Source organism: Halichoeres trimaculatus, unplaced genomic scaffold, assembly GCF_033239565.1.
Source record: "Halichoeres trimaculatus isolate MK-OKI-2021-1 unplaced genomic scaffold, fHalTri1.1 fHalTri1_scaffold_17, whole genome shotgun sequence".
NCBI classification, from domain to species: Eukaryota; Metazoa; Chordata; class Actinopteri; order Labriformes; family Labridae; genus Halichoeres; species Halichoeres trimaculatus.
This window is the reverse complement of record NW_027437195.1, coordinates 2,173,199-2,280,907: the sequence shown is the minus strand read 5'-3', so window position 1 is coordinate 2,280,907 and position 107,709 is coordinate 2,173,199. Positions and strand designations below refer to the sequence as shown.

The 107,709-nt window shown below is 42.3% G+C and overlaps 1 protein-coding gene across 1 annotated transcript; it reads right to left on the bottom strand.

Moving 5' to 3' along the window:
* Positions 1–3,725: 3,725 nt before the first annotated feature.
* Positions 3,726–77,219, bottom strand: LOC141806807 (gamma-aminobutyric acid receptor subunit rho-2-like). The gene is given in 10 exon segments (XM_074692487.1): positions 3,726–9,266; positions 12,636–12,844; positions 16,265–16,417; positions 21,137–21,277; positions 25,115–25,197; positions 29,400–29,623; positions 30,147–30,214; positions 70,752–70,858; positions 77,006–77,129; positions 77,132–77,219. Coding segments are annotated over 10 exon segments (1,521 nt in total). The 5' UTR covers positions 77,211–77,219; the 3' UTR covers positions 3,726–8,933.
* Between the last annotated feature and the right edge of the window lie 30,490 nt (positions 77,220–107,709).

Genomic DNA, 107,709 nt, shown 5'->3' with positions numbered 1-107,709 from the left:
TGAAAGTGGTGACTCCAGCACACGCAGGACGTTTGTGCAGCTCCTCTCTTCCAGGAGAGACACACCATGCTCTCCTTCTCTCTCTGTATGAGAGGAAGGACTGTCTGCTCTATGGTGGCCTTTGAGGACAAGAAGCTTATAAACAGTATCATCCCAAAGTCCTGTGATGAGGGGTTTGATTATTGTCTCTCCTCTTTCAGCTGAAGGCTTTGTTTTCATCATGACAATAAAAAGCTGCTTGTAATGTTTTAGTTCACTCATATGAATCTGGAATGCACTGAGTTTTTATTTTACTTCAATAACTGAATGAAAGTATTAAATTGAAGCAAATGAGGGATATAATTATTTGAATTTAACAGGCACTAAATGTTAAATACTAAAATAAAAAGGGAGGGAGGAGGACTTAAAAGAAGCCTATGAACACTGATGGTGGGATCAGACTTTCCCAACATGCTAAACACAAAGTCTGCCACCTGAGACAGCTGTTAGCTGCTGATCCACTCCCTAAATAGTCTAGTTAATGAGCAGATGAAACTCTATAACATTCATACAATCATTAATATCAGAGGAAGTGATGTCAGCAGCCAGAGCCAACACTACCGTATGAGAACAGTTTCTCTTGTAGCAGCTCACACTCATGGTTTGTACACTCAAGAAGAGGGAATGATTTGTTTGGCAATGAGCTCCTAAGTCTGCCTCTTCTCTTGTGCTGAGACTCCAGGACCCAGGACCCTCTCAATACTCTTTGATTCTCCTCGAGCTGAGCCAACAGCAGGCTCTGTATATTTCTTTTTTTATCCATTTTGTTCATTGTTTTGGTTGCTCTGCCTAATTAAACCATTTTTAATAGGACGCCAGTGGTTACATTGGCCCTCATTTATCAAATGTGTGTACGACCGAAAAAAAAATGGCAGTACGCTCCTTTCCACACACAGAACAGCATTTATCAATCTGAACGTTGGCATTGGGTACGTTCAAATCCCACGACTGGTCTGAGTTTGTGTACTCAAGTTTCATGTCAGTGGGCAGCGTTGTAGTGAGGGAAATCTGTCTGTGGATGAGAATTATTAGATCATATGAGGGCAAAACGTTTTCAGACAGACACACTGATGATCTGAGATTAATATTTAAATGGTTGCATTAGGTATGACAACTAGAATGTTTCTATTATTTCACTGTTCTTCTGCTAACTGATAAAAAAAATCCCTATGAAAGTGCAGTGCGAGCTGTGAACTTGTATAAAATATTTATAAAATTCATTTAAAAAGAAAAAAAAAAGAGATGCTGTTATCAGTTTTTAAAACACTCTCATGTACATGATAGAGTCTCTGCAGAGAACATTCAGAGGACGCTGGATCAAACTTTTAGTCTTGATTTTAAAGGAAGCTGTTTGTTACAGGATTCACTGTGAAGATGATTATTTCACTCCTCTCCTCATATTATTATCACATAAACCTGAACTGTGTGTGAAAAAGTGACTATTTCGTAACAAAAGATGTTCATTAACATGAGATCTGAAACAACCTGCTCTCCTCCTGGTACATATAATCATAAAACTCTGGTCTACCCGTAATTGCACACGATCAACACACATCTTGTTCAGGCACCAAACCGACCACAAATGAAGTTAATAAGATCAGTTTTTAGGTGAACTAGTTTGGAGTATTGGAAATGTTTTATTATCTGTATCTGACACAGAGCAGGTTGGTCTGTCACTCCATCACTTCTGCCTGAAACTGACGCAGACCCGGTGAGAGCTCAACTCCCTCCTCAGTCTGTGACAGGTTCAGGTCCAGGTCCAGGTTCAGGTCCAGGTCCAGGTTCAGGTCCAGGTCCAGGTTCAGGTTCAGGCTGAAGTCTGCAGCTTCTTTCAGAGCTCAAACACATTTTTAAAGAAAACTTCCACGTTTCTGGACCTAAACGGAAACAACTAATAATATTGTGGCTTCTAATGGTCAAATATCACAGATTAATTAATCAAGGTATAAACGAAGCATGAGTTAATCAAATGTTTAAACATCATGGCGTCATTTTTCTACCTCTGTTGCTAAGGTGGTGCCAATCTCCAGCACAGAGAGGTCTCCTTTTTGCTTCTCTCCATGTCTTAAATTCTGTGAGTTCAGCCAGCTGAACCTTGAATATTAAGGGGCGTGTTATTTGAATTATGATTGTTTTCAGCGACCACAATTGTCAACAGCTGATCAGGTGAATGCCGTGATTGGCCCTGGTGCGCAGGTTTCATAAATCACAGGTGAATGTTGCCATAACCTCATTTTTAATATCTACGCCAGTTCCTACACAAGATTGATGAATGAGGGCCATGAAGTGTGGACAGCTGAGTCTGTGTCCATCATTGATATCAAACACATTAAATAGATCTATTTGATATGGACCACAGCGCCACCTTTTGGCCCAGAGTCTCACACACACTGTGGTGAAGACGTGACTCTAAACAAGGCAGGTGTTTGTTTTGGAAATGAATGGAGATAAGATCTTCTATTTAACTTTGCTTTCTTTGTTCAAGACAACTTTTTACCAGATCCAACTCCACGAGGTAAGGTATTTATCAACAGTTAGGCAGAACTACGCTTTGAAACGTGACAACAAGCAAACTTTGTCAGTTTGTATCGTAGTTTAGACGATGAGCAGGATAGAGAGAGGAAGTCCTTCCTGTTTGATTGAACTAGAGATTTAAGTGTGACAGATGTCCTCTGTCTGCTTTGTGAATCAGACAGAGAATTAAATTTAATAAATCCTGAAGTGCCAAAATCTGTTGTTTCTCCAGTAAATAAATTACTTTTAGTGAGGTGTGTGTTTGTTTTGGAATTAAATGGAGATTAGATTGAAACAAGTTTTCTTTGTTCAAGTCAACTTTTTACTAGATACAACAAGCCGAGGTAAGGTATTTATCAGTACAGTTACGTCATTCCACCATTTAAAATGTGACATCAAGCAAACGTAGTAGCCGGCTATATGTTAGCAACATTGGCAGCCTGGTGCTCCCATAAATCTGTAGTCTAATGTGACAACAATTAAACACTCTCAGTTTGTTTGTAGTTTAGTAGCTGTTTATATTTAGCTCAGCTGACAGCCCGGTGCTCTGAGATGTGTCTACATTGTGTAACGTTAGTGAATCCTGGTTCTGTCCTGCCAGTCATCTACCAAGCAGAGCTAATGTAACCTCACTCTTCATTTTATTGATAGACTCTCAAGTTTGAACAGACCACTGCAGAATAACTGCTGACTGTGGGTTGGAATGAACATTAGCACAAACAGTTTAGCTCCTGTGTTAGCCTCTAGCTCGTGCTCTATCTCTCTCCTGTCTATCTTTCTTCTGCTCCAGTGTCCACCATCACTACAAAATTAATCACAAAATTTATTTTCGGCAGAGAAAAAAAAAAAACAGATCTCTTTTCTCTCCACTTAACTTCTTCAGCTGACGTGGTGTTGTCGTAGAAACTTAGATGTGCCGTAAATCAATCTGGTCCTGCTCTACCCGATCAGGAAGCTAAGTTAACCTGTAACCAGCAATATTGATGTTGATCATTGCTTTTCAAGTGTGTGTATCAGGCATATATCGAGAAGGGAGACTTTTTCAAGATCACTTTCAAACTCCTCACAGGGACTTTGAAGTAAAGTTCAGAGAGGAGCAGGTCTTCAAGGAGAATTCATTTTATTTATACTCCATCCGGAGTCTGACCTGAACTTAAACACATGAAACCACCGACTCATCCAGCAGTCTTTATTTTCTTTCTTTGTTTACAGTGAAACCAACAGGACACCTCCACAACACGCTCCATGTCTGACAGAACAGCCTCCAGAAAAAGAACAACTTCTATAAATTTGCATACTTAGTAAACGTTCTGGTGAATCTTTAGTGTGGACATCGAAAACTGTTCATCAAATCATGAGAAGTGATGATTTTTTTAGTGGAGCAAGGCTCAGGTGACGACCTCTGACCTCTGGTATAAATGACTGTTTGGTTGATTTTATAAACGGCAGCAGACACACATACAAAATAAACAGAGTTTTAAAAAGCTTATAAATACTTTACATGGTTACATTCTTAAGCTCAACTGTAATGTTTGCTGCAAACGTCTCTGAATCAATGGAGTACAGCTGATCACGTTTTCAGGTCAAAAAGAGTCGAGGACAGGATTTGGCTTTGATATTTTTAGCTTAATACACATGTGACCCTGGATAATATATGATACTTTACAATTTACAGTAATAATGTCAAAATTTCTCCCCCCTAATGAAAAGATCCAGATGAGTCCAGTTGAGTTTTTTTTACATTTCACCGGAGTGCAGCGGCCCTGAGGTGCAAAAACTAAGACATCAGCAGGACGATGTGGCCCCACTCTCATCTTTAAGTGGTCATAAAACATGATAGGCATGAATGATTCAGACTTTTCCTGACGCTCCTTCAGATGAAACAACAAAAAGAAAACAAGGTTCATAATACATGGCTCTTAATGAGTCGGAGGATGACGTCAGCTGGCATCCTTTTCATCCTTAAAGCTGATTTAAGTTGTTTTTACATTTTTTTGTGCTCCAAACATCAATGGCAGTGCTTTGCTAAAGGGAATACATGAATGAACCGTACAGCAGTGAATCAAACTTCAAATAAACACCACGTCCTGGCTGCACTTTGAACAGAGACCGCTCTCTCCTTCTCTCTCGAGGACTCGTGCGCTTCCCAACACCAAAGGAAACTGAAGTGATGCAGGCTTTCATCAGGAGGCTCCATCAGCATTGTGCCCAGTTGTTGTGCAAAAGAAAGAGACTTGGACATGAAATTAACTGAAACTCTGGGCCCAACTGTAAAACTCCATCAGCAGAAACACCCTGAAAGATCATGTGACCACCTGCTGCAGCGAGGACTGATGAAAACATTCTTGGCAGTGTCGCTTCAGTCTGGCTGAACGTGGATTCCTCTTTAAAACGAATAAATAAGTGCTTCTTTCCTTGAGTCCTCTCCTTTTTGATCATCTCAGAGTGTACATAGAAATGTTTTTGATGCTGTTTAATTTTTTTTAACCAGGCTCTGAGCCTCAAAAACACTTTCTGACACTTCACTCTCTGAGCTGCTTTTTACAAATGAACTTTAAATTCATGAATTATGCTGTCCTACTGGGATCAGAACAGAAAAAAAGCTCCACCTGGCAGAAATGGACTGCACCTGAACATTTCCACCCACAGATTTATCAGTTTAGCTCTTTTCTGGGTTGCATTTTTTTTTAGCATGGGAAGAAAGCAGGATATGTGAAAAATGAAAGAAAATGGAAAAAACGTCAAGACTGAAATAAGATTGGAGAAAGTGAAATGGAATCAGACTTGGTGAGGGAAACATTATTTGCGCTGGATGTGACTGATCTGAGAGGAAATATAAAGAATTACCCACACCAACATCTGTGGAGCTTAATATTTACACTCTTTTACACTCACTGTCCACTTTATCAGGCTCACCTGTTCACCTGCTCGTTAACATAGATGTCTAATCAGCCAATCACAGGGCAGCAGCTCTGCAGCATTTGGTCGTGTAGACACAGTGCAGACAAGATGCTTAAGTTCAAACTGAGCATCAGGATGGAGGAGAAGGTGGTTTTTGGTCTGAGTATTTGACAAACTGCTAATCTACAGAGATTTTAACACACAACACGTCCAACCTTGAGGCAGATGGTCTACAGCAGCAGAAGACCACACCAGGTGACCCTCCTGTCAGCTAAGAACAGGAAACTGAGGCTACAACCTATACGGACTCACCAAAACTGGACCATGAGTCTGGATTTCTGCTCCACATCCATATGGTCCGTTCTGGATTTAAAGGAAACAACACGATCCATCCTGCTGCTCCTGGTTTAATGGTGTAAAGGAGATCTTCTTGGCTCACTTTGGGCCCCTTAGTACCAACTGAGCATGGTTTAAAGTCCACAGCCTACCTGAGTATTGTTGCTGACCATGTCCATCCCTTTATGAGCACAGTGTACCCATCTTCTGATGGCTACTTCCAGCAGGATAACGCTCCATGTCATAAAGCTGGAATCATCTCAGACTGCTTTCCTCAACATGACAATGAGTTCCCTGTACTCAAATGGCCTCCACAGTCCCCAGATCTCAATCCAATACAGCACCTTTGGGATGTGGTGGAACGGGAGATTCTCATCATGGATGTTCAGCCGACAAATCTGCAGCAACTGTGTGATGCTATCATGTCAATATGGACCAAACTCTCTGAGGAATGTTTCCAGTACCTTGTTGAATCTATGCCATGAGGAATTAAGGCAGTTCTGAAGGCAAAGGGGGTCCAACCCAGTACCAGCAAGGTGGACCTTATAAAGTGGCCGGTGAGTGTATTTTTCTGAAAGGACTCATGCTAACACTTTAGTTCTGATTCTCCTTTTAGATCTCCTCACTTCTGCTTTAAGGTGGGACTGTCTGTTTACCTGAAAATCAAGCATGGAGTAAGATTTCTCCACAGCTGTTGGTTGTATTTCTATAAGCCGTAGCGTAGGACTAGATGTGGTTACTTTGGTGATGCCAAGTTCTTACCAAGAGCCTTCATTGGAGTAACTTCTCAGCGGACCAGTTTGTGACTGAACACTTATAAAATTAGTGACATTAGTGAGTCTTAACTGTGCTGGTTGAGCTAAAAGAGGGGGATGATTAAGGGCCTGTATCTATTCACTCTCTTTGTTGTTGTTGCTGCTGGTAAAACCTATTTTCTGAATGAAATATCTGCATTTCATTGTTCAGCGCCTGTCAGTGTCTGCTGGTTTTGTTGCAGCCCTCTCAGTTGAAAAACACAGAAAAATCCCAACAGTGCTTATTGAAGTCACTTCTAAAGTCTGATTTCTACCAGGTCAATGTCCAGTACGTCTCCACCCTGTCACAATTCAGATAATAGGTTTCAGTTTAAATAATGTGTGAATTTAAACCTGCTGTTACAGCTGTGGCTGTATTTGTTCAAGTATGTTGTGCCCTTCTGTTGGTGTTTGAGTGAGTGCTCTGTGCTTGTGTGGATCTTTGTCCTGTATCCGTTCTGTGTGTTTGTGAGTGAGTGTGCAGTTTGTCATGTGAGTGGATCTATGTCAGACCATGGACTGTAAAATTTATGGCCGAACTCTCTCTGACGTCATCTATCTGTTTCTGAAGCAAATTTTCTGGCAAGGCCATATTGGAAGTGAGGCTGGCTTTGAGTCTCCACATTAACAGCTATAGGGTATCTGTCAGTCACGTGAGCCAAGCTGTGCCTCTGATTGGCCAAACTTGTGATATTAACATCCTCTAAACTGCTGAGCTGGAAAAAAGTCACCTCCTGAAAAGTTTGTGCTGATAGTGAAATTAGAGATTCAGACAGGAGACTTTTTTTGAACCAGGCTGTAAATAGGTTCATTACTGCTGTGAAAACTGCTCTTTTTAGCTTGGTGTATTTATGACTTCCTGTACTTCCAGAGCCAGCCTCAAGTGGGCTCTGGAGGAACAGCAGATTTTAGCACTTCAGCATTGAGTCATATCATTCATCTGGAGGTTGTCGCTTGGTGTCAACAGGTGGGGATACATGACTGGCTGGCATGGATTCAGCGCTTATTGTTGGCGATACTTTAAAATATGGCGGCCTGTGGTGGAGTCTGCAGACCTCCTGACAGCAGCGCCCCTTTTGTTTCTGCCCTGCCTCAAGTTACAGAGTCATTTGAGGACTGTGTTCTGTTGTTAACCCTTGTTTTTCCTTGTTTCCTTTGAACCTTAGTCTTTTTTAGTCATGGTGTTTGGGAGTAAATTTATTTCTGAGCTTCCTCCTTTGTCTGAATCCAGCTTTTTCATTTGAGTCTGTTGATGTTAAACAGTCGAATCCCCCCCCCAAAAAAGGAAATTAACCTTGTTGACTTTAGGAACTTTTGACCCTGTATATTTTTTGGGGGATGGGAAGAAAAACACATTTTTTTTTAGAAAAATATTATTGTATGCACCTCCCCCCTAGACAGGTGCATGAGATTGGCTCTGGAGAGCTGGAGCCCTCTTCATCCGAGCATGTCAGGATGTGAGGCGCCAGGACAACATCAAAACCATCTGAAATCCTCTGATTCAGTTCAGGTCTTGTGACTCAAGCCGTCAGTCAGAGGAGACGGACCGGACACAGATCTAGTGGATGTCAGGTGTAAGGGGAGGGGAAGTGCTGCGGTAATGGGCACTGTCATTTCAAAAAGAAGCAGTTAATGGACACAGACCCTAACATGATGGAGGACTGATGACCTGTACTGCAGCCAGACACCAGGGGGAGCTCTAATGTTATTATGACAGGGACATTTGTGCATTGTTTAAGGGTTAACCCAGTGAAGAGTGACAAATGTTCCCATCATCAGACTGATGTGGTTCATCGGAAGAAGAAACAAGCTTTACTTTCTGAACCCAGCTTGTATCTTGTGGATTACTCAGTTTGTTATCTTGACCCTGAACAGATCAACTGACCATCAGTGATTTAAACTGACCTAAACCAGATGCTGATGGACCCACCCCCCCACTTCACTCCCATGTCATCCCTGTCAGACGGTGGTTTAACTCCAGTCACACAAAGTTTATTCCCCATCAAACTGTCAAGTTAATGAGCTTTCCACCTGCTGTCAGTGGCGCTGAAGGAGATCAGCCTCAGTGGCTCAGAGACACCAATCAGATGATTTTAGCTAGGTATGCTAAGGAACATTCAAAGTGCTGCATGAGGAAAGAAACAGAACAAAAACAAGAGCTCCTCTTTGAATTTCTCTGGTCCCAAAGCTGAATGTCCAGTCTGCGTTGCCATCCAAGGCCCGCAACCCCATGATATATGGTCCCCAGACATCCGGCACTCTTTAGAAGTCCAGAGTACCGCGGTGATGCAGCATAAGAACAGTCTGAGGAAAAACCTGTCTGGTCCCAGTGCTGACTCTGATTGTCTCTCAGCAGTAGACGGACCAGTAGATCAGGTTGAAGAAGATGTACGACCCCGGGAAAATCATCCGGGAGTATTTGTCAATAGCGTGTGTGTTCTGGATGATGTTCAGAGCTCGCAGGCTCTTCTTCTTCTTGGTGTTGGTGGACTCGCTGCTCACCGACAGGTGGACCACCATGTGTTCAGGTTTCTCAGGAACCTCGTGGAGCTCCTCCTGCTCCTCCTCAGGCATCGGCTCCTCGGTGTAGCCGGCTAGGCTGTTGGTGTCGGCCTCGCTGTACGTACCGTCCAACATGGTCATGGTCCTGGTTTGGGAGATGCCACAGGTGCAGGGCAGGGACTGCAAAGAGAGAAGGATCAGTTTATTCAGAGTTCTGCGTTCTGTCTCTTTGAATCAAACTCCCCCTGGAAAACCTCCCAGTTTGCTGTTTCCTGTTTTACTGACATTAACATCTCGATTGATTGTCTCTCTTTGGTTCAGAACTCATACGTGAGCAGCTAAAGAAGTTCAGCTTACACACACAAAGACTTTAATGGTCTCACATTGTTTTCCTTTTGAGAAACATTTGCCTTCTTAGGAGCGAGAAGAGTTTCAGAGTCGGTCATTCATCACAGTTAAATCTAAAGTAACAGTGTCTGTCCATAGGTCCATGGATAAGAAAGCTTAATCAGGACATAATTCAAATGGAAATGCAAATGTGAAAATAAAAATTCAACAAAGGAAACACACAAAAGTATAGGTGCATTGTTTGAAAATTGGATGTCAAATATTGAAATATCATTTTCATCTTTTACACCTGCACATTATGTGACATAATTCAGATTAAACAGAAAAGGGTGTTTGCATTTCAACTTTGAAGTAATGATCTGCTTAAAGTTGGACATTATTCAAATGAAAAAGGCAAACATGACAATGAAATTGCAATTAAGAAATAACATTTTCATGATCAACTTCAAGAAGCACAATTTGTGACATAATCCAAACGAAAAGGGAAAAATCATCTGCATTTTCATTTTCAAACCCGCCCTCAGACCAACAAATGGAAATACGGACCCGTTGGTTGTACCTCATCTTCAACAACAGGTGGTGGTGTGTGTGTGTGTGCCACACAGACACTCAGCTAAACAAATACAACAGTAAGAAAACGAAGCACCACTCCAAGGGTGGGTCTCGATGCATTAATTTCATGCGTCCTCCGTCCTATCTCCTCCGCGGCACCAGAAGTACTTTCCCAGTCGCCATTTTGAAAACTGTCCCAAAGCAAAAATTGTGCTCGGAGGAGAGAGGAGAGAGGATGGAGGAGACTGATCAGAGGAGCTATGATCGAGGAAGCACGAGAGCTGGCTTTAAAGAAGTCTTTTCACTGACAGACACGCCCTCATATGGAATATCACTCTTTGATTGGACGCTGCAGCAGCTCAGACTTCTCTACATGAAACTTCACAAACACAACAGAGTTTAATGAGAGAAAAGACGAGCTGAAAACAGGCACTGAGGATTGTTTAGAAACAGGTCATAAATCTTGTAAAGTGTTTGTTGTGAGTCTAAAGAACGAAATACTGAACACAACCATCATCAAATCAATAAAACAGAGAGTTAATACTGAAAACTGAAATCTAATAAATAATAACTTCCTGAAACACAATAAACTAGGTTATAGTAAAAACTTTCAGAGTTCACGATCAGATGGGCTCTAGATAAAGGCTAAATAGTTCATAAATAATCTCACAATTACGCTTTTTACCAGTAAAGTGATCTGTGAGCTTCTAAACAGCACACAGAATAAACAGAGAGCAGGTTTTGATCAGCTGATGCTGTCAACAATAAAAAAGTCGCTTCATGTGACGCTCCAGAGGAGAGGATGTCCCATTGCTCTACAAACCAATCTCCTCCATCCTCTCTCCTCTCTTCAGTTCCTCGTGTCTCTCCATCATCTCTGGTGGGAGGGACTAAGATGCAAGTGAACGACCCAAGTGGAGGAAGGAAGGATGGAACTTTATTGCTTTGAGACGCACCCCAAGTCCAGTGTACTGAATCATATGAATCATATCAGCATAGTGATTTGCTTAAATGATTTGTTTACCAAATCATTTACCAACTCATTCAGTACTTCTCAACAGCTGTACCTGTGAATCAGAATTTAATAAGCACAACAAGCAATAAACAAGTAAAAACCAAGTGACATTAGGTGATATATTTTAAATTTAGCGAGGTCTGACAAGAAATGAGACATTTAAACAGGAATCAGACATTTTCTCGATTAGAATTTGAGTCTTTGCAGTGTTCGGCCTAAATGATTATCCCTGCTGTATTAGAGCGCATGAGGATCCAGTTCTATTTGGTATTTGACAAGCTCCATAAATTTGACATCTTCTTCTCTCTACAGTGCTGTTTTTACAGAATAAATAAGTTGCTAAATAACATCATCACCTAATTTGGTTATTTACATGTAATTGTCATGGACACTGAAGGAGAAAGATATAACACCATAGGAGAAATATAAAGCATGTAATAACACACTGCATGTGTTTAGAGATACAAATCTTCTTTAATTGACTCTCCTCTTTTTTTTAATGTCAAATATTAACCCTCCTCCTTTATCCTGGGTTGGGACCAGCAAAAGTGACCCCAAAAAGGGTCAAGTACTGTATTTTCTGGACTATAAGTCTGACTTTTTTTCATAGTTTGGCTGGTCCTGGGACTTTGAGTTTCTTTGAGTATGACATATATGAAATGATTGAGGTGCAGTGTTACTCTATAGAGAAAGGTCTCTAAATTCATACATGAGGAATACTGATTAGGATACTCACGGAGTTAAGCGCCTGATAATGTGATTTAAAGGAATAAAAGTTCACTCTTGGCTTCTTTGCTCTCTGTTGTACGCAGTTTTACGAGATTTGAGTCAAACTAGAGTCAAAACTCCCATGACATTTTCAAAGTGAGGAGGAGGAAGGAGATGAGCAAAGTGAGTGAGAAGAGCGTACGTAGAGAAGAGAAACCGAAACTTATCTATAGTCACAATAAATACAAGATATTTACAATTCCTCAAGGTGAAAGAAATTCCTTGATAATTTTTTGTAATAGAACTACAAAATTACAATTGAATACTCAAATTAGTTGAGGAATCATTTCAGCCCAAATGTTGACAAATGGGAAACCCAGTCCTACATGCAAAAAACTATTAATGCACAAGCTGATAGTGAATAGAAATCAGATACCAAAATGCATCTTCTAAGTCTCTTGTGATGCATTTTTGTGTGTTATCCTTACTGCAGGACACTTATCATAAAGTTCCTCACCTGGGACTTCACAGTGTAAGCGTGTACGTCTGTATTCAGGGACTTAAATAAAACATGTTCTGGGTTCCTTCATCTGTCCCAAAGCAGAGCCAGATCTTCTTTCTCAGCAGCCTGATTCAAACCAAACGCCTTTCAGGGCTTTAACGTCGTGTTTGGCCAATTTTAAACTTTTGAATCACACTCTTTTCGCTCTTGGTGGTTTCTCTTTGCACTGCTGCTCATTTTGTGCTTGTCCCCTGAAAGATGCTCTTATAAGAGAAAATTGCACTAAAGCCTGGCTGGCTGGCACCTCTGGAGCCTTGATTTTCTGATACACAGACATCTGGCTCATGAGTGGAGCAATAAAACAAATATTTTATGACAGGCGGGAAGTTTTCTGACAGATGGAAGGCAAAGAAGGAAGACAAACCTGAGACCGTGCACGCTCTCTCATCTTGCGCTCCCGCCGGTCCTGCACAGTGGACAGGTAGTTGACGGCGGCGTACTCCAACACAGACAGGAAGACAAAGACGAAGCTGACCCAGAGGTAAATGTCCACAGCTTTGATGTAGGACACCCGAGGCATGGACGCGTTGACTCCGGTGATGATGGTGGACATGGTCAGCACGGTGGTGATGCCTGCGCACAAAACACACAGCAGGTCAAGAGTCTGTTTGATTCTGAGTTTATTACCAGAGTCATGACGCAACATGGCCTGACTGAGCTGAAATAAAGCTACCTGTGCAGCTCACTAACAGGAGAGGTACCACAACCTGCAGGTGAGACGGTGCTAAATATGGAAGAGGGCTGTTCACACCTTCACTCTGTGGATCAGTGAGTCAGATCTGTTTCACAGGTTAGTTTGGCTCAAAGAAGCTATGAGGAGTGGCTGATTTTGGCGCCCTCTGTGGACAAAGAAGTGTATCTGGTCTCTTTCTGATTCTCTGTGATTATGTGAAGGAGTTGGGATGCGTATTGATAAGATTTTAGTGATTCCAATGCCCTTATTGATTCTGGTTATCAATCAGATTCTTTATTGATATCCTTATCAGTTCATCCTGTAGATTTCTGAGTAACAAAAGCAGCTTTACAGGTTTTCTGTGTCAACATTTTATTGAGTTTATAAGTTAATAAATATGATTGGACTCTGTCTCTGATTGGACAATCAAACGATCCTAATAACTTCTAAACCGCTGAGTAGGAAAAAGATTCATAGAGTGTGCTGATAGTGAAATCAGCTTTTTAGACCCAAGCTGTTTTTGAAGCAGGCTGTAAATATGTTTTTAATGCTGTAAAAGTCTGTTTTTATGGCTGGGTTGTACGTGACTTCGTTTCTTTCTACAGTCAGCCTCAAGCGGATTCTCCATGAACCACAACTTTTAGCACTTCTGCATAGGCTTCATTTTTACTGACTGGATGTTGCTCCTTAAATTTGACAATTGGAGTTGTCAGTATTGATTACTAAGACTAACTGTGATATGTTTTTGTGGTGAAAGATGATATTCTGCTTTAAAACCGAAGTTTTATCGATGTATGCTAACCGCTAGCATATCAATGCAATTTACCATATACATTAGCAACAAGCCAGTGCTATTTTTTCTCTGTTATTTTAGGTGCATTAGGAGATACAGACATGATCAAAATCTTAAGACCAGTTGAAAAATTGCTAGAATTGACCTTTTTGCACATTTGGCTCTTAATAAGGTTTTAAGTAGAGCTACAATATGCAAAATTAAGAAGGGGAAGTGTAACAAAAAGCAATTTGAAAAAGTAATTTATTGAAAACAACAAGTAAACTGAAATAGGCTGTTTATCAGCAGATCAAAAGTTTAAGACCATTGTTCAAAAAGTTACAAATAACTCTCCAAACCAGAAAAAAAGTTTTTCTCAGTAGGACTCAGTAATAAGTAGCTCCACCGTTCTTGTTAATCACTTCAAAAATTGGTTTGGGCTTGATGTGACTGTTTCCAGGAAGCTTTTGGGAACATTGCTCCAAGTGGTGAAGATGGCTTCATGAAGGGCATCAACTGTCTGGACCTGATGGTCATTTTTATAAACTCCTCCTCCATCCATCCCCAAATGTTCTCTATTGGATTTAAATCACGGGAACATGCGGGATGGTCCAAAGAGTGATGTTATTCTCCCTGAAGAAGTCCTTCATCAAACCAGCATTATGAAACTGCAGTGTTGTCCTGTTAAAAACCAGCTGTTACCACACAGACCAGGGTCCTCAGTCATGAAGGATGCCCACTGCAACATCTGAACGTAACCAGCCGCCGTTTGACCTCCCTGCTCCACCTGAAGCTCCAGTGTTCACTGAATGAAACAGCCCAGATCATGATGGACCCCCTCCACTGTGCCGGGTAGAAAACATCTCAGGTGGGATCTCCTTGTCACACCAGTAATGTTGAAGCCATCTGGACCATCAAAGTGATTTTTTTTCTCCTCAGAGAATCAAACTTTTTTCCACCTTTCAATGTCCCATGATGCTCCCTGGCAAAGTCTAAACAGGCAGTTTTGTGGTGTGAAGGAGACGAGGTCTTTGAATTTGTTTCTTGTTTTTGAAACCCTTTTCCTGCAAACGCTGTCTTATGGTTATTGTGCTGCAGTCAGCTCCAGTAAGAGCCTTAATTTGGGTGGTGGACCGCCCTGTGTCTTGACACACAGCCAATCAGATCCTCCGGCTCAGCACAGGTGTAATGTTTTTGGGTCTACCACTTGAATTTTTTGTTCCATAATGCTCAGGATCTTTCAGAAATGTAGAATGACTGTCTTACTGCAGCCAACCTCAGCAGCAATGGCACGCTGCGAGAGGCCTTGTTTATGCAGCTCGACGCTCTGACCACATTCAAGAAGAGACAGCTTCTCAGCTTTAGCCATCAGGAGGACATGACCGTGTGAATGCTGACAGGAAATGAACATTTTATCTTTATCTGTGGTCTTTGACATTTGATCAGCTGATAAAAAACCATTTCAGGATTTTTTTAAGTACAAGTTCTAAATGTTTCTGGCACACTCCCCCTTCTTGCATTTGCATTCTGTAGCTCTACTTTGCCAAATGTGCAAAATGCATATTCTGTCAATTTTTACAACTGGTCTTAAGATTTTGATCAAGTCTGTATATAACATGGTGAATGTCTCAGTGCATCTCTTGTAAAACTTAATGCAGAAACCCTGAATCTGACACTTCTTAGGAAACTGTATCTGCTAAGCTAAGCTAAGCTAGCTGGGGTCGCGAGGTCCGGCTGCTCCCAATTCGTTCAAGTAAAGTAAGCAGCTGCAGCAGCAGGCTCACGTGTTGTAAAGATGTTTTGCCATTGGTTGAAGGAGAAGGCAGCGGTGGTGTTGCGTTTAGGGAGTGTTTCTTTACAAAGCAGCCTGTGAAACAAAATGCTTAGGAACCGTTGTGTTCAGAAATGAGATTATGTAAACCTGTAAATAGGGATCACAATCTATTAATCGTGCAGCCCTAGTACACTCTGACATGTGAGGTGTATAAGAAGACAGTGACGCTAAATGAGGATTTTTATGCAGGGAAATACTTCTAACTCAAGTGTCAGGAGAAATCTTGTGATAAAGCTGGAGTAGAAGTATCAAACAAAGCTTTCAAAAAGAGCAATGTTTGAGCCATCTGGCTGCAACAAATATGTTTTATGTGGAATTATTTACCTGCATAAATGATAAAATGCACAAAGAGGAGGAGAAAACAGATCTGATGTGTGAATTGTCAGAGTGAGTTTGAGAGCATCTCATCAGAAGAGCTGAATCTAATCAGAGCGCCGCGACGAGCCCTGAGAGGATCACAGCAAGGAGACAGTCTGACAAGTACAGCAACCGCCTCGATACAGAAGATAACTCAAAAGAAGAGAGTGTGTGTGTGTGTGTGTGTGTGTGTGTGTGTGTGTGTGTGTGTGTGTGTGTGTGTGTGTGTGTGTGTGTGTGTGTTTCCTGGTGGAGGAGCTGTGTCACTGCCAGCTTTCATCATTTCACACACTTGCAGATTCTCCTCAGGCTCACACAATCTCTTCAAAGTGTGATTGACCAGATTTTTGTTTTTACCCAGGGAGACTCTGGCTGGCACCGCCCGCCGGTCGATCCAGAAGGACACCCAAGAAAGCATCACCATGAGCGTGGCGGGGAAGTAGGTCTGCAGCAGGAAGAAGAAGATGTGGCGTCGCAGCGTGAAGTTGATGTAGAGTCGATTGTACCAGCCTGCAGATTAACACAGAGAGACATGTGATGAGAGGGAGGGAGCATCAGTGATCGCTGACCTTTAAGTGTTCTCCAAGATTTATCATTCTGAATAATCTCATCCCACGTTAACCCTTACAGCTCTGGAGCTAAAACAACAAACAGCACTGACAGACCATCCACAGGCTGCTTTGAAACAGAAAGATACCCCTGTCACACCATGCACCAGAAACAAGCCTGCAGCAGCAACACACCAACACAAACCACTTTCATCAAACTCTGAGCCAAAACAGCAGGAAGCAGCTTCACTTTTCAAGATGAGACATTTTCTAGGAATATAAGAGCTGGACGAGGAAGCTCTTCTAGCTTTGACATCTCACCTCAGAGAGTTCAGTCAGCTGATACTTCAGGTTGTATCCTAATCCTCTGCAGGAGGATGCAGCTAAAGACACAGCTGCCCCTGATCCTTATCAGTGTTCCAGTGTTTTCTGCCTTGATTACTAATATCAGATTCTGTCAATCAGCTAAAGTTTTTCCTTTCAAAGTCAGGATTTTAATCTGCTCCATAAAATTACAGCAGTGTTCACTGCATTCACACTCATTTCACTCCTCTCAGATTTACCAACCAAGATTTTTTTCTTTCAGTATTCCTTCAAACTGAACCTTAGTTTGTTAAAAGTTTAATTTAACTAACCCCTTCGGGACCGAGCTGGTGCTAGTTCCAGTCCAGTAGGGATGGGTACCTTTTACATTTGAAGCTATACGATACCGATGCCCGGTGCCTGGCAGTCAGTACCGGTACTCAACGGTACCGATTTTCTGTACTTTTTTGTGTTTATGTAGTAAAAATATTAATTTCTTTAAAAATTAAACATATATCTTTTTTCAATTTGACACATTTATTCTTCAATATATAACCTTGCAATGCTGTGATTATGAGGAGGTCTCCAGACTTCTCCGAAACTCCAAACCTACAACGTGTCCTCTTGATCCTTTACCTACCAGCATCCTGCAGACCATTTTACCCATAACCAAACCTGCAGTCACACATATTGTCAATTCCTTCTTGGAATCTGGGCTCTTCCCCACAGCTTTTGAAAAAGCTCGGGTCACCCTACTGTTTAAGAAACCAAATCTCAACCCAGCCCAGGTTGAAAATTAAAGGCCTGACTCACTACTGCCTTTCCTGTCAAAAATACTCCAGCAAACAGTCTATAACCAAGTCTCTGAACATCTGCTGAAAAACAACCTGATCCTATCAATCTAGCTTCTGGTGCGACCACTCCACTGAGACTGCACTCCTGTCAGTCACAGAATCACTGCAACTGGCTCGAGCTACTGGCCAGTCCTCTGTCCTACTACTGCTTGACTTGTCTGCTGCCTTTGACACAGTAAACCATCAAATACTCCTCTCCACACTCTCTGAGCTTGGTATCTCAGGTTCTGCGCTATCCTGGTTCAAGTCCTACCTCACAGACAGATCCTTCAGAGTGTCATGGCGAGGAGAAGTGTCTAACTCACATGGCTTATCAACAGGGGTACCCTAGGGTTCAGTGCTTGGTCCCCTACTCTTTTCCTTATACACCACCTCACTTGGCGCGGCGATCCGCTCTCATGGCTTCTCCTACCACTGTTATCAATCAATCAATCAATCAAATTTTATTTATAACGCACTTTTCATACATTAAAAATGTAGTACAAAGTGCTTTGCATGGTTAAAAGCCCTTGCCCATTCCCATCCCCCAACCCACAAAATGCTGATGACACTCAGCTCTTCCTGTCTTTTCCTCCTAATGACACAACTGTCTCAGTTCGGATATCAGTGTGTCTGGCTGATATCTCCACATGGATGTAGGAACGCCACCTTCAACTAAATCTGTCCAAAACTGAGCTTATAGTCCTTCCTGCTTGTTCCTCCGTCCAACTACAGATCAATGTCCTGCTTGATTTCAATCAACTTGTGCCACAAACTCTGCTAGAAATCTGGGTGTCCTGGTTGATGACCAGCTGACCTTTAAGCTACATGTGGCCTCAATTTCACGGTCTTGTGGATATGCCCTCGATAACATCAGGAGGATCAGACCCTACCTGACACAACAGGCCACACAGCTTCTGGTACAGGCCCTTGTGATATCACGCATCCACTACTGCAGTTCCCTCCTAGCAGGCCTTCCTGCGTGTACATTTAAACCTCTGCAGATGATCCAGAATGCAGCACCACGTCTAGTCTTTAACCAGCCTAAAACAGCACATCACCCAGCTGTTAATCTCTCTTCACTGGCTTCCAGTAGCAGCTCCAATCAAATTCAAAGCTCTTCTCCTGACTTACAAAACATTAACAAGAACAGCTCCTGCCAACCTGGGGTCCCTCATCCAGGTCTACACTCCCTCACGTCCACTACGCTCTGATTGTGGAAGACGCCTGGTGCTCCCAGCCCAGGGCGACTCCAAATCACTAGACAGACTCCTCTCCTCTGTTGTTCCCAAATGGTGAATGAATTACCTAACTCTATACGATCCGCAGAGTCCCTTTCTACTTTTAAGAAAAGTCTGAAAACTTATCTGTTCAGGGAACACTTGTGCACTTAAGCTGACCCTTCTCCTGTTTGCCCTCAGGGGGAGAATGAGTCAGAGAGTCTATAACTCAGCTCCTGTGATTTTTTTAGCACTATTACTGAATTTTGATGAAGATTGAGGTGGACTGTTGCAGCATTGCATGCAGTTGGCTTGTTGACATTCAGGAAAAATAATGTCACAACCACCACAAGGAATGAAGATTAAAAATTGTGTCTTTTTGTAAACGCTCCTAGCACCATCTTGTTGCCATCCCCCATGCGGAGAATCCACAGCTAAGCCTGGCGACATATGCAGTGACGTACTGACGTTTTGCGGGGACGCAGTGACATAGTTCAACTTGGCTCCTTACTGATGGAAAAACAAACTGGCTCTTAGGAGGAACGTGACTAGAACCAACTAAGCATCAAACAATTGCTAGTGGAAAGGGGATAACAAGGATCAGTGTTTATAGTAGGTTCATCAGAATAAGCTCCTCCTTTGACGCCACATATGGCCGTAAAAGCAGTCCACATTGACTCACCTTCCAGATCTTGTTCTGTGCAGGCAGAGATAGTATTACCCTACAAGAAATCTCATCCATCCATTGCTCTGAAATGATCACTGGATCAGTTAACAACCTGACATTGCGACGCTGCTTGGTTTGGCATTTGCTCATTTTTAGATCCTGTTTCATCATTGGGTGGATAGTTTAATGTCTCCATTCCAAGTGGAAACTGTCTGTCTTAAAAACATGAACCCAGAGGAAGTGTTAAAGTGGCCTTGCAATCCATATCGTACACCCCATGAGGTAAGCCCTCAGGCGGGTGGCCTGGGTGTGAATCCAGCCTGTGGCACCTTTTTCATGTCACTCCCCACTCTTCCCCTGTTTCCTGCTCTATCCACTGCCCTGTCCTCTTTAATCAAAGGTAAAAAAGACCAAAACTAACTGGGATAAAAAAAAGCAGTTCCTCAAGTGTCCACTGGAGGCTGTCTGAAGAAACAGCAGAAACTACAAGTGTGACTTCATTTTGAAGATACTAAACTTATGACTTTTGCATCATAAAGGGCACAGACCTGACTGCACGCTGTAGGAGTTAGAGAGAAAGCTAAAGGCGTTCATCTATGATAATACATAGATTTAAAAGCAAGCAGGTTAAAAAGTGGTAGCAAAGAATTAAACGACCAGAAAAAAGACATGTTAGAGCTCAAAAACTCACCAGATCAGAAAATTCTCCACAATTAAAGAACTTTTCATAAGGACGTATAACTAGACACAGAACTAACAAACGTTAGATCATTTGGCAGAGAGCTTTAAAGTTAAGGGCCTGAACAGTGACAGCACGATCACCTCTGGTTTAAAGCTGAGAATCAGGAACATAGAGAAACAACCTTCAACAGTCGTCAGGAGGTCACAAATTTTAGGTTGTGCCTGTCTACATATGGCTTTAAAAAACAAACATCTTGAAATATCAACTCTGAAACTGAAAATTGGCCGGTAAAGGTCAACAAGAACAGGAGTCACGTGCTCACGATGAGTTAAAGCTGAGCAGCAGCATCCAGTCAGAGCTGAAGCCACTGAATGTTTCCCCCACTCATGTCTGAACAGAGTTCATCTAAAGGTCATAAAGCACGGGTGACCTTTTCTGAGCAGAGAACCGAGGAAAGAATCTAATATTTGTGATTAATTACAGCTGCTGGAAACGAGATGGTACAACATTCCAGACATGAGGGACATCGAGGTTTCTAACCTCAACTCTGACACAAGGGGTGAAGTCCAGGTCTGATGTTACTGATCTAATGACCTGAGACTGAGGAAGACATCCAGCTTTGGGTGTCATGGAAACAGGGAGGAGAAGTCAGCTTAACAGGGTTTTATGGGGACGTAGAGTGGTGTGTCGTCGGCGTAAGCAGTGGATGTAAGTATTATACTTCTTATCATCTGACCCAATGGGAGCAAGGAAAGGATTCAGCACAGTGACCATCAACCATCGACCATCCAAACAGATGGATGATGTCACAGTCACTAAGTCTATGTGTTTTACAGTCAGTGGTTTTTTAGATATACTCAAATTGCCATCTGCTGGTGTGAGCCTGTAGTAATTCTCATGAATAAAGTCAAATCTGCTCCAGAAGTCACATTTGTGAAAAGCCACCACCTGCTGTCAAGTGTGTCTGTGTGTGTACCTGTGCTGCTGTAGAAGGCCAGTCGGGACGTCGTGTGGAACTTCTGGATGAGAAACTGTGACAGAGAGATGCGGTCGTCAGTGCTGAGCGACTCGTCTCCGCTCTTCCAGTAGAGCATCAGGTCCTCATCCGTGTAGGCGTCTAAGAAAGAAGAGACGTCAGAGTGGAATGAGAGGCTCTGTTATCTCCAACAGAGCTTCACAACAACAGAAGTGATGTCAGGGGGAGACAAGCTGCAAAATCATGCTAATGCACATGTGCTAACAGATGCAGAACCTCTAGTGTCATCAGGTGTCTGTCTCCTACAGAAGCAGCATTCAGCTCCTTTCATTCAGGTGAGTTATGGGTCTTTAAACTCTGGATTCAAACTGTAAACAGCATAAATAACGTCTGGTTGTTCTGTGATTGAGTCAACTTCAATTGAGTTCACGACCGTTACAAAGCAACAGGTGTTCTGGAGCAAAGAGTGTCCATGCTAACTGGAGACCTTCAGCAGAACATGTCAGTGATTGTGGGCCGACTGTCTCCAGTTAACAGGGTCACACTTTACGTTGGAACACCAGAGGCTTCTGTGTCAGTGAGTGTGTTTGTGTATTAGCCTCAGTTAAAAAGGTCTGGCCAACCACTTGTGGCTAAGAGGAATATACCAGTCCCTACTGGAATATTCCTGATTTTAAACTGGCATAGCAGTTTGATCAGTTGTTTACCACTTGTCTAGGACTGACATATATTTAGTGTTTTGAGTCTTGTATTTTGATTTTATTGATGGTATAGTTTTAGCAGTAATGAAAATGAATGTGTAATGTAGGTTTTGGATATTGTTTACATGTACGTGTTAGAGAAAACAGTTTACATTCTAATGGCCAAACTGTACCTTTGCTGTCTTTTTTTGTACAGTGTAACTGAGTGTTCTGAAAGTTGCAGCCTCTGATCAATATAACAGTCAGCAGTTGATTGCAGTTCATCAGCTTACTTGGTTAGCATTAGCCTATCCTAGCCCAGCCTCGCTTAGCCAACGTATCCAGTCTGACTGAATAGAATGCAGAGCATTGCTTCTTCCTCTGCAAACAACTAAGATGGTTATTACATCCTCTGTACACAAGGATACCACTAAATCAGATCAATAACTGTGTTATTTTCATAAAGTTTAAACTGCAGAAAATTATAGGTTTTTAGAGCAGCACCTGGGATTAGAAAACAGAATTAACCAGCCTTAGGTGAGTGGCATATCCCAGATGGAAGTGGCATACCAGTTTTCAAAGTGGAATAAGCCACTAAGGAAGTGGCATACCAGTTTTCAAAGTGGAATAAGCCACTAAGGAAGTGGCATACCAGTTTTCAAAGTGGAATAAGCCACTAAGAAAGTGGCATACCAGTTTTCAAAGTGGAATAAGCCACTAAAAAAGTGGCATACCAGTTTTCAAAGTGGAATAAGTCACTAAAAAAGTGGCATACCAGTTTTCAAACTGGAATAAGCCACTAAGGAAGTGGTGTACCAGTTTCCAAACTGGCACATGCCACCAGGGAACTGGCATATGCCACTCAGCTGCAAGTGGCATGCCATATACCACTTTTTGTCCTGGGTGCTGCTGGGTGGACAGAGGGAGTGATTTGGTCAGTAGTATTAATCTGTGGATGTAGTTGGAACAGACACTGAAAGAAGAAATAAGAGAGCTGTGACCACCCAGAAGAAACCCAGTGCTTCTCTTTTAAGGCCAGTGCTGGTACAAAGGATGAAATGAACACGCCTGTGGTTGAAATCCTCAAAAACAGTCTGATAACCTTGTGACTCTTCCTCCAGCCTTTCTCTTCTTCTCTGCTCATAAAGTAATCATAAAAATCAGAAGTCTGGCCGTCTCCTGTGAGCCCTTCTTTACCTTCGCATTCAGTCTTTGCGCACAGCTTTTTATCTCCCTGCTCTTTAGTCTTTGAGTTTTGCCTGATAGCGCCCTCAAATACCCAAATGTCTTCCCAGAAAATCGCTGGTGTTTTTGAAGCTGTACTTAGTTCACAGTCGAGTTTAAAACATCAGAGGCAGTGCGTTTAATCTTAAATGTGTGTGGAAGCTGTGTGCTGTGGCCTCTGGTGTGTGCTGCTGTTTCCTGAGTTTATCTTTGATGTCTCCGAAACAAAAAAAGCTTTAAAGACAGAACGCTGTGTCTCTCTGTTCCTCAGGATCTTTCAGGTACTTGACCCACCCTTTGACCCCCCTTGGTACTAATATCCCACGATGCCACAGTTTTGAAAAGGTAAAGTAAAATCTGTGGGAGATAGTTCTGTTTTATCTGTGTGAGTCATCCCCAGGGGACCTGGGTTTGCTCGACCTTGTTGTTGAAAATCAGAGGTGGAACTGACACGACTGCTGCAGACATCTCTTCAGCATCATTTTGGTCATTTTGACACTCCGACTGAAGCACGACTGTCTGTGTGAGTGCACTATCCAGCCCAGATAGCAAAAGTGATTGCATCAACATTGTGTTATCGTCAGGCTGAGGATTGGGATCAACACTGATGTCAGACATTGAAAAAACATTGTAGGTTTTTGCTGTGATCAACATGGAAAAAACTTGAATTTCCAATCAGTTCTGACAATGAATCAACCTTGATTCACCCTCAATATGAACAAAATTTAAGGAATGTAGTTTTGAATCAACATCCATCTATATAAATACATTGCATTATACATTAAAACAATTCATTATCAGTTTGGTTAACTAGCATGGTAGCATATTTTATTATTTGAAATGCTAATACAAGCAACAGACTCTGGGATGAAGTTCCAGACAGCTAGTCCACACCATGTGGAGCATAGACAGCCAGTCTGTGCCATGTGGAGCACAGACAGCCAGTCCATACCATGTGGAGCATAGACAGCTAGTCAATGCCATGTGGAGCACGGACTAAGGGTGAGTATTGGCAAGAACCTCATGGTGTGATATGCATCACTATACTCAGGTCATGATACGATAGTATCACAATGTCACAATATTGTTATGTTTGTATTGTTATATTGACTAAGAAAAAACATAAATGTTTTTGCAAATCCTACAATGTTAATCAAAATTGAAAGGAAAAATGTAGTCAAAAACAATTTCACTGAAACCTTTTCTATGTTATTAATTCTGAAATACTGAAAATCAAAGGCACAGTAACGTACACACTTAACTTTAAAACATAAAGTGCATCAAGTTTGTCGCTTAAACTACTGTGACATTAAACTAATGTTGAAAAAAAAGGATGGTTGAAAGACGTGGTCAGTTGGTGAAACTGATGAACGTCAATTGGTGTAATTAATGTCCTCATAATATTACTAATATTGCATTAAAAAGCTACTATGATTACGATGCTCTCAGTCAACTGCACTGTAAAAACTAAATTTAGATGATTTCGAACTGACTAAGCCAAAAATGGAGAGAAACCAGTGATGTCATCAAGGCCATAATCATCAAGTTTAGGAATAAAATATTTAACCATTCTTTGCGATTATATTCATTTTACAGTCTATGGGCAACATACAGCACAGTAGGTCTTCAGCGCCATCTACTGCAGTGGAGGTGCATATTTTACTTCCTATTTGGCTAAAATATGAATCTTTATTTAAATAAAACATTGATATAAGATATGACACGCTGAAGTAAAGTGAGGAATCTGATGATGGAGTTTGTGCAAATGACTTTGATGAGGGGGTCGGTCAGGGGTTGGTAAACTATGCCGGTTTCTCTACAGGACCCCTTTGCTACATGCAGACTTTAAAAATGAGCCTGTTAAAACTGAAATATGTTATTCTGAGAGGACATTGTAAGTTAACAGATATCATGACTTTACTGTGAGTAAATTATGAAGCGACTACTGTTCCTGTTGAGTATTCAGAGGTTTAATAAATCTTGGAGTGCTTTCTCTGATCGCTGTGTGCTCAGATCATTCCACCAACTCTCTAAATGCTTCATTTTTAGAAACATGAATAAAAGATGAACTCACAGCTCTCCAGCTCCAGCGAACACGTCTGAGAGTCCAGAGGGAAGCGGCTGAAGTCCATGTTACAGGCGGCTGTCACTGTCACTCTGCACACACACACACACACACACACACACAAACACACACACATAGTGAGAACAGTGCTGATGCTGTAAACACTCACTGAACACACAGTGACGAGCAAAATAATCAGCAGGGGGAAAGAGCAGCTTACTGTAGCCTGTAAAGATTCACCTCGTGCTGTTTCCCTTATTCAGGCTCAAAATGATGAGTTCATCTAGACTGTCAGAATTTACATCAACATAAACACATAATCCCCCAGAACACACACATCATAATCATCAGCATGAATGAAAGCTCACAGCTATGAATTGAAACGTGACTATGCTGAATTATTGACGAGTTTAGAAACAGATCCTGCCACTGTAAATAAACAGACTCCACAAATCATGTTTTCAGAGATTAAACAGTGAATGCAGGGAAGAGCGGTGCAGTCTGAGGGTTGGAGAAACAACCACTGAGCAGAAGACAAACTCAAACCTTACAGAGGGGCTACTCTGCTTTCCTTTTTCTTTAAACATGGATCTAAATGCTGGATGTTCGGACTGAGCCATGGCTGCATTGTTTACATGTGAACCCAGCTGTTAGCAGCCTGTAGCATGTCAATGCTAACTGGTGTAGGGCCTGATGTCTTCCCACAAGATGAGGAGAAGGAGGTGAGGACGTTGTGCTGGTTCTCAGGTGTGAGCTAAGAAGTGACGACATGGACCTGTCCTTCCATCCATCGTAATTGGGAATGTAAGATCTATGTCCAATAAGATGGACGAGCTAGCTGTGCTAACCCAGCAACAGAGAGAATGCTAGAGGGCAAAGTAGCATCATGCTATTCACAGACATGGCTAACAGAGCTAACATTAGACACCAACACCACATTGGAAGAGCTTCATCTTCGAAGGATCTTCAAAGGATCCAGGAGACAGAGACTGAACAGACTGCTGAAGAAGCTCAGTCCTGGACCCTGTGGAGGTGGAGACTGGCTGACTGGACAATAATGGACAAGCTGTCATCATCTTTTTTCTTATTGAGCTATTTGCACTTTCTATACACTTTCTGACTTTTGTTTTCTTGATTGCTGCTGTGACTTCAATTTCATTGTACTTGTTACAATGACAATATAGTTCTATTCTTTTTTTAAATTTTCTATTCCTCCTCATGAACTCACTTTTGAAACTTTTCATATTTATAGTTAACACTCCTTCCTTTGAGAGTGAGCTGTCTAAACTAAACTGAAGCTAACCCTCTTCTACTGGATAAGAACATCACTTAACGTGTAAAGCACAGATCCTCAGGTGAGTCTGCAGGTGGGTTTGTGTAGAGATCCTCATTAAAGTGATCTGTTAGGCTGAAATATGACACAGGAAATGCAAACACAACCTAAAAATACTTTTGAGTTTCCACATTGCGCTGAACTACAAACACGACTTCAAACACTGATGAAGACTCCTCTGTTCTTCATCACGTCCCCGGCTGCTGCATCACGCAACAGCACAGACTTTGAGGAGCGGAGGAAGGAGAAAATAGTTAAAGTGTGTCTGAGCAGAGAAAGTTCAGCAGTGAGAAGGTGGAGGGTTCACTTTTAACGTTAACTGGTGTAATCTGAGTCTGCAGGGCCGTAGGAACAGGCGTCATAGCTTTTATTTAATGCTTTCACATCCAGAACAGTTGAGTAAATATCCACAAACAGACTGTAAGATGTTTGAAATCAGGCCTGGATTAAGAAGCTGGGAGCCAAAAGGCAAAAATAAACTGCATTAATCCCTCTTCATCCACTCTGCGAGCAGCTCTTTTCCATGCCCGAGTATTTTTAGCCTCAGGTTTGCAGCGGGGCATTTCATTCAGACACAAATCACTTTAAAACAAAAATATAAAAATGAATTATCTGAGCTCTCAAACAGAACAGGACACAGCAAACCTTATTTCAAACCCTGCTGACCCACAATACGAGGGTGAGGAAAACAACATGATATCTGTGAGGAAAAATGTATAATCTAAATCTTAAATGATGCTAAATAAAAACACAGGAGTCATGGTTGAACAGCCTGTCTTCAAATCTTCAAATCATATTTTTTTCCAGCCTTATGAAGTTCACCTTACACCTTCAGTGAGCAACAGAGAAATATTCCTGTGGCCATGTTTGGTTCCTTACTCTATCTCTGTACTGGGAGGTGTGGGCATGGTTTCAGTGTGAATGACAGGGTCAGACAGACATGCTAACCATCACGAGGCTGCACCTGGGCACATAAGGGCCTCTGGTGTCAGGCTGGAGAAGAGACGTGCTCCACCACGGCAGAAAAGGATGAGAGAAAGAGGAAGCATGATTTATCACACATCCATACAACAAACTGTAAGTGAGAGGACTGCCTGGCTGGATGAGTTACTCCTCAAAAACACCAGATACATCTGCAGTCCTGCTCCTGGAGTCACAGACCGAGGAGTTCCTGCTCTTCCCACTCCATTGATAAGTCTCTCTTCATTTATGTTGGGCTGTAAAACCTCAAACCTGTTGACTCCTGGTCTGGCTCCACTCATTATGTCCATTGTTGAAGTCAAGATAAGTACGTTCTGACATGCTTTGTTTTATTTTGACAGCTATGTTGTTTTTAGACAGTTTATGTGCACCACCTCCTGTCCCAGTGATCTTCTCTAGCCCATTCTGTAAAAATAGAATGTGGATTACCTACGCCCAGCTGGACCTCAAAGGATGTGTTTGATATCACTCCCTTTTCACTAAATAGTGGATACCTCACTTTGTACTACTGTCCAAATTCTGACTGAGCATGGTCATACCCTACATGGCCTAGGAGTGGAAGAAAAAAACGGTTGTATTGTAGAATCAGGAATTTTTTGTTTAACAAAATTAAATTGGGATTTTTTGTTAAAATCTATTTTTTCTACAAATGTAAGTCCTCTAAGTCTGAAAATATGTCTCCTGACACAGTCTATAGACATCATCATCATCATCATCATTTAATTTTTTCACTCAGTCTGTTGTTAAAACAAAAATCACAAAAAATGTATCTATTGAAGGATCCCAATTTAAAATGAATCGATGCCTCAAAAATCAAAGGAATCCTGAGAAAAGCATATTGTCCCAGCCCTAATATAGTCCATTCAATGTATCCCACAATGCATTTTGAAAAGTAGTGTATGAGTGGTGCTCAGAATGTGAGTAATATACACCATTATGCGTTGCAGTTTAAACAAGAGAAATGGCTGATTAATGATTACTGATTTATAATTACTGATTAATAATTACTTATTACTGATTACTGGCAACATTAAACAACATCACACACTGTCAGAGAATAACACTGAGCTCTCTGTTTAACTCTCCATCTCACAACTCTAAGTAGAGAAAGTCACAACACACACGTTAACCTCTGAACAGCCAATCACAGGTGATGCATTCACTAGACCATGTAGCCTAATTCTCAAACAGCACAAGCTGTGACACGAATAGATGGTTGGTATTTATTTGTTTACTTAAAAAAATAACATGTTTTAATTTATTTATTATGTTTGGTTATTGTGGAAAGATATGTTGTTATCCCTGAAATCCATGCTGATATCCAGCGTTTGAGAAAAATGATAACTGTTCATCCCCAGACATACATAGGCGACGACTTCATTGTGTGAGAGTGACCACGTCACTGACGGAGACAGACTGGAGACACACATGGAATACCCTGCTGATGCGGCCCAGTAGCCTGGTGACGTAACAGGCATGAATTTAAAAACGTAAGATCTCAAGTCCAACCATCTCAACACATTAGACATAAATCACACTCTACACTGAGTCCAGAAGGAACATCGTATCTTAAACAGGTTATGAGCAAGAGATGGACTCCTGAAATCCACTAAGCAAAATGATCCTGTTCAGTTTTGAGATTCACATCAGAAACATTAAACTGAGCTGAAATCTGTGCACAGGACAAAACTACACCCATCAGCAGAGCTCTGAGCCGTCCTGTAGACTGCGAGCCACTTAACCTTTCATGATTTTTAAATACTGATGCCAGAAGTGCCTCATTTACAAACTCAAGGACATTTGAATCGTGTTTGCTAAACCTGAATGGAGAAGAAAAGAATCAAAGTCCACTCTTCAAACAGAGAGTCTATTAAACCCCCTGACACTGAAACAAGCTTTGAGGTTAAATGCTGAAAACCTCCTCAGAGAGGCTGATCCAGATCAGGGCTATGTGAGGGTCTGAGGTGAGCGTCAACAAACCTCAGGCTGTAGAGGACGTGTCCGTCAGGAAAGACTCTCAGCATGATGTTGTCTGTGGTGGTGTCGTGGATGAAAGACCTCTTTGAGTGGACAAAGAAAACATCAGGGACCCAGATCTTCTTCACCAGGCGTCCGTCAAACGTCATGCTCTTGTTGGTGCTGCTGGTGAAGGAGAGGCGCTCGTCCTTCCAGTAGTGCCGCAGGTACAGGGTCATGGTGAAGTCCTGAGGGGATCACAGAGTGCTGATTGAAACATGTCTGAAGAGAATTTAACAGTTTTATATCATCCATTTTTTCATAACTCCATATTTTAGAAGATATTAAGATTAAAGTTTGTCATAATTAGAGGGAGGCTGACATGACTGACAGGCAGCTGTTAGCGAGGCAGCTGTTAGCGAGGCAGCTATAGGTCACCTCAACCCCACCTCTGTGACTGAGTCATTTTCCAGCTTCTACTTTCAGAGTGTTTGATTGATGAATGGAAAGGGATCCATCATTTCTGATGCATTCAGGGAAGTTTGGAAATCTAAATACTGATTTTCTTTAGTGACTCAGCATTAACAGTTAGCTCTCTCACAGTAAATATTGATCCTCCTCTTTTTGCTCCCCATGCTGACTGATTTCCCTGCAGATACCTGAATGGTTAATACTCTGACTAAGATCTGTCTTATTTAAGAAAACGATATGCATGATCTTAAACAGCCCGGCAAATTTCAAAGAGGTGTGGATAAAAACAGGTTCACTCACCATATCGACCTCAGAGATACTGTCCAAGCTCTCCACCTGAACATCCACTCCCACAGGGATCGCAGGGCCTGATGGACACACACAGGGTCATCATGAATTAATGAGACGATATACATTTACATTACATGACTCAGCTTGATGTACTTGACATGACATGACACAAAAATTCAGTCACTGCAAAAAATGTATGATACCAATACTTTCATGCCGATATATGCTCCAGTGTGCCCCCTAAAAGAGAAAAAACCAGCGCCTCAGGATACTTTGAGCCACAGGCCCCAAAGGATTTGTGTGTGAAAATTATACCTAGACCTACAAAACAGTCTCTTTATAACATAGTGAATTCTGAACAGAAAGTATGGAAATTTCAGTTGGATTTTGACAATTTATGGGGTACGAAGTTTGAACTTCATTCTTTCAGGTGATAGGAATAGCACCACCTATTGGACACAAGGCATGTTTACTACCATGAACACCTTCAAACATGCCTCAAATGATCCAGATTCTTTAACAAGCACTTAACCACATCTCTGAAGATGATACATACAAGACAAAGTCTCACCTAGTGGTCAAAAGCAGAAGTACAACCTACTTTATGATTTAAATTACCCATTTATGCTTGCTTTAGAGGCCAGACCTCATCTGCATTGATTGATTGATTGATTGATTGATTGAATTAAAATGTTTATTTTAAAAATGTAAAAGCGTATAATTAAATAAAAACCAAACTCCTAACACAAACAGAAATTTACAATTTCAATTTCATCCAAAATGAAAGCAAAAGCAAATTGTTAAATCACAGATTCAAATTCTTTAACTATACCAAAAAGTAGTGGGAGTAAACCTTATTAATTTCCACCCCTTCTCCATTGTTGATTGGCAAATAAAAATCTAGTGTTTGTCGTTCCTTAATGCCACACCAGAGAGGAAATTCATTTCAGGACATCTTTCCTAAGCTCAGCTTGATATCTAGGGTCCATTAACTGGACCTGCTCAGATCTCCCATTCTTAGTTTTATTTCGATAAATATTCAGTCTGAGGATCTGAACAGCTGTTATCAGAATCACCCTGATCCCAGCAGAGGGCTTTCAAACTGCCCAGTTTAAACATTTTTACAGCTGAGTAGAAACACAAGACATTATTTTTATATTATGAATTAAAATGTCTGAGCTGCAGACACATCTAGTTGATTCATAAAAGTGTAAATCCAGACAGTGGTCTTTCTTTAGTCCACCTAAAGTAATCCACCAGTTTAACTTTATTCCTTTAAGTAGCTGTGAGAACCTTAAAATGTGGATTTTGGTGCCCCCTGTGGAGAAACTGTGCAGTATCTAGTCCCAGTCAGAGCTCTGATAATCTGGGTTGATCCAGTGATTCAGGTTTTCTGGGAAAAACTGGGACAGGATGGATTACCAATCCTGGATTTCCAAATCTGGAAACTTTTGGTCTGGATTAAACTGCTGTTTATAGTTTAAATATATTCTAATGTTTCATGCTCTTAATATTCTGCACTCTAATCACATGGAAAAAAAAAAGATTTGACTTTAAAATTTTGGTAATCTTTTTATGTATCCATCATGTGATCAGTAACCAGATGAGGAGAAACTTCTCTTCCCTCCTCTGGTCATTCAGAGACGTGTATGACTTCACATGACCTCTGACCTACAGGACCGGAGGCAGAGTTAATAGAAAGTTTGGAGGGGACTGGTCCTTTCACAACAGGACAGTGTGACGCATTAAACCGGTATCGATCTTTTAAAAGTCACCCTCCGGTTGACCATGAGTTGCTCTCGGATCCATTAAGAGCAGCCGGACAGAGGTCGCTTCAGGATGAACTGTGCCTCATGCAATTAGGGATGATGTGAAGCTCGGGGTCGGGAACATAGACTGAATAAAAATAGAGGCTGATTTGATCGGGTCGGTTCACCCACATCCACTAATCTGTAAAAGAATCAAGTTTAAATGTGGGGACTGGCTGATGACGCAGGACATTCACTGGTGGACTTATCCAATACGGAATAAAGAGTATCGCTGTAAAAATAAAAAGATTAGTTTGAAAGCAGACGTCCTGTGCTGGGAAGAAACACTGGGTCCTGACAAAGCAGCAGAAGACACAGGTTAAAGTAATTCCACCTTAAACTTAAGTTGCATCAAAACCATAGACTGTATAAAACCTGGATGTCACTTGTCTGTTCATGAAACCGTGAAATGATGCCAGACCGTGGACACAGCCACATTCGCCATGACGCTGGTTGTTAGTTTTTCTTCGACCAGGTACAGGGCGCCCACCGGGTCATGTGACCTAAGCTGTGCCTCTGATTGGAAAATCAAATGATCCTGATAACTTTCAAACCGCAGAGATAGGAAAGAATCACTCACAGTACAGCGTGTGCCAATAGTGAAATCAGCATTTCAGTAAAAGTCACTGTAAAAAAACAACGTTTTATACCCAAGCTGTTATTTGAACCAGGCTGTAGATACGCTTTTTGAAAACGTAAAATCTGTTTTTATGTCTGGGTGTGTAAGTGACTTCTGCTCTTTCTGCAGCCAGCCTCAAGCAGATTCTTAATGAATAGCAACCTTTAGCACTTGATCTAAACTTTTACCGCTAGTTCTCAGGAGATGTGACCGAGGAGCAGAGAGTCTTCCCGTCATCATGGCGTCTGCAGCGTGCTCTCTACTCCCACAGCAGTGGCAGACAGCACTGCTGGTCTTTACGGTGAGTGTGAGCCTCATCATTGAGACCAGCCGTCATTCACAGCTTGGCTTGAGTATCCATAACCGGTTCCATCTTGAAACTGGTTTGAAATTTTCAGGATTCATAGACTCAACCACAGCTGTGGTAACATGAAGTATCAAACACACAGAGTCATTTATAATGAGGTGAATAAATCCTGGTTTTTACATAAAGATAGATCTGTTTTGTTTTAGTCACGTCACCTGAGTTAATGTATAAAACATGAGGTATGATGAAGATGTTTTATGTCCTAATGTGTTAAATTCTTCCTTCACTTTGTGGTTTTCTTTTATTGATCCTGATAAAATCAGAATAATGTTTCATAAAAACAAAAGAGGACTCATTTTAAAAGTTGACAGTTATCTTTTGAGACTCTCAAGCCCCGTTTCCACCAAGTGGTCCAGTATGGATCAGTACAGTTTGGTACAGGTTGGATCAGTAAAGCCTGATCCTGTTTGTGTTTCCACAGCCAACCGTGCCCTTCATGGTAGCTGGATGCCAATAGCCATGTCAGCTACGTAATAGTGTGAAGCCATAGCAGCACAACATGACACAATGTACCCCGCTAATAAATCCAACGAAGAAGAAAAAGCCCTCATAGTAAACAAAGAGCAACGATGGAAGACACCTAGCAATTCATCTTCTTAAATCAAGCTTTGTTTCAGAGAAGGCTGTGTGCCTCCAGGAAAACACAGCAGCTGCTGTCACACAGGAAGTGACCATTCTTCCCAACAATCAATGGACTGTAGTGTTTCTAGCTCCACCCTCTGGGTTTGGATCGGTATGTCTGGCGCCCCAAAAGAAGGGAACCAAAAAGTGGGACAGTGTTGGTCGGTAATTTGGGGACCTGTTTGGGGATTAGTTAATGAAAATGCCACAAAATGTGTGCTGTACCGAGATGACCCAAAGTGAAGCGCTCGGTGGAAACAGGGCTTTTGTGTCCCAGCAATAAAGGCAGGCTAACTTTTCTCCTCATAAGACTCTATTTCTGATCCAGGAGTTGATAAGAACTAGTAGTATCTATGCTGAACCATAATCAGATCTGGAATAGATAAAACTGACACTGTTCCCAACCCTGCTCACAACCTCAGCAGCAGCAGGATGAAAGACGGAGAGACACAGTGATCGTCCAGGACAAAGAGACTCTAACAGAGACGGAGCCATGATGCTGGTTTTAAGTGAGGGTTAGGAGAAATTAAACAGCTGACACTGAACTGAAATATGGAGAGAGTAACAGCTAACTTTATCATTCACCTGAAGTTCAGTCCTGCTAATCAGGACTCTCTTGTGTCAGAGTCGAGAAACTGTAGAAAACTGAATAATCTGCGGAAACAACAAGCTCGTTTTGGCCTGTGACTCACCCCGTCCTATGCTGGGTGTGCAGCTCAGTCAGACATTAGGCCCAGTTTGTTCTCTGATAACATGAGGAGGCAAAGAAATAACCAGAACATTAACGCTGTCACACTTCATCTCCTCCTCCTTCCCGTCAGACAGATGAATATACCATGATTACACACCGAGACACAGCATTCAAACTCTGATTACAGCAGCTCTGGGGTCAGCCTGACGATCTAACCACGCTTTGGGAGTTTCCATGACATACCTTTGACATAATGATGAATTATGTTCTCAGGAAACTTTTGCAGATCACTCTCCATCTTTAAAGTTTTTGCTTTTGAAGCTGAGGTTGATATTTGATTGTGTGAGTGAGTGAGAGTTGCAGAGTATTTGTGATGGAGCAGGACAAAAATGAAGTTCAGGAGTGAAAAGCATTCTGAGCGCGTTACTCTTGACATCGTCCTCTCATCTGTTGCTGTGACCATGTTTGGGTCCTCGCCCTGCCGCCTCACACCCTCCAACCTCTGCTTTGGTGACACATATTTCATTTGGCTCTGTGTAAACTTGTCGAGACGCTTGTCCCACTTTTTAGGTGTGATTTAAACTTGTGTGAAATCCAGGCGGTGGGAGCTGTCTGGATTTCGTGGTGTGTGATTGAGGGATCACAACACTTCATAAATCCACAGGAAGTGGAACAAGTGACCCAAAAACAGAGATGAATTCTGTTTCTGGGTTACTTTAAAGGAAGAAAATGTAAATTTAAACACAAACTTTTTGAAAGTAAGTGTGGTTCCTGTGCTGCTGAAACATCTGAGTGACAAAGGTCAGTGAACTGCACCTCTAGGGGGCGCCTCTTGTCTGTCTACTCCCTGCTGTGTGACGGTAAATGTTTCAAATCCTCCTCTGTTTCTTTCATGACCTCTACATGTATAACATGTGACCCTCTCTAACATGGACATGAAGCGAGCAGAGCGGAAGCCGAGGTAAGACTCAGAGATCTGAACCACTTTGCTTCACTTATGTATTCAGTTTGTAATCCACAGAGATTAGCAGAGACGCTAAATGCTAGATTAGAGTCACCAAAGCTCTTCAAATGAGGCGCTGTGGAGTCCTCTGTGTGTTTGGGATTATTCTCCATTTACAGCGACAATGCATGGAGTGATTCTCTTCTTCTCACTTTGTGAATTACTGCTCTGACAGTGAACTCATGACACTCTGTGGGAATCAACCCAGGCGAACTCATTCACGCTCAGAGAGGCTGTTTCTACATACAGGCTCAAAGAAACTGAGGGCCAGTCCCAACTGTCACTCTTTCCCACTCTTTCCCCTTCGACCTACCCCTTCCCTTTGGTCCTCTGATTTAGAGACCGAGAGGAAAGGGTTGAACACTTCTCTCAGAAATGAGATGCCACTTGATTTCAGCTACACCATCACCTCTAGATGCTCACTGGCTGTCGTAGTGAGGGCGACTGTTTCTTCTTCCAAAGTGAACACATTTTCACCAAGTGATGATAAACTGATGTCAGATTAAGGCGACACATTCACAGCAGACTTCACTACCATGTATGGCTTAAGAGATGAGACAGCTAAGCTAGGAAAAGCTAACATTAAGCTAACATTACAATATTCAGAAGCCATATTATGTAGCTTCTGAATACTATAAAGTTAGCTTATCATAGCTTATGAAGCTATTGCAGCTCCTGAATGCAGCTTATCTGTCTGATCATTCATGAAATGTAGTTCACTGTAGTGAAGTCTGTTTGCTGTGAATCTGTCACCCTGCTTTGACATCACTGTAGCTTTTATTGGCTGTAGCTGTAGCTGTAGCAGTGTTAGCTGGATTGTTTTAACAAGTGATTTTAAAATACAACCAACAATTCAAAACATGGCTAATGTTTACGTGGAGTAGCAAAAGACTGGACGTGCACCTGCAAAACCAAGGGCTAAGGCAGGCATGGGCAAACTACAGCCCGGGGGCCACATGCGGCCCGTTAAACGTTTTAATCCGGCCCGCTGAACTTGAAAAAATTAAATGAATAAACCTTGTTAATGTTTTATTTTCCCTGCAATTCTGATGTTTTCCCACTAGATGGCGCACTGTAAAGACATTGGCTTTGTTGAGGTGAAGCGCAGGTCTAATACTCCACGTTTGCACTTTACCCTCTGACCAATCAGCCCATCTGTAAAGATGAACGGACCTAAGAAAAGGAAAGTGGACAATACAAAACTCAGTGAAACACACAGAAGTGTGCATATGTGCATGGATAAGGAGGAGTGGATGGTCAGCGATCTGTTACTTATAAAAAAAAAAGCTCAGGAACATGTCTGTATAAACCTTCAATGTGAGTTATTTGTCTAATTTTTATATGGAGACGTTCACATTTAATATCAAAATATCACACAAACAATTTTGACAAAATCTATTTTATTTTTTGGTTTTTCATTTTTAAAACCAGGACAGAAAAAACGCAAAAAATAGACCATTATTTGTTTTCTGATTTTTGATTTGAAAAGGAAAAATTGAATAACAAGTCGTTATCCGTTTTCCGATTTTGGATTCTAAAACGGATATGGAATGAACGAATGATACCCTGATAGTTACCAAAGCACTCCATCCATCTGCTCGTGGTCCAGCCCCTCTGTCAAATGTTAGAACACGTTGTGGCCCACCAATCAAAAAGTTTGCCCACCCCTGGGCTAAGGGGTAGAATTGGGACTGGCTCTAGCTCTGGACCTCGACTGTCTGTGGGTTGGTGAAACTTGCAAAGTGTCTTGCTCCAGCTTTCTTCACCCCTAGTTTTAGTCTCCTCTGCAGAGCCCTGTGCCTCTTAAATACCCAGAGCTCTGCAGGAGTCTCCAGAGGTTTGGATGATGGGCTGGACAGCTTCGTAGCTGAGAATGAACAGCGGAACTAGAATGGACAGCATGGCTCCTCCTGTTATCATTATAAAGTTTCGAAGTCAAATACCCCCAGACACAGGCAGTGCCACAGCCAGTCTGCACAGTAGAAAATCTGTGAGGGACTCTGCGGCTTGTAGACACATAGCTGGGAATTTTGAAAAAGAACATCCCCATTATTTGTTTTGAAAGGTAGGGTCTGCACTGATGGATCTATCCAGAGCAGCTACAAAAGTGGGCATAGCACAAACCAAAAACAAACAAACAACCAAAGTGAAACGGAATGCCACAGAGAAAGCTTTACCCTAAAAAAAGGGTGAAGCTTGGCTTGATGGCTATCATGCTAAATCAGGTGTACAGCTCTGAGTCTCTCCCACATAGAACACGATGCTACAGGTGGTTGCTGGGCAGAGTGTGTTGTAGTCATGATCAGAGGCTGCAGGTGTGTGCTGCTGCTGGCACTGAGCCAAGGAGGAGGAACATTGGAACCTCCAATGTTGTGTTTACAAACAGGTAACGAAAACTCCTGCAGGCCCTACTTTTAACTAACTAAGAATGTTTTATCCAATTACTTGATTAATTTACAGATTTTAAACAGACTATTTGATAGCTGCAGCTCCAGATTACACCTCAAAGAAACCCCGGGGAGGATTGTGATGAGCTATTATTGAGCTTTTCTTAAGAATGGTGTCAGATCTGGGTTGGGTTGACGTACTAACATCTTGAAATATACTACCTCCAGTGTTGGGACCAAGCTTTCTACAGCGCAGCAAAATATGGGCTCAGTGTGAAGCACACATACTCTATCATTCATCAACAAAAATCAGGACAACAGACCAAAGCTGTGAGAGGCAGGCAGCAGTGATAATCCAGGACCATCAGTGCCTCACACATCACAGTTTAAATATATAAAAACAAAGGCTCAGTCAGACGGTGTCAGGAGGAGGTATGTGACAGAAAACCAGGTTAAGTCCTCCAAGTAGGACAGGAGTCTGATACCCAAGGGAAACACTGTGTGAAGGGGCGTCGAGGAAGAAGGCAGACAGTTTCATGAATTTCAGACATCGAGTCTAACATCAAAACGTCTTCATGAACATGTTCAAATGCACATATATCCCCCTGAAAACCCTCCACACCTGCAGAACACTGAGCCATGAATGATAAAAGCAGAGAGAGCCCATCTGGAGGTCTGAGACGTGCTCCTCTTTTCTTTTATTTAGTTTGATGTTAGAGCCGGCGTTTGCCTCTGAGATTACTGCTGTAAAAACGTGTTAAGCCCTCATGCTGTGCGTGAATAAAACGCCTGCAGCCAGGAGTAACAGCACATGACAGCATACATCAGTGACAGGACTTCTGCAGGTGTTCACCTGTAACAAATCTGCTTCCTACCCCGGAGGCTCGCTGCCGTCGTGGCCCCTCAAACGCCACAAATGCTGCTGTTAAAACGTGTTGTGTTTGTCCCTCTGCATAGACATAAAAGCTCCATCAAAAAACGATTCAAACAACCAGGAGTGATGTTAGAAAATAAGAATAAAAGTACATCTGGTACTGCACCATGCCTCTGCTTCACATGACGACCATCATCACAGAGAGACGTTTTACAAACTTTGTGCAGCTCATTCCCTCAGGGTTTGTGTGCAGAGGGAACGTAACTCCTGAGTCTCAGTCAAACTGGGTCATTAGTGGACGAATCTGTTACCTTATCCGTCTGATTCTGAGGCTGAGTGTTTGTCATCAAGAGCTCCAACCTTACTCTGATGAGGCTGTGTGAGGTAAAGAGGCGGGGCTTAGAGCCGATCTTTCACAATCAACCAAAATGTAATAGCTGGTCCATTATGCAACAAAAGTGCTGAGCCTGAAATTTGATGAAAAAATCAGTTTTCCCTAAAATACCCAAAATAAAATATTTACTTTTCTATTACATTTCAGGCTTTGTCAGATTTTTTTTTAACACATTTCGCTGTGTTTTAATTGCGCAAAACCTAAATGTGGCAATAAAACATGGCAATGGAAACACCAACATTTCAAAAAACCTCTCTAATTTCAATAAAAAGTTTTTACCTTTCCATGAGGAGGGTTTCAGAAGTTTTCCATGCTGAAGTTTATTGCAAAACTGCAATGGGAACACCTTTTTCTCAAAAACACATCACCTACTGGTATGTGTCCACCTTCACACAAACAGACTCTGGTGTTCATACTGTAACAGCTCTGCTGTTAGTTCTGTGTTCAGTGCAGATGTTGGTGTCTCTGAGCGTCAGTGAAGGCATCAGGAAGCTGTGAGTGGGGCTGTTACCCAAAGCCAAGGTACCTTGCCTTGCCTTGGTCTGATGTGGGCGTGGGCAGGCATCCACATCATCAGTCGCTGCCCAAGTGCTGTTCCAATGTTCATGTCCTCCAGAGGCATATGTCATCCGTTTGGTTAGCATGTGGCTAATTGACCTAGGATACACAGGTGTATCCTTCGCTGCCTTGCCATGGCAATAAATACCCAACATGCAACGCGTGAATCTACAAAAAAGGAAAAAAATGGAAGGAAAAGACGCACCAGCGGAGGCGCGTGATAAATCCCAATTTAAATGTAAGTAACAAAAGAGACCTTTGAAAATAACAACTTATACCAGGTCCACCACTGAACTCTTTTGTGTGTCACTCATGTAACTATAATTACTGAGAAGCTGCACATGCAGAGTGTCAATGATGTGGCAATAAAAAAAGCAAAAAGCGTAGAAAGTGGCAAGCCATGACAATATTTGTAGCTGCTTGAGCATACAGTCTACTCCCACGTTTGTATTTAACTTTCCAAGCACTGTCCACAGTGCAACACATGTAATGTGAGACAATGTAACTCCAATTACATATACATTTGTGACAGGAATCTGATGGTAAAAAATGTGCCTTTGTAGGCTGTTCCATTAGCATCTCCTTTTGAGCAGAGGCAGAACACTAATCAGAACCGTCATTTGTGCAGCATCCAGACGGACATCACGTTTAATATTTAACTCAAGTTGTGTAAAACTCTAGTTGTGATAGAAACACTGGCAAAGCCTAGTTGTATTTCATTGAAATTTCAGACATATCCCTTTGATCTTTTGAAAAGGTGGAAATGCAGCTGCTTACAGCTGCAGGGTTCCCACCTGTCACTCAGGTGAACAGTAACCCTGTTCAAAACCATGATCTTAATTCCTTCAAATCCACTGATTTCAGACTGAGCATGTGCAGTTTTTCAAACTTTTGCATATTTATGTGTTGTAGAAACCCATGAGTTTGTCTTTAAACTAACCAAAACACTACGTCCTTAAACTTTCCAGATCTTCCCTAGACCTGCTGAACTATCAGTCCTCTTCAAACCACCGTCACTGCTCTCATTCTTCCGTGCGTCTGTTATGTTGGCATTGCTGTTAACCAATACATCCACCAGGGGGTGCAGCCCAGAATCAAAAGTTTATGGCAAGATTTTCTTCTTCAGCATGTCTCACTAGAGTTATGTATCAAGTAGTAACAGCAACACTGCCCCCCCATGGTTTCTAGTGGTACTGCTCCATTTGGTCCGTATACATAAGTTTTATGGAAACATGCAGAAATATGGAGGAAATTAACGCAGAGCACGGACAGAATACTTCATCCATATCTGAATCTGTATTTTACGTTGGGCATGAATGGGCCTCAACTGGTTCATGACATGTTGAGGGGACAGGGCCTCAAACACAAAGGTCATAGCTCCACCTGGAACAAAGTGTTTCAGACAGAGGCTGAATTTATGATTTTCCAAAATACCAGGCAGAGAAAAATAGAGCTAATACAGCTACTACAGGGGCACCAGAGGGACAAAACAGAACTCTGTCCACTCTGATGTCCTAAATGAATTCTCTGCTTTTTAATATAAGGGAGTAAAAACTAAAACAAGAAAAAAACCTGTTTGATGGAGCTGTCTCCTTTGGCACAGATCTTAATTTCTGCCCAGATCTAATGTGTTCGTCTCCCGTACTCGGCTCAGGGGACTCTCTGATGTCTGAAATCATTACAAAAATGGTCAGATGCGGAACCCATCAGGCTCTGGATGTAGTTAAAACCAGATCAGATCTTGTCTCATAATAATGTCCCTGTTTTTAAATGTTTTCTGAAGACATGACTCAGATGACTCAGAGTTTGGGAGAAGTTGAGAGAAGTGAAACTCCACAGAAAGTCTGAAACATTCTGACTTTATGAAAGGTCAGTCTGCATGGGAGAGCTGTGGGTGTGCGGCCTGAGAGATAAATAAACCCTGGGAGAGAGGGACCTCATGAGCGGAGGTCACTTTCTGCAGACAGCACTTTAACAGTTTTACTCTGGAACACATACCAGTTTATCTGAGTTTAAACACGCAGCAGCTGGACTCATCCTCCACTGCTAGTAGGTCATCACTTTATTACATCAGTGACTCTGAGTGACCTGAGGTTTTTATTTTCACTCTCAATGTGAGGAAATCATGTGTTTCTAGAAGTCGAAGTCCACATCAGCATCCATAACTTGAAGTCTGCTCTGCCTGCAGGAGACATCCTCAGAGGTCTGCGTTCAATCAGGATTAGGAGCCGTTTCTTCCTTTTTAATGTGAATGCACTGATGAATAACAAACCCCCACCAGAGAGTTGAATTTTAAACCTATTTATTTGTAATGTATTTTGGGCTTTTTTGCCTTAAATCAGATAGAAGAGGACAGTGGATAGAGCAGGGAACAGGGCCAGAGCAGGGACTGATGTGAGGAAGAGGTCACAGGCTGGATTCAAACTTGGGCCACCTGCACCAGGGTGAACCTCATGGAGCATGACCTAGACCACCAGGCCACCTGCGCTCCAGAAAGTTTTTATGTAAACAGATTCATGTGGATCAAACTGATTTCAGCACATTTTCAAGACTTTTGATTTTGTCAAATCCTGTAGCTTAACCTGTGGTCATGCCGTCTGTCACATGGGCGCACTTAAGGCCCATTCATCCTTAACCTCAAATTCAGATCAAGCCTTCTTTCAGTGCTCTGCGATCATTTCGTCTATATTTCTGCACTCTTCCATAAAGCTCACAGTCACCAGCCAAGCAGAGCAGTACCCCCACACAAACCATGGGGGCAGTGTTGCTGTTACTATCTGATAGGTAGCTTTAATGACCCAAAGAAGAAATAACAACTGAGGAACTTTAAGAAGAAAGACTTTATGAGTTTACTGCTGCCTCCCACAATGCTGCCTCTGTTTCTGTCTTTTAAACAAGACATTAGCAACACCTCCTTCACACTGTAGTTGGGTCATTTTGGAGTAAAACGTGACCACGGTGAGCGAAGGTCCGTTTCTCAATGGATTTGTCATCTAGGAGGGCTAAAAAACAAATTTATTTGTGTATTTTTTAAAATGGCGGGGAATATTTGTTAGAGGCCAAAATTTCAAAATGGCTGTCATGGAAATGATCTCTCTAAAGGTTCGACCTACAATAATGGACAATACAAGTTTTCAGACCTTATTTTTGTTGAGTAATACATATTTCATGGTAACATTATGATTTGACCTTATTTTAACCTTCAAATTCAAGATGGCTACCACTTTTGGTGTTTTTTAGGGTTTTTGGGAAGAGTTTATGCCATTTTGGGGGATTTTTTTTTTTACATTTTGTTACAGAGTCTCTATAAGGTTAAAATGAAAGCTCTGCTCAAGATGAGTTAAATAATATACAGTTAAAGTTCACAGAAATAACATCTGAAGTCAATAAAGTAGATGTTTATGTGTAAACAACACTTGTTGATTTCCCATTTCCTGTTAAAAAGGACTATGAGGCTATGCCTTTTCAGGTATATATCACAATTTTTTTTGGCTATATTAAATTCTTTTGCAGTGTTAGACCAATGAAAATGAAAAGATTCCTTTATTTTGCTCCCATTTAAACGAATGGAGATTTATCATCACCATGGAAACCACTGGAAAAAAGACATATGTGTCACAAGGAAAACACAGGCTTTTTTTGATATCGCCAACTACATACTGTGTATGAAAGTAGTTTGTAGTTGGCACTGCGTACTGCCTACTACACTTGAATGTAGTATGTACTATGACTGTTCTGTAAGGTTTATTATGTAGCAAAGCAGAAATAGGATTTATTTTCCAAACTTAATTTTGATTGTACAAAACAAACCACGAGTAGCCAAGATGTTGAATAACTTTAGTGAGTTAGTCGTTGAATATTGATCCTGTATGTGGTGATCTGTGTTCTGCCTGTTGTGGAGTTCCCCTGTCTCCCCTACAGAGCTTGGGCTGGGCTCTGTCACTCCTTCTCACACCTGCACCAGTCACCACTCTACCTGCGCACCCGGGTTCAATCAGGCTTATTAAGAGGCAGGATAGAGGCTCTGCAGAGTGAAGACAGGAGTTCTACTACCTTGGTACATCAGCCAACTCGCCTGTGTTTTGTGTATTTTCAGGGCTTTTGTATTTCATGTGACCTGAGCTCTCAATAATTACCTTGTTCTCTCCTTTTCCCCCAGTGCCTCCTCGAGCATCCTGCTCCCAGCCCTCAAGGATCACTCTGGCTCTGGCTCTTCACGTTCACTTGCACTTGTTTCAACAAAACCCTTTAACCGGTTCCCTGCCTCAGCTCACTTTTGGGTCCCAGCTCAACAACAGGTCTTATGACTGTAACACTGTAGGTGTTGTTTAAACATCACAGTGTATGGTGAACTCTGTTTTAACATCTGCTCCTATCTCATAAAGCCTCATTGTGCCTGTTCCTCTATTATGAGCTTCACAATCTGACATAAATTCAGGTGTTAACACAGCAGCAAGGCTCTGCAGCTCTTGTTTTGTGTCTGGTTGTAGAGATGAGCTATCAGCATCATCCTGCTATAACACTTAGTCATCAAAGTGTCAGATCTGTCACACTGTTTTAGTATTCTGCATTTCCTGTTTTATTTTGTTAACCCTTGTCTCTCATCTTTTTAGTTCTTGTCCAGCCGTCTCCCTCACCGTTGGTCACAGGGTCCCTCCCCAATCCTAGGCTGTTTGCCAAATCCCAGGTACCTTGCCTTGCCTTGGTCTGATGTGGGCGTGGGCAGGCACCCACATCATCAGTCGCTGCCTAAGTGGTGTTCCAATGTTCATGTCCTCTGGAGGCATATGTCCTCCGTTTGGTTAGCATGTGGCTAATTGACCAAGGATACACTAGTGTATCCTTCGTAGCCTTGCCACAGCTATAAATACCCAACATGCAATGCGTGAATCTACAAAAAAGGAAAAAATAGAGAGAAAAGAGAGACGCCAGTGGGGGCGCGTGGTAAATTCCAATTCTAAAGCAACAAAAGAGACCTCTGAAAACAACTTATACCATGTCCAACACTGAACTCTTTTGTGTGTCACTCACGTAACTATAATTACTGAGAAGCTGCACCTGCAAAGTGTCAATGATGTAACAATAAAAAAGCAAAAAGCGTACAAAAGTGGCAAGCTATGACAATATTTGTAGCCCCTTGAGCATACAGTCTACTCCCACGTTTGTATAAACTTTCAGAGCACTGTCCACAGTGCATCACACTATGTGGGACAATGTATCTCCAATTACATATACATTTGTGACAGGAATCTGATGGTAAAAGACATGCCTTTGTAGGCTGTTCCATTAGCATCTTCTTTTGAGCAGAGGCAGGACACTTGCCTTGGATTGGAAGGAAGTGGCTTCGGAGGCTCTGCCTTCAAAGGCAAGACAAGGTACCTGGGCTTTGGGAAACAGCCCTAATGTGTTGCAGCAGTGTCATGTGATGCTCACTTCCTTTTCACTCTCAAGCCCTGGCGTTCCCTCACTTCTCTGCCTGATTGTCACCAGCCCTGGTGATAGATACATCTGGACGTTTTTGATTGGCTCACTTTTAAAAGATAGTCTCAGTGATTCGGATGTGATGGACTCTTCTCTGTGTGCTGGGGTGGAGTAAACATCAATCTGTCCTCCTACAGCTCTGAGCTCTGTGGTTGACTCACCGAAACCCTGCTGCCATCATCACAACTGCTCAGGGTTTAAGACTGTGTAGAGACCACTAACCTGCAGTTCCTCTTTCCTGCTCCTCTGTCGTTCCTGTGATTGATGGATCCAGGATGAAACAGCTCATTTCAACACACAGCACCAGAAACTACCTGATGAACAACTTAACCCTCAGCAGTCAAAACCAGGTTCAGCACATGCTGCAGTCCATTGCAAACTAAGGACATTCTCTCCAGGTTTCCCTAAGATACTGAGTCAATATGATGAGTAAGACTAATCAGAGACAGACTGACTGACAGGAAGTCTGACTGTTTTTTAACTGTCTCACTCAGTCAGATGGAAACGTCTTTTTGTTGCTCCTCTTATCATGGTTTACTGATTGCACCGAAGGAAGAGAGAAAATTTATTCACAGTTAAATCACTGAGCGCGATGAACATCACCCGCCAATGCAATTTCCTGTTTTCTATTAAACAAGAGTACACCTGGAAAATTCAAGCCCAACATGGTTCAATAACTTACCACAGCCACAGATAACAAGTGCAGGCTGTTGTTGTGAGATGACAAACTGTCACAGGATTCAGCGCTGACGTCTCTATAACCTCTCAGGTGAAAAACAGCGTTAAAACAGAAACCATGGATCCAAAGATGAAGCCGTCACGTTGGAATAAAGAGGAGACACACACACCTGTAACAAACAGGTGGCAGAGAGTGAAGAATGGAGGATTCATGATCCTCTGAATAACTGTTTCTTCATTTATCACCTGCTTGCCAAATTTCTCCCTGAGACGATAAACGTTGAGGACGGGCTGTGCCTCAGCAGCCAGTGTATTTTTCAGAGGAGCAGGAAATTAAAGTGTCAGATTTATGAATGGTGTTCTGTGACCGCCTGTGGCTCAGTTTCACAGTTACTCACACAATCACAGCTGATGGATTTCTGCCTGCGACGACCACGCTGAGATTCAATTGAACAAAGATGTTATCTCAGTGTTGTTTTTTCTGCTGCATGTTTGATCCTCCCATCCAGGGACAGGTTAGATTACTGTTCACACACAATGCTGCATGGTAGCTACCTTAAGCAGAGCCAAATCTATCTGTGTAATTAACCACCCAGGTAGGGTTCAATCATTAAAAATGTCCCTACATGTAAAGCATTTCTGCCCTCAGTACAAGTAATTTAGTTCCTTTATTGCCCCTCAATATCCTCATTTTAGGCCATTCTTAAGATCTTGTGAAACGCTCCGTTTGGAGAATGACCTCCAGTAACCTCGCAACGTCACAGCCCTTTGTGCTCTGATTGGTCAGTTCTATCAGAGGGGCGGAGGGGGTAGAGCCAGGGGGCGGTTTTTGCAGCATGGCAGTATTTACAAAATTGCCACATTGAATGGAGCAGACCGAGTGAGTTTGCTGTTTGCCAAAACTTCACCGTAAGGCATTGATAGCACTAATAAAATGGCAGAGTGTAGGATACGTCCTTTTGTATTGGACCCCGAGTCAGACCCGGACGGTTCTGCAGCTCAGGAGGAAGAAAATCCACCTGGACACAGATCATCTCAGGACGCTTCAGTGTGGTGAGTCAAACCGGTACTGTAACATGTATAGTTTATACGTGGAAATATAGGCAGACTTCACCAATAAACTATTTCTATAACAGGGCTCTCATTTTTTGAAAATTCAGGGGGTGTAAGGTCTTTATTATATTATATGTAAGTATTAAATCAGGGATCAGCATGATATGTCCCCTTTAACATTTGAAACAATGCGGTACTGATGCCCGGTACTTGTCAATCGGTACCGGTACTCAAAGGTACCAATTTTCAGTACTTTTTTGTTTTTATGTGGTAAAAAATATAACATTTGTCATCAATCAAGTTACCAAATAGTAGATGCTCCTTCCAGTGAAGAGACATGATGCACATTTTGCAGCCAGTTTAGGACTTTTCTCATTGGTGTGTGTGTGTGAGTGAGTGTGTATCCTCCAGTTGGGACAAAGTGTCATTTGCAGAGTAACAGCTGTCTGATGGCGTAACAGATTGATGCCTGTGCTAATCTAAGCTGTAAACAGGAGGAAGCGCTGCCAGCTTAATCTGCTCATCACCGCTGGAGGCCGGCCTGCCCCTGAAGCCAGGCAGCAGCATCAGGCTAGGCTAACGCTGCTGGCCTGCTGAACTACACTGGAGGCTGAAGCTAAACTACAACCACCTCGAACTAAGCCCACATCAGCAGATGGTATTTGGGTGCTATTGACCCATCATCCAACAGGGAGGGCTGCTGAAAGCTTACGCCAAAAATAAAAAGCGGAAACAAAATTTGACAACTGTTGGTGGAGAGTGACACACGAGAGGAGCATCACAACAGTCTAACCTCTTCAGCAGTCTGTGCAGGAACTCAACAAAGAAAGGATGGATTTAAAGCCAGCACACAAAGCAGCATCTGTTGATCTGAATCAAAGGGTTACTCGGCTTTCTTTTGATCCTACAGGCGTGATACCATCTTCAAATTGAATCTGCTCAGTTCTGACATCAAACCAGCAGCAGCAGCAGCAGTCACAGCCCTGATCTTTGGCAGATACCATCCCACGTTATTTTGGGAAGTGCGGAGGACGATGTTCATACCCTTCATTTGTAATAAGAGTTTTTAAGTGCCTCTAAACAGAATAAAAAATTGTTTTGGCTGTGGCAGTGATGCATCCATGTTCTGCTAACCTTTCATGGAGACAGGAAGATTAGAAGCGGCTCAGTGGCAAAGCTCCCCGCGTGCAGCAGGGAGTCACTTTAAAAAGCTCAGAGCTCTGAGACTTTCAAAATAAAACACTTGACTCATCTGAAGCAGTTTTATCTCCTTTCAGAGGCAGTACTCTTCAAGGTTATTATTGCTGCAAATGATCATAACAAAAAGCCCCTCAGCTGCTTGGCCTTCACTGACACACCAACACCTCCAACCAAAAGAACTGACTCTGCAGAACAAACTGTGCAGAAAACTTCAGAGTTTTATGAAGAGCAGGAGAAAGGGCGCTGAAGAAAGGATCACAATGAGCTCAGCCTGAGAGCAGAGCCTCCTGACACAACCTTTAACCAAGACTTCCTTCCTGTGAGCCACAGCATGTTAACAACAACTGTGTGATGTGCTGGATGTGTTCCTCCTGCTGTTGCTCACCATGAGACAGTTGTTTTTACTGCAGAAAAGCTCAAGCTATTGCAAGCAGATATTTTGCTCCTAGCTTCTGTGTCATCTCCTCAGCTTCACTCATGAGTGTTTGCATTTTATCACAATAAGTCGCACTGGGCTGTGTATTTCTCCTCAAAGCATTCAAGTTTTTTTTTTTTTTTTTTTTTACCTGTCTAAAATCTTTCATTTAATCTCTTAAAGCTGGGCTTTAGGGTCAAATTTGATCAAGTGTTTTGAGATGGATTTTATATATATCAGCGTGGGTCAGAGAAATGATTGTTTTGGGGTATCTTGAACTGTACAGGCCATGTTTGTGGGTCAGTGGTGACAGAATTTGAGGGGGGCCTCAACACCGTCACAGGAAACCATGCTGTGAAGTTACAGTATATAAGGGTTACCTCACTAAAGACTGAAAATAAATGAGTGACTGATAATATTCTTATATTCTGTGTCTTATTCTGCTGGTGGACATTTTAAAGAGACTGTGAGGACGATCTGTTTGAAGCAGACTGCAACAGAAATATTCTGCAGTACAGTAACAGTACCTTAGGTTGGGATCACCATTTCTTTGTTAAAGTCAACTTTTTACCAGATCCAACACCCCGAGGTAAGTTATTTATCAACAGTTAGGTAAAGCTACGCTATAGAACGTGACAACAAGCTAACTTTGTCAGTTTGTACTGTAGTTGAGCAGCCAGCTGTATTTAGCTCAGCTAGCAGCCCGGTGCTCTAAGACATGTCTGTAATGTGTAACGTTAGTAAATCCTGGTTATGTCCTGCCAGTCATCTACCAATCAGAGCTAACGTAACCTCACTCTTCATTTTATTGATAGACTCTCAAGTTTGAACAGACCACTGCAGAATAACAGCTGACTGTGGGTTGGAATCAACATTAGCACAAACAGTTGAACACCTGTTTTTGGCCTTTAGCTTATGTTTTAGCCCTCAGCCAGTGATTAAGCCTAAAGCACTTATTTTGGCCTTAAGCTTGTGTGTTAGCCTTGGGGCCAATGTTTTAGCTTTTAGCCTGTGTTTAAGCCTTTAGCTCATGTTTTAGCTTTAAGCTTGTGTTTAAGTCTTAAGGTCTTGTTTTGGCCTTGAGTTTGTATGTTAGCCTTGTGTCAATGTTTTGGCCTTTAGCCTGTTTTTTAGCCTTTAGCTAATTTTTTAGCCTTTAGCTTGTGTCGATGTTTTGGCCTTTAGCCTGTGTTTAAGCCTTTTGCCTGTTTTTTAGCCTTTAGCTCATGTTTTAGCTTTTAGCTTGTGTCGATGTTTTGGCCTTTAGCCTGTGTTTAAGCCTTTCGCCTGTTTTTTTAGCCTTTAGCTCATGTTTTAGCTTTTAGCTTGTGTTTTAGGCTTAAGGTCTTGTTTTGGCCTTGAGTTTGTATGTTAGCCTTGTGTCGATGTTTTAGCTTTTAGTCTGTGTTTAAGCTTTTAGCTCATGTTTTAGCTTTAAGCTTGTGTTTAAGTCTTAAGGTCTTGTTTTGGCCTTGAGTTTGTATGTTAGCCTTGTGTCGATGTTTTAGCTTTTAGCCTGTGTTTAAGCCTTTAGCTCATGTTTTAGCTTTAAGCTTGTGTTTAAGTCTTAAGGTCTTGTTTTGGCCTTGAGTTTGTATGTTAGCCTTGTGTCGATGTTTTAGCCTTTAGCCTGTGTTTAAGCCTTTAGCCTGTTTTTTAGCCTTTAGTCTGTGTTTTTAGCTTTTAGCTTGTGTCGATGTTTTGGCCTTTAGCCTGTGTTTAAGCCTTTAGCCTGTTTTTCAGCCTTTAGCTCATGTTTTAGCTTTTAGCTTGTGTCGATGTTTTGGCCTTTAGTCTGTGTTTAAGCCTTTAGCCTGTTTTTTTTAGCCTTATGCTCATGTTTTAGCTTTTAGCTTGTGTTTTAGCCTTAAGGTCTTGTTTTGGCCTTGAGTTTGTATGTTAGCCTTGTGTTGATGTTTTAGCCTTTAGCCTGTGTTAAAGCCTTTAGCCTGTTTTTTAGCCTTTAGCTCATGTTTTAGCTTTTAGCTTGTGTCGATGTTTTGGCCTTTAGCCTGTGTTTAAGCCTTTCGCTTGTTTTTTTAGCCTATAGCTCATGTTTTAGCTTTTAGCTTGTGATTTAGCCTTAAGTTCTTGTTTTGGCCTCCAGCTTGTGTGTTAGCCTTGTGGCCATGTTTTAGCCCTTAGCCTGTGTCTTGGCCTTTAGCTTGTATTTTAGTCTTCAGCTTGTACATAAGACTTAAACTCATATTGAGGTCTTTAACTTGTGTTTAAGCCTTTAGCCTGTGTTTTAGCCGTTAGCTTGTGTTTCAAGTTTCAGCTCGTGCGTAAGCCTTTAGCTCATATTTAGGTCTTAAGTTGTTTTTTAGCCTTTAGCCTGTGCTTTAGTTTTACTTATGGTTTAGCCTTTAGCTCGTGTTTTAGCCTTTAGCTTGTGCTCTATCGCTCTCCTGTTAATCTTTCTTCTGCTCTTCTGTCCTTTTTCGGTCTGACAGTTAGGCTCCAGTGTCCACCATCACTACAATATTAATCACAGAAATCATTTTCAGCAGTGAAAAACATAGCTCTCTCTTCTCTCTGATAAACTTCATCAGCTGGCGTGGTGTTGTCATAGAGACTTCCATGTGCTTCAGATCACTCTGGTCATGTCTCACCTGATGCAAAGCTGAGAAGTAGTATTTCGGAATAACCTGTATTATTGATGCTGATAATCTCATTTTAAAGTGTGGGTTATGATCAGGAATTTATCAAGAAGGGAGACTTTTTTTTAAGATCACTTAGAAACTCCTCACAGGGACTTTCTGATCCCTGCAGCCTCTGATCAGAGGAGACACATGAGGAGTCAGTGCTGTTACACCCTGCAGCTCGTTGTCTTTATCTCCATTAAATCAAAATCAAACAACACCTGGCTGCAGCAGAGGGAGCACACACACCTGTGCACACAGCAGACAAGTTTGTCAGCTTTAATATTCTGCAGCTTTTTCCATCAGATGTGATGTTATTGAGCTCATCCATCCTCTGCGTCACAGCCTCGTTTCTCTGCAGTCTTCTCTGAGTCTGCATCAGTGAAAACTCTGCTGTCAGGCCAGTTTGGTTACAGTAAACACAAACACGGTCAAATCCAGGGGAAGAAGCAACATGGTGATGTACTCATTAAGAGAAAAGACACATACACATACAGTCTGTGCTGCTGTGTGTTAAGTCTGAACACCATATCACTCATTCCAGAAACAGCCTGATGTCTGCGTGACGCTTTATTCCATTGATCTAACCTCCATCTTCATCATGTCAGCCTGTGATGCTGCTTGTTGACAGACAGTTTGATAATCCAGACCTAAGAGAGAGTTGTTGACGTTCTGCGGGGTGAACAGAGCTTTAGATTTATACAGGCAGCCTATGCACAGTCCATATGTGCTTTCTGTTTTTGGGTTCATACTCTCGGACACGTCCTGGTAAATAAATCTGTGTGCCTTTGAGCGCAGGGTGGAGGTTATATTAGAGTAATAGGCTGCAGGAACAAGCCCACCTCTGACTTTATGACCTTTGGTAAATCCGCAGCGCTGCTAAGCCCCCACATTTTCTGAAAAGCACACAGAGCTTTGGGTTACAGTTAACAGATCATAACATGAGCCGCTGTGCAGAGCGCATACATCAAATGATCCGGCTGATGGGCTTTCTCTCTCTTTGCCCTCAGCGTGGATTAACAACCAGCTTAATGTGTTATCTTACCCAGGATTAAGAGCAGTAATACACCCCACACGTTAACCCCCCACCTCTGTTCACTCAAAGATCTGATCCAGATCTCTGAGTACAACCAGGCTCCGCTGAGATCAGGGTTTATGTGGGCAACACACGTGGTCTGAAAGTGGAGGGTCGGGACAAACAACTTAACGTTTACCAGGCAGAGAGGGCAAACTGTGTTTACACTGGAAGCATGATCTCTACACGTCTGCACCAGCTGATGAGAGTGGAAAGATGGCGTCACCACTGTGGATGTTCTGACTGTGTCAGAGGAGTGTTAGCCGCAGTTGGCATCGGCACTGAAAAGATTGCGAGTGCTGTATTTTGATTGAGCTGGAGAAAGTTTCCCTAACCCAGAGCTCACACAATGAATGAAAGAAAGCACTGAGTCTCAGCTTCTTATCAGCCTCCTTTTTTAGGTAGCAGGCTGAGGATTTTAGCAGCCAGTAGTGTGTTAGGGAGAGCATCCTGAGTAAGACATCATTTCAGGGACACAAGTTTGACTAAAGACAGATGGACCTCTGTGGTCAGTCCAGAGAGGATGCTGAGTCTGACAGCCCCGTGGGTGATGAAGACTTTAACATCATAAGGATATTATACACTGCAACAACTGAAATCTAAGCAATCTAAAAAAGCTGTTGCTTGGCACCATCCAAGGGGCTCCAAGAGCCTGTTGCAGCAGCTTTCTATTCGTTGTTTTCTCATCTTTTTTTTCTTGTCTTTTTTTAATTGGGGTCTTTCATTACTTTTTATGTCTCATTTGTTGGCCATGGATACCAAACTAGTCACATTTGCAGTAGTGCTTTTACTTTTTTTTGCTCTTGTGTGTGAGATCCCATGTGTAACCATGGTTGCATTGTTAGCAGCCTGTAATATGTCGATGCTAACAGGTGCTAGGGCTGGTGTTCTCCATGAGCAGGCCAGGGGTCTGCAACCTGCGGCTCTGGAGCCACAAGCGGCATTTAAGCCTCCTTACCGTGGCTCCCTCTGGCCTTGACAAGAACAAACAAACAAACAAATAAACAAACAAACATAAAAAACATGATAATTAAAAGTTATTCCTTAATCTAATTATTATTTTTTGTTTTGTTTGTTTTGTTTTGTTTCACAGCTATCCTGGAGTTCATGGTGATACCTTTATCATTGAATTTAGAAGAAAGTTTGAATAACTTGTCAACTAAAATTTGCATATGATATGTGGAGAGAAATTAGTTTCTAGGCTGCAGCTGTATATTTTTTGTATATTGAAGTAGGCCAGTTTTTATATTATCAATTTTACACAAATATGAAAAGGACTCAAAAAGGCCTGTTACAGCAGGAAATGAAAGAACTGGTCAATAATGTAACAAAAGTGCTGGCCCGTAGTATAATAATAATTAAAAAATAAAAAATAAGTTGTAAAACCTGAATTGCAATAGGCAAAAAAAATTAATACGTATGGGTATTATAATATTTTCTCTCCCTTTTTTGTATTCCATTGTGAGTCGTCATGTTTGGGCCTGTAACAGGGTTTGCTTCAGTGTTGAATTAATTGCAAAGTTGGCCTACAGATGCAGACTACACTTCTGTTTGGGGTTTTCAGACAAAGAATAAAACACATAAAACTTTACAAGCTGTATTGTTTTGCTGCTCCAGACAACTTTTTTTTGGTTGAAGACAGGGCAGTTCACACTTAAGTTATTGCTGTGAATGCAGCAATGCATTCACAGTATATGTTCTTCTGTGACAAAAAAATTTATTGCTGTGAATGCAGCAATGCATTCACAGTATATGTTCTTCTGTGACAAAAAAATTTATTGCTGTGAATGCAGTAATGCATTCACAGCATATGTTCTTCTGTGACAAAAAAATTTATTGCTGTGAATGCAGCAATGCATTCACAGTATATGTTCTTCTGTGACAAAAAAATTTATTAGGGGCTCGGGCTTCGAACGAGCCCCTCTCCTGCATAGCAAGCTATGCAGGAGAGGGGCTCGTGGCGAAGCCACGAGCCCCTAATGCTCTTCCGTTCGTCGCTTTTTAGGGGCTCGGGCTTCGAACGAGCCCCTCTCCTGCATAGCAAGCTATGCAGGAGAGGGGCTCGTGGCGAAGCCACGAGCCCCTAATGCTCTCCCGTTTCGCCTTTTTTTTTCTTCATCATCTTCCGGCCAAAATTTTGGCTCGCTACTCCTCCAAGGGCTTTGAGAAAACCCCCACAAATTATACATCAAAATGTGCGGCTCGGCCGGGAATGGTGTGCTATTATTTTTTTCACCGAATCGCCAAATTTTGGCCGACTTATGGGCCAAAAACGGTGAAAAATCCCTCATAGAGAATGAATGGGGAACCTAGGAATCTCTCCCTCTCGCTGCCCAAAATTTCCACTAACTTTGAGATGCTAAGGCTTTGGCATACTTCCACTTACAGGCATCATTTTCGCTTTAAAATGTTCACTGATCTTTCAGCTCTATGAGTATGACTTTACTTTTTTGATATCTATTACAGTTTTTGAGATTTTACTGTTGAAGCAACATAAACTTTTTGGTTTTTGCCCTGAAACCTCAGCTCCTCCAGTGCGGAATGTCTGAAAGTAGAGTGAGAGAGGCGGCTGATGACAGGTTGCAGCATTCTCCAATGAATTGTCACAACTTCCAAAATCTTCACAGCAGAAAAATAAAAACTACATTGTGAAGTTCCCTGACATCTCCTACTTCTTACAAAGGGAGTATTTTACCCCAAAAATGTACTGTTTTGCCAAAAAATGCCTCAGTGTGAGTGAAACCGTCACATCCCTGTAATCTGAAGTAATGTTAAAATCTGACCTATATTTCTCATCAACTTGATTCCTAACTACTTTTATACATCACCCTTCTGCGGTCAGTTCTAATCCTACCAGCTTGTAAAGCATATCATCTTGTTCATCAGAGTCTCCAGATTCTCACAATGTTTTTGTTTTTCTTCTAGCCCTTAGGGTTTCAGCGTAAATGCAGTTTGTTCGGACCTATGTCTAGCCCAAAAATCCAGCTTAAGATCAGTGGATACAAAGGAGTTCCAAAGTTCAACTGCCACTTCACACTCATTATGACATCATGATGATCACCATGGTAACCACACAGCTGTGGGTAATCACTGATTAGGTCATTGAGGGACAGGGAAACACATGTGTTTCTTTATTATGCCTAAACAGCCAACCCAAACTTTCTTCTACACACATACACACGTACAGCCAACCCATACACACACACACACACACACACACACGTGCGCGTGCGCACAAACACACACACACACACACACACACACACACACACACAGTTTTTTTTTCTGGGATTGTAAAATATGTCAGGACGTAGAGTCAAGAAGTGATTAGACTCACAAAAGAAAAATGAAGTTATTAGTTTTGATACCTGGCGCCACTCAGATTCTCCCAGAATCCCTCACAGTCTGTACTGCGCAGACTCTGGCTGCACAACTGCTGCCAATGGCTGCGCCTTTGACGGAGGTATTTTGGCTTCGCCACGAGCCCCTCTCCTGCATAGCTTGCTATGCAGGAGAGGGGCTCGTTCGAAGCCCGAGCCCCTAATAAAGTTATTAGTTTTGTTACCTAGCACCACTCAGATCCTCCCAGAATCCCTCACAGTCTGTACTGCGCAGACTCTGGCTGCACAACTGCTACCAATGGCTGCACCTTTCACAGAGGTATTTTGGCTTCAGAACTGTACAATGGCGGAGCCACGCTGTGACTCTATACAGTTTATGTTTGGGACGTATTGCTTTGGAGCTAGAATAGTATAGATATGAAAGTGTGTACACACACACACACACACACACACACACACACACACACACACACATACACACACACACAAACATGGACCCCCTTTCCTTTCAATACGCTCTTTCTCTCCCTCACCCTCTCTCTTTCTCTCCCTCTCTCTGGCTCTCTCTCTTTTCTCTTTACAGCTCTCCCTCTGTCCCTCACACACACACACACACACACACACACACACACACACACACACACACACACACAGGGCAGAAAGTATCACACTTTAACAGCATTTGACTTCCATTTCCCTGAGTCAGCTCCTTATTTTCCCAGATTTTTTTCTTTTAATTTAAATTCCTTCCTTTAATTCCTGAATTTATTCAGCCAGTCAAACTTTTAAATCCTATTTTAGATTACACTGATTCATGCTTCATCATCATTCTTTTTGTCAGAATTTCAAGCACCTTTACACCCTGATTTCAAAGGGAATGTGTTGGGAATCAACAGACTCCACCAGCTCTCTGATGGCAGTTGGTAAACAATGATCACCATGGCAACATCTGGCTTCAGATGGGCCTCAGCCTACAGGCTTACATGGTTAAAAAACTCACACACAGGACACACAGGATTACATTTTAACAGGGTTTAAGATAGCCAACTTACTTTTCCCCTCAGTCAGGTCATTATTTCCATCAATGTTCTTTAAAATTTGATACATTCCTTTAATTTTTGAATAGACGCAACAATTTCAACTTTAAATTCCTTCATCCATTCCATTTATTCGACCATTTATTTCCTTTCATCCAAGAGTACATGGCAGGCTAATTCAGCATTCTGCATTAGCATTTCAGTGCAAGCTTTCCAGGAGTTCTTAAAACAATTTTCAGACATATCCTCATTCATTCATGTTCAGCATTCTGCATTAGCAGTTGAGCGCAAGCTTTTACAGGAGTTTTTAAAACAATTTTCTGACATATCCTCAGTCATTCATGATCAGCATTCTACATCAGCAGTTGAGCACAAGCTTTTCAAGACTTCATTCAACCATTTTCAGACAAATCTTCAGTCATTCATGTTCAGCGTTCTGCATTAGCATTTCAGTGCAAGCCTTGCATGACTTCATTCAACCATTTTCAGACATATCTTCAGTCATTCATGTTCAGCTTCTGCTTTAGCATTTCAGCGCGAGTTATCTAAGACTTCATTCAGCCATTTTCAGACATATCTTCAGTCATTCATGTTCAGCATTCTGCATTAGCAGTTCAGCGCAAGCTGCTTCAGCATTCTGCATTCACAGCGCAATTTCTTCAGAAATTGCTTTTCTAGTTTATCTAAATATTCTTGAATGTTTTGTACTGTATACTTCTTTGTTTTGCTGCTGTTACTCTGATTTTCCCTTTGAAGATCAATAAAGTACATCTATTCTATTCTATTCTATTCTATTCTATTCTATTCTATTCTATTCTATTCTATTCTATTCTATTCTCATTTTCCACTGCGTATTTGGGTCCAGATTGCAGGGCTGTAGTGCCATCAACAAAGACCAGTGGTCCCTGTCCACAGCCACTTCCACCAGCTCCTCTAAGGGGATACCAAGACGTTCCCAGGCTAGTCGAGAGATATAATCTCTCTCCATGTCCTAGGTCTACCCTGGGGTCTCCTCCCAGCTGGACATGCCCAAAACATCTCCCCCAAGGAGGCGTCCAGGAGGTATCCTCACCAGAGGCCTGAACCACCTCATCTGGCTTCTCTCAAAGTGAAGGAGCAGCGGCTTTACTCTGAGTCTCTCCCGGATGTCTGAGCTCTGAAGCCTATCTCTAAGGCTGAGCCCAGACACCCTGCACAGAGAGCTCATTTCAGCTGCTTGTATCTGCAATCTTCTTCTTTCAGTCACTACCAACAGCTCATTGGTAGCTGCCTCAACTTTCTCTTCACCACAACACCGCCCCGATCTGTCTGTCCATCTCTTAATCTATTTTTCCCTCACTCATGAACAAGACCCCGAGATACCTGAAGTCCTCCATTTGGGACAAAGACTCTCTCCCGACCTGTAGTGGGCAGTCCACCCTTTTCTGACTAAGAACCATGGCCTCAGACTAAGAGGTGCTGATCTTCAACCCGGCTGCTTCACACTCAGCTGCAAACCATCCCAGTGTGAGCTGGAGGTCAGTGCTCGATGAGGCCAATAAGACCACATCATCTGCAAAAGGAGAGATGGGATCCTGAGACCCCTGAACCTGACTCCTTCTGCCACTTGACTGCACCTGGAAATCCTGACCATGAAAGTAATGAACAACAGCTATTCTATTCTATTCTATTCTATTCTATTCTATTCTATTCTATTCTATTCTATTCTATTCTATTCTATTCTATCATATTCTATAGGTGTTTTTGTCTTAATTGTAATAATTAATAAAGCCCCTTAATTCAAAATAGTCTTATTATACTTGATATGAGCCACAGTTAACTGACAAGTCCAGAAACATGTCTTATGTAGAGATATCAAGAGACAAAAATGAGGTGTGAATTGCTTGAAGCAGGTGAAAATATCTGCCAGTGGGCTGAGAAAAATGTGCTCATCAAGTTTCTTGAAACTGAAGTAATGTCTCAATACAAAACTTTTCTCTCACCCCACTGGCAGATGTTTTTACTTGTTCCAAGAATTATAGACCTCATTTTTGTCTTTAACTAACTTCAAGTAAGACATTTTTCTAGACTAGTCAGGTGAATGGCTCATGTTGAGTCGCAAAATTTTTTTTTATTTTTCCACTGAAAATAAGACAAAATCACTTGATTATATTTTTAAGTTTTTGCAGTGTAGCAGCACAGGAGAGCTCTCCAGCAGACTCAGAGAACTTACAGGGACTAATCAACCTGATGAGCCGGCGTTTGGAGGGTGGGAAGAAGAAAACTTAAAAACACTGGGACAATATGTGAACTCAAACAGCTCACCTCAGTCACCATCGGGTAAAAACTGGAGCAGACTGCACAGAGAAGCAGAGCCTCAGACGGAGCACAGAGAGACACACATGATGCACAGGCCTTGGTGCTGTTAGTGGTCCATTGTCACTGAAATCCCCCTTGAGAGTGATGATTCAGAATAACAAAAGCAAAACACAAAGAGTGTTTGAGCCCTGTGAGGCCTCGAGGTGGAGGTTGAGGCTGTTAATATGAAAGAATCTTGAACTGTGGGAGCTCTGCAGAGACTTGGTGGCAGCACCTGAGCTATTTTTAGCCCCCCTCCCACTGTGACCTCCCGCTCTGCGTCTGAAGTGTCATCACTCTCAGGGAGGAGAGGCCACCGCGCTGTGAGACTGTTTCATGTCTTTCTCAACGAGGTGCATCTTCAGAGGAGGAAGATTAGCCTCCTTCTCTCAGAGCGGAGGTGTGGGTGTATCGCAGAACGCAAATATCTCTCTAACAGCGTACGTCAGGAAGGGTAACTAGCTTCTTTGATGAGGAACAAGAGCTGCACTCTTCTGAGAGTGTGAACAAAAGCTCAGCCTTGAGCCGCTTCTGAAGTGTCTCCATCACAAAACATCTCTATCTTAAGCCTCAGCCCGGCCTTCCAGCGCTGAAAAGATGCACGAACACATGGAGAGAAGGCAGAACCACACCACTGGGACCTTTAAAAGCCTTAAAACTAGCAGAACAATCTCTGAAAACTCGGTGCATCTGTCACACTGAGAAACTCATCATGGAGACGCAGATCTGCAGATTAGTGACATTGTCAGCCTGGATAAAAAGCTCTCTATGCGTGTATGAGTGTATTCAGATTGCAGTCACAAGCCGGTGATGGAGCGGCAGAGATGAAGCAGGAGAAGCTCCAGGCTTTGGGATGATAGATACTTTAAACGTGTATAACATCAAAGAGGTTAACATATCAAGGACTGTGCATCAAAGGCGAGTTCATTATGAGACAGGAGGGCAGACAGACGTGTGGGTGAGAAACACGCTCCCACTCTCCCACTCGCCTCTCTGCCTCTCATCGCTGTCCTCACGCAGGTTCAAGCACCGCGTCCAATGAAGGGTTAACAGGCACTCAACCATTTCACACACGGAGGTCAGTTTACAGTTCATGAAGAGAAGCACTTAGACCGACAGTAAAACGTGGTCTGTGGCGTTAGGTGAGCTTTCTCAAGCCTTGAACAAACTCTGGATGTGAGGGGGAAAAGCACCTTTGGGTGAAAATGTTGAAAATGTGACAGGAAGTCTGCAGTGCATGGATATGAAAAGGCAAGGGGTGAACAAAGCGCTCAGGGGTCAATGCGTTCACGAAATAAAAGAGTTTTAAAGGGTACTGCACAACAGCCCTCACTCTGGATCCTTCCTGGCTGCCAGCAGGGGGCGACTCCATGAGCTGACAAAGGACGAGGAGTATTCACAGCCTCACAGACGGCCGGCTTGAAATGACCATCACGTTCACACAGCTACCAACGGCCTCAGGAGCTGGGGAGCCTGGAAACCAATTATCGTGGTGTATTGTTCTGAAGGTCAGAGGTCACAGAAACGTTCAGTATCATCCTCTTAGGACCAGGAACTAATGCCTGTTGTAATTACTGTGTAAGTGCTGCACTGTAGCGTCTATTTTTAGCACATCAGCAGTGGGGATTCCCTCACAGTGATACACACTCCAGAAAACATTTTCCTGTTCCAAGATGGCAGCACGAACAGATGCTAACTCTTTAGCGGCTTTTAGCATTGTTGTTGTTCTTAGCAGACGCCGTCATTCAGCAGAGTAGATGTGCTGATTCCTGGGTTTTTTCACTAGTTCTCACTGGTGTGGAGTGTTTTCGCCGCTCTCCCCCACAGAGTCTTGGGTGTTTCCCTCTCCTGCACTGGCTCCCTCCTGCAGCTGCACACCTGTTCCCCATCACTCTCATCATCATCATTTAGGCTCTGGGAGGAGAGGAGTCCAGCGCCAGAGTATTCCCTCTTCTACTGTGGTATTTTGGCTACTCGTGAGCTGGTTACAGAAAGTTTCTTGTGTTTGAGATTACATTGTTCTAATTTCTGTTGTCTTCTCTATTTTTTCCAGTGCCTCTGCGAGCCCTCTGCACACTGCCCAAGCTCGACCATTCTGCCAAGCTCTCGTCCCTTCACCTTCTGGATACTCCCTCCCCTTGGACACTAGATGCCTCAACCTCACCATTCACATTCCCTCAGAAAACAAAACCACTTCAACTTAGGCCTGCACAATATATTGTTTGAACATCGCCATCACAATATCCACATGTGCAATAGTCACATCGCGCGTGTGATGTGACTATTGCATTTCCCCCATTTATTGGAGAAATGGAAAAAAAGCAACTGAAATTGAAACCTATTCTATTTTGTACAGAGACATGGCCTCCTGGATCCCTTTCATATACAGCAATCTTCATCATTAACAGATAACCCCCTTAGCCTGGATTAAATGGTATTATAGGAATACAATGGTGTCATTGTGAGTCAACCAAATTCTTCCCAAACACAGCTATTGAAGTCATCTGGTGAAAACTCCTCTATCTTTAATAATGCAATATATATCGCAAACCCCCCCAAAATCGCAATGTCAGTTCCAATATTGTGCAGCCCTACTTCGACTGCTTCCTTTGTCTTTGTTGCTTTTGGATGCTGGTTAATTTAGCTGGTTTACAAACCATAACAGTCGAACCGTTCCACCAAGCGGTTCGGTGCGGTTTCTCTCAGTACAGCATGCTTCTTGTGGCGTTTCCTTTAACCAAGACTGGGACAGATCCCCAGATTACTGACCTGTACCGTCCCACTTTTTGGTACCCTTCTGTTGGGGTGCCTGATATACCGATCCGTCCCCAGAAGGTGGAGTTGGAAACACTGCAGTCTGTTGATTGGTGGAAAGAATCATCACTTCCTGTGTGACGGGGATAATAAAGAACAACATATAACCCTGCCAATGTCTAAATCTCCAGCCGACCTTCTGATAAACTGCTGGACATCGTTTACTGTGTTGTGTTTTTCTCTTTGTTGGATTTATTAGCGGGGTACACTGTGTCACTCTGCTATGCCTCTTACTTAGCTGACGCTATTGGCATCCAGCTTACACGCCCCCTACCCAGAAGGGCAGGGTTGGCTGTGGAGACACAAACAGGATCAGGATCAACTGATCCAACATGTACCAAACTGGACTGATTTAACCGGACTGCTTGATGGAAGTGAGGCTTAAGTTTTGAGGACTTTATTCCTGTGGAGACTTGTCACTTTCCCTAACCACGCTGAAATGACGTAGACAGCAGAGACAGAGCAATAAGACGAGGGGGAGGATGTGGACCCACAGTGAGGTCAAAACAATCAGCTCCTCCATGAAACTTAAGGTTTTTGAAAAAAGGGTCCAGAGTGCTGTTAAACACATCAATGAACTTTAACTCAGCTTTTCCAAACATCCTAATTTTATTTTGGATGATCACATTATTCTACTCTCCACACAAAAACAAAACAGTTTTACAGACACCAAAAACTATCAGGGTCAGGATCCTTACTCCCCCTGATGCTAACAGTCAGCTGTGAGTCCTTTTTCTGCTGATCACAGCGTAGTTTGTTAGTCTCGTCTCTTGAGGAATCACTGCCCATTCTTCTTCAGCAAATCTGTCAAGCTCCAGATCTGATGGTCCTCTTCTGGAATGGACCCTGGTCTTCAGTTCAGCCCCCCTTACAGGTTTTCAATGGGGTTTTATTCAGGATTTTGGAGCTAGTTCTCCTCCTGGAGCCATGTATGTTTTATCTTGTAATCATGTAAAGCTGCGTTTCCACCAAGCAGTCCGGTTCAGTTCAGTACGGTTTGGCACGATTTGGTGCACTTAAGCCTGATCCTGTTTGCGTTTCCATAGAAAACTGTGCCCCCTCATCATAGGCCGCGTGTAAGTCGGATGCCAAAAGGCACAGCTGTTAAACAATTGTGTGACGCCGTAGCAGTGCAACACAGTGTACCCCGCTAATAAATCCAACGAAGAAAAAAAACGCGACACAGTAAACAAAGAGCACAGATGGAAGACATGTAGCATTACGTCCTCTCTGTGATTGTCATGTAGCTCTTTGATACAAAGAACAATCAAGCTTTGTTTCAGAGAAAACTGTGTGCCACCAGGAGAAAAACAGCCACTGTCGCGGGGTAAGTGACAATTCCTTTGACCAATCAACGGTCTGCAGTGTGTTGCTCCACCGTCTGAGAGCAGATCGGTTCAGTCTGGCACCCCTACGGAAGGGTCCCAAAAAGTGGGACGGCTCGTCTCGGTTATTTGGGGGCTCTGTCCCGGGATTAGTCAGAGGAAATGCCACAAAATGCCTGCCGTACCCAAATGAACCGAACCAGTCTGCTTGGTGGAAACGCGGCTTAAGAAGGCAAGGCCACGAACCCAGACCCGGACCCAGTTTTGATTCAGAGTACTTGAGGTTCTCTTTCCAAATCTTCACATACCCTTCTTTGTTCATGATTCAGCCTCCCTGAGGACAGTCCCGGTTCCAGACTGGGTCCTGAAGTGTCCCCTCATTATAACAAACTGTGAGCGTTAAAAGTTAAAGCTGAGCAGCAGTTCAGGCTTGGCTCAATAAAAAGGTCAGCTCTTTAGGGGGTGATGGTCCTGACCCTGGTAGGTTTTGTTTTTGTGTAACCATTTTTTTCCTGTGTGCAGAGTAAAACAATGTAAACTTCCAGAACAAGGATGTTTGGAAAAGCAGAGTTAGAATTCACTGACCTTTTCAACAGCACTTGGGATGATAAAAACTTAGAGTTTGAATCATTTTGACCTCAACTGTACATGCTAGGCTAATGGCTAACTCCTACAGACTGCTGGTCCCAATCCTCTGTCTCACCAGTTTCTGGTTACATGACAACTTAATGGACCAGCTCAGATTACCTGGATTACCACCCAGGATCAACTCATTGCTGAAGACTGTAGCTTCTAAAAAGCAAGTGGGCATCTCCACCCCTGCGTTAGACTAGCACCCAGGACCGTTTCAACATGGCTCCCTGTGCATGTATAAACCCTGTGGTCTAATAAAGAGCCATTTCAGTTTCACAGAATTAAGATCTTTCTGCTCCAAACGCTCAAACTAAGCTCAACAAACGCCGTCGATGGCGTGATGATAGATGCCTTTAAAAGTGTTATGGAAAGAATCCAGGAACAACAAGTCAGGGTTTGTTTTCCTCTGCTGCACTGACGCTGTCGACCTTTTTATCTGCCTCCTCTTTGTCTCCCCAGAGAGTGAAGCAGAGTGAGGCTGCTGTCGGAGTCCTACATTTCTGGGAATTCATTCTCACGTCACTGCAGTGAGACTTCAAGTCTGCGTCTGAAGGACGGGGGATCCTGTTCCTGAAGCTGTTTCAATGGGATCTGCACACACTTGAGGCCAGAACTGAACTTAAAACTTCCCCTAAGCTATTTGAAATGATCCATTCTATGAGCCTAACTCGCTTCAAATACGACACAAAGCACCGCGGAGCTCGGAAACTTCTTTTCCAGCCTCACCTGGCAGGTGACGGTCAGAAAGCCAAACTGGAGCCATAAAGGGATCAATCAGTGCTGTCATACCGACCTGATGTTTCTGTGTAAACTCTGTTCCCATTAGGAGCCTCAAAGATGACACCACAGGCTTTATTTTTAGTGCATGATTGAGCTGACACGGCAGTCTGTCAATACACGAGAGACGTGAGATGGAGCATGTCTGATAGAAAGAAAAGTCACTCTTCATCCCAACACGAGGCCCTGAGGTCAATAACAAGTTAGCTCATTAATGTTTGTGATCCCTGCTTTTTATAGACGACCCTGACGCTTAAATGTGAAAACAGAGAGACGAACAGGAACAGAGGCATTTATCCCCACCACAAAATGAAGACAAGACGGCGAAGATCCAACACTGGAGTTAGAGCTGAAATGATACCTCGAATAATTTGAGGCACTTGATTACAAATAATGATCGAGGAATTTTCTCTGCCTCGAGGGATCATTTAATCTTAAAAAGATCAAAGAGTGGTGTCTAAAATAGAGCTGACGCTTTATTTAGTGAGTTATCAGCCTCCTCAAGCTACCTCTTTTTCAAAAAAAGACTAGCAACAGATTTTAGCTTCTTTTCTGGAGTTTGGAGACTGACTGTCTTTACATTCTGTGTTACTAGGATTGAAAGCATATATTGATCTGCATAAGCCGCTTTTCAACTAGGGATGCACGATATTACCGGCACAATATCCGTATCGGCTGATAAAAGCTTAAAAAAACATGTTTATTGGTATCGGCAGATATGAAAATTTCTGCCAATGCACAGCGGACAAGGTGCTATCCAGTTAGGATTATTATTATTTTCCATCTGAAAAATAAGCTCCTTAAATAAAATGTAGCACTTCATTTATTTGCACTGCAGAGCTCTGTGTCTGTCACCAGGTTGTTACAGTAGCTCTAAAATAATCAGATGCAACTTGGTTATGTTTAAAAATACATTGTACATTTAAAGTTCATGTGATCTAAAGAAATTATTTTTCTGTATTTCAATTCTGAATGTCTTGAGTTTGAAAAAATAATACATTTCTTATTTATGTTCAAATCAAAATGTTTTTTGTCTTGTTTTCTGTGCGTTTCTTAAACAAATAAGACCGTCACAATAAGAGTAACATATAAATGCCAGTACAGGATAGACTTAGCTTTCTTTACAGTGAAAAACAAAAACAAACTTGTGATTATCGGTATCGGTATCGGTATCGGTATCGGCCAAAAGGGGTTTAGATATTTCGGCATCTTGAATATCTGCAAAAATCGAATATCGTGCATCCCTACTTTCAACGTGCCGCACATGCTGAGCCCCTCCCCTATCCAAAATCACTCACAGACTGTCACAGACGGACGTCTCACTCGCAGCAGTCTCTCAGCACAGCTACACTGGCTGTTTGAACTGTTTTCATGCACTCTTCAAAGTCTGTTTCGTTTGACCAGTGTGACAACAAGACTCTCTTCTCCTCGTTGGCATCTTAGGAGAGGTGGCCTTCAGCCCGGTGCACTTCATACACACTCACAAACGCAGACATCTGTATGATCAGTGACATACGATCACTGTGACCACTTCTCCCAACAGTCATTTTAGACAATAGCTGGGGTGTCAGAGGGCTGTGTCGCACCTAAACAACTTAGTATGAGCCTAAAAGTCACTGAAGTTGTAGCAGTGTTCTCTGCGCCTCATTGTGCCAGCAGGTATATTATAGCATGGCTTAAATGGCCAGTGTGGCCACTGCACAGGAGACTGCGTATGAATGAATAGTGGACGAGGATCGATATTTTAACATCTCAAAAAGAGTCAACCAAACAAAGTTTATTTGTAGCTCTTAACACTTTACCAGTGTGCAGTGTTCCCCTACCATTGTATGAGGGGAGGCAGCCCGCCTCCCCAACAGAGGCACCCGATCACATACAGATCACAGCAGAAGTGATTTAGACTTCCCTCTCTCATGAATCAGGTCAACACCTTGTTTTTTAATCTAACAGACTAAACAGCCTTGTGTTATTTATCTAATTTATTGACGGGATGTCATTTCTACACCGTCAGGTTGACATTTCTCCTCACAGAACATCACCGAAAGAGCGCGTGATCTTTATCATGGCTCCAATGCGTTAACATGTGCGCGCATTTACACACAGACACGCTCACCCCCACCCAAGGCAGTTAACCTAGGGGAAACACTGGTGTGATATTATACGCTTTCTGACCCTCATACGATGTTATTCCTCTCTCCTTCAGCGTCCAATGAAAACTAGTTGTTAACATCATTTAGTGATTTAGTTAATCCGTCAAACACAGGACTGGAGAGTGAAGAAGATGAAAACAAAAACATAATAGAGCTAACTGGGCAGGTGTCAAATTTAGCCCACAGGTCAGTGAAGGATAAAATATCAAGTAGTAATGGAGCCATATGTGCTTCAATATAGCAGGGATCATCACTTTAGTCTGAACACTGACTCAAACTCTTTCAAGAATGTCTTATTCCTAGTTAAAATGTCTCATATCTAGTCAGATTGCACAAAACTTAAAATTTAAGTCACTTGGTTTTACATTGCTTGAAACTATTTTTTTTTTAATAACTGCTCTTTAACTAAACCAAGAATTGCTTTTTCCCATTACTCGATTAATGGATGGAATTTTCAGTAGAATACTCAAATACTAAATTACCCTCAGCCCTAATTGGAGTCTTTACACAAGACTGCAGGAACAGTCCGAGCCCTCAGACAGGGGTCACCAAACCATGATTAGCTGTGAGACATTCATTCATTCATTCATTCATTCATTCATTCATTCATTCTTTCACTCATTCATTCATTCATTCATTCATTCATTCATTCACTCATTCATTCATTCACTCATTCATTCATTCATTCATTCATTCATTCACTCACTCATTCATTCATTCACTCATTCATTCATTCATTCATTCACTCATTCATTCATTCACTCATTCATTCAGTCATTCATTCATTCATTCACTCATTCATTCATTCTTTCATTCATTCATTCATTCATTCATTCATTCATTCATTCACTCATTCATTCATTCATTCATTCATTCATTCATTCATTCATTCATTCATTCATTCTTTCATTTACTTTCCAAACCACTTATCCTGTGCAGGGTCACAGGTGGCTGGGGTCTATCCCAGCTGTTATTGGGCAAGAGGCAGGGTACATCCCGGACTGGTCACCAGGCAACCACAGGGCTGACAAATACACACACACACACACACACACACACACACACACACACACACACACACACACACACACACACACACACACACACAATACTATATGTTTTAAAATTCATAATATAACTGTTGTGTAAAAATACTTCTTTGAGGTCAGCCATTTTTGTCATGGTTTGTTTTGATATGCCTCTGAGTCTACTCACTTTCTGACAGCGAGCAGGTGAAATTTTTTTGAGCAGGAGAACAATGACAGTAGTTGTCTGTTCCCTCAGATCCTGAGTGCGCTCAAGGCATCAAGCCACAATATTGCACACGTGGGCAGAGGTTTTCTGCATGAGTGCTTTGAAAACTCTCGCAAAAGGGATTATCTGTTGGAATTGCGGGCACAGCCCCTCATTTTTGCTGTCATATTTTGGCTGTGTAATGTCGCCATTGTGGGGGCAGGCGGGGTGGCTTGAGCTCATCGTAGCTGTCTTTGGTTTACCTGGCTGACACCTGGTGATTTAGAGTGACCAGTCACTCTGAGGAGTATGGTTTTGGAGGGAACATGCAAACGCAGAAAGCTTCTCGCATGAAACTGCAGCACAGACCACTGAACCGCTACTGTGTTCGTAAAATTCCAGTCGATTAAATGTTCCTTTATCAAGATCTATGTTGTGTCATTAAGCAGTGCCAAGTTCTGTTTCAAGGAAGAAGGTGATTTAAGGGACTTTGAACCTTGCATGGTTGTTGGTGCCAGACGGGTTGGTCTGAGTTTTTCAGAAACTGCTGATCTCCTGGGATTTTAACCCACAACCATCTCTAGGGTTTACAGAGAATGGTCCCAAAAAGAGAAAATATCCAGTGAGCGGCAGTTCTGTGGGACAAAATGCCTTGTTGATACCAGAGGTCAGAGGAGAATGGACAGACTGGTTGGAGCTGATAGAAAGGCAACAGTAACTCAAATAACCACTGGTTACAACCAAGGTCTGCAGAAGAGCATCTCTGAACACACAACACGTCCAACCTTGAGGCAGATGGGCTACAGCAGCAGAAGACCACACCGGGTGACCCTCCTGTCAGCTAAGAACAGGAAACTGAGGCTACAATTCACACAGCAACACCAAAACTGGACAATAGAAGATTGGAAAAACGTTGCCTGGACTGATGAGTCTGGATTTCTGCTCCACATTCAGATGGTAGGGTCAGACTTTGGCCTCAACAACATGAAAGCATGGATCCATCCTGTCTTGTATCAACGCTTCAGGCTGCTGCTGGTGTAATGGTGTGGGTGATACTTTCTTGGCTCACTTTGGGCCCCTTAGTACCAACTGAGCATGGTTTAAAGTCCACAGCCTACCTGAGTATTGTTGCTGACCATGTCCATCCCTTTATGAGCACAGTGTACCCATCTTCTGATGGCTACTTTCAGCAGGATAACGCTCCATGTCATAAAGCTGGAATCATCTCAGACTGCTTTCTTCAACATGACAATGAGTTCCCTGTACTCAAATGTCCTCCACAGTCCCCAGATCTCAATCCAATAGAGCACCTTTGGGATGTGGTGGAACGGGAGATTCTCATCATGGATGTTCAGACCACAAATCTGCAGCAACTGTTGATGCTATCATGTCAATATGGACCAAACTCTCTGAGAATGTTTTCAGGACCTTGTTGAATCTATGCCACCAAGGATTGAGGCAGTTCTCCAGGTAAAAGGGGGTCCAACCTGGTACTAGCAAGGTACTCCTAATAAAGTGGCCGGTGAGTGTAGTTTGTTTTTGAACGAGAGAGTAGCAGCACAACCTCGCTTGGCAAGATTGGAGTGTCGACTAAACGATGAGCAGTTTGTGAAATCCCAGTACCGTGTGGACCTGAGTTTCTTCCTGCCCTTCTCTTTTTTTTTCTGCTGCTTCAACCAAGCTGCATGGACCCCAAAACCATTACATGTTGTAGAATTAGCCGTGAAGCCTTTGACCTGAAGCTGCAGAGCAAAGAGTGTTACCTGCTCCTCATGGCAGCGTGTCAGTGCAGCTGGAGTGTTTGAGGTAAAGGCACAGAAACGTTGAACTTAACGGTCTGATTTATGAGCCACACGGAGGGTTTCATGGTTTCAGTCTCACATTAAAACCTTCACACTTTACCTTTTCTCCCTGTCTCATGTCTTTCTTCTACTTCTTATACCACAAAAGACTCCACAACACAGAGAAAACATTATCTTCAGTGAATTAAGACTCCTTTAGATCTTAGAGATTAAAAAGAGATGGGTGGTTGAACTGCAGCTGAACACCGAACATCTGTGTGGCTTCATGTCTGATAGGTTCCCTCCAGTAAACAGTCTGAGGTCTATAAATAGGAACCAGAAACCATAAGTCAGAAAGCATAATCCTCTGCTGCACTGATTGCAATCACACTTTGTCATCCGTCTCTCGTGAGTCTGAGACTTTTTCTGACATCACTGCAGAGACTTTAACTCTCAGCCTGGAGGACCAGGGATACTATTTTTAGAGCTCCATTTTAACCCGACCTGCTGCAGACTGAGGCCAAGGTCAGAATCGATTTTCAAGAACAGCAAACATGGAAAACAACTTCACAGAAACCCAAACAGAAATGGACATCGCAGGATTCTCTGTGACTTCACTCTGTGCTCTTAAACTTCCACCTCCAAGTCTTTCCTCTGCCAGCCGGCCAAAGCTGCAGGTTAGACCAATCATTACCAAATTGACTGGGTGATTATCAGGATATAAAACAGCAAACACAGGTCAACATGCCACAGGAGAGGCCCCTTACCATGATTACAGAAGGAGAGCAAGGTTTTCAGTGCCCTGCTTTAACCATGTGACCTCTAACTGAACACAGGGGGAGTTTTTCATTTAGATGAAGGAGATGAAAACAGATGTGATAAATTCCCCTCCAGGCGATGCTGGGATGTCTGGTTCAGTAGAGGGGTTCAGACAGACAGATGGACTCGCATACGGACAGGAAAACATGAAAACACAACGCCTCAGGCCACGGCTGCATCCTCCGAGAGGCTTCAAAATGAACCGCCGCTGTCTCCAAACCGGTCAAAGACGAATTCTTAATCACAACCTGAGTTCATTTTCTCTTGGAAATACAGTTTTGAACATGAACAACCACTTAACATCTCAGAGATGTTCTGACAAACAAAACCTCTGATGCGCTCAGAGGGGTCAGAGCAGTAAGAAGCTCCAGGATCTGGTTTTAGAGTCTGGGCGCTCAGCTTCTCTTTGTTGGAGGTTTCATTCACATTTGATGTCTTCACACCCTTCACAGTAGAATCTGAGACCACGTCAGGAGAATAGCCATCAAACTCCACACCTACCTCCAAACGCAGGCCTCATGGTGAAGTCGTGGTCGTCCACTTTGAGCAGATGCTCCGTCTTCATTTTGCGAGACTTGGTCACATCTGGAGGCTTCTTTGCCAACGAGCTGGAAGAGACCACATGAAGGTGTGTCAGGGGGGAGTGTGCTGAAAGACCACGTTTGGGGATAAAAAGAAAAGTACCAACACAGGGTACAAATGTTTCTATCTGCTGTGAGAGCTCAGAGGACAGACTGCAGACTGAGGCTCTGATTCAGTAAACGTGAGCACGGCTTCTAGCTCTCTGAACGTTTCTCAAAGAGCCAGCAGACATCGTCTAATTCACACCTAATGAACAAAGGGTCACATACACCACAAACCGCTCTGCAGAGCAAACAGCGTCAGTGCGTCTGTGCTGATTCTCGATACATCAGCCGCTACTCTGCAAAAAACTGAAGTCTTATCAAGTGTTTGTCTCATTTTTTAGTACAGATTGTCTTATTTTACTCAATATGATATATTAATATTAATTAATATTCATCTGAACAGTCCAGAAAAGCGTCTTCTTTCAAGTTATTGAAAGACAAAACTGAGGTCTGAATTGCTTGTTACAAGTTAAATAAAGATCTGCCAGTGGAACAAGAAAAACTTGCTTGTCAAGTTTCTTGAAACTAAAGTAATGTCTTAATACAAAAAACGTTTCCCTGATTGCATTGGTAGATTTTTTTTTAACATGTTGCAAGTTGTTGCAAGTAACATGTTTCAAAGCTCATTTTTGTCTTTCAATAACTTGAAACAAGACATTTTTCTGGACTAGTCAGGTGATCGTGGCTCATACGAAAGATGCTATGAAGAGGATCTGTTTTAGTTGCACTCCCTTGCCACCTTCTGGCCTGGAGTCTTCGCACACTGTCCTTAATTTCTTTTAGTGAGGTGTGTGTTTGTTTTGGAATTAAATGGAAATTGGATCAAAATAAATTTTCTTTGTTCAAGACAACTTTTTACTGGATACGATGCGCCGAGGTAAGGTATTTATCACTACAGTTACATAGCGCTATGGTTTGAAACATGACATCAAGCAGCCAGTAGCAGCCAGCTATATGTAGCGCTATCAGGAACCCGGTGCTCTGACATATCTGTAGGCTAGCGTGACAACAAGTAAACAGTGTCAGTTTGTATGTAGTTTATTAGCTGTTTTTATTTATCACAGCTAGCAGCCCGGGGCTCTAAGTCATGTCTGTAATGTGTAACGTTAGTGAATCCTGGTTATGTCCGGCCAGTCATCTACCCATACATGCCAACCCTCCCGATTTTCCTGGGAGACTCCCGAATTTCAGTGCCCCTCCCGACAATCTCCCGGGCCCACAATTCTCACGAATTTCTCCTGATTTCCACCCGGACACCAAAATTGCCACATCATCCTTCTCTTCTGACTGGGCGCCGTTTCCGGCTGGACATTAATAACGATTACACTTCGGCTCGAAGTCAAGCGCGGCAAACAAAACATAAGAAGACGAAGCAGAAGAAGAAATGAGTAAGAAGAGAGAGTACTCGTGTAAATTCCAGAATGAGTGGAAAAGAGAATTCCCATTTATCCGGGACAGCGCGAAGGGGACGGGATATGATTCGTGCACATTTTGTAGATCTGACTTTTCGATTAGACATGGTGACCGAACGGATATCACAACACATCAATATGACCCCCCCCCCTTTGAAAATATCCCAAATTCTGAGGTCTCAGGGTTGGCAAGTATGCATCTACCAATCAGAGCTAACGTAACCTCACTCTTCATTTTATTGATAGACTCTCAAGTATAACTGCTGACTGTGGGTTGGAGGCAACATTATCATTATTCAGCCTGTGTTATAGACTGATATAGCCCGAGCTAAAGGCTACCTAGCTAACTAGCCTTTGGCTTGGGCTATGTCTCTCTCCTGTTTCTCTTTCTTCTGCTCTTCTGCCCTTTTTCTGTCTGACAGTTAGGCCTCAGTGTCCACCATCACTACAAAATTAATCACAGAAATCGTTTTCAGCAGACAAAAAAACACAGATCTCTCTTCTCTCTACTAAACTTCATCAGCAAAAAGACATTTTTACTGAAAATAGGACATAAACACTTGATAAGATTTCAGTTTTTTGCAGTGATGGTGTGGGAGAAATATGATGTGAAAAAAACACCTGTAGATCTTCTCACTTCGTGTCTTAGAAAGAGCAGGTAACCATCTTTAAACTAATCATTCACTCTAAAAACAAAACTAAACCCCCCAAAAAACATATGTGGATTTTAAGGAAGCGTTTTTTCCATCAGCTGTAAAGATAAAAAGTCAGTCCTCTCCATTGGTGTATTATTAAAGATCAAATATGAGAAATTCTGATTTATTATAACTCATTTAACTCTTTTTAAATGTTTCGTTCAAAAAAACAGGACACTGAAATCTCTCCCCAGTTTTTTTTTCTAAATGAATTCAAGATATGTTAAAGGGCCAAAAACACACTGAACAAACAAAAATATACTTTACTCAAAATAATCCCTCACTGAAATGAAATAACTGTTCTCCACCACTGATTGATTTATATAAGATGCTCTATCTGTCAATTGAGTTGCATAAAATGCTAAGATGTACTCGTGTTTTTTTTGTACATTTATAAAAAAGTAAAAAAAAACATATACATTTATTAGTTTTACCTCCACTTTCCTGAAACTGAAAAGCAGCATTGTATACTATAAAATAGACCCAACAGAACAGCCATACTACAGACCAGAGTCAGAATTAGATTAGAAAAAAGTTACCGCTTTTCTCCAGCAGAGGGCGAATGTTTGTTTCTTTTTTCGACTATAGAAATATGATGTCAGATCCTCTGAATAAATCCAAAAAACTGACTCACAGGTGAAGAGTATTTTATGGGAAAACGTGGTTCCTGATACAGTCTGAAGACGTCATTATCGTTCAACTTGTCCTCATGATCTGGTGCTAAAAAAATCACAAAACCCAGAAATTTCAAAGCATTGCAGTTTAAAGTGAATTGACACTCCAAAGATCATTAAAAGAATAGAATCAGGAGAAAAGCATATCGTCATAGCCCTGTTAGCTGCACTTCCTCCTCTCCTGTCTTTCTTTGCTTGTCAAAGTTCCATTCACACATTCTGGACTGAGAGAAGAAGCCGGAGAGGAATCCATGCATGCACATGGAGAATGTGTAAACTCCACAAAGAAAGGCCCACAGTGCCCAAATTTTTTAATGTGATGCACTAGCACTAACCACCGTGCAGCCCCTTCATAAAAGACATCTGGAGAAGAAACAGGCGCCCACACAGCCACACTGCCCTCAGGTGGTTTGGAGGAGTTCTGCAGAGCAACATGGACACATCAACGCAGAAGTTTGTAGTTGTCACCCATTTAGCGGCCACTCCATGGTAGAGTCAACACAGACCAATGAACCAGGCTTTAAAGTGAAATATTTACAGTCTGCTGAGAGCTGGTGGCAGTTACACGCTGTGAGACTCAAATGTTCAGGGACCAAATCAACAGTTCACCTCTGGCTGAGCTCAGATAACGTAAAGTCTGTTGAGATGACTCTGACTTTACCGTAATGAGTTAGTTCTGGCTGGTGCTTGTGTGATTGAGCTCTACCTCAGTGTGAGTGTGCCTGTGAAGGATCTGACTGATGCAGGAGTTCAGCTCAGGCATCAAACTGAGGAAATGATGAATGAAGAGTTAAAGCTGAGAGCTAAATCCTGTCCTGCTGACAAAACGAGGCGTGTATTTTTCCTCTGATCATAATGTCGTTCTACAGGAGCTTTTTTAGGAGGAATAATGAGCCTGAGAGAGGCTGCAGACGGCTCTCCTTGAACTGTGCGTTAGTCTTTGTTTTGACAGGATTGTCAGCAGTGTTGTTGCCGCTCTAGCGCTGATGGTTTGGGAGCTGTTTAGACCTCACGCTGGGTTAAATCAGCTCTGAGTATCACAGCGTGTTCTCTGCCAGGCAGCAGGGAGGAGGAGATAAATGTTGTGCTCTCTCTGCCCTGTGTCCATTTGCTGTGTGTGTGTGCGTAAACATTGGACCATGGCACGCTTCGAGCTTCAGACTCTGGGTGTTTCACGTCCAGTCCACATTTGGAACAGAGCCCGTCTCACAGCCCGCTCCTTTGGTTAGTCAGACCGTCTGTGCAGGTCTCGGCTTCATGCTCTGCTGGAGCACCAAGTGAGCTTCTGATTTGCATCTTTTCATTCTCTTTATCTCTCACACTCAGGGCTGGAGTCTGTTTCCATGACAATAATCAAACAGTGATGACACACCAACTTTGATGGCTACAGTCCTCACCACAGCTCCTTTAACTCCAAAACAGGCGGTTAGAGCGTCAGCACAGCACCAAACTTCTTACAGTGTGCAAGCAGTGGAGTCTACACCAGAACTTCCCCCATGATGCAATGCAGTAGTGAGGTGTTTCTGATGATGCAGTATTCTCCTGACAGTCATGTGTGAATCAAACTCTCTATGCACCGTGGTCAGTTCCCTCTGATTAGCTCAGATGGATGAGTTTTTGTCTTGCGTGATGCTACAAGAAAGTGACAGCAGGTCATGTGATTAACATTTAAAGTGCTTTTTATTACCCACAATGCACCATGCTGTTACGGTACAGCCAAGAAGAGCAGATTAAAAACTGGAACTCAAAGAATGAACCCTTCATGCATTTAACTCTCACACACGGTGTCACAAATCCAGCTGCCTCACATCAGGTCTTTGTTTTAAAAGATGAGCAGAGAGGAGGAGTCACTTTGACCGTCTATGGTATGCACAGTGATACAGAGAGGAAAAAAAAAATGGAGTTTTTTTTTTTTTTGTCTCAAACAGATCAAATAAATATAATCTAAAGAAATTTTCCAAAAGAAAAATCATGTTTAGGTACCTAAAAATCCTTGTGACTGTGAGGGAGTAGAAGAGGAGGCAATTTTCCATGCTGAACTTGAACACAGCATTACAAGTTTATATATTCAGAAATAAATGTGTTAAATTGAAAAACCTTAATATTTTATCATTAAACAAATTAACATTTATCAACACATAAACACACAAAATAGTACTAAAAATTGATACCGCTGTGTATCAATGCCATTGGTACTGCATCAGTTTAAACGTGAAAGGTACCCATCTCTAGCCAACACTGTACCATAATAGGCAGTAATGAAGAAAGAAAGATCTTTATTTAAATGTCAACAATTTTTTTTTAAAAACACATGGATAATACCTGATAGCCTCATCAGTTCACAATGCATGCCATAAAACGTGTAAAAACTTTCCAGACTGTGACGCTAAACTCTGACAGCTCTGTATCATGTGGTCCACGTTGAGTCATTAAACTTCTTTGAGGTTCCAGGTGCACAAAGTCCGACGTTGCCGCTCTGAATCTGCAGCTGGAGCTCTGTCCACCCATCATCCACCCAAGCCCAGCCTACGCCCTGCCTCCCTTCTTTATTTGGAGGCTCATGCTGCTCCTCCTCTGCTCCTGACACACGCCTGTCATACCCCGGGAAGCCACTAGAGGTCTTTGTGTGGTTGGACAGCTGCTGTGCTTTTCTGGAGGAGACAGTTTGTCAGAGAGTCCTCCAGAAACCTGAACTCTGACTGATGAGCAGCTCGTCTCCTGCAGGGAGCTTCACCTCCTGCAGAGCATGGATGTGTGTGTGTGAGTGTATCTGTGTGTGTGAGTGTGTCTGTGGGTGGGTGGGTGGATGTCTGCCAGAGCTCTCTAAAGGATCTTGAGTACAGTCCATGTAACATATTGCCTCATCTGACCCCCTTTTCAGACTTCTGTGATGACTTTCATTCCTCTCCTGGGATGAGTTAACGCACACAGTGGTTTGTAATCAGATGGAAGAATAAATATTCAACCTGTTGCTCTCAGTAAATGAGTCCACATGCAGATCCACCTCTGACCACACCTCATGCACGCAGCGCAGAGTTCAGGCGACAAGCGTTGCTTTTTTTTTTTTTTTTTATCATCCTTTAAACTGAAAACAGAGAGATTCATAAAGTCCGACCTGAAACTGACCCGGTTTCTCCAACTCTAATTAAATCAACCACAAACACTCAGGACTGTGATTCTACCAACTCCTGTCACCTGCTCTTTGTTTGACATCTTTTCGTCACCTTTATCATTTTCTCCATCACTCAAACATCTGACACTCCTGATCCCCTCTGAAACAAATCCGCCCAGTTCTCCACTTCACCGTCTCCAAAAATCTGAATTCATGTCCTCTTATCTTTGACTTACGTGCCGTGCTTTTGGGTCTCCACGGTCCCGGTCCATCTCTTCACCCGGTGTCCGTGTTTCCTGCATTCCCCGCTGACGAGCAGGCACAGCAGTAGAATCAGAGGTTTGGTCACATAAGGCATCCTGACGGCGTAAATCCACAGGTGAGTCCCTTAAAAGCCTCCTTCAGTCGGTTCATTCCAGCAGCGCGCAGCCGGCAGCGCATCCTGCTCAGCAGAGGAGGAGGAGGAGGAGGAAGAGGAGGAGGAGGGAGGAAGAGGAGGAGGAGGCGTCCGCGGTCATGGCATCAGTCCGCTGCGCGAGGCTGCAGGAGAGAACGTGTGAGCGCGCGATCACACTCTGTCTGCACTTATCCTCACGAGAGACACACAGAGAGAACATCTGTAGCCTGCATGCTCCGAGGGAGAAGGAATGAACACACACACACACACACACACACACACACACACACACACACACACACACACACACACACACACACACACACACACACACACACAGGGATTATTTGCAGCCTGGCGCGTGGCACAACAGAGGCAGATTATTCCTCCCTGTTGTAAATAAAAACCTCATCACAGGAATCACGTTTCACTCCACTCAGGGACATGCTGCTGCGGTTTAAAGGCAGCCAGCCCCGCTCTGCTCCTGCACACTCTGACAGAGCTGCACTCACACACACCCAGTCAACATTTCACCATCCGTGATGAGATCTAAATGCATCACCCTGTGGATGTGAGAATGTCCCTCAGACTGACAGACTAAACCCAAATACTGCAGGGAGCAGGGAAAGTCCAGGTCTGACTTCTCACTGCTGGACTTCCTGTCATTTAGGGGACTTTTGGTCTGAATGGATTCTTGTTCTCTCAGGAAAATCCAAGGGATAACAAGATTCTGTGCTGATTATTTCTATTTATTTTTAAGGAAGATGAGAAGATTTCAGGATCACTCATCAAGTCCTCACGGTGCCTTTAAAACCCTTCAATTATTCAGGAGTGTGGCAGTAGAGGAAAACACAAATAGGGGAGAGCGGGGTAAATGGAGCCATTGTTTACTTGGCTGTCACAATGAGTCTGTGCCGAGCTTACTGCCTGAATCAATTAACAACTATAAAAATGGATTGTTTTATGTGTTTTTGAATTCTTACAGATGTTAAATTAAGTGTAGATTGTAAATTTGAGTATACTATATGTAATAGTTATAACTACTATATATATATATATATATATATATATATATATATATATATATATATATATATATATATATATATATATATATATATATATATATTTCGTACTTTCTATTGCTATGGCACTTCCCAAGTAGCTGCCTGTTGCAGCAGCTCTCTCTTCTTTGTCCGTTTCTTGTAATTTTTTTCGTCTCTTTTTTTCGTCATCTTTGTATTTGGAGTGGATCATCACTTTGTATGGTTCATTGTTGGTCGTGGACACCAAACTTTTTGTGTCTTCAGTGATATTTTTACTACTTTTCTCCTGTGTTTGTCTGGAGATCCTACATGTAACCATGGCTGCATTGTTTACATGTGAAATTAGCTGTTAAGAGCCTATAGCATAGCGTGAGGAGGAGGAGGTGAGGACGACGTGCTGGTTCTCAGGTGTGAGCTGGGAGGTGACGACGTGGACCTGTCCTTCCATCCATCGTTGTTGGAACGTGGGATCTATCTCTGGTGGGATGGACGAGCTAACCGTGCTAACCCAGCGGCAGAGGGGCTGCTGGAGGGCAGAGTGGCATCGTGCTGTTCACGGACGTGGCTGATGGAGCTGACATCGGACGCTGGCGACACACTGGAGGATCTTCACCTGCTGTGGACAGACAGGATCCAGGAGACAGAGACTGAACGGACTGCTGGGGAGGCTCAGTCCTGGACCCTGTGGAGGTGGAGACTGGCTGGGCTGGAGAGTGGTGGACGGGCTGTCGTCATCTATTTTCTTATGGACCTTTTTGCACTTTCTATACTCTTTCTTACTTTTGTTTTCTTAAATGCTGCTGTGACTCCTGAATTTCCCCTCAGGGATAAATAAAGTATTTTCTATTCTATTCTATTCTATTCTGTTCTATTCTATTATATATATATATATATATATATATATATATATATATATATATATACACGTAATAAGTTCATCCCACTATATTGTGACATAGTGGATCTGATATGATCTTTGGTTTGTGTAGAATATGAATCAATAGGTAATAATGAGATACAAAGGTCATTTCAGCTGCATCAGGATCTGACAGGGTACATCGCAAATTTGCAACAATAGGTATCAATCAGTTTAGCACACTTCAATCCTAAAGTCCAGTTTGTTTGGCCAGTGTGACTGCAAGTGTGCCATACTTAAGCACGATTCACTTCTCTTATCTCTTATCTGCTTTAGCACGCTGCTCAGAGGTGGGCTTCAGCGCAGTTCACTTCATGCAGGAGCAAAAGCACACGGACATCATGTATGATCCATGACGTATGATCCCTCCTCTCTACAATCATTTTGAACAGTAGCAGAGTGTTAGAGGGCTGTGTCTGACCAAAATGACTTCCATCAGTCAAAAAGTCTCTTAAGTTGTAGCAGTGCTCTCTGTGTCTCATTGTGCTGACTCTGATGCGACCACGCTTCGTGTAAACAAAAGCTTCATGATGACGTAGACGAGCCATGTGTGTGTCTTAAGTCTGGATCAAACTGGAGTAGTGCGACCGCTGGCCGTACTCTGCAGCGAGGGGACAGTGCTGTGGGGGGAAATCATGCATGAGTACGGCCTGTGTGTCTGCGCCCTAATGCTGTCCTCCAGGCAAGGTAGAGTGATACAGAAGTAAAACAGAGGTGTCTGTAGTTATTTCAGGATGTTTACAGTCAGTGGAAAAGCTAAAAAAGGATCCATGACAAAGGTCATGAAAATATGAACGCTTAAAAAAAGTGGTGTTGAGGCTCAACTTGCTCCAGCTTAGGGGTAAATTGATCCAGGCCACTGGGTAACCTGAGCCACCTGGGGGTTAATGTGCCAATTTCCTTTTCCCACTTTAAATCTGAGCATTATTTAGAGTTAAAGGCCGTGTAAAGCAAAATCAGACATTTTCTTTTGAACACCTTTAATAGGTCCTAAATGAAGTTCCTTACAATATATACAAGCCGTTCCACCATTTAGAGTTTTATTGTGGAGCTAGGCTTCACAAACTTATTTCAGAGTTTCTGTGTTCAGGATTTAGTGGGTGGGTCAGATTGGATAGCTGCGTTTTGTAACGCAGCCATCATTAGCATAAACCCGCCCCTGATGCAGAAGCGGTATAAATACATTAGCATTGGCGGTTTTCCTGCTCATTCTCGAGTTTCGGATAATGTCTCTTACGACAGTTTGTAGATAGCTAACCAGTCAACTAACCAGGCATGTCACCTCCACGTCACTCGTGCATCTTTCCTGGATGCCACAGTGTGCAGGCTACGGTTCGGTTAGCTTATTCAAGTTTTCTATGGATGACAAAGTAAGGAAACGGTGGATCAATTTTGTGAAGAGGAGCTTCTGTGGAGACATCGAAATCACCACCAACACCTGTCTCCGCAGTGTCCACTTTACCCCTGATAGTTACAGCAACTATCAGCAGGTAAAGTCTGGATTTCTGAAAAGTCTGCTGACGCTGGTCAGTGGGGCATTAGGTGCCTGCCGCGGACCCTCTGCACCCTGCCTACAGCTGGTGCTATGGTCTCCGCCACTGGCATTACGTGTCCCCCAGAGAGTGTAAGTCTGTTCTTATGTTATGATATTGTAAATTTGGGCAATTAAATGCATTTTGCTGAAGGTGCATATCCATGTAATGTTAGCAAGTGTCCCTGTATGTAATCACAGCATGATTTTCCCTTATTCTCTGGGCTGAGTCCATCTGAAAACACAGTGGCAATCCCATGGTAATATTTTATGTGCACCAATATAGCTATGACAAGGGATTATATGTAGACTGGGGTTTTATGTTTGTGTGTAACATAGAAAATGGACCGAGGGACACCAAAAATGAGCACTGTTAGCGAGAAGGGAGCAGCTGGCTCAGACGAAGGCAATACGTCAGATGTAATTTTCTGTGCGCATGCAGCAAGAGACTGTGAGGAACAAGGCTGAGCACTATCAGTGTCTGACTCAGAGTCAGTTTCTGGCTCTGATGGCTCAAACAGGTAGGGCTGGATCTGTCTGATGAGGCTGCTAGCGCTAGCTTCCATTGTCAGTAGCTGTCACCGTCACAGTTACATGGAGGCGGCTCTCTCCTGCGTGTGGGCGTGGTTTCAGCGCTGCTTACTAACACGCCCCCAGCTTCTCACAGCAGAGAGAAGTGCTTGTTTTTCCAGGATTTTGAGACCTAATTTTATGTACTTAACCATTTTTTTTTAATCCTTCAAATTTGGCTCAGTGGTCTATGACACGTTCCTTTGCTGTGACAAACTAATAACACAAATTTATTTCTGCTTTACATGGACTTTAAGCCGAAGGAAGCTTTAGCTTAGATTTAACACAGGGCTTTAGTTTTGTTTTTTAATGAGGCCGACTTTCATACTTAACACCTAACCACTCCACAATCAAGAGAAATGACGGTTTCTGTATGAGACAGTTTGGGATCTCAGTCTGCTCATAACATCAGCTCCATCACATCAGAACTTTATAGGACGAGAACGGAGAACTTAGAGATTCTTAGTTTTACTGACGAGTGAATGAACAGAGTAACAGATTAAAGTTAGAGAGAAACAGTTTCACTTTTAACCAAAGTAGAAGTTATATTTGTTATCCTCACATTGTCAAACCTTCGCATAGAGAAAAGATGTGAAATAATAAGTTGTTTGGTTTGAACCCGATCATCTGTCTCTTCATCATGGTCCAAAAAGGTCACTGAGTGATAAGAAAGGGAAAGCAACAACCTGATCAATGAATCGTGATTTCAACTGTAATTGTGAGATGCCCACTCCACACCAGTTCAACCACTGGTTCAATTTACCCAAAGACCCCAAGCTAAGTTTAGCTCACTTAACCCCACAGCTACCATTTTGGTAAAATGTCGACCTAGCTTAGAAATTCAGGCTAACCTTTAGCTAAATAGATCACATGGTTTAATATGCTGGTAGATCATCAACATGTATGATACATGTTTTTAGACCTGGAAACACTTGCTGTCATGTAACAGTTAACAGAGCTGAAATGCAAAAAAAAAAAAAAAAAATTACTACGATGAGCAAAAAACAGTTACCACATGTTTTTCTCAATCACAGTGACAGAGAAAAAAAAGGCTGCTTGCAGATTTTATGGTCACATGACAACAAATGTGTACCAATTCTTAAATACAGGGGGTGGGTCAGCTTACCTACTGGTTCATCTCACCCCAGAAATGTTTAGCCCCATGTCCACCATGTGGTTCAGTTCTGATCGTTTCATTTCACCATAAATTTAGTGGCGTTTCCTTTGACCAAATTACTGACCATACCATCCCACTTTCTGGTACCCTTCTGCCTGTGGCGGCTGCTGGTCAGTCAAGGAGGGGAAGCTCATTTTTCTCCGGCCTACATCATAAATTTGTTTATTTATTTAAACATAAATCCTACCCTCTGTTCCTTTTCAAGAAAATGATCTGTGACCCTGTCATACCAACCAGGTGTTTTTTCAGGGATTTTACCAGTGTTCTCTCAGTGGCCAGCAGAGCTAGACTGCTTAAACAGCCTTGGCCCATTGTGTTGTGGGTGTAAGACTTGTGCCGCTTTAAACAGGAGAAGCTCCTCACTACACCTGCAGGCTGTAAGTGTGAGTTACAGGGGGAGAAGCCCCGCAGCTGTATCTGTAGCTGCTTATTGGTGAGAAGAGAGAGGATCTTTAAACACAACGCTCGTTGTTTTTAAGAAAAGTAAACTCATTGGGGATCGATAAATCCTCCAGATCAGTCCAGAACAACTGAATGTAGAACTCAGAAGATGCTCCGGTGGAGGGTCATACTTCAAGATCGCTGACTGGCTCATTTCACCACTTTTTTGGGGACATTTTAGGGAAAGCTGAGCTTCTCTTGCAGTCTTAGAGCAATCGCCACTGCCTTCTGTCGGGGTGCCGCACATACCGATCTGACCCAGAAGGTGGGGTATGTATGATGTTTACCTAAAAATAAACCCAAGTGAAAATCAGTTTAACATTCAGCAAGTTATGATTACACGCGCTGACACTTCACTGAGCTCGCCGATCAGATTACACTGAGCGGAGTGGGTGACCGGACTAAGATGGCGGCCCAACAGTCGTCAGCGCCAATAGGTAGCATCTATGGTCTCCCATCATCACTCTTTGTTTACTGTGCTGCATTTTTCTTCTTTGTTGGATTTATTAGTGGGGTACACTGTGTTGCACTGCTATGACATCACGCTGTTATGTAGCTGACACAGCCATGAGCATCCAGCTTACACCCTGCCTACCAATAAGGGCATGGTTGGCTGTGGAGACGCAAACAGGATCAGGCTTTACTGATCCAACCCGCACCAAACTGTACTGATCTGGACCACTTGGTGGAAATGAGGCTTTAATTTCATGAGTTTGTCTGTGTCAGATTGGGATTAGACTGCTGCTGTTTGGGTGAAGCGTGCCTTTAAAGCATCTGTTCAGTCACAACCAAGCGTTCACTCTGCAGCAGTCAGGGTTTTGGCTTCCAAGTCCCAGCAAAGTGACCTGATCTCCTCATGGAGTCACCTTTTAAAGCTTGAACTCACTCCTTATCAATAAGCTCACCCTTCACTGTTATCTATTCACGTCTGAAGCTTCTCTAACCATGACCTCCTGTACTACAGCTTAAGAAAAGGAGCTCAGACAGATAAAGTAGGCTACATCTGTTATTCCCAGAGCAGCGGCAGATTTTTATCACATTTAAGTGAATGAAAGATTGGATCAGATCAGATTGGACAGAATTGGCAGCTCACCAAAATGAAAACACTCTGATCCAAGCGATAAAAATGAAACTTTTCATCCCAAACAGTGAGGATGTGGGGCAGCAGGGCCAAAGTCAAATGGAGTGATAATGAACCCTAAAGCTTTTTAAAACGCAGACTGCTGCATTGATTTCAGCAGGGTAAATTCATCCTGAGAGAAAGCCAGCGGGGTCAAACAGCAGATCATTGACGCAGCACAAAAAGTGAAGGTAAGCTTTTTGATTTGCACTGTGCCAAAACATCCTTTACAGCCTGCTGAGAGCATCGATGGATGTGCCAGGAGAGGTGAAAAGTTCAGACCTCTCCGACCATTAAGCTGAAAAGCATCAATCTGACATGAAAGCGAAGCACAGGATGAGTTCTGCTTTTTGACCAAATGAGGAATCTTCGGATTTCGTCTCTTTTCCTCCACTCCTTCTCAAAAAGTCACCTCTGTTTGGCTGTATGGATGCTGAAAGGAGATTTTTAAGCAGCTCTGAAATGTGGTGTTCATGTAGAGGTCAGGGTGCAGCTCAGTAATGTATTCTGTGAGTTGTTATCTGCTGCATTTACAAATCTGATGCATTAAAAGGCAACATTTCCATATTTCACTGTCAGACAAATGAGCCTTTATGGGTGAGCGACTAAATCACATTATTCATAAATTACACAGAGAACACATTGTATACCCTGTACACATTATCATAACCAAAGCATCCAGTGTTTTTTAAACAAAGTGAACTCATGTCTGTGCTTTTTGACCCTTTTATAAGCCGCTGGACCCAGTGTAAAAGTGCTTTTCAACTGCAGGAACAAGGGTTTAGATTTAGTTTAGATTGGAAATAAATTTAGTTCTTCTTCAAATTTACCCTTTTACACAGCTGTGCCTGGGGGATACAACTTTCCAGAGATCCAGGAACTTTGAAAGCGCGGCCTGCAGGTGAAGCAGCGAGCAAATTAGTTTATTGCGACTGCAAATATGTTGTCTTGTTATGTGTCAAAATAGTTCACACAATAGCTTCGGAATAAATAAAAATAAAAATAAAAACAAGACAAAACAAAAAACGATAGGGTGCGATTTTTCTCATTTCCATATGTGGAAGCAAAGCCAAGGACCAATGATCTGTGAGCTTACAAAGAGACACCACAGGGCCTGGACAGCATGAGACGACCAAAAATCACCTTCAATGCAATCACCTGACGCATGTTGGTGTGTTCACAGTGTTTTCATGCTGGTAAATTTGAATCAAAGTATGTGTTTTGCTGTTTCACGTAGTATTAAGCAGGATGCTAGCATTTGCCAGCATATGCCAAAAGTTTGTTCCTAAAACAACACAATGCTGCTGTCAAATTTAACCTATGTAAAATACACAAAGAGTAATGTTAAAGTTTCTTACAGTGTTAATCCAGGGCTATTGCGAGTGCATAAGACATAAAACATTTCATTTCATTAGTTCTCTTTCATCAGTGCTCTCTGCAGGAGTAAATCTGAATTGAATTACGAGGGATGTTATGGATTGTAAAGTGCCCAAATTCATACAAACATAATATTTCCCACATAATTGCAGAGTGGAATCCTATGGGGCGCTGAATGTAGAGTTGCACACACTGCAAATAACAACAACAACATTTCTCCACATTAAGCTCTAAAACATCACTTTTTTATACTTGGCAAATGTTATATATAAATGTTGAACATTTTATCTAAATGTTGAATGTTATTTACAAAAGCCCTGATTCTTAATATTTAGCTACATTTCTAAACATTTAGTTTCATTCTAAATAATTATCAAAGATTTATAAATCTTAAGCAAAGATTTCCAAATATTTACTAAGATTTTTAAATATGAAGTCAAGATTTCTAAATCTTGAGATACAATTTGTAAATATTTACCTAACATGCAAATTCAAACTCCCACCCGCTGGAAGTACCAAAATAAAAGTTGGAGGAAGCGACTCAGCCAAGCAAATTTTGAGAAAGTCAAACACAGTTGGCTAAATCAGCTGTTAGATAATAAACGCACTACAGGCTGAGATGGCGCTGCTGAAGATCCATCGAAGAAGTAGAGTTTGACATTCTCAAGATCGCTTCCTCAAACTTTTATTATGGTACTACCGGCGGGCGGGAGTGTGAATTTGCATATTAGCTTAATATTTAGAAATGGTAGCTCAATATTTAGAAAGTGTACCTCAAGATTTAGAAATCTTGATTTCATATTAAGAAATCTTAGCAAATATCTTAAAATTTTGCAAAAGATTTTTAAATCTTGACTAGATATTTTTAATCTAGATATTCAATAATTAGATATTACTAATCTTTGATCAGTATTTAGTCTTAGCTTAATATTTCAAATAAAACTAAATATTTAGATTTAGGACATTCATTTATAACATGTATAAACAACATTCAACATTTAGATGAACTACTATACATTTATAAGTAATATATGACAAATATATTTTACAAATATTTCTCTAAATCTGCAGAAAAAATGATAGTTTAGAGCTATGTTTACAAACCTCTGAAATGATGACAGCTTGCTCTTCCAGTTGGAAAACTCAGAGATCTTGCACCCACCCAAAGATGGTTTGTCCATGAACCCTTAAAGACTCGGCTTTCTTGGAAACTTCATTGGTTAAATAACTACTGCCCTTGATGAGATAGAGGACAAGCTCAGCATGGAACAGTGGTGGCAGATCATTTAAATCCAGTATCCAGTCAACATGTTCATATGGATCGATTCCACCAATTTTACCAGTTTCTGTCAAGGTACCGAGCCTTCAGAACAGGATCCAGCTTGTCTTGGTAAGGCCGATTGTCTTTCTCTTTGTACAGTCCATTTTTCATGATGATGTGTGTGTCCCTCTCTTATAGCACTGTTTCTAACCAGCAGTGATGTAAACAAAAAATGCAGCCTCCAATGCATTCTGAGATCATGTGCCCTTTCCAGCCTGATAGATAACCTCCAGCTGTGATGAGCTTGGTTTAGTACCTTCCTATCAATGGTCTGTTTTTCTTTGAGCCTGATAGAGTGAATGTGTCTCTGTCAGCTCCCGGTGTTCCAGTTTAAAAAGTGACCCTGTAAACTGGAGACCTTCAGCTGAACGTGTGTATCTGTGTAATAGAGACAAATAATCCTGTTTAGTCACAGTGAGTGCTGTATTTACTCTTTAGATGAAGCTCCAATAATAAATCAGTGTCTCTCTGGTTAAACTGCTCACTGTTAAGCTCCTTCATCTTTCACATTACCCAAACAAAGCATGCTCACAGTTTCCAGATGGCAGCGCAGCAAATGCTCCACCTGCAGAGCTGGATGCAGATGTTTTCCTGTGATGACTCACCCGCCGATCCCTGACTCAACATCCGACTCTCCACATCACCCACTCAGCCATCATTCAGCCTCAGAGAAACTCATCCTAATCCTAGACGTCCCTGCCAAGCGCCGGGCACCGCTCCCCCCTAACTCCACACGACTCTATGTGGACTGTCGCCAGCACCGCCACGGGGTGAATTATGTAAAAGTTTGGTTTGGCGTCTCTGTTTTAGAGAGGGAAGGATCCTTTGGTTTCACTTAGCTGCAGCGTGCACAGCGTCTTCTGATCTGGCTCTGGTTAAACATTGTGTCATGTGAACTGTGGAGCTGAACAAAGGCTGTGCTCGGGAACACTGCACACCGTAATGCCGAGCCCTTATTTGATTCCCATTAGACAGGGTAGGCTGTAATCTCTCACTCACAGCGGGACTCTTATTTCCAACCAATCAAAGTTGTCTCCTCACAACTCATCCCAGCATATTTTTAAATTCATGTCAGGTTTTCAGAAACATAACTGAGCTGTCAGCTTCCCTCAGGGTAACAAGTGACAAACTGCCTGCTCCAAACTCAACAGATTCGTTTTTTATTTTCCTGGAACCTTCCAGTTTCTGCTGCTTTTATAATCTCACACTTACCAAACTCACGTTTATGATAAAGTGAAGTCAGCGCTCAGGCTGCAGCTTTACCATCATTCAATCATTTCCATGAGACAGCTCAGTCTGACACCTCTGGTGTTCCTCAAGGCTCCATCCAAGGCTCTCGTTAGTTTTAAGCATTTGCATCACTGCAGTGGGCGGTACACACTGCAGTCATGCGTTTGAAGGTGACTCTTGGATTTTACTGACTTGTGGTTTTTCGAAGAAGCAGTAAATGATCGCAAAACTGCTCTCAAGCATCTGCTAACAGTTTCTGCTGCGCACTGAGAACACTTTAAACATTGATAAAAACATTACCATGTCACTTTGAATCCTGGAAAAAGTTGTCTCGAATACAGAAAAGTAGTGTGAAGAAGAAGATTCGCTCTCCAAAACACAGCGTCATGACAGCAGGCGATGGGAAACAGAGTCTCCAGGGTCACTACCTTAAAGGTCATATTGATATGTACTGTATTTTCCGGACTATAAGTCGCTTTTTTCTCAAAGTTTGGCCGGAGATGCGCCTTACTCTGGAGCGACTTATGTGTGAAATTATTAACACATTATTACCGGTATATCATTTCACATGTTATTTTCACACCAAACCACAAGAGGGCGCTCTAGGCCTGTGTTGATAATTTCAACATTGGCGGTTACTTTTAAAAACAACTGAGAAGGGCTTAACAAAAATGGCATGGAAAAGAAAATCATATTCTGCAGATTACAAGCTGCAAGTAGTAAAATATGCAGCCGAAAACGGTCATCGAGCAGCAGAAAGAAAGGTTTTAGTTAGCGAGAAACTTGTAAGGGACTGGCAAAAAGCGGAGGTTACTCTTACTGAAATGAAGAAAACAAAAAAAAGCCAATCGCAGGCTAAAAGTTAGGTAGCCACAGCTAGAGGAATGAGTTCGTACATGGGTCCTTGAACAACGTGCTGCCAGGAGAGGCTTGTCAACAGTGCAGTTGTGTCTCCAAGCCCAAGTATTTGCCAAGGAGATGAATATAAATGAGTTTGCAGGAGGACCTTCTTGGTGTTATCGCTTCATGCAACGCAATCGCCTCTCTATCAGAGCAAGGACAACGATGTCTCAAAAACTGCCAGCAGACTTCCAAGTCAAGGCTGACAGTTTCCGTGAGTTCATTGAGAAGCATGTAAGTGAGCACAACGTGACACCGGATCATATTATTAACATGGACGAGGTCCCCCTCACGTTTGACATTCCCATGGGCCTAAGCGTTGCAGAGAAAGGACAAAAGAGTGTGAATATAGTAACAACTGGTCATGAGAAATCACACTTCACAGTGGTGCTGGCATGTTGTGGAGATGGATCAAAATTGCCACCAATGGTCATTTTCAAACAAAAAATGATGCCAAAAAATCCAATCCCTCTCGTGAATGAGAAAGGGTGGATGGATCAAATGATGAACTTATGGCTTACAAATGGCTTCTTTAGAGCACGCAAAGCTCTGCTTGTGATGGATAGCATGCAGGCGCACATCACGCCACAGTTCAAAGAGAAATTAAAAAAATTCAACTCCATACCTGCCATCATCCCTTGAGGCTTAACCAAAATACTCCAGCCACTTCATATCTCCGTGAATAGGAGCTTTAAGGCAGTCTTGCGTAACCTGTGGGAGCAGTGGATGATGGATGGAGAGCACAGCTGCACGGCAACCGGTAGAATGCGCCGTGCAACTTTCCTGGAAGTCATTGGATGGATTGACAAAGCATGGGCTTCGGTGACAACCGAAACCATTCTGTCAGGATTCAGAGGGGCTGGAATAATTGGAACTGCAACTGACGATGAGTCTGACGTAAGCGACGTAGAAGAGGAAGCGCCGCATCTTCGACCTCCAGAGTTAGCGTAGTTAGCGGAGTTGATGAAAAGTGACACCAATTTCATTGGATTGTTATTACCGGGTATTTGGAGTGACATAGATGGTTTTGGTAAACTTCTTAGCATGTTATTTATGCTAAAGTTATTGGAATAACTCTTAATATGTTATGTTAACATACAAGGCACATTCTCAGTTGGGTCATGTATTGTAAGCATACCGTTCAGCCTGTTGTGGCCTCTATTCTGTTTTTATTTTAAATTGTTCGTCATTTGAATTTTAAATGACATGTCTGTTCTTGGTGTTGGATTTTATCAAATAAATTTCCCCCCAAATTGCGACTTATACTTCAGTGCGACTTGTATATGTTTTTTCCTTCTTTATTATGCATTTTATGGCTGGTGCGACTTGTACTCCGGAGCGACTTATAGTCCGGAAAATACGGTAGTCATTCTGTCAGGTAATACTGATCTTATTGCTTTTCCTCATGTTTGCAGTAAAAACCCAAAGCTGCATCTTGAGATTTGTTCCATAAAACATGTAAAGCTTTTATGCTGCACTTGGCTTTTTGCTTGTTTCTGTGACTGACGTCGTGCAGCTCCCTGAGCATCTGTTAAACAATCTGGTAAATGTAAGATGATAATTGTTGCATGAAACAGATCTTCATAGTCAGAGAAAGAGAGAAAAGAAAATCCATAAACTGAGTCCTCTGACCAATCTACCCAGGGAGCTGTGACAGTAACACACACACACACACACAAACACACACACACACACACGCCTTCAGAGATAAAACCAGTGTGTGCTGTGTTTACACTCTGTCCTGTCCAAACATGGTTTTAGGCTTGGCAGCAGTGCAGAGGTTGGACAGGGTAATGAGTGCTTGTAGCCCACCATCACAGTTCGATTGGGATGCTGAGCGCCGGCCTCTTAGCTTAGCAGCAGCAACAGCAGCAGCGTGTATCGCCTTTCCGAGAACAATGGCAGCCCATTTATTCCCTCTTTTTCAAAGTGCGTTCAATACCATCACAGCAGTCTGCACTCCTCTGATTATGACAGCTCCCATGACTAACTGACCGCGGCCTGTGCTGCTCGCTGACCCTCCACGCTCATCATAAACAGAGTGATCAATGAGCGTGTTATGTTAAATAAGAGGCACTAATCTCATCATCCCTGAGTGGAGTCTTTGAGAGGAGCTCATGAATTGAATCATCATTTACATAATTATGGAGTGTGAAATGATGAATCACTTAATGATGGCAAGAAGCTCTGTAGTTAAGAATATAACATCACATGGATGTCTGCTTCCTGTTCTGCTCTGTCTCTGTCATCTGAGGCTGTGTTTCTGTGACGTGTTGCTGACATTTTAGATCCTGTCTTGTCCATCTGAACGATTACTCAGGGCTGATCCCAGGTCAGGAGGAAGTCATGGGCTACAATAAGATGTCTGTTTCTCAGACGTCCAGTAGAGGAACATTCTACCCCCAGAGTCTGTTGTTTGGTTTGTATCTGAACGTCTTGGTGTAATCGGACACTCAGTGCATTAACAGTAGTCCGATTAAGGTCATAGCTCCATTGTAAAGTCCTGTCTATGTGTACATACAGAAAAGAGAATCCGCCTTCTGGCCGAGAATGTCTCACTCAGCCCCAGACGCCCCATGGTTGCCTGACCAATGAGGAGGCTCTGTCCCTCAACTTGGACTTGCCCTTACTGAAGCTGCAGCTGCACTGGCTGACAGGCTGAATGCATAGTGAGATTAGAATAATTTTTATACTTGTACCCAGATTGCCTTGGGCCCTCTAAGGATCAAGGGCCCCTGGGCAACTGCCCAGTTGCCCTAATGGTTAATCTAGCCTTGGCCAAATGTACATTAGCAAACCCTCCAGTGTTGTTTTTGGGTTTGTTGTTGTCATAAACTTGTGACTCTGAGTTGCCCCCCAGTTATCCAAACCTTTACCAGAGGGGATCAAACGTGAGATGGAAAACAGGATCATGACAGCTTTTCACTTCATATCAGTTATTCTGACAGTCCACACACTGAAAACTGTTGGATTTGGTCTGTTTTATACCCCAACTGCTAAGTCACCACAGCACCAGCCCAGCAGTAGTTTCTCTGACCCAGCAAGATGGGTCGGTCCATTTTAACCCAACCAATGGGGCAAATTTTCAACCCAAAATGTACAATTTTGTTGTACTTTGTTTCAATGACAAATAAAGTTCAATTTTAAAATCTGGGTCAAATTAATTAAAATTCTGGGTTGTTTTACTACATATCTACCCAAATGCTTGGTTTATTTAATTAATACACACCTTAAAAAAGGGTTGGTCCAGTTTAACTTAATCTTTCAAATAGTCTATAAAGCAGTTGAGCACTGATAGCTGGTCTGTACTATGCGAAGCACAGACAACCAGTACATGCCACGAGCAGCATACAGAGCAGATGCTCCCTGTGTGATATCACAAGGTACGACAAGATCTCACACCCACTGTGTTCCTTCATCAGAACAAAAATTACTTTGCTAAAACCATTGTCCTTATCTTAAGTGTGGTAACAGAGATTTCAATCAATGGCTTGATGATGATAATACTGTGATGCGATTGGTTTGAGGCCAAAGACGGGGTGGCTTCCCTTGACACAGTCTTGGCCAATCACAGGTGAGCAGTGTCATGACGGCAGCCTCATCTGATTGGTGAATTATTCTTGTTTTTTTTTCACCATGGGACGCCAACTCAGCTTGGCTTCCTTGCGAACAACAGTGTGCAATATCGTATTTTCACCACTCATTCACCACATAACATTAAGGAGGGCGCTGTTTTACACATCGTAAAATGCTCAATAAGTAGAGGAGAGAAATAAGGAAGAGATGACAGTGACGAAACATGGAAGAGTTGTCGAAACTGTTAAAAGGTGTATTTTCATTAACTCACAGCTACAGTCTGAAAAAAGAGAGAAAGCATGGCTTCCCTTGGCCTCCGGGAGAAAACTCCACTGGTTATTGGAGCCAGTAACCATCAGATGCCATCTGAAAGAGAAGAGCTTTAAGAACAAAACACGCCTTCAAAAACTGAACCTTGATGTCCTGGTGGCTTCAACATTACTGACATGACCAGGAGAACCCACTGCGTTCCTTGATCACAACAAAAAATACTTTGGTAAAAACCATTGTCCTAAAATGTTAAGGAGCAGTTTTTTGAAGTTTGGTTGCAGAGAATGTTGTAAATGAAAAGGTGCTGGTAAGCGGGAGTGCTCGGTGCATAGAGCCTGGGGCGATGTCTGGTTGGTGGAGCATGTCTGTCAACATGATGACCAAGAATCACTAACAACCCAGGTGAGTCAGCTAATGTGTTTTGGGTTGATGGGTTTTAGCTCAGAGCGCGAACTCCACAAAAATAACCCACAGCCACTATAAATAGCTCATAATGGGTTAAACATTTCATAAACCAGGGGCTGAGATGATATAACCCAGCTGTTTTAGTGTACAGTGGGAGTCCAGTAATATATACCACTGTCCAAACAGATAAATGCGCTGACATCTGAGAGCAGGTGTGTGTCTGGATTCTGGTGTGAATCTTGGCCTTACTTCTTCTCCAGGTATCATTTGAGGAGGAATATTCAGGAGCACCTGTGACCTTAGCTCAGCAGATAATAAAACCCGTCTGGCTTCCTTTCAGCAGATGAAAAGTCTTTGACCACGTGTAGCTCACGTTTTCAGCTGGAGTCCTGCTCCAAAAGCTTAAAGTGTGGAGCCCCCTTTCCAGACAGAGACTCAGTGAATAGGTGTTACAAATGGCACTGAGCTCACTGCTGCATTCACCGCGCTGAAGTGATGTAACATGATGTCACCGAGGCTGCTCACATGAACAGCTGCTTACATTCTGCCTTTAAACACTTAGATGGATTTTGTTGCTGCAGTAAACGTCTTATGGTTCACATTAAGCGTGATCAGGCCACGGTGATCAGCTTTACTTCCACTGCACCGGCTCAAAGTCCATTTAGCTGCATAACGCTCCACATCAGCACGGCCCACCTTGTGTTACTGCACTACAAAGAACTCAAAGCCAACATGTGCCAAAGTGTTTTACATGGCAGAGCAGTATTACAGAACAGGGCAGATTAAGCACTTTAACATGAAGAGCAGAATAAATCAGTGGCATGAAAGCACGTCAGGCACGAGCCGGAGACACAAAGGTTTTTTTTTCTGGATCTGAGTCTGAGCTTGGCCTCAGCACACGGTACAAAATGTGGGAACACAATCCACGCCTGACAAACGCCAGTAAACAAGGATTTTGTGATGAGTCCATCTTCTGAAGAGCCCTACAGGATAAATGTCCCCAAGTGCTCTCCTCTTCCACCAAACTGCCAAGACTCTGATACACAACAGAAAAACAAGACGACAGGAGGGTGAGAAGGCTCCAACGGTCTGTCCTCGGAGTCCACACAGCTCTCAGCCCCATCACACGCTCTCTGGATGAATGGATCTGCATCATTGACTGTAAACAGAGAGGAAAACAAGCATTCATGTCTGCTCAGTGAGAGAGGAGAGGCCCGACACAGCCAGGATAGGTGCTGACATGTTTAGCTGCTGGAGTCAGACAATAAGTCAATAATCTTCATGTTTTCCCAATACTCAGGCCTGCAGTTCACCACCTGGCTCTGCTCATTATGTCGGTTTTTTGTTGGAGTAAAGTTAAATACGATAGAAAGTTGACATGGGTATTTGATTTGAAAGTCACCAGATGTTTTCAAAAGGTTAATCTGCTGCTGTTTAATCTGCTCTGTGAAAATCGATGTGCAATTCCTCCGTCATGCAGAAGATGAGGCGTCGGTATCTGGCCTGGAGGGCTCTGACCTGTTCATTTAGTTAAGTTAGATTGTAAATGTGTAAAAAATAACAAACTCAGACATTACGTGTGCATAGGTAGTCACAGCCTTTGCCATGGAGCTCAAAGTTGATCTCATGTGCGTTCTGTTTCCACTGATACTCCTTGAGATGTTCCTACAGCTTCACTGGAGGACGTGATTTGGAAGGCACACATCTGTCTGTGCATCCTACAGGTGACGGACCATGTCAGAGCACAAACCAAGCATAAACCAAAGCAACAGTCTGTAGACCTCAGAGACAGGACTGTGTCCAGGCACAAACCTGAAGAGGGGTCCAGAAAGATTTCTGCTGCTTTGAAGGTCCTAATGAGCCCAGTGGATTCCATCATCTGTAAATGAAGGGAGCTCAGAACCACCAGGACTCTTCCTGGAGCTGCCATCCAAACTCAGCAATAATTGGAGGAACCTGGGAGTTCTTTTTGATCAGGACCTGTCCTTTAACTCTCACACCCAACAGGCATTTTTTCATCTTTGTAATATCAAGAGAATTAGACACATCTTGTCTCGGAGCGATGCTGAGAAACTAGTCTATGCTTTCGTTTCTTCTAGGCTGGACTACTGTAACTCTCTTTCATCCGGCTGTCCTAATAAGTCTATTAGGACTCTTCAGCTGGTTCAGAGCGCTGCAGCTCGGGTACTGACTAGGACTGGGAGGAGAGAGCACATCTCTCCAGTGTTAGTGTCTCTAAACTGGTTACTGTGGTGGCCCTGAAGGGCAATTGGAATAAATATTTTTAAAAGCGCAAAATACATTTCAGAAGCACTAATACATTTCACCAACCACAAATGTATTTCAGAAAACACAAATTTATTCCAAGGAAAGCAAATTAAAATCACAGATCACAAATTAAAAATAACCTATCACAAAATAAATCTCACTAATCCCAAATTAAATTTCACCATTCACAAAATAAACCTCACTGAAATATTTATTCCTATTGCCCTTCAGGGCCACTTTAGATTACCAATAAAATCAAGAAAAGAGTTTAAAATTCTTCCTCTGACTTACAAAGCACTAAATGGCATCAGGCCATCCTATCTTAAAGACTTAATCGTTCCATATTGTTCGACTAGGTCACTGTGTTCTCAACATGCAGGTCTGCTCGTTGTACCTGGGGTCTCTACAAGTAGTCTGGGAGGTCGAGCCTTTAGTTATCAGGCTCCTCTTCTTTGGAATAAATTACTGGTTGAGGTCTGGGAAGCAGACACGGTCTCAACCTTTAAGAGTAGACTTAAAACTTCCCTTTTTGATAAAGCTTACAGTTAGAGCTGGATCAGGTCTGAACCAGCTCTTAGTCATGCTGCTATAGGTTTTAACTGCCGATACTTTCTCTAGCTATATCCCAGTCTCTTTTTGCCTCTGTTAACACCTCTGTCCTTACTCTCTCGTACCCCATCAGTCTCCTCAGATTTCTGTCTAACATGAGTCTGGTTCTGTCCGAGGTTTCTGCCTGTTAGGCTGTATTCAGACCAGAAAAGTCCTTTGGTCCACTTGTTTGGTCCAGACCAAAAGCGGACTTTATTTTTTTCGTTTGATGCGGTTCATATTCACACACAGAATACAGACCTGGAAATGGAGGTAAACATGTGTTTGTGCTCTTATTAGAGCTGCAAAATCATTTTCAGTTTCAAGAGCAGCTCCTTCAAAGAAGGCTTAACAACACCGTTTACAATTTTGGAACAGCGAAGACGAATGATCACAGCAAGGAGACGCTATGCTCTGCGTGTCCTGACCCACAACATGCCAGCAACAGCATGGCTGAACAGAAGACAGAGGATCAGGTATGAACTAAAGACGGTTAGGTTACGGTGGCTTTATAGGCCCAAAAGGCACATGTAGCCTGTAGTTGGTTCGAATGGACCTTGGTTTGTATTCAGATCTGGACCGGAGAACCACGAACCACACCAGAGTTTGTTTGGAAGCGGACCGAGACCACCTCAAAAAGTGGGTCTCGGTCCGGTTGTTTGGTCCACACCAGGGTTCGTTTGTGTCTATTCACACCTGCATGAAAAGTCCGCAACAGCGTGGGAAACGAACCCTAGTCCGCTTAAAGTGGACCAAACAGTCCAGGTCTGAATACGCCCTTAAAGGGAAGTTGTTCCTCTCCATTTTAACTTGCTAAATGCTGTAGAGCTCTGTACTCATGGTGGATTAAGATGAGATCAGACTCCTTATCTTGTCTTCATGTTGGGATTCTGTTGATGAATTATATCAACATCAAAGGGTCTATACCTGCATAAGAAGTGCATCAATAAAGTATGAAACAAAGGATGTGATTTCTTATGGACATGTGATGTGATGAGTTTTTTTTTTTTATTATTTCTTTATTTTTTGTTTGGTTTTTTGACTCTTCCAACTCCACCTTCAGCATCTCCTCTCTTACCTGACTGCAGGAAACCTCCAGGAGCTTCTGCTGAGTGATGATAATGATGATGATGATGATGATGATGATGATGATGATGATGATGATAAGTTCATTGTGGTTCAGTCAGGACCTGAAGCACTTTTCTTCAGGTCTCCATCACTCTTTAATAAACTGCAGGAGGATGCTGCAGGGGACAGGTTCAACCGGCTATGGTGCAGAGTGGCTTATGGGTAATCTTTACACAAAAGCAGGTGAAGACTTTTGTGTGTGTCCAGCTTCTAAAATCAGCTGTCCTGAGTTTTGTCTGTGAGTCATAATCCTATTAATCCAGTAATGGTCTGTTGAATATTCTGCAGCATGTGCTCAGATTTGATCTGATCCTGGACACGCTTAGGTACGTTCTGCGTTCTTCTCTCTGGGACAACATCCTGCTCAGAAGTCAGGATGATTTCTGTTGCTCTGGAGGCCTGCAGCAGAAAATGAGCCAACCAAACATGAACCCCGGGCATGTGGCTTTATTTATGCACAAAGAAAAGAGCCATGACTAAAAGCTCCCCACATGTCACAGCTGGAGGTCAGGTCTGTGGCTCGGCTCTGTTTGTGCTGCGGAAGCTTAAAGAACGCTCATTAGTCTGTGAGCTTTAATGACGTCCAAAAGATGAGAAGAGGTGCTTCACTTCTCCTTTTTTGTTTCCTCCACTGTTCCTCCTCTTCCTCCCATGGATGTCTGATGATACCTTTCCTCTGAAAGGGGAAAATGCTCTTTGTTCTGGACGGTAAATGATTTTCATTACAAAGTTCTTCAGCTGGGGGAGAGAAAATGTTGTGAGGTGGAAGTTGCTGCAGCAGCTTTATGGTTTCAATTTCTGAACTGCCTCGAATGTAAGCAGTGAAATTCACACAAAACCAACAATATATCATCCAGGGTACAGTTAAGAGGAGGGAAATTGGTGTTTTCTGTTTTTTTTTTCTTTCTTTTTTTAATAATGGATTTCATGTTGTTGCACCTACAGGCTGAAATGTGCCTCCAGGATCAAATCATCCTGTGAAAAATAACCATGTTCAGGGGAAAATGCTGATTTCCTTTTCATCTGGAGGATGAAGTATTTAGCATCAGCTGCTTTCTGTGTTGGTGGAGAACGCTGGCAAAACCCCTCTGGTGTTGATTGGATGGGCAGCATGGGGCTGATCTCAGGAGCTGCAGGCATTTTCAAAGTACAGGTTCAGTTTTATTTTAAAGTCAGGTAATGACATTCATAAAACCATGAATAAAATAAAGTAACAATTGAATTAAAAAACATGTTGGTTTGAAAATCTAGAAAATAAGATTCTCATTGCTGCTGCAGGCACTTCATCTAATTTACCCATCACTGAGTTAATCACTGTTAACATTTTTAACTGCAGCAGGATTGATTCATAGACTTTCTAAAACATGAGCATAATCTCTGTGATGTCACTCGTCTGTTCAAGCCAATCATCGGTGGACACCAGGCTTTCAAACCTCTTCATCTTCATGTGGTAGAAATTCCTGAACCTGTTTCTAAACTAATCAAAACACTGCATTCTAAATATGGGACCAGATCGTCACCAGATATTGGAGGGGGTTGGCCTCCAACACCAAGGTTCGCCCATAGCTCCGCTCCCTGACTGAAGAGGATTTGTAGAGCTGGAAGCTTCACATACCCCCAGTCCACAAGCACTTGCTCGGTCCTTATGCTGCGTTCCATTTGACCTTGGAAGGCTGGGTGCCCCCCAAGGTCAGAATTTCTGACTTGTTAGCATCTACACCATCCCTAAGTTCCCAGTGAAATTCTGAGTTGGGGGTAAAACAGTAACTAAGCTCCTGTTACCTTCTTTTTATTTCAGAATTCTTCAGTTTCTCCTCCAGTTTCTGGAATCTCCAACAAAATAACAGGCAACCCAGTGGGGAGCTTTCCTTTTTCAGAATGACTGTTTTTTTTACCACTGATTGTTGGTCACCTTAGCCCCAGGCCCCTGAGGTAGTCAGTGCTTAGCTCTGGCCCAGCAAGAGTTGGTTCTTGCTAACAACCAGTTTCAAGAACCTGGAGCCAGGTCTTTGTCAGTGGAAACACAAAGAACCAGTGCCAATTCATACACTAACCTAGAACTAGTGTTAATTCATACACTAGCCTAGAACTAGTGTTAATTCATACACTAGCCCCGAACTAGTGTTAATTCATACACTAGCCTAGAACTACTGCTAATTCATACACTAGCCTAGAACTACTGTTAATTCATACACTAGCCTAGAACTACTGCTAATTCATACACTAGCCTAGAACTAGTGTTAATTCATACACTAGCCCAGAACTACTGCTAATTCATACACTAGCCCAGAACTACTGCTAATTCATACACTAGCCCAGAACTAGTGTTAATTCATACACTAGCCCAGAACTACTGCTAATTCATACACTAGCCTAGAACTACTGCTAATTCCTACACTAGCCCAGAACTAGTGTTAATTCATACACTAGCCTAGAACTACTGCTAATTCATACACTAGCCAAGAACTAGTCTTAATTCATACACTAGCCCAGAACTAGTGTTAATTCATACACTAGCCTAGAACTACTGCTAATTCATACACTAGCCCAGAACTACTGCTAATTCATACACTAGCCCAGAACTAGTGTTAATTCATACACTAGCCTAGAACTACTGCTAATTCATACACTAGCCTAGAACTAGTGTTAATTCATACACTAGCCCAGAACTAGTGTTAATTCATACACTAGCCTAGAACTACTGCTAATTCATACACTAGCCCAGAACTAGCGTTAATTCATACACTAGCCTAGAACTACTGCTAATTCATACACTAGCCTAGAACTAGTGTTAATTCATACACTAGCCCAGAACTAGTGTTAATTCATACACTAGCCTAGAACTACTGCTAATTCATACACTAGCCTAGAACTAGTCTTAATTCATACACTAGCCTAGAACTAGTGTTAATTCATACACTAGCCCAGAACTACTGCTAATTCATACACTAGCCCAGAACTAGTGTTAATTCATACACTAGCCTAGAACTACTGCTAATTCATACACTAGCCCAGAACTAGTCTTAATTCATACACTAGCCTAGAACTAGTCTTAATTCATACACTAGCCCAGAACTAGTGTTAATTCATACACTAGCCTAGAACTACTGCTAATTCATACACTAGCCCAGAACTACTGCTAATTCATACACTAGCCTAGAACTAGTGTTAATTCATACACTAGCCCAGAACTAGTGTTAATTCATACACTAGCCTAGAACTACTGCTAATTCATACACTAGCCTAGAACTAGTGTTAATTCATACACTAGCCTAGAACTAGTGTTAATTCATACACTAGCCTAGAACTACTGCTAATTCATACACTAGCCTAGAACTAGTGTTAATTCATACACTAGCCCAGAACTAGTGTTAATTCATACACTAGCCTAGAACTACTGCTAATTCATACACTAGCCCAGAACTAGTGTTAATTCATACACTAGCCTAGAACTACTGCTAATTCATACACTAGCCTAGAACTAGTGTTAATTCATACACTAGCCCAGAACTAGTGTTAATTCATACACTAGCCTAGAACTACTGCTAATTCATACACTAGCCTAGAACTAGTGTTAATTCATACACTAGCCCAGAACTAGTGTTAATTCATACACTAGCCTAGAACTAGTGTTAATTCATACACTAGCCCAGAACTACTGCTAATTCATACACTAGCCTAGAACTACTGCTAATTCATACACTAGCCCAGAACTAGTGTTAATTCATACACTAGCCTAGAACTACTGCTAATTCATACACTAGCCCAGAACTAGTGTTAATTCATACACTAGCCTATAACTACTGCTAATTCATACACTAGCCTAGAACTAGTGTTAATTCATACACTAGCCTAGAACTAGTGTTAATTCATACACTAGCCTAGAAGTAGCCCCAGCACCAGCTCAGTTGAAAAGGGGTATCAGAGAGGGCAGCTCAAATGAAAAGGTGGACACAAATACAGGACAGCCAAAATCAGTGTTGGAAGGTAAAATGTTTCAAGTCCAAACAAGGTTGGTACACAGAGAGGCAATCCAAAACAGGCAGAGGTACAGACAGACATGAGGCAAAAAGCAAGATTCAAAAAGGCAGGCAGGATTTGGTACAAAGCAAGACAATAACTATGGTTGTCAAAGAAGGCTGGGACGAAGACTGAGAAGTGCGACGGACTGGCAACAAGACGGTAGCCACGTTTACATGGACCCAAATATTCCACTTGCATTCGCTTTATTTGCTCAAATGGAAAGAATTTAACCTTTGTATTCACCTCATTCTGAAAGAAAAGTGCCAATCTGAATGGACATTTAATAAGTTTCACAGGGGTGGAATATTCCTTTCCCCAAACCGATTGAGGTTTCATGTATCCACTGAAACAGAAAGTTGTCAGGGTGTGTTCTTTCAGCGCATGCTCAGATATGACGTAAGATGCAACTAGAAACATTCCTCAACTTTAAAAATGGCGGCAAGCTGTCAGCACTGGACTGCTGCAGAAAGTTTGTTTTTAATCTAAACTTTGAAAGAAATGAACATAATTTCAAGACTGGACCGATGACAAACTCGCAATATGGAGTATTGCAACACCGTGATAAACAAACTGTCGTCCTCCAGCTTTGATAAATCTCATGATGTGCGTGATTCTGTGCATGCCCCATTGACTATTCTGTTTGATCACAGCGGCGCATGTCGACCAGAGATTGGAAAATTCCTTTCCATGTACACTATTGTTTTCGGAAAGGTCATTCAGAAAGATTCCATTCGGAAAGACGAAAAACTTCTTATGTAACCGTGGCTACTGAGAGACATGAGGTTAAATAATAGAGGTAATAAGGGTAATGGGAAACAGGTGGGGAGGAACAATCAGGGAGCAGGTGTGACCAGACGGGGCAGGGCAGACAGGAACACATCTAAAACAGAGACAAGGGTTAGATATTTCAAAATAAAAGCATGACATAATGTGCAGACATGAATGAAAATATACAGACATGACAGACATTATCTTTGCTTTTTATGTGATTATCAGTTTTATTTATCAATTCTGCTGTGAACCAGTTTTTATCAAAGGCTCTCCAATCCAGAGCTTTCTTGTATTTCAGGGTTTGATTGATTTGATTGAATTATTCTGAAATTTCCCCCCAGCTTCATTTTCTTCATCCAAGAGACGCTTCAAGGCGTGGTGTTTGAGCGGCATACGGTGTGTCACTTGATAGTTTAGCCTGAGGTGACATTTCCTGGTTAAATGTGAAAACTTTTCCTGTTTGAATGGAATAAAAATAAATATATTGCTCCGTAACAGCCCCCACACTCAGCGCTCACATTATGTGTAAAGTACTTTACAAGCACTGCTTTCCTCTACTTTTGCTGTGACAGTTTTCTAGCTGTGTAAATGACACACTTTAACCTAGGGGGATCCATCTCACCTCATTTCAGGAAAAAGGAAATGCATCCCTGTTCACAAAGTTGCGTTATTTATTTAAAGTGTCCTCAGGCGAGTGTCCTCTTGAATTAACTTTCATTTAAAGTAAAGGAAAGAAAAAGGTGTGAAATCCTCAGCTCAGAGGAAGCTAAGCTGTCTCTGTGAGCTGTAACATCCTGTGGTTTACGTCTCCTCTGCAGTCTCCTCACATCGGCTGGAGTACTGATGGAGGCACAGACCCACAGATCCCCTCCTAAGTGGAAGATTTGGTGCAGCTTTCAAACACCGGAAAAAGCTACAACCTTGGAGACATGTTCACACACCCTCAGCTTTTGTATCTTCAGTTTGGAGAAGAAGAAATTCTTGTACAGACCCTCCTGGTGTTTCTGTGAATTGGCTTTGAAGCAGTTCTCAGAGCAAACAGAGACAGATGGGTGCTGGAAACAACTTTATTGAACTGTGGTTAGAGTCAGTTAGTGCAGTAAACAGAAAGACGGGTGCTAGAAAAGACTATACATGAAGTTGAACAGTGTAGGAGATATGCTGAATACACCAGTCAGCATCTTTTACAGAAAGCAAATACATTTCTGAGTTTGAATAATGGACAAAGTACATCTCTGCTCGAAAGCAGACAGAGGTGAGCTGAGAGGATGTTTTCCCTGGCTCTATCTGGAAAAACAAAAAGGATAATGTGAAGTGAGTGGGCGGTTATTGCAGCTTTACATTCCAGCAGGGGGGCAGGACCCCAAAGCATTAACAGTGATGGTGCAAAGAAATAATTCTGTGATTAAGGATTTGAAGCAGCTGAAACAAACTCCCTCACAGTTTATTAGCAAAGGGGGAAAAAAAAACCACAGAATCAGCTGCAACAGTACAGCAGAGTCCCTCAGAGTGTGTGAGTACAGCTTAGGTTCCTGATGATGGTGATGGAAAAGAATCCCAACAAACTGCTCCAACAAACCGCTCCAACACACTGCTCCAACACCTCTAATGAGGTCAAGATCTGCAGAGTGTGGAGACAGTAGCTGACTGTGACCTTTAGTGTCTGTAAGTCATTATTTTCAGTTTCAGTTCGTCCCCTGTCTGCATGAAGCTGAGCTAATGAGCTCATCAGGAAGTGCCAGGAGGCAGAACAGAGGAGGGTAAGGTGTGTTTGTTGAGTTCTCAGAGCATGTCAAAGAGAAATTTCACAAAAAAAGTGAGAATGCATCAAGTGTGTGCTGTTTGTTAACAAAGCTAAAGCTCCACGATAAGAAAAAAAAAAAGATCTGCATCATAAAAGATCTGTTAAAAATTTACCAACTGGAAATAAATCTGTCCATCAAGCTGCACAACCGCACCCTGCACCCACACACCCTGCATCCCCATATTTTTTACCCCAACACCCTGAACCGACATGCTCTGCAACCTCATATCCTGCAACCTCAGACCCTGCAACCTCACACCCTACAACCTCAGACCCTGCACCCTCACACCTTGCAACCTCACACCCTGCAACCTCACATGCCTATACCTCAGTCTGCTTCTGAGGAGTTCCCAGAGTAAAGACATTTGAAGCTGTTTCTACCAGAATGTCTCCACATCATTCGGCAGTTTGACACTTATTCTGAAGCTGTGCAGCTCTTTCTAACCACCATCTGTAATCATCATCTTGCGAGCGTCTCTATCTGTAATTATGAAAAAGCATTCATCTCAATTTTATGCACTCCTAACAAAGGAATAAAACAACCATTTCTGAACTCTGCCTGTTTTACAGCTGCTGACTAAAGTCTGATGCTACATGCTAATGGCTTCTCACGTTATATTGATGTTTCTATTTACCCTGGTGTGATTATTAAACCCTAATTAATATTTTTTGGTCTTTTAAGGTCAAGCATTAAAAGATGGTCTGCTACAGATCTGGCCACCTGAACAGGTATTTGATTGGTGTTTGTATTTGATTCTCTGTTCCTTGCAGCAGGTTTGTAGGACGCTCCCCCTCCGTCCTTTAACAGCAGATCAAATGCAGTCATAAACAGACGCAGAGCAGGGAACATGTAATACACTCGCTTTTCATCCACATTTTAATCAAACGCCAACCTACTCTGTCCGCCTGTGATTTCTTATGCATTCTCACCCTTTATGGAGTAGCAGTGAGCTGGAGCAGGCTCACACTGTAACCCTCACACCTGCACAATGACCAGAAGGACAAAGCAGATAAAGAGGACTGAACTGACTGATGGCCTCCAACAGCCTCATGAACCGATGGATCCAGAAATATTCTCCACACCGAGGCCGAAAGCTGAAGCGCAGTCACAGAAAACACGAAGCTGGTGTGCAGTGAAAAGAGGCATGAACCTGTGAATATTCCTTGACTCTCTGAAGGCTGTTCCTTTGAACACTCACACTCAGCTGACTTCTTTTAAAGCAGGTTTCTGTACAGGGTTTTCAGAATGCTTTGATTGTGTCCTGTCATTTCTTTCATCCAAACCCCTCAAGGTCCTCCAGTTAGCTCTGAAGATTCAGACCAATATTTATTTCATTTTAGAAACATCAAATTACACCTCAAGACTGACACTAAAGTGGAAGTTAAAGAGACCTTTATGAGAGGCTTCAGCTGGCATCAAATGGTACCTGTAACATACTCCCAATGATAAGTCAAAACATGCTAATTGGTACCTTGACTCAGGTCAATACGGGTATAATGACTTCCTGAAATATACACTAAAGGGCGCCCTACAACCGTCTCCATGGTTTTGACAGAGGTAGGTAGAGATCAAGTGGTGTTTTAGCTGAAAGAGTGACTGTGTTTACTGAGTGGGCTGCTTCCTTCTGAAACAGCTGTCCATCATCATTAGATACTGATCTGATAAGGCGAATATGACGTATTCATAAAACTAGTCTAAGATGCATTCCTGAGGACAACTTCTAACTGGATATCCACTGACACACCCAAGGGAAGCCTGGCTTCCCCACTTAAATAACGCAAGAAAGGAAAAAAAATAGAACTAAGCTTCACCTCCATAAAGCAGTGCTTTTTAATGTTTTTGTTATTTCTTTGTTGTCAGAACTCTACATCAGCGTACCTCTGCTTTGGCAGAATGTGAGGAGCAAACAGTGCTCCACATGCAAAGCGCTCACAGGCCCTGATCTACATGCATGTATAAAAACATGTGCAAACTTGAAAGCCCTCATAGCTGACATACTCACACGGTGCACCAAGAACTGCCAAATGAGCAATAAAGCACAAGCATTTAGCGTGTTTGCCTACATGAATATGCAGAATACATTCAGATCATTAGATCACACAAAATTCTGAAAGAAAGATGTAAAAATAATCATTAAGCACCCTCAAAGTGATTCATCAAACCTGAAGAATGATCACAGTCGCTGTTTTTGGAACTCTATGGATCACATTAGAAATATACATAAATATACATAATATACATACTATATATAAACACCTCAATGGGAATAATCAAGCTGAAACCAAATGGGATTTCATCTGGTCGCACAGGGGTCCAATAATCCTTTTCCTAAATGGTCCAAAAGTAAAGTTCTGTTATGGAAAACGTAAAGTTGTCAGGCTGTATTCTGTCTGTGCATGCTCCAAAAAATCCAGCGACTTTTCTGGAGTTTGGACACTTGGTTGTTACATCACTATTGATCTGTCCTCAATGAGCAGAGAGCAGGTGCTGAGCAGCCCCCCAATTCTAAGACACCTGTAGACAGAGACATCCTCCTCGCTGGCACTGGCATCTCTCAGCTCAAGTGTCATGTGTGTCTCTTTTGGGTCACTTTGGCCAGTTTCAAGCCCAGAAAAAGGACAAAGGATGATGTTTTAGTTAAAAATTTAAGAGTTTTTTTTATATACAATATTATTCCTCTCTCCTACAGCGTCTGTGACAACTTTATGCAAATGACTTACTATGCAAATTAGGGGATGATGTCATTTCCCAATTTTTAATCTGGTGAAGGTGGCTTTTAATTTTATTTTTTTGTTGTTCTGTTTTGTTTTAGAATTCCTCTGTTTTAACTATGCATGTTTTTCTGTACAAAAGGCTTTTTGGACAGGGACATCAAATCATTGGGTCTGTGGTCCACACCTGCCTAATAAATGTTATTGTTCCTTATTAATTAAATATGAGTCACTGAGGGGTACTGTCTACAAAACAGAACATCATCAATGTCCAGAGCAGGCACTCACAGCTCTCCCTCACACTTTTGCCTTATCACAGGCACAGCATTGTGCCTACACTCGTCATATTGACACCTGTGACTCCCAGGCTAACTGCCTCTTACTAACACTGCCCTCTCTTTAACTTAGACACTGAGGAGTCTGTTAGGTAACAGTATCATAACTGTAATTTAACTGCATGAAAACAACAGTTTAACACTGAATCAACTTCACTCTGGCTTCCTCAGTAATTTTTAAAACACTGTGGCTGCTTCACCAATCAGAAACCCCAGCCTTCAGGCCCCACCCCTCTTGGACCAGTTCAGTTTAAATGGGGTGGATCAGTAACCCCGGGACTAAATTTAAGGCCTAGCTCCTAGGGATGGGTACCTTTCACATTTAAAATGATATGTTATCAATGCCCGGTGACAATCGGTAACGGTACTCAACGGTACCAATATTTGGTACTTTTCGACTTTTTGTGGTAAAAAATATAAATTTGTTCAAAAATGGAATACATATATATATATATATATATATATATATATATATATATATATATATATATATATATATATATATATATATATATATATATATATATATATATATATATATATATAAGTATTGAATGCGTCAGTTTTTTTCTCATCACATTTATTTCCAAAGATGCAATTCAAACAACATTTTTTACCAGACATTGGTATTAAATGAAATAATCTACACATGAAAAGAAATCACAATGTTCAGGTCCATAAATAATGATTATGTGGAATTAAGTACAATTACACAGGAAAAAAGTCTTGAACCCGCTAACTGAGACTCATCTAATACTTAGTGGAGAAGCCTTTGTTTGCAGTGACAGCTTCCAGAAGCTTCTTGTATGTTTGAACTAATGGCCCACACTGCTCAGGTGTGATTTTGGCCCATTCCTCTGCACAGATTGTCTTTAAATCTGGAATATTCTTTGGTGCCCTCTGGTGAACCCATTTCTTTACTTCTTTCCACAAATGTTCAGTTGGATTAAAGTCAGGTGATTGACTAGGCCATTCTAACAGATTTATTTTCTTTTTTTGAAACCATTTGAGAGTCAACTTTGCCGTGTTCTTTG